The sequence below is a fragment of the Nelumbo lutea genome, chromosome 5 (assembly GCF_056320005.1).
Source record: "Nelumbo lutea isolate HS-2025 chromosome 5, American lotus-T2T, whole genome shotgun sequence".
Taxonomy (NCBI): Eukaryota; Viridiplantae; Streptophyta; class Magnoliopsida; order Proteales; family Nelumbonaceae; genus Nelumbo; species Nelumbo lutea.
In genome coordinates, this window is record NC_142688.1 from 9,227,734 (window position 1) to 9,364,802 (window position 137,069).

The window sequence follows — 137,069 nt, forward strand, 5'->3', positions numbered from 1 at the left end:
TAAATACCATGAAAGTTTAGTGGATTAAGAACGACGACCAAACCGGATGCAGCAATATGTCCCAAATGGTGCAATACCTCTAACAGCAACCCTGGCTGCTATAATTCTATAAAGAGAGATGAAACAGGTCGCACCGTATGCAAAGATCTAAGCCAACTCCTCTGTTCGGCAAAAATTAAGCCCACTTACATGCCCTCACTCGTTAAGATGGTATGCACACAGAAGGATGGGCTTCCAACCTTATTGCATAAGAAAGTTTATTAATTTCAGACCCCAATACGAAACATTTGAATTTGATCTCAAGGCCAACTAATTTCCCTGAGAAATCTTAACTTACGAGGACACACGGTTTTCCAACGTTTTTGTACAAGAGACAATAATCAATAATCTGGGATAAAAAGGTGTTTCAAGAAGCCAACTAATTTCCCTGAGAAATCAGATCTTATGAGGACACGGGTTTCCAACGTTTTTGTACAAGAGACGATAAAGGAGGTGGTGTTTCAAGAAGCCACTCTGCCCTAAAATTAAACCGTAGAACACGCCTAAGAGTAATTCTCCCCATATTTGTTTATATGGCCAAAGCGGAACATAAAAATATGAGCAGGTAAGTTTGAATGATTCTGCTCAATTTAGATCCAGAAAGAACTACAGTGTGCACGCATGTTCTCCAAAACACCTTCGGGATAGGAAACGTAAGTTAAAGAAATATGATACCAGAACAATTCAGTTAAAAATAAGATCATTCCAAAATCATAGGACTACACCTTAACCTTGAGAAGGAAACCTAAATATATAAAGTGACTCCCTGATAAATAATCATGCTCAAAATTGCACAATTACCACGTTTCTTCTCAAAAAGAGAACAAGGAGAATCTCTTATTTCTCCTAATCAAAATAAAGAAGCTTTAACATCATCTACCAGTCTATTGCCACTTGCACTCATCGGCTGCATTCATAGTGCTTGTCCAACAGCTCACTCAAGTACCTGCAACAAACCACAGGTGGAAAAAGGAGTTAATCAAGCAATGCAACATGAAATTCCAATGACCAAATTTCAGTAGCAAAGTGCATGAAAGCTTTATCAAGATTTGCAAAAAAGTAACTAGCCCACCCTAGGGAAAAATCAACTGATACCAAAGGCAACATACAAAAATTCAACTCATCCATCATTATTAATGGGAACTCCAAAGGCTGCTTCATGATTCCCCTTCCCCTACTTTTCTTAAATTAGGATCAAATCCATTAACAGGTAGTCATACTTCTACTCTAAATTATCATCCATCAATTTGCTGAAAACACTCTTCTAGTGCCTTTTTTTTCTCTTTGGAGGGGGTGAAGGGGGGGTCTGGGACCATGGGCAGCAAGCAGCTGACCTGGGGGCAGGGATTCATGCATGGCCCCACCAACCATCCCCCAACAGTGTTTATGGAGTTGGTGGATCCCTCGTTCCCCTTCTATCACTCCCTAACAGTGTTTATAGAGTATTTGGCTTCCCTAGCTTTGACTTGTGGAGTAAATTAGGTCCATCCTTTGCCCTTGCTATGTACCAGGGATGCCACTATTTTCAAACTACAATGTAGGCAATACTTTTCTCCTAACTTGTCATTCAAAGCCATTGCAAAAGCCCCATCCAGATTCCAGCGTTGCATGGAAATGGACACGAGAATCAGAACCCATGTCACGAGTTTGACTTGGCAAGTAGAAAACGCAAGGGCTCATGCACGTCTATAGAAAATATGAACTATTAGGCTATGTTTGGTTTGAAGGAAAAGGTAGGGAAAAGAAGGAAAAAACAGGGAAACCAATACAAGGTTTGTCCCTACCTTTCCCTTCCTTTCCCTACATTTTCCTTCAAACCAAACAAAGCCTTAAAGGTCTAGAGCTTTAATAGTCCATATTTTTTCTGAATTCTAACATTCTATACCACTGAAAAAGGTCTAGAGCTTTATCTATATTACTTATTAATGGTTAATAGAAAAAAAAAATGGCATTCTTAGTTTATAAAGCTGTTCATTTGTGTAAAAAAAGTGGATAAAGGAAAAATGCTACAATGAAGTGTCTATCAAGAATCCATGGAATGCCAGTATCTGATGTGTCATCCACTTTGGAGAGTCCATGTATTTTTTCTGAATTCTAACATTATATACCACTGAAAAAGGTCTAGAGCTTTATCTTTATTACTTATTGATGGTTAATAGAAAAAAAAATGGCATTCATAGTTGTTTATAAAGCTGTTCATTTGTGTCAAAAAAAAAGTGGATGAAGGAAAATGTTACAATGAAGTGTCTATCAAGAATCCATGGAGTGCCAGTATCTGATGTGTCATCCACTTTGGAGAGTCCATGCAACACAGACCCATCCAAACCATTTCCCTCTCTATACAAAACCATATGAAGTTTAACTATCCTACAACTAAAATGCCTGTGTAGACAATGGAATTTTGTAGGATAATCACTGATTCTGCTATCAAACAATACTTAACTTGGCAATATTCACTCATGTTCAATGTGTATTATATGCATGTTAGTTAATTTAAGAACATATTTGTATTCACTATAGGGCAGTAAAAGGCTACTTTGTACTTCAAATAAAAAAGTTAGGACTTTACCCAGTATATAGCTGGGACCAACATTGGTAATGGCCTTTAACTTTGTGGGGTTTTTCATGTATATCCTTTCACATCCTTGATTTGTAGCTGCCGATGTAAATTATTGCTTCAAGTAATTGCAGATAATAGAGAAGGTTTATCCATGTCTTGGATCTATTTAATATTCTACTTAGAACAACTACCAATGAATCCCTTTGTTGATGCTACTATAAATCCCAACTGAAAGGTTGGCATGTATGCATGAGGCATCATGATTGTTTGTTACAACTCCTAAATTTAAATTGGTTGTTTCTTGTTAAGTACAACTTCTCTGCCGGTTTTAAGAATGAGTGATTGCCCTACTCCGACCCTTACTGCCCAACCTGAGAGCGGACAGCTAATGGGTTCCACTTATTGAACAGGGTTCTATGGTCGGTCCGTGACCCCTGGATGCCAAAGGCGTCCTTGGGGTGATCTCATAGTTCCTATGGGGTGGAGACGATGGGGTCAGTCCATGGATTTTTCTTCCTTTTGCCACATTTCACTCAAAGGGTTGAAGGGAGATAGTGCATCAAGCTGTTCAAAAGTCCGCTCACATTCCACTCCTGATCCAGCTAGAGGGCACTACTGAAGATAGGAGGAATTCTCTGCTGCTCTAACTCTCCCGCAGACAAAAGTGACGTACCTTTCTTTACTTAACCTCAACATCTACAATTTTCTTTTTTTTTTTTTTAATTAGATAGACACATCATACATCCCAACCCTGGTGCAGGTCGGATTTAATCCAAAGTCCCTGCTACAACCAGTGGGAGACCTTACCAACTAGCCAGTTGGCACCTCAAGACCTATGAATTTTCTTGGTCATATCAAGAAAGGCAGATAATAAGACCGTTTTTATAAGCAATATGTAGGCAGAGAAACCAAAACAGCATCATTCATAGATGGTGGCATAGCTATGGTAAGCAACAATAACTAGTATCTATAAGCACCTATATCAAAAGATGTAAAAGATACTCTTAATGAATAAAAGAGTGCAAAAATATCTTTAAGCACCAGACCTCTCCCATCTTAAAATTTAGATAGTTTCCAGTTTAGTAGACCTTAAATAAGGTGTAAGATATTGCTCTAGTGCAGTGAAAACATTAACTAGCCAAGTAACCACACATTTGGATTGCTAGTTGCAGTGATTTAGAAGGCACTCCTCAGGCGTGCCTAGGTGCATAGACAAAATGCATTTCAGGGTATGTGCCTCACCTAGGTCCTTGGCGCAACCCTTTCAAAAGGCGCATGCTTGGGCTCTAGTGCAGTGAAAACATTAACTAGCCAAGTAACCACACATTTGGATTGGTAGTTGCAGTGATTTAAAAGGCGTGCCTCAAGTATGCCTAGGTGCACAGGCAAAGTGCATTTCAGGGTATGTGCCTCACCTAGGTCCTAGGCGAAACCCTTTCAAAAGGCGCACGCCTGATGCGCCTTGCGCCTCAGCCCAGGTGTGCACCTTTTGAAAATTTGACGCTTTTTTGGATTTTTTGAACATAGCGGCTGGGCCAGAGGCTCCGAGAACCCCCAATTTGGTAATGTTGTTCATTCATTCATCATAATAAAATTTCTTAAAAAGCAATTAAAACTATAAAATCATTATTTTTTGTGTGAAAACTAAGAATTTAAGACCTAACGTGGACTTGTTTGGGCTTGCCTCGAGAGGCGTGGCACAAAGGCGGCTCGTAGAATCAAGAATGTAATATGTTTTACATTACATTAGCTACTTGAAGTAATGCAACTGAGTGAAAAAGGAAATTAGAGGTTTTACATGCTTGAAAATGTTTTATATGTTTGATTTTATTTTTAAATTCTCATTTGAGTATGCTTTACATCTTATGTTTATGTATTTTAATTTTAGATAATAGGTTTTTTAAAACATTATTTTAAAATTTAAGTTTATATTTTTTATTAATATTATGTTTAATATTTTTTTTTATTTTTTTGGCTTTTTTTTTTTAATTTTCTGACTTTTTTTTATTTTTTAGCAATTTTTTGTATTTTTGCGCCTTGCTTCAAAAAGGTGCCCGCCTCGCCTTGTGCCTTGCGCTTTTAAAACACTGGCTAGTTTACTATAATGGCAATTATAAACCATGGGGGTGTCAAAAAGCTCCTTATGTTCTTCTCTCCCCCTCACACATCTGGTCTATAAAAATCTATGAATGACCTTTAATAATGAGACACTTGTACACCATGGAGACAAATCCCTATAGGAAAGATACAAATGGTTCTCTTAAAGACTTCCTAGGTTCACAAGATCTGAGCAAACAAGAATGATCACTCCATCCATGTCTCTGGAGTGTGGACATTCCCAACACTTGATGGACCTAACTTGCTCAAAGTCGTTAGGAAGGGCCAGCTCCTATTATCTCAAGTTTGTAGGGGTAAATCTAGAAATGGAGTGTGGCATTCCTTTCATCCCTCACTCACTATAATACTGCATGAAGCAGGGCTCTCCATACAGCTTTTCCTCATGATAACTGCTTACAGAACAACCAACAATGATCCATAACTATAGCAGTTAAAGGAGATGTATACCCTAAGTTGTGGGATTGTGCATTATAATTCATAAAAGTGATTGATTGCATACTTGTGTATGAGACAAAATTACAGAGAACAACTGAGTAGTTCCTTGTGTAGAGAACAAAAATATGGATGGAGATAAGCAGTGGTTTGGACACTTTTTATAGAAGTAGATCGTAAGTATTGATCTTCTTCTAAGCCACCTCCCAAAAGAATGCCCTTATCTTGGGAGAGGCAATATCCTTCCAAAGAACTGTAGGAGGAAATTAGTTGAAGTTTGAGCTAATCAAAACACAAACACCAAAGAAGGAAGAGGAAAGCTTTCTACTTGGTTTCCATATCCATTCATCCAGCTACGATAACTTAATTTATATAGCCACTACTAGGGCTGGGGTCACCCTTCATGGCTTCCACTTTAGAAGTAAAACTTACAAGAAACAACTCCTAATTGCACTAGGACTAACTGACCAAGGAACCCAAATGAAACACATGAGAACATCCAGACACAGACCTAAACTCCCAAAGTAATTCTAATAGCGGGATTCTAATAACTGCCAACTGAGGGGTAGCCCAGTTGGTACACTGGATGAATTGTCCCAGCGGTGGTGCGGTTTCAAATTCCGCTATTATCATCTCTGTAAGAAAAGAGCTGTTGATGTGATTGCCATTATCTTATGGGGGTGTCAAGCAGTGATTAATACTAAAAAAAACATAATTCTAATAACCAGCTACTAATACTACAGCAACTTTTTTTTTGAGAGAAGGCAACTGGCAAAGTATAATTATATTATTTGTAAGAAAAAATGTACAGTGTAAGGCACCCCCCTTTACAGTGAGAGGCTGTACAGTACAATGCAATCACAAAAGTATACAAGTGTGCTAGTTACAAAAAAGAGCGTAAAATAAAGGTCCAAACCACATCAAATAATGACACATTGACACGGTATCAAAAAATATAAAATTGCCACTAGCACAGGAACCTGGAGTTATCTCTTCTTTAATGGCTTCTTTGCCTTGCTTCTACATATATCAAAAGCCTTTCTGAATTTAAATTCAAAAACCCTAGAGATCTCTAAACTTATAAAGGATGAGACGGGAAATGTAGTGTATTTTAACAGACCAAATAATGCTTTTATTTGTGGTAGTAGTGTTCTATATTCTATATTCCATGTCATGTTGCATATTTGTGATTGCTATTATCCTTAAAATTCTATTTGCATAGCCACCAATTTGACTAGAAAGGCTAAATTCACAACCTCATTGCCTTGACTACACTGGTAGGTTGGTTGCTTTGCAAATAAAAGGCAAATCAATACAAAAAACATTGCAAGATAGGAATCAAACCCAAGCCACTGAAAACCGATAAGAAAAACACCAAGCCTTTGAAAATTTAAAACTGACCCTACCAAGCTACCACATATGTGATCAATAGATTTACTTACAAAGAACATTTCCTGAATTAATGCACAAGTTTTAGTTGACCAAACCTAGTTGTATGACCAGCAGACCATCTTTAAAAGTTAGAAAGCCTATAACTCAGCCTTTAATCTCAATCATGTCCAAAGGAGTTAATAAGAATAAGTAACTATCTTTGATCCAAGTTCATTGCAAGCCATTTTATAGCCTATGCAAAACCAAGGCAATTCTTCACCACCACAACCAAAAACCTTGGTGCATTTTGATGGCATCTGGCCTCCCACCAAGTCAGTACTTCTCTCCCGAGAATTGAATAGCTTACTCTGACCGTTCTTATTCTCATACCTTGACCATCATATTTTAACCATGCCCTCCAACAGTGTTCTTTTTATACCATATATTCAATCTCATATTTCTAACATATTTTAGTATGTCTTTACTCTTTAAAATGTCTTTCACAACACTAATGACAAATATGGGAATGGAAATTAGTTTACTAGAGTTCTCAAGTGATATGGTCCTGCCACAAAACAAAAGCAAACGCAGAATGCAAACCAGAACAACCAAGTGATCAAAGACAATTTTATTTCTAAAAACATAGAAGGTTAAAAAAAGAAAGACATTAAAAAGAAAGAAAATCGATTGTTTGATATTGTTCATAGAAAGTTAGAAACAACCTACGTGCTTCCCTATCAAATAAAATATCCAAACTTTACAAGTCAAGCATTTATATCCAAGAGGTTTTATAAGATAGTAGAAACAATAATATTAAGTAGAAAAGAACAGAAACCTAGTATTTCAGACCAGATATCGCTTTCCTTCTTTAAAGATCGTGACTTTCTGTTTATTTACCTATAAAAAATCAGTAATCTTATCCACATTTACGTTAGGGGGAAAAGGAACAAAAAGAACCTACAGTGTAACATCACTCTCCTGCCTTTGGATCATTGACGGCCTCGCGTATCACCCATCTTTTCCATTTTTCCCTATCAATCTCAATCCCAATTTCTTCTTATCAAACAAAATTAGAAACTTAAAAAACCTAGCTAGCATACACGTCATAAATCAAACAAACGCGACATTAACCAATAACCAAGAAACAGAAATAGCCAAATAATAGAATGAACTCTAAAGTATAAGTTCTCTAACACATAAGCAGTAGGCAGACGGAAAAGATAATAATAAACAAGAATTCCACTCTTTTTTTTGGTCCCTCTCGTTGTTGTTCTTTTTCTGGTCCTAGAAACAGTAAGACTCACAAAGAGACTACTAGCGATCCTGACAAGTACGACAGAAGGTACCCTGAGACAGCTCACAACATGCACGCGCGTCGACAGCGAGGTGTGACGTCAGGCGAGCGGCAGCCACTACGCTATGCAGGGGAAGGAGCGATTGTGTGCACCCTAGCTCCCCCATCATCCTGTCAAATTCATAGAAATAAGCAAACAAAGAAGGAGAAGAATAGTTTGATTCAGAAAAACCTATGTCTTGATAATTTGACCTACCTTGGATTAGCGAAAGCTAAACGGCGGGGTTGCAGGCGAGGAGCAGCAAGTGGTGGCGCGCTAAAGCGGGGAACCGGCCGTGGAGGCCGAAACGAAGGAGCTCTTGCGGCGGAGATCAAAGACCTCGAAAATGATCCGCTGCGCCAAGCCATCTCCGTCTCTCGCTCTACTACTCTGGTGAGACAACTGGGATAAGAGCTACTACAACAGAGACCCGAGGGTTTTGCCCTTTTGGGAATAGAAGCCAGGGTTTAAAAGGGAAAACTACTGATCAATGCTTAGTTCAAACAATATTTTCTCTTGGCTGCCTCATTGTTTAAAAACTTGCCCAGACTTACGCAGGAATAATCTATAAGAATACAATTATAGATTATTTAAGTTTTTATTAAAATGCTCACATTTCTTATTTAACCCCTTCATTAACACTTGTATTTAAGTTTTTAATTTTCATTCTCTCTTATTAAATCTCATATTTAAGTTAATTTTTATTAATAAATATTATTAATTAGATCTATGTCCAATACTTTTAAAAACATAAACTCATATATTTTAAAAATTATTTTTTATCCAAACAATAACTTGGCAATTCAAATATCCAAATCAAATTGACCAAAAACACTATTGTACTTTGTTTTGCCAAAAAAAACCCCTTGACCATTAAAAATACGTTAAATTACCAAAATACCCCACTAAACTTTTTTTTTACCCTTTTCTCTTAAAACCTGTTTAATCTATTGTTTTCCCTTTCTTCTCTTCCTTTCCCCTCCCTCACCGTCCTCTCTCATTCTTTCTCTCTCCCAACTAACCAAAATGAAAGGACGGAGGAAACCCATCTCTCTCACAGCTCTTCTCTTTAAAATTATGATATCATCTTTTTCCATTGACATCTCAAAGTCAAAGTAAAAGAAGTGGTCAATTTGTCTAATTTATCTGAAAGGTGGAAGAAGTTTTTGGAAAAGTCAAATTTCAGAGGAAGTTAAAAGAGGGAAAATCTGTGGAGCTACCGATCGAGGAAGTAACCGGCTATTCTGGGTTTCCTCTTATGGCTGTAATTTAGCGGACAGCAAGGAAACCTCATATTCTTTCTCTTTCATTCGTCCACGCTTCGCGGGATTTTTTTTTTTTTTTCTCTCCAACCAATGGTTCCATTATCTTTTTCGATTTTCTTTCTCATTTAGCTTATCTATCCTTCCTTTTGATTTCTTTTTTATTTTTCTTTTGATAACCCCATTTGTTTAATGGATCTCATTCGTGGTTAAAACTCCTACCTTTTTGTCTTTTAATCCTTTTCGAAGTGTTGATATTAGTCACAGTAGATAGGCTGATGATCATCGCCCACTATCCAACGGTATCACAACTTGATTCTTTAAACTATCATAGACAATATTATTGCCATTATTAGAAATCGATGTCTCACCAAGCAAATACTCTGTTTCTTCAAGATTTTGTTCTACCCATGGGTGTTTGTTCGACCTCCTTAACCCCACTGACTCCATAGTTACTTCTTTCATCGTTGGTCTTTCCTCTCCCTTCACACTTAGGCATCTCTTAGCAAGCTGAGCGACTTCTTGGAGTTGATCCTTGCTGCATTCATTTAGAACTCTGCCCTCCAAAATTACTGAAACATTGTCTTTTTTCATTGAAGTTACAAAATGGGTAGCCAAGTTTCTCTCCTTTTCAGGTCTTTCAAATTCAAGTGCTTTGTCGAGAAACGTTGACCGCTCAATTGGTTACTGGGTCGGTCTTCATAAGAAAAAGAGTTTTTTTTCCTATCGTTTTCATTTTGGAATTGGATCTTACGCCATTGAGCTTTGAATAGCAGCTCTACTCTCTCCGAACTAGTGGGATGATGTGTTGTATATAAATTCATGTGGATGTGAGATTTGCAATTTTAAATATCACTGAACAAATGCATCTCTAGGACTCATTAGGATCAAAATCGTGAACATATCGTGGTTGTAGATGCATGACAGAACTAACTAGCTCAGAATTTGTCTGAGTGCGCTGAACATGAGACTCTGGTATGCTCCACACTTGGAGCTGCCCAACGGGATGGTGCTGAAGGGGGCGACGTTGGTAGCCATTCGACCAAGTGAGCAGATTGCCGCCAAGAAAGAGATCTCCGATAGTTCTTGGGTTTCAACAGCATTTGAGGAAGAGGAGCCGTATGGAACGGTAGCGAAGCTGCTGGTGAAAAGATGGACCTATTGTCTTGAGATGAATTCCTTCTGAGTGCAGCTAAAATTGAGGTAATTTTACCAAACTCTCTTCTACCCCTGGTCATCGGGTGCAGGATAAAGTGGTAGCGGTGAACTGTGTAGTGAAACCCAGACCCTTGACAACTGCTCCTCTTGTGGTCGAGCAGCAATGAGTATCCTCGACAAGATTCAACACTATCAAGGAGGATACACTTCCTCGGGAAGAAGAAAGGGGAAGGGGAAGAAGAGAGATCGGGGGAGAGGGAGAGAGAGAGAGAGGGAGGATTTCGGAAGTCTGCCCTGCTGCAACTGTTACGTGAGGTGAGGGAAGATGAACAGTGTTTTTCTAATAGTTATTATAAGGGTAGTATGGGGATTAAAAAATATTAACGGTGGATTTCAACGGAAGGTTAATGAAAGGGGGGTCTTTGTCCCAAAACAAAATATAGGGGGGTCTTTGTCACAGACCCCATAGTGCAAGGGGGTCTTTGTAATTTACCCTAAAATTTTTAAATAGAAATAAATATAAAAAATTACATAAATGTAGAAAAAATAGACACATTTATGATATTTTTATTGATGATGAAAATGAAATACATAATCTAAAACTAACAAAAATGAAATTATTTTCCTATTTGGTAGATATCAATAGTTCAACTTTGGGTCAAATCTATCAACCTTGAATGTCATAATTAAATAATAAAAATTAATAAAAAATAAAAAACACATAAATTTTACAAAAAAAAAACACTTGGGCACATGTATAATATCATCTATTTATATAATAAAAAAATAAGCGTACATAACAGTATTATTTTTGCACACATGGAAATAAAAAAAAATTATAGAAAAATTAAACATATCTATAACTCCATATTTACACTACTATTAAAAATATGAATAAAACTGTGGGTCTTTCTTTTGACTAAAATACCCTTTTTTAATTTAATTCCTATTTAATTGTGAGGTTTAAAATGTAGTTTGAACTATAATTTTCACCTCATTCAATTTTCCGTCTTTAAATCTTACATTTTTTTAATAACTAAACAAAAAAAGTATACATTAAGAAGATAAAAAACATTACAAAAAGAAGAATCCAACCAAATAGATAGGCTTGCCAATGATACCCAAAATTTTGTAGCCCAATATGAGGTGCTTAAGTAATCAAATCTAGACTCAATAATCTGCATCTGATTAATAGTGAAAAAACAAAAAATAAAAAAATAAAAAAAAAAATACATGAATTTTATAGAACATTTTGGATACATTATTCCTATCATTATCATCATATAGAATTATCAAGTGCAAAGCACATGCATGCTTACTAGTGCACCAACAAGCAACTAGATTTTTGCTTCTAACAATTATTGAACTTTGTAAAAAAAAAAAACCACTTTAGATCTTAAATAAAAGTCTTTTTTGTTATTTGAGTTATGATGGAAGGACCGCTTTAAGGAAAAAATATGATCATGTGGCATTGTTCAAGTTCAAAAAACACCACTTTAGACCCTAAAGTTTGAAAAGGTCACCTTAGATGTTAAAAATATCTATCAGTTAAAAAAATAGAGTTTGTTAACCTTAAAGTAAATTACTTCAAGTATTTTATAAAATTATAGTCATTAAAATAACAATAATTAATTTACAATAAATAATTAACAACAATTAATAGTAAATTATTACCAGAACACTAACTTAATTAACTTAACTAATAGTAAGTTAACAAGAACTTAATTTATTTAATTAACTTAGTTAACTTAGTAATTCAATTTGTTTAGCTAAACTAATTTACTTAATTTCTTTAATTATTTTAGTTACTTAGTAACTTAATTTACTTATTTTTCTCAATTAGCTTTGATTATTTAATATTTCTATTTACTTAAGTTAAGTGGGCTTGGTGGTCAAACCAAAAAGCTCACATTGGGGAAGATGGATTTCAAATTCTTGAATTTTCTGTATGTTTGTTATGGTTCATCTGGAAGGCCAGAAATAATCTGGTCTTTAATGATATCAGGATTACACCCTCATTGTCTATTGTTCTTGCAAACAAAATGATGGAGGCAGTGAAGATAGTTTCCCAACAAGCATCAACAGACTGTTCTTAGACTGATACAATGTAAGCCCCTTGTTTTTTGAACCAGTAGCCTGCTTCATGCTGTAAAGCTATTTTAGATGGGGAGCTTTTCTGTTTTCCAGTATCAGTGGTTATGGTTTTGTGTTAGGGAATGTTGTTTGGCTGCTAAAAGACTGGGGTTTGTGAATATCTGAGTGGAATCAGATTCAAAAAGTGTTATTAAGATCCTCTCTTCAAGATCGTTTGTTTGATCCCCTTTGATTTTGTCCATTGTGTAGGATATTTACCCTTTAGCAGGCCCAGGTTCAAAATTTCTTCATGTGAATCGAGAAAAAGGTCCAAGCAATTCATGAGTTAGCTTCAAGAGGTAAAGCAAACTTTCGAGCAGTTTGGAGATCACCTCCCAGGTGGTTAGAATGATTGTTAGAGGTTGGAGAGGTTGTTTGTTTGTTAGTTTTTTTTTTTCTCTCTCCTGTTTTCTTTTCTCTATGTTTCTTTTGTTGTTCTTACATTTTCCCACCGAAAAAGAATCACTCAATTGATTAATTTACTCATTTAGTCTAATTAGGTTGATTGTTTTAATTGGTCAATTTACTTAATCAATTAGTTAATTCACTTAATTGCATGGTTTTAAAATTGTTGTTGATGCTGACGGTTGAACCAGTTAACTGTTTGATTCCGTTTTATACTTGGCTTGAAAATTTCCTGGAATGGTCAACCAACCACTGCTTTGGATGGTTGAAGCACTAATTATTTGATCTAATGAATGATTTCTGGGTCATTTTTTATATTCAAAATGTCACTAGCTGATCCATTTCGACCAAACAATCAAACCATTGACTTGAACACTAGTGGTCAAAGCGTTTTTATTTTTGGGTCACTTTTTAAAATCTTGTTTAGTTGGCTTAATTTACTTATTTAGATTAATTAATTTTACTTATTTTACTCAATTAATTTAGTTTATTGGATTAATTTAATTTTTTTATCAAATTGCTTAATTTATATAATATGTTTATTTTACTTAATTATATTAATTGGTGTAATTTATTTAATTTAATTAATTAAATTTATACCATCATATACCCTAAAATAATTTACTTAATCAATTTTATTAAAATGGCCTCAAACTTTAGGATCTAAAGTGGCATTTTCAAATATGAGCAGTGTCACGTAAACATACTTTTATTATTTTATTCATTAATGCCATATATTTTTACTTTAAAGTGGTCTTTTCAATCATAGTTTGAGATGAAAATGGTCCTTTTAATTCGTTTGGAGTTTAAAACAGTTTTTTTTTTTTTTTTTTTGCAAAATTCATGGGTTGTCAGAATAAAAAATCAATAGCAAATTAATAAGACCCTTTTGAAATACAAAGCCAAGGTGGAAAAGTGTTGGGCCCGTTTGATCCTTTTGTTTTTGTTTTTCACCAAACATTGATTATAAGATGTTGAGCCAAAAGTTGAGTTGTGATGTGGGCCATGCTGGCGTTTTGCACTATAGTAGTCGTGCTAAGCCAAACCCAAGCTCATAGTAGGTTGGCACAATAAATAAAAAAAAATGAAAAATAAAAAAAAAAAGATAGATAACAAATTGAAAAAATTCTTAGTTCTACTTCATATTAATTTTAATATATACAATTGTTCATATTAGTGTAAAAGCACATGATATGTGTGTATTGCAGTTCTAGCCAAAAGCCACCGTAGGAAAGTCCTCCCAAACTCAGCTTATAGCGTTGCAAGAGCAGAAAAAACACCTAAAAAGTCATGAAGCCTTATTTGGTAAAAATCCATAAAGTTGAAAAAAACCCCTTTCATAAACCAAAAAATTGACTTTCCAATGTGTAGGTACATGGTGGTCGTTAAGATGATTAAAGTACAGAGGGTGTCAAATCAACGCTATATTGATGCTTGAGATGAATCCATAATCCATCGCACGTTTGTGATGAATTCAGCGTAGATCTACGATTGCGATGAATTCATACTCAAAATGGGTTGCGATGAACATCGGCTATCGCGAATCCACGATAAACCTTAGACATACATAACCTTGCGATAAAGCTTAGACACACGCAAATTTGTGATGATCTATAAAGACGCGTGTAGATTTGCGATGAACTTCAGATGCATGTAAAGTTGCGATGGACCCAAGACCATTACAGAACCATAGAATCACAGTAAATCGAGAATAAATACCGGTTACATGTGCGTCTTTAAATTACGCATGCAGGTTTAATGAAAGTATGCCCACAGAACGATGACGTCACCTGCACGGTGACGTCACTTGCGCTACATCATTATGATAGGGTCACATATGGAGAGAATCCGGAAGGAATAGAATCCTTTAATAATACTTCCTTAATAGTCAAACAAAATAAAAGATCTCATTTCCTAACAGGAAAGATCCTCTTTCCTAATAGGAAAGAACTCCTTTCTTGATAACTTTACTTTATCTCTATAAAAGGAGAAAAGCAATTCTTCCCAAGGGACAACAATAATACAACTTTGACCTAAAGTTTCTGAGGGAGAGGCAACTCCTTTCTCTCATCTCTTCCCTACATCCTCTCTTTCCTGCCACCATCTTTGGACCTTCGAAAACTGACCAACCTCCACCTTACCATGTTACCTACACAATGAACACATCATAAATAACTTCTCATAAACAACTCAACCAACACAACTCAATCATTGCAAAAGCTATTCCAAACGGGCACTTACATTTAAGAGGGCTTTCATGCACCGGCTTTTGGCTTTGGAAGGTGGGGCCATCGAAATGGCCTGAATGTTTGGTAGAAATTTGGTAATAAAAATGAAGAGCCAAATTTAATCATGGTGTAGCCATTTAGGAATTAGTAGGAACTAAACTAAAGCATCCATCTACGAAGCTAAGTCATCCCAAATAAAAAAAAAAAATCAATGAACTAACCCTTGTTTCCATTTTTGGTACGGTCATTTATGAGAGCCAAAAAACAACAAAATTTGTGGATTTAGAAATCCTAGTAGGATACGTAGATATTATGGGTTTTTACTGTAAACTAAAGATCTTTCTGTTTTTTTATTTTTTTGGTATTTTCTGTAATCAAAAGTTCTAAACATATCCTACTAGGATACGTATGTATTGTGGGCTAAGTCTAAAATATTTAGACCCAGCCATGACTAACAAATTTGTCGAATTGATGCAAGCCCGGGTGTGGGATGGAATCTTTAATAGATTCATCCCAATAGAGTCCGATCTCCTGTCGCAGTCGCACATGGAGAATATCACATCCCCTGTATACAAGATATTTCCAATTCATGAGGGTAGTGTATTCTGGATAGGTGTGAGCAGTTTTCGTAAGCAGGAAATCCGGAGTCATCCCAACGTGTTAATAGGAAAAACGAAATATTGAACATCATCACTGTTTTCCGTCGGATGCGTTCACGTCTGCCATTTCTTTAGTCTACACCGCTACTGTGCTTGAGGCTCAAATGGGTATACACACCACTACCGGTGGGTTTTCTTCCTCCATCGCCAGCGGTGGCAAGGGCTTCTCCCCTTTCTCTCCCTACCCTGCCTCCGCTCTCCCCTGTTCCACCGTCCACCGGTGACGGTTTGAATAACGGTTTCTCCCCTTTCTTTCTCTCGCGCTCTCCATGCCTTCGACGGTTTGGTTGGACTGTACTGTGTGTGGAGGAGATTCCGAAATTTATACCTAACGGTGGAAGATAGATGTTTAGTGGCTCTCAAGCATTACCAAAGGACATGAATCTTTTGTTTCCTTCGAGCTTCAAACATCGGAAAGAATTGCAGTCAAAGAGGAGAGAGGCAAATGTGATTTCACCGAAATGAAAAAGGGTGATTACAATTCACTTTGACCAAGTTTCTGCCACCCAACAAAATTTCGTCAAATCTTCACCAAGCTCAACTCAAATTATAAGTTACCTGTTTTATATTTCTGGTTCTCCCCTCTGCAGTCTGTGTATAGGGTGACCTACCAAAGGTAACAGGACTTCCTAAGACTCTTGTCTATTTTTCATTTACCTTGACAAACCCTCACATCTTGAATTCACCAACGGAGTTGAATTCATCAACTCCGTCACCGAGGTCTGTCAACGCCAGTTTTCAATTTGGATAAATTTCTTAAATTACCTTATGATTTAGTTAAGTATTTTTATGTTTGAAAATTGACTAATGATATACTTATTGTTCATGACAAAAAATACTATTTTACCCTTTGTTTTTCTTGAAATTTTTACTTCTTTTGCGTTTTTCGTGATGATCGTCGTCTTCGTCATGGCTCTACTTATCTCATCTTCTATCACCGTTGATACCAGCGGAGAGTACCAATTGGGTTGGCTGCCGACGAGATCGACCTGCCAAGGCTCCATGGAGGGGTGCATGGCTGGCGACTACGAGTTCGAAATAGATTCTGCTCCCGACGCGGTGTATCTTACTACAATTGCAAACCCGGAGCTCAAACCAATCCTTACAACCGAGGTGTTGCAACATCATCACTCGGTGCCAGAGCTAGTTCTGTATTTTCCTTTCACTTATTTCTTTGATCCTTATTCTGGGATTTAATGGGGGTGTTTGTTAATTGTTATACAAGAGGAAGAGGGGAGGAGGAAGCTGGTTGGGAGGGGGGTGTTTGATTTGAATTATATTGGAGATGTTATTTTAACTATAATTGGCTGCTTGTGTAAAACATTCTTTTTTTTTTTTTTCATCATTGTTATTCACTTACATATTTCTTCTTTTTTGTTTTCTATTGTTATAATTTGATGTAGATCATCTTTTCTTTTTCTCTGCACATTGAAAGGATTAATGGGTTTTTGGAGTTTAGGCAGTCTAGAATCCATATAGAACAGTTCAAAAAACAGTTTTTCCTTTCATTGTTTATTCTGCGATGTGTTCATTGATGTCCATCTCCCTCTATCTAGCGGGTCTGTGTCTACCATAGAATTAATGCCATTTCTTTTAGTTATGGGTTTGTGCTGGAACTTGTTTTTCTGTTTGAAATTTGAATTCTGCTCTCTTCCTTCTTCCACTGTAGTCGAGGGGAAAAGATTTGGCGAAGGAAAGAAATAGGAGGATTGGAGGAAGAAAAGGTAGAAAAAAATGGATTTCTTTTTTTTTATTATTATTTTTTCATCTTAAGAAATTTATATAGAAATCAAGAGCAGAACAGTGGGCAGTGGACACCATTAATTCGTTTTCCTCAAGTAAAAAGGAGATAAAAAAAATGGAGAGATAAGAGAGATGGCTTGGAATGCTTAGATGTCATTTGGATTTGGGTATCCACCATCCACCATTTACCAATCTCCAAACAAACCCTTATATCCAAAAGAAAGGAAGCTGGGAAGGATCTACGCCTCTGAAAACAATCAGAGTCTGTGAGCCGACCCATTGCATATTATAGCAAAACAGGAGAAAGAAAAGGCCTTATTAGCTTAAACTCACTGACAAGACGCTCCCAACAGGAAAAAGAAGGGGAGAGAAGAGGATAAAATTGGGTTTAAAAAAAAAAATATATATATATATATATATATATATATATATATATATATATATATATATATATATATTAAGTACGAATGAGTTCTGACAGAATATTAATAGAATTTAATAATAAAGATAAAGTTAATCAATTATTAAAAACAGTAGATATAAAGTTAGTTAATTTTCAAACAGTAAAAATACAGTTAGCCAATTAACTAAACCACAAGGATAATTTAAGAAATTACCCTTTCAATTTTAACCTTGCCACCGATTTGGTAAAGATGGTTTGAATGTCCAATGGGACTCGATCCCAAGTCTCCACTCCAATCAGAGAGACTTTAGCAGCAGGACTTAGGAGAGATGAGAGGAGACTTGTTTTGTGTTGGTGAGGAAGAAGTAGCCGAACTTGGTAATGCCCATGAATATCTAGGTCATTTTTGTCATTTAATCAGTTGGTCTAAAACACAGTCACAAAACCCGTTACCAACGTTATCAGGTGAAATCTAAAGTTTGTTTAAAACATAGGTAGGTGGCTTTGTTATTCACCACATGATTTTAAAACCGCCGTTGACCAGGCCAGTCAAGGTATCGGTTCCATTTTAGTGTGAACCGTTATTATACTAAAAAACGTAGAATTGCGTCAATGAACCATTGATCCGAACAATCTGACCGCTGAACCATTTGACCCGAATAATAGTTTACAGTCTAATATACTTTATTTAAAATTTCAAAAAAAAAACAGAGAAAAATATAGTGGGAAACAAGCAGATCTGAGAGAGAGAGAGAGAGAGAGAGAGATCAGGTTCAAAGACGAGCTTCGACCCCATTTAGCACGTCTTTTCACACGGTCTTTCAACTGCTTACAAGCCGAGAAGACCGAAAATAGGTCTATTCCCGTTTGGCACGTGGAAGATCTCATCACCAAAAGATAGGGCACCGAAAAGACGTAGGAAGCCTATTTTGGGAAACTCCAAATGAAGCTTCCCGCGTCTTCCACATTTTAATCTTGTGCGAAAAGACCCAAAATGACGCATGTTTGCCAAACGGTCTTTGGACTACCCAAATCTTACATTGAAAGTTCAATGTGTCTATGCGCTAAGGGAAGATATTCTCAAAAAGACTTGCCAAACAGGTTCGAGATCTATGAGAGAGATCTCAAATTACAGATCTACGAGAGAGAGATCCTACCACTGCAAGTCACCATTGTCATTGCCATCACCACTATAGGTCACCTACACCTCTGCCTTTTCCTCCTTTCTTATTCCATTCTCTTTCTTTCTCACAACCTTCTTTTTTTCCCCCTTCTTTAAGCCAACAGAGCCCTTTTCGCACTCTCATTCTTATCCCCACCCCTTCTCATTAACATTTATATCCATCTTACCTTAATATTCCAATCCACAGGATAAGATGAGAAATACTATTGAATCATTTAAATTGTTTGACCCACTATTTTCAAAATCGGACTGGACCGGAAAAATTGGGAACCGGTCTCCGTTTTCCTCCAAAACCGTTTTTTCCTCTAAAATAGTTGATTTTGGTCAACAAACCGAACCGGCCAGTTAACCGTTCAAACGGTTTTAACCGTTTTCCAATTTTTTTAATTTTTTTTATTTTTTTGTAGAACAGGCCGACCATTCAAATCAAATGGTCAGACCATTCGAACCGATAACTGGACCCCTGACTGGTTCAGTCTGATTCGTTTTTAAAAACCATAGTTTGACATGAATGGTCGAACATCTGACCCAAAAACCAGTGGCCAAAACAATTCCATTTCCGGGTTGGTTTTTAAAACCTTGATCCACCCACCATAAAAGGAGGCCGCCCCTTTCATAGTTCCATTCCTTCAAGCAAAAGCGTTTCCGCAATGACACGAGGGTTTATGTATTTTCATGTTAAGTAACATCGATTAGGTTTCATTTGAAGATCAAATAGAAGGCAACCAAAAGGCCGCGCCTAGTGGGCTGCCCTTTTTACAAACTTCAATAGATGGGGATGCAGCATTTTTGGCCTTTAGAACAAGCATTTCTTACTATAACCCACCCAAATTGAAATACGCAAACTATATACGAGAACACTGAAATGCTACAATGCACTAATTGCAATGTTATCTTTTTTGGGTATTAATGCAATGTGATCAATGCAATAGAATTTTCAAATGGAAAACCAGTCACCAAGAAGAAGAATCTGACTAAATCATCTATGGAATAACTTATCAGAAAAGAAAAAGTATAAAGAGAAACTGTTTCAGCGGACTTGTTGGCCCAAAATAAAAGGGATAACCTCTTCATGAGATTAAATTGATCTCACCAAACCGAAGAAAGATCTGCTTTAGACAGAATGTTTGTCCTCACACATTTTAGCATTCTGTTGAACGTGTAGACTTTGCCGGATGATATGTTTGCAATGACAACAGTTCCGTTGTAATGTAATCTCTTATAACAGTTCTGGTTCTTTGACCAGATACCAACTTCATGAAGCTCTCCTTCCTTCCAGCAAATATTAACTGTCACACCACCTCGAGCCTTTAAACCTCTCACACATCCACTTGCCCATTTATCCCTTGGAAGTGCAGGAAGTAAATACAGGTCCTTTTGAGTGCTCTGAACAAGCATTTCTGCAACTGCTGCCGTAAAACTGATACCAAAAAATGCAAGGTAATCAGCTCCAAGAACATGGGTATCCGGGTTTGGGAGATACTTTCTTCATACATTTCTACTGTTATTGAGAAATAGACTGTTGCTTACCCAAAATTTGCATCTATCTGGAAAGGAGGGTGTGCAGTGAACAAGTTGCTATAAAGCCCTCCTTCAAAGCTACTTTCATGGTCAGGATCAACCAAATCAAACAAATGCTTCACCATTTGATACGCATGTTCACTATTCCGAAGACGAGCCCAAAGAGCAATCTTCCATGCAGTTGACCATCCTGGGCCTTTCTCTCCTGTCTCCAAAAGTATTTTTGGGAACACTCATTAATGATTATAAAAGGAATATTCCGTAAAACAAATTTCAGTTCAACAGAAAATGGTAAAAAACTGATACTGTAGTTAAAATCTTATTTGTTTTTATTTTGGATTTTTCACTTACAGGTTTACAAATGGGACCAATGCAAGGATTCCTCCACTCAAAAAGGAAAAAAAAAAATGAAAAAAAACTCTCCCACCATCTATGTCTGCAGAATATAGTACCACTATGCTAGTTATAACATTAACTCATACCAAACTCTTTGATTTCAAAAAAGTGATCCTCATATTTAAAAAAGGGGAAAATTATATATATCTGTGTGTGTGTATGTATGTATGTATGTATATCCCTTGGATTTTCTAACAATCCTATAAACCTCTCCTGTGTTTTGACCATAACAAAAACCTCCCTCATATTTCTGAAAAAAAGGTGCAAATGCCTTCCTTCTGTTAGCTTTCCTGATGAAAAATACTGATGTAATGCATTAAAATTTTTAAAAATACCAGATTTACTCTTGACCAACTTCATTTAGATGTAAATTTACTAAAATACCCCAAAGAGAACAGATTTGCTTCTCTTTATTTCACTTTGGCCTTTTTACCTTACTCTGTCTGAGAAGGTAAAAAGAATTAATATTCTTATAGTTATTAGTTAAAGAGTAAAGTGGAACTTTAAATTGTACACTGTGCTAACTTCCAAGAATTGAAAGTAAAGTGAAATGAAAAGTAAAGGAAGCAAAGAAGAAAAGTAGAAGAGAGGGAGAGAAGAAAGGGAAGACTAGCAAGGAGAAGTTGAACCAGACTCCCCTTATTGTCAACCTAGTATGTATTACCATTCATTAACATTTGAAATTACAACAATGCCCCCAGACAAGTAAAACTGATAAAAGAGAGAAAATAGCAACTAGAAAAAGACAAGTATGCCCCTGTCAACTAATTCTAACATACACGATAATGTCTTAACGGTAATAAAGGCAGTTTGGTAACTTCAACGTTTCTGTTACTGAAAAGCTAACAGAAGGGAGGTATCTGCACCATTTTCAAAACTATAGGGGAGGTTTTTATACTTTTCCCTTTAAAAAAGTATGCTGAGAATGTAGATAGTTCATGTACAATGAGGTGCTATACATAGGAACATTTCTTAAACTCAAGCTCAAGAGGATTTAGAAATGGATATACAATAACTACTAAATATTAACTACCACTTCAAAATTTTTTGACATGATTAGTGTTACATCCAAAATGAACCATGTTAGCTTTAGCATCCATGAAAACTAGTAGAAAGACATCAAGGTTAACTAAATCAACAATACACAAACAGAGAAATCTTTCTAATAAGCTTCCTGAACAAACCTCTTTTGTAAAGAGTATAGTCAGCAGCCTTACATAGGTCTGGAGTTTTCTCAACAGTTATTGTGTGGCCTGGGAACAAGCCAAACAGGTGTGACAGATGACGATGATTCACTTCTGGGTCTATGAAATCTTCTGCCTGTCATATTGTCAAAGTTGTAGCATTAATGGACTAACAAAGTCAGTTGCTCTTATTATGATTCTCTATATCTGAATGGTGTAACCTGCCACATAGTAAAGAAGGCCACTGATTTGAACACCATCTACTTTTATAAACAGAACACCCCTTCTTAATTAAGGGTATTGAAAAATACAGTAGCCCTGGTGCTATTTATTACATCTGAATAACTGACAATGTTATTTGCTTTTTGATTCACAGTCCTTGATTGAGACAGGGTGCTTGCTTTATCAAAAACAGGCGGTGCTCAAATCACAGGCCTAAAAGAAGTTGTAGTCGGAAACCTAACCCATCTCTGGCTTACCCATTCCATAATTGATCCATCTCTAGCAATTTTTGTTGGGTAGAGCTTAGGTTGTGCACTCCTAACCTTTGAAACTAGATCATCCTGACTCTTGTCCAAAACCTGATGACAAGAAACTAGAATTTGTTATAGAAACTAATACAAAAGAAACATATAAGAGCAAGATAAAAGAAAGTAAGGCTTCAACAAGTTAGTAGCCTAGTCTCAAGAGAATTACCTCGGCAGCAGAGATAACAGCAGAGAAAATCTCCCTTATGATTGCCATGTCCATAGTTGATGAATAGCTGACACTTGCAGGCTTACCATCTGGGGCAATGAATCTATGTTCTGGAGATGTTGACGGGTTGGTCTCTAAATATCCTTCACGGCCTTCAATCAACCAGTCCAGTAGAAAAGATGCACACCCTTCCAATAAAGGATATGCTTTATGTTCCAAGAAACCCTAAATATGCAGAAAGATAAAACAAGGCAAACTGAAGCTTCTATAGCATGAAGAAAAAAAAAAAAAGAAAACTCTACTGCAGGTTTTGAAATAAGTGTGTGAAACCAATGATTGTTCAATCTTCATACACAAGTGATCCTCATCACCTTAAAACAGTCGGCCTAACCTTTAGCTCTTTTCTCTTCAATTTGTGGTGTGCTATATGTTACTTTATCCAGATTTTCAACCATTCCTAAAATGTGGACATTGGACATATGGTGCTGTAACAATGTAGCAATATATCAAACCGCTTTGTCTCTAATACAATTTTTTTTTTGACTTAGGGGCATTCCCTCTTTACCAACAACAGGATATCTGAGAACCACACTCTTTTAGTATACCTACTTTTAAAGATCTACCTGTGACCTAGTACACCTACTCTTTTAGTTTTACCATCACATATCTCAAAAAATAAGGAAAACAAGCCTATGTATCATGTGATGATCATGATGGAACTAGGATTTTTTTGAAGGTTTCTAATAGGAAATGATGGTTTTAAAATCAAGGGGCCCAGTATTTTTTTTTAAGAAAAGGACTTACAAAAAACAAACAAGTATACAAGTAGAGAGACTTTTGGTCATTAAAGAAATCAACTGAATAGAGAGCATTAACCAGCCCAAAAAATCACATACCCCTGCACCCAACCCTCCACACAAAGTCGCCAAACAAAAGGTAGCCCCTTGAAGCTATATAAGTGCCACTAAACCAACACTGGAAAGTAACAACTTTACAGAAACACGCAACTCAAAACCAACATGTACCCAAGAAGTCATGACTACAACCATTCCCATCAACAGCACAACCTTTTCTGCTTCATTTCTTCCCCATTTTACCTCAGCCTCTGCCCTAGCACTCTTAGAATTTGCTCAGTCCACCTTGAAAACTACTCCCCTACAACTCCACCCTTCTGTTTTTGTCACTGTGCACCACTACTGCTAAACCATCCATTTCAGCCTTTTCTGACCCATACCCCTAGAGATCCATGGCTCCCCACAATCTCTTTCTACAATATTAGAAATCTCAGAAGCCACCTTCTCCACTTTTCTCCTTCAATGCTCTTTGGTAGAGCCTCTGGTAAACTGGCCTTTTCTTAAAATTTTCTTAGATTACAAAATTAAGTATGTCACAACTCCTGCACAATCACATCAATAGACAAAGCTCTCCCAATATGATGAGCTTCATGCAACTGTACATAACCTCCTGTCACCCCTTGTTGGCATCCAATTCAATGGGATTCCCCAATGCAACTTCATGTTCAGCTACATTTAAAAAAGTGAGGAATTATAAGCTGGGCAGAATAGAAAAGGAAAACAGAACACTAGCTGTTATTTTAATTGGATTAAGTAACCATCCATCCATACTTCTGCAGAAAAATAAAATAAAACAAAACTGCTGGACCATCTTCTGTCTGAAGTCAGCTCTCTAGGGATAAATCTAATCTGTATGGTCTTGATGGTGTACATTTCTCAATTCCTTCCTCACGGTAAACCATGAATTGGGTATGGAACTTTCCATATATACTTGTAGGGGTTTCAAATTCAGTTGATAAACCAAAAACCGAACCAAACCAAACCAAACCGAATAAGTAATTCGGGTATCGGTTCGGTTTTTATTTTCTAAAAGAATTGGTTTTTGGTTCCGGTTCGGTTTGATTGAAATTTTCAACCGAACCGAAAACCAAATTAATGCTGTTATTTAGTTAAGTATATTAAACATTATTTTTTTATTTAATACTTTATGCTAATTAATTATTATATTTCCCAATGAACAATTTGTCAATTCCCCATTGGGCTTTAGGCCCATTCTAACTTTTAATTAATAGTAGTTAATTAATTAAAACCATCGGGTCTTGGGGCCATTTTAAGTTTTAATTAGTAACACTTAATAAATGCTTATCATTTATGTGGAACCAGGGTCCAACCGAACCAAACCGAACCGAATTTGGTTAGGGTCGGTTTGGTTCTAAAATATAATTTGGTTCGGTTCGGTTATTGGAAATGGTAAAACCGAATAGTTGGTTAGGTCCTTAGTTTGAACCGAATTGACCGATTGTACACCCCTACTTTTATGGGAAGGAGCCGCTCCAAGCTAATATAAGTTGCTTTGCAAATATCCACCCACATATGAACTTGTATAGATTGAAGCTGTAATGTTTCACAATGGTGTAACATGAACCAGCTTATGCATATAATGAATTTGGTTTCGAACACTTCTCAATTTCTTTTATTTTCCTTTTGCTTTTTGAAAGTAACCTTTATTTTCCTAAAAGTAGGCATCCCTATAGGATTGTCTATTTTTCAACTGGGATAAAGACTGATTTGGTGCAACTTGAAATTTCTGAAAGTAAAAGGGAATGGACATACAACATGGGTTCAAGTAATGAGGAAAGATTTTTTAGATATCTCATTAACAGAAGGCATCCTTAAGAGCAGATTGGAGGAATTGGATTCCTGCTGCTTATCCATTTAGATTAGGATAAGGCAGATGATGATGACGGTAGTAACATACATATATTTTTTTTTAAGTAATAGAATTCAATGAAATCTTCAAATCTGAGAATCGATAAAACAAATAGAAATGCAGAGAGTTAGAACACCAGGTAAAGCAATAACTTGGAATGTGAACAGTTCAGTATCCCACCTTGTCCATTGTAAAAGTGTAATGCTCCCATAGATGTGTGCAAAGCCATGCTCCACCCATTGGCCAAAAGGCCCAAACAGGATCACCTCGATCTGGGGATGTTTTTGCCCATATGTCTGAAACTTGGTGTACCACCCAACCACTTGTTTCATAGTTGATCTGTTAAGCAATCAAGATTAAACATAATTAGACCATAAGGAATGTATCAAGACTTCCTAAAAAATATTTACAGTGCATGCTTACAATTCATCTTCTTCCTTGGCCTTTTTTCTCAAGGCATCAATCATGCAATGAAAATGTTGCATTGTTTGTAGTGGAAGGATGACTAGAAAAGATCTAAAACTACATGACCCTTTCAACACGAGGACTAATAATTTTGGCCCTGGAACTTCCCATACCTATACATCTCTTACCTTGCTAATCTGGAAGAGAACATAATTAGACCATAAGGAATGTATCAAGACTTCCTAAAAAATATTTACAGTGCATGCTTACAATTCATCTTCTTCCTTAGCCTTTTTTCTCAAGGCATCAATCATGCAATGAAAATGTTGCATTGTTTGTAGTGGAAGGATGACTAGAAAAGATCTAAAACTACATGACCCTTTCAACACGAGGACTAATAATTTTGGCCCTGGAACTTCCCATACCTATACATCTCTTACCTTGCTAATCTGGAAGAGAACCTGATGATTTACTGTTTAAACCCTTAAAAACTTGAGTTGCTGGTAGACATGCTTTCCAAGTCCAATGTGGACTTTTGCTGGTGCTAAAACTACTTATGCAGAAAATGAAAAGGATAAAGCAGAGAGAGTGCAACCGAATATAAGGTGCATAATGAAAAAGAAAACTTACGCGTGCTGTTTTACTTCCATTGACTGACAAAGAGGAAATGTAATCAAACAAGGGCTCTTGGCACTCACTAAGGTTGCAAGAAAGGGAAGGCCAGTAATTCATTTGAAGATTGATATTCAAGTGAGGAGCACAACTGAAAAACAAAAATGTAATGTATCCATAAACTCTTCATAGTATATGCCTCCACAAGGTGCAAAAATAATAAATAAAGAAAAATGTTAGAACCCAAGAAGAAAGGTGCAATAAAATGAATAATGCAAAATAGAAAAAGTATTAAGTGCAAAGATATAAATAGTCAGCCACCCAGCCACTTTTTTGTTCATGTTTGAAAGTTTATATACAATGACCTGATGCAGACATAAGAACAGAAAAAGAAACCTGGAGAAAGAAATCAGCTTTCTATTGATTCATCATGTCAACAAAACACTCTTGGCCAAAAAGAAGAGAACAAGAATAAACTTAGAGGTGTCCAGAATAGTTGACCCCCACCTTCTTATATATTTAAAGATATGTACAATTACAAGAATGCTGATATAGGGCTGAAAGAGAGAAAAGAAAATAAAGAATACAAATAATATAATATACAATAGGGACTATACTGATAAGATACATCAACTCACAGAATCTCCACACTCTCCCCCTCAAACTGAGGCATAGACATAACATCAGTTTGCCTATAAGAAAGAGGTGTCGAACTATAGTCATAACCTTGGTGAAGATATCAGCAATCTACATGTCCGAGGCTACATGAGGAAGCAATATAGATCCAATAGTGAAAAGATCTCGAGTAAAGTGGAAGTCCAACTTGATGTGCTTGGTCCTCTCATGGAAGACATGGTTAGGTGCAATCTTGATAGCACTCGTACTGTCTGCATAGAGAGGAATTAGAGTAGGAATCTAAATACCAAGATCCATAAAGAGAGATTGTAACCAAACAACCTCATTGCAAACAGAAGACATTGCCCTATACTTTGCTTTAGTGAAAGACTTGGAGACTGTTTGTTGTTTCTTACACTTCCAAGAGATGAGTGAATCACCCATAAAGACACATCACCTAGAAGTAGACCTACGGGTGTCAAGACAACCAGCCCAATCTGCATTGGCATATGCTCTAAATTGAATAGAGGAGGAGGAGGATGAGTTGGAGGAGAAAAACAGTCCCTAAGGAGTTGTGCCTCTAACATACCGAATGATGCGATGAACAATAGTCATATGAGGCTGACGAGGAGTAGAAATGGATTGGCTAACAACCTAAAGAGCATGAGAAATATTAGGCCGAGTCATAGTGAGATAAATAAGAGACCCCACAAGCTAGCGATACAAGGTAGCATTGGGAAGCAATGGACCTTTAGATTTAGATAACTTAATATTCAGCTCCATAGGTGTATCAACATGCTTCTCATCAGTAATACCAACAAGTTTAACAAGGTCAATGGCATATTTTTGCTGATAAACAAAATACCCTCAATCATTACGATGAACTTCCAGTCCCAGGAAATAGGGGAGAGGGCCCAAGTCCTTCATGTGAAAGGAATTATGAAGTAATGACTTCAATTCACGAATACCTTCATCATCATTCCCAATCAACAACATGTCATCAACATACAACAGGAGAATGGTAATACCCCAAAGTTGTAGCCTAACAAAGAGAGAGTGATCAAAGGAACTCTAGCTATATCAGCAACTACAACATCTCGAAAGCGTTCAAACCATGCCCGGGGAGCTTTAGACCATATAGAGATTTTTTAAAGCGACATACTTTAGAAGAATTGTTGCAGTATCCAGGAGGAGGCTTCATGTAACTGTCTCCTTCAACTGACCATGAAGAAAGGCATTCTTCACATCTAACTGGCATATGGTCCAAGATTTGGCAGCAGACATGCTAAGAGAACATAGACAATGGTGATTTTTGCAACAGGAGCAAATGTTTCTTCATAGTCGATGCCATACTCCTAACTATATCCTTGGGTAACTAAACAAACCTTGTATCGATCATGATATCCATCAGATTTCAGCTTGATGTTGTAACCCAACGGCTCCCAACAATGGAGGCATCTGGAGGAACAAGCACAAGGTCCCAAGTGTCATTCTCATGTAAGGCATGAATCTCTGCATCCATGGCTTCCTTCCAATATCTGTGGAAGATAAGACAATAGACAAAGAACTATTGTTTAAAGGAAAACCATAGCGGTCTAGATATATGAGTAGAACAGAGAAGAAGAACATTGGTAAGAGGAATATTTGAAATAGTGGTATCACTTTAGATATGATCTTATACAAACTCCCAATCAAGTTAATCGATCTAAAGTCCTTAGGTTGAATTGTCGGAACCCTCTTTGGGACCAAGGCTATAAAAGTAGCATTTGCACCCGCATTTATTTTCTCTCTTTCAAATCAAGCTAGCCAGTCTAAAGTCCTTAGGTTGAATTATCGGAACCCTCTTCGGGACCAAGGCTATAAAAGTAGCATTTGCACCCACATTTATTTTCCCTCTTTCAAAAAACTCCAAGAAGACATCCACTCAAAGTCGACTAGAGTCTCTCTCACTATTGGGACTGTCATAAATGGATTTAAAATGCTCCACAAAATCTTTTGCATTATCTTCCTCTCTTGTCAACACCACACCATTCCATTCCAAGCTTACAACTTCTTCCTCTTCCTTCCATTTACAAAATTATGAAAAAAAAAACTTGTATTACCATCACCTTCCTTCAACCACTTGCACCTTGATTTTTGTCTCCAGTTTATCTCTTATTTTCTAAGAATTTCTTCAAAGTCCTGTTTCAACTTCCATCTCTCTTCCCTTTCTTCAAGCCTCAAACTTCTCTTTGTTTCAACAACATTAAGCTCTTGAATCCTTTTTAATAATAACTGTAGAGAAGATGGGCCGAATGGCCCATAGACTGTTACTGTATATTATCTTTATGTTCTTCTCTGTAATGGGCCTTATTCTGGGCCCATACTCTTTTATGTTCCTCTTTTGTAATTTCTTGTCCAACTAAGGACCTCTCTTGTAATTACTAAAAGATTAACTTAATAAAAGTGTATTAGAGAGTTAAAGGGAGGTTATGTTCGAACTCCTCATCCTCTAACTCTCCTTGCCACAGCTCTCTCTTCTTCTCTAATCTTCTCTTGCTAGTTTTCTTTGTTTCAAACACAGTCCCTACTTCTAGGACTGTTTTTCAACTATAACCTCCTTATTGTCTTCGATAATCTTTCCAAGCTTTGGTCTTGGCTTTCAACTTCCGAAGCTTCTTGTAGAACCTATAACCTTTCCACCTAAACACCACTTGGTCCTCTTCCCACTATTCTTTCACTTTCTTTTGAAAGTTTGAGTGTAGCAACCACATGTTTTCAAACCTAAAAGGGCAAGGCCCTCCTAATCTTTCTTGTGACAATCTAACTAGGCAATGATCCGAAATAGGTCTAGGTAAGGCCCTCATCACCAAGCCACTCCACACTTCCTCCTAGTCTAAGGAGAATAAGAATTTGTCTAACATACAACAAAGGGGTTCTTCCTAAAAATTCGACCAGGTATAATCAACTTGCAACATCGACAACTCCTCCAACTCAAAAGAATCCACAAAGAGTTGAATTTCCTCATACTTGAGGTGACCTTGTGGTTGGGGTTATTTGTTTCATTGACAAATCTAATGACATTGAAGTCCCCTCCCAAGCACCACGGACCCTCACACAAACCCTTATAGCTGCTAACTCCTCCCTTTCTCTATATGAGTTTGGCCCATAAATATTTGTTAAGGCCCATTCTAGTCCATCATCTCTTCTTCTTAATTTAATTGTGACCGTAAAGTTACCAATTAACTGTTTCGTATAGTCTCATTCCTCAATTTTCCTTATTGTAATAATTCCCCCTGAGGCCCCCCAAGATTGTGCAAAAGCCCAACTCAGCCCTCTAGACAACCAAATACTTCTCACCCATCTCCTGTCCACCTTTGTTAATTTTGATTCTTGAATTAAAACAACATCGCTTCTCTTTTCTAAACACTTCCCTTGTCACTCTTCTTTTCCTAGAGCTTCCCAAACCCCTTACATTCCAACTAATAATCTTCATTGAGAAACCTCTTAATCTCAACCCTAAATCCCCTTTTGCTAGACTGACTACCTCCCCTTTCTCCCAGAACACCCCTTGTCATAGTCCACTCCACTTCACTTAGTGTCTTCTTCCTCCTTTTGGGTGTCCCTCCTTCAAGCTTATTCTTAGATTGCTCTTGGTCTACAACCCTTTTCCTTTTCTGACTCTTCCACCTCTTCTTCCACTTTGCTGATTTTTCTCCTGTAGCTATCCCTTTGCCCTCCCTTCCCCTTGCCCAGGTACTAGGAATTAGAGTGTCGCCCTCCTCTTCCTTTTCAAGGTTCACCCCTAATTCCTCCTCTACCAGAAGTCTAAAAGTCGGCAAGATTAAACCCCAAATCCTTTCTCCCTCCACAGAATCATTCACAGCCTCCACACTATGTTACTTCTAGGGAATCACTGGGACAGACAGCTTTTGGATGAGAACCGGCTTCACCTGCAGGCTGAGACGAAACAACAGCTGGGGGAGGGACAGGTTAGCATCAAAACATTGAGGAAAATCAGAAGACTGACAAACCATACCAGAAATACCAATAACCGAATTGTCACCAGTTGTGTCTAAGTTCTGAGGAATTTTGCTGGGTGAAGCCTCCTCAGGATCAACCTGCATCACACTAAATGAACCATTCTAAAAAAATGGGTGTATATGGACCTGGTTATTCAACAATGAAATCAATCCACTCTAAAAAATGAGCATACCTTGTATGGGTAACAGCAAAAAATATGTCCATCCATATTCTCTTCCAATTTGCAATGGTGAGAGCTGAGCCAATATCTTATTATGCTTTAATGAAGGGCTTAGGTTACCATCTTTATGGCCTTCAAGTTATAAATCAACTCAAGTAAGACTCATAGTTATGATTCTCATAGGTCTAGGATCCCTTGAGAAGCATGGTCTCTGGCATCTAGATTGACCCTCATTTAACTGGATTTAGAGCTCGGTTAATTCAACTGCTGATAAGCTTGGTAAGGATGGAATATCAAGGAGTAGGCTGTTTCCAGCTTCATCTTTACAAGGATTATCTTTACATTAAATTGATTGTGATGCATATGTTAGGTTCAGGAGCACAGCAAATTTGAACTTTGAAGAGTTCATTATGGTAGTCCAACAAGTATGTACAACACTGCACTAATAAATGCAAAGTATTCAAAATCCATCCTTTGACCATGATGTAGCATCTCACATATAAACAAAGCAACATTATTATTATTTTTTTTTATAATTGAAACAAAGCAACATTATAAGCATATGGATATACAGATGGAGAGTAAGATAGGTAAGAAGCATAACATACTCCCATGCTGGCTCAATATCCTTGTTCCATATTCCCTGTAGGTTTGATGCCTGAGTTCCAGGCCTTGAAGAAGAAATAAGCAAGTACCGACCATACTGGAACTGAAGCTCCACCAAAGAAGGATCCTCATCTGTTTGGAAGGACTTCACTCTTTCTGCAGTTGAAATTCGATCATCATTCTTCATCCCACAAAATGCATTGCCCTTGGCATTTTTGGAGCTTTTTGAAAGCTGAAGTGTGACACGGTGAAATAGATTCTGGTAATCATCCAAATGATGTGAATAAAGATCAGAATATGATATATTCCTAATTGACGTCAGTGTGTTAAGAGCCTCCAAATTAGAATCCTTTTTTGAATCAGAAGGTTTGGTGAATGGCCCATCATATGAAGATGCAGCCACCAGAAGCAAAATAGCCCAGTTGGTACCCTCAATCTTCAACTTCCTATCATCCAAAACATGTATTGTTCCCATGCCATCACTAATCTGCAAATCAAGAATTGCAGAGAATTGAATTCCCTTCGGATCATCATTTGCATTATCTTCAGGTGAAATCCTTCCCTCTGGATTACCATTTATATTAGCTCTAGGTGGAACCCTTTTACCAGGACAACTTCCTTCCAGGATAATTTGATTCTTCCCACTTATGTATGAATGATGATGTAACTTGCTGTCTAGGAATACTGTAAAGGAAAGAGACCCTGCTTTGCTTGCAGAAATCTTTGTCACTATTACTTGATTGGGATATGAGCTAAAATGTTCTCTTGTGAATTCTACATTGTTCACAACATACTTCACTTTTACTGTTGCAGTATCCAAATCGAGCTCTCTCTGATAAGTTTCTACATCATATGTAGCATGGGAGTCATCAAACTCTAGCTTGACATCACCTAGAGGCTGGTAAACCTTCACCACCACAAGAAAATGTTAGCATCTAAGACGTTGAAGCACTCTTTCAGGAATAGTCCAATAAGATCAATAAGACATGAAACATGATTCTAATGAATTATAAATTTTTTGGAAGTCAAGCTTATAAACTTTTCAATAATAATGAAAACTAGAAAAGTAGCAAAAATTCACAATCTCAATGTCACAAGTAGACAGGCTAGATATAAAATAATAGAGTCGATTTCCAACATTTCACAAAATAAAATGGAGATCAATCTCAAATATACAAATAAAGTTTCTGCAAATCATTGCAATAAGTCCAATGAGCTGAATACTTTGCATAACCCTTCAGAAATAAGTCCAATGTGCTGAATACTTTGCATAATAATCCTTAAAAGTTTTCCTTGTAAACTCCTCTCCCCAAAGATAAAACAAACCCAAAGTTTTACTTACCTCCACCTCTATGTTCACCAATTTCTCCACATCCAGTGATCTTCTGATTTCATGAGTTTTATTGATAACAACAATTTTTTATGAGTAAAATAATCATTAACAATACGCCACATGGCTTCCCAACCTCACACTGATTGATTTTTCTTTCCATTAAACCCTAAATTCACCCCTGAGACTACAAAAAGGGTCATTACGTGATGCAGTGTTTTAAAAGCACAAGGCACAAAAAAAACACACACACACAAGGGATTTGTTTTTTTTTTTGCTCCCAAGGTGCAAAACAACAAGGTGAGGCACAAAATTTTCAAAAAAGTATAAAACAGAATACCCCTTGTACAACTAGGAGCTATACAGTGGGAATATATAAGTATTCATTGTATCATCAGTTTTTTAATGTTTCCAAAACCAGAGAGAATTATAATTCCTTCCTCTAAAAAGTTTATGATTAACCATCCATGAATGGAGCATTCCTACTTGTACATTCCATTGCATTCAAGGTGACAAGCAACATATTTTTGATAGATAAATTGACTGTTACAATTCAAATCAATAATGGAGTATATAAGGATTGATAATTTAGCAGTGGATATGGCTTTAAATGGAACTGATTGGTGACTAGTGAAATAGGACTAATGTTCTAGATATTCTAATAGGAAGTCTAAAACCGATGGACTTACAAGATCTTAACTATGTTATAGCGTCATATCTACTGAGAAAAAGGAAATACAGAGTCATGTCAACTGCAATTATCCACAGGAACAACTAAAATGAAGAGAAAGAAGAATCATACATCAGAGGGACTGTCTGATAACTTGAAAGCTTCTTGAGTAGCTTCAGCGTATTGGCCTTTATCGACAAGTTCTCTGACCTGTGATAGTGCCTGCGGAGCATTTGGGTTTGTGTAGTTCCCAGGCACCCCAGTCCAAAGAGTGTCATCTAAACAGTAAGTGAACAATAACCCATCAGCGCCACTTACAAATACGATAGAGAGCAGCAGCGATTGCGAAAAGTAAGCATCATTAGTCGGAATTTACAGTAAGTAGAATTCAAGAGTTGAAAACTCTAAGGATCATAAGCATTTTTAGCAGGGCATTATCGAGTCGCATTGATGTGGCACCAATGAATAATATAAAAATGGCATTCCAAATTTCTGAATATTATAAAACAAATGAAAATGATGATACCAATGTAATAATAGAAATAACAATGACAAACTAAAATCTTATATTTATTTTTATCCTATGATACAATTGGAGAAGGATGTAGGTACCATTGAGCTGCAATGTCTCGGAGGCGACGCCGCCCCAGACCATGGCACCAAGACGGCCATTGCCGATGGGCAAGGCATCAGTCCAGTGCTTAGCAGGCTCAAAGAACCGAAGCTCGAGAGGTTGAGAATTATCCACTTCCTCCAAATTTGGACTCCAGAAATGTGCGTCGGTGGGACGCCGCACCAGAACCCAGCCCCCTTGGTCTTCCATGAAAACCAAACGAAATGGGGCACTGTTAAAACGAGGAAGCGGACGATTAAAGTGGTATTGAGATGGGAAACCCCATTTACTGTTTGTATATTGGTCTCGTCCGTGAAGAGATATAAAAGAAGGAAACAAAACAAACAGGTGACCAAATGACAGAAATAGAATGGGCCATCCTGCTCCACATTCACACTACACGTACCACCACTGTGTCACTGACAGAGGCTTTCATCTTCCCTAATCACTTTAGTTACGCTTCAAAGCCTATACAAATCTCGCTTTTTACTGCAGCGTACGTGCTTCTTTTTAGTAGCCTGTTTGCAGATTTGCAGGTTCGACTCGAGACTTAAGTAGACCCCATCTCCGACTGTAGCGAAGGGAAGGTCTTCCGTCTTCGGACCATCGCATCCACTGATCCACGGCTGGACTGGTAGTGGACTCATGCACTGGTCCATCAACACCATCATACGTAAGCATGATTACATGTGGCGAAATCGAATGGTTTGGATAGGCAATGAGATGACGAGAATTCAATTCAAATGGACAAGAGACAAGACACGAGAAGAGAGGAGGAAACTGTTTCATCATGCATTCTCAACCGAAAGATCAAAGGATGGAATTAGGCCACGTGGCAAGGCTAGGAGATTCTCTCATCCTGTTTTGTTGACATTTATCTATAAGGTAGTAGGGTACGCATCCGGGAAGGATGGTGGAAGCAAACTTATGTCTGCCTGGGTGCTGGCCTGCTGGGACCCACAGAATTAAATATTTTTCGTTTAAAACAAATTAATTAACATGAAAAGTTAAGACTTAACCTACCTATCTATAATCTAAATCAAGGGATGTAAAGTGTAATAATTGTTTATTATTGTTATAACATAAAAATAATAATATCAGACCTCGGAACCGAGGAAATCCTGTCACGCAATGTCGTAATAAATTAATTAAATAAAGAATAATAATAATAATAATATAAATTAGTGACTACTGTAATATTTGTCGCAGAAGTCCGGTGATACACTTGGCTGTTGGCTCGTGACAGCATCATAGCATGAGCATCTTCCTTGAGATCACTCCATACTTCCACAGACCATTGGACCTCGGGCAGGATCAATGTTGTCCGACTCAGGTTGGATCAGGCGGTCTGACCAATTTTAACCGTGAGCCGGTGCAATGAAGTCTATGAGTCTATCTCTGGTTTGAGAGAAGTCAGAAGGTTGAGCTAAAGTTATTAATAAATTTTGTGAAATTTTTTAGGCTCTATTCGTTGCCAGTGCAAATATGAATTGGAAAAAAAAAATCACCTGATTTGGTTGTACTTTCCTTCTAAAAAAACTATGACTTGCACTCATGTTTGAAACAAAAATTTGTGTGTTTTACTCAAAAAAAAAATCTCATACAAAGTTGAGTAACACATCAGCATTTTTCCTACATCATTTTAAGTTTATATTTGTACCCCACATGCACATCGTATTAGCATTTAGAAAAATAAAGAAAATATTCTTAATGCACAGTTGGAATGTGTTACGGGACGCGTTATGTGAGACGCCAATGTGATCTCCATCACTCCCAAATAAATAACCCCCTTCCCACCTAGGGGTGCAGCTTGGGTGGGAACAAGCCGAGCCTGGATTAATTCACCCACAATTTTACATTTTTCAGTCCTCAGGTTATGTTTGGCTTTTTTATTTTTTTTGGGATAGACCCACTTCAACTACATACATGCATATATGCATATATAGATGTATAAAATGGATTGGGCCACCTGTAAGGCAACATGGCCTGGATTGGCCAATCAGCTACAATGATACACGACCCCTCAGGTCGGGCTGGGCCAAGGGTTTTTGGCCCTTGGGTCATGTCAGGCCCAAGATGGCCCATGTCACCGCCCAATACATCATTATAGCATTTTTTTTTTCAATTTCATGTCATTTTATATTTTTATTTTATGAATTGATTATTCATATAGATAAAATTTTAAGATGATTTTTTCAGATTATTGTTACAACCATTGAATTCGTCATTTTTTCCTTCAACTTTTCATTATCTTATATATATATATATATATATATATATATATATATATATATATATATATATATATATATATATATATATATATATATATTGTTTTTTTAAGTGAAAACCAAAAAAGAAAAATGAAAAATGAAATAATACAGGTCAGCCTGGCCCAAGGCCCGTGAGCTACGGGCTGGGCTTGTGTTGGGCGCCACCCAATCTACGTAGGCCATGCATATATGTATACATTTTTTTTGGTAAACCATATATGCATACATGCATACATAATACATATGCATTTATATCAATTTTTAGTATGGATTGATTGACCAACCCAAGCCCGATTTGGGCCTAGGCCCACAATTTCAGTGTGGGCGCTCAATCTCATGCTCAGACCTTAGGCCTAATTATTAGGGTTGTTGGTTGAGTTTAAACCCATCCCTACATACCCACCCAACTTGCCCACTATTCCTATCTCCATTCTCTTTCATATAAGTGGGGATTATTTCATTTCACTTCTCACAAACAAATAAAATGTATATGGTTAGCTTATTTACAATCCCATACATCTACACCAATGCGAATGACATGGTTTTAAAAACCAATCCAAAAATGAAATCACTTTGACCATCGGTTCCCAGGTCAAATAGTTTAACCATCTAATCCAAACCCCAATCAAACTATTTTTTGATCCAAGCCCAAACCTAGAGCTAGGGGTGAGCATAATTTGGTTAAACCGAAAAATCAAACCAAAATTTTGGTTTCAGTCTAATTGGTTCAGTTTTTCAGATGGGTTCGGTTTTGAAATTTGGTTATTAGATATTTTAGTTTTTCGGTTTTAGTTCTCATAGTTGATAAATCGGTTAACCGAAAAAACAATTTATTTTTATATTTTTATAATTCATAAATATATATATTGTGAACATTGTGGTCCTTGTTGCATATTGATGAAGGCGGATTTGGCCCTCCAGTCACATCATGACACGTGGCATCTTCGAATAGTTGAATGACATGGACACCACCTAAGCGATGATTTGGAGTCCCAGATCGCGGTTTATCTTCACTCCAACCTAGCGACTTCAACCACAACTTAGGCTAGCTAGAAGCACCTCGTCTAGGGTTGACCTTTAGCACCTCGTCACTGCCCGATGTGACCTCGATGCAAGGAGAGACCTCCCTCGAGGGCTTGCCGACCTGATTGAGGTCTAGGAGGCGACTTGCAAGTTGTGTTCGCCGACAAATTCGGTATGCATATCCCGACACTCCCAAGTCTCTCGAAAGTTAGCCCACGTACCGAGTGTTCTAGAGGGTGGTCAACGTGCATGACAATTACCTCCGCGGATCTCAGACCAGTTAGGCAACCTCCCAGAAATCTCGGATGTGGTGCGTGAAACCCACGCCAAACAAAGCCTATATAAGGGCATCAATCCCAATGACACGAAGAGGTACGCGCGATTACTCACATTCAAGCTCTCTAGCATTCATACTTAGCTCGCAAGCACACAGTATATTGACTTAAGCATCGCAATGACCTCACCAGGTCTTCCACCTCGGGCCCTTTGAACATTGTTTTGTAGATTGATTCAGCTCACTACACGGGTACGTCCAGGTAGTTTCCCAGCTAAGAGCTTCCAGATCACACACCATTACATATCAATATATCATGTTTGCCAAGTTTCCAAAACAAGATTCAAAAGGCAAGCAAAATAAAAGAGCCATCCCATTTACTTTATTAGTGTTAGTGTGAGTGGAGCCAGTGGACTACGGAGTGTGGAATACAAATAGTCGAACGAATAGGCTGGTGCATTCGGTTGTTGACTGTTGTCCTCTACAAGCTATAACTCTACTATATGCATTCCTTTTTCATAAAAGACTAGAACTCTACTGTCGTCTTAGACTCTTGGGCTCTTAGCTTCTTCCTCTCCTAATCTCCTATTTTGAGTCAAGAAGACTCAAAACTGCTTTCAGTTTTAGTCTTTCAGAAAGACAGTCATACAAAGACCCAGGCCAAGGCCAAGACCCAAGTCAAGACTGAAGACTTATCATTCTCTTCAAGGCTCAGGTTAAGGCGCTCACATTCGGTCAGGTAAACAAATCATCGTCGTCATCATCATCATCATCTTCTTCTTCTTCTTCTTCTTCTCTGTTTTTGATAGAACCCATAAGCACTTATTTTTAATATAAGCACTCCCAAACATGACCTTAGTCAAATAATGCTCAAATCAACATGGAACCAAACAATGTCATTATGCTATACAAATGTTCATCCAAAGTGAGATCACATTGACGCCTCACATGCACATTTCAACGTGCATTGTGAACATCTCCCATATTTATTATGGAGAAATATACTAAATACAAGGGTGGGAAGTGCTGTGGAGAGCCAACCTGATATCATCCAAAGTATGGACCATTCAATCCATTAATCAATCCCATTTATAGTTGTCAGTTGGGCAATCTTCTTAAAAAGGAGGCACACATGTTCAAACCCATGGATAGGTAGGCACTTGGGCTCTGTATGAACCATGCCACTAATATGTTCATACACCTTATACTTCCTTAATCCTGAAGAGGCAAGATTTTTTCATTGATGGAAATAAATAATAAGCTATATCATATGTTTGGTTTGAAGGAAAATGAAGGAAAAGGCAAGGAAACCTGTACAAATTTTGTATAGGTTTTCCTCTTTCCCTTCCTTTTCCTATATTTTTCTTTAAAGGAAAAAACAAACACAGCCTAAGATAAAACAGAGAGAGAGAAAGAGTGTGTGTTTAAATCCTACACTTTTGTTCAATTTGAGACAAGTGCCCCCTTACACATGTCTAAGTGAAAAGTGTAATAAGAGATCCGGAACTCCACTAACTAGTGGACAACACCTCACCCCACTGGGGCCAAAGCCACCAAAAGAAATCCCCCTATTTAGATTTGTTAATGAGTTCCGGAAACACTAAATGGGACAAATGCCCCAAAAAATGTTCTATCAGATCTAGAATCTATCAAGGCTCCACCCTTCCCCAGAATGGCAAAAAGGTTATGATATTGTGATCGAACATTGGTGAAGATGTTGGAATTGAAGAAAAAATAAGTCACTGAGAGATGGAGACAGATGCCTGAACTTTGACAAGAGCTCCATTAGAATTCTCATTTAGCTCCTAGAAAGCGACTTATTAAAGATTTTAAGACAGCTTGAAAGATAGGGTACTGAAAAAAGAGAAAGCATTTGCCTATCAAAATAAAGGAGAAAAAAACAGAACAGGTGAAGAGAGAACGTACAGTACAGCTAGAGCTAGCTGTCAATGGATCAAGTTCCAAACCAATAGAACTCAGTCCCAACCCAAACCCTATAAGATATGCAAATAACAGACAAGGATAGATACATCACTGAGTCATGTTAGTGGAGAAGTTTTATTCAAGATAGTAAATTTTTTCCTCTTGTCTAGACTTGGTCTCCTCCTGATGATTTCTTATTTTCTTATTACCTGTACAAGTACAGTTGGAAAGATGCAATGAGATGATTCAGCCGATGGCTTTTAAAAAAAAGTACTTGTGAGAAAGGATTTCTATAAAAAACTTATTTCATTTATTATTCCATACCTATTATATCCAAAATTTCTAGACTTAAAAAAATAATTAAGATGCTGAGGTTATTTGTAGAGCAATAAGGGAAATTGGTTATGGGCTTTTCTAGCAATTAATACCAAGTAGGGCTGTCAATTGGACTGGATTTTATCCAATTCGGTCCAATCCAATATTGGTTCATTTACAAATGGACTGGACTAAATCAAGTCCAAATCCATACAAATCAAGTCCAATGCAGTCAAAATAAAATGCAAATAGACTGTCCAAATTGAATCAAACACCAAAATAGCATTAGAAATCTAAAAAATATATGAAAAAACTACAACACTTGCTAATTTCAATTCCATCCAATTAAAATGCAAATGGATGAGATTGGGTCCAATCCAATCCAAAGTGAATGAATAAAAGTACTTCAACAAAAGTTCTTTCATAAAAGTATATTTGTAAAAATGCTTTCATAAATGTATTTTGATAAAAATACTTTTGTAAAAATGCTTTTGCAAAAATACTTTTATAAAAGTACTTTTATAAATGTGTTTAATGGTTCAAATCAAAATCATTTTGGATGGATTGGATGAACCAATACACCATATTGAATTGGACTAGTCCAAAGATAATGGTCCAAAGTATTTATTGGATTGCATTGGACCTGGTCGGTCAGTAATGGATTTATAATGGACTGAATCGGATTGGACCAATATCCAATCCATTGATAGAAGAAAAGAATATAGGTGTCAATGGACCAAGTTAGGGTTGGAACTGATCTAAACAATTTGAATAGATTGGACAGTTCAAACATTGAATTGGACCAATCCAAAATGACTCATATTGGACCGGATTGGATTGGACCAAATCGGATCCAATTAACATTACTAACAAATAATAGAAAATACAAAAAAAAAATACGAGAGATCTAAAAAAAGGAAAGTGGATCCAATCCAATCCAATCCAAATCCATACAGACCAAGTTCAAAGTGGTCCAATTGGAATGCAAATGGACCAAATCGGGTCCAATCCAGTCCAAATTGAATGAAATTTAAAAGAAATTATAAAAACCTACAAAAATATATGACTGATTCACAAAATATAAAAATGCAGAAATATGGCTGCAAAAGATACAAATAGTTTATCCAAACAAAATACAAATATTAAAAAATTATTGAAAAATACAAGTATTAATAAAAACACCAAAAGTGCAAAAAAAAAATAAAGAAAGCGTTGTTTTAAAAAGTAGAAATTGAAAGAAATACCTAAATTGAAAAAAATAAAATGATTACGTTTCAACACAAAACTTGTGGAAGAATAAAAAATGACAAAATTCAAGAAAAGTAATTTTCAAATAAGAAAATAAAAATGTACAAAAACACAGAAAAACGTAAATTATAAAAAATGGAAAACAGAAATTAAAATTTGCAAAAAAAATTATAGAAGTTGCAAAAAATTACAAAAAAGAAAAAAAAATAATAGAAATTATAAGAAATTTCATAAAAATAATGGAAATTATAAAAAACAACAAAAAATATAGAAAAAACAAAAATTACAAATAAAAATACAGGAAATTGTATAAATTGCAAAAAAAAAATGCAAATGGTTCTCTACAATGGTGGAAACACCAGAGAACGGATTGAGAAATGGTGCCTAGTGAGAAGGCTTGGGAGAACATAGATTCGGGTTCGCACCGGATCTTGAATCTCCATTGCCGGCTGTCGCTGCAACTACGAAAAAACAAACAAAATATCATTTGTGTTCTGTAATGGCCGAAAGACCAGAGAGGCAACATGAACCCAATATTAGTCGTTGGTTGTCATTGCAGTGGTAAAAAAAAAAATCTCTGGCCTTGTTTTGCAATGTCGGAAAGACAGATCTACTATATTTCCATTAGAGGTGAAGAAAAAAAACCATGCAAGCAACACTTGGAGCTATTGGAACCAATGTTTGTCAATCGCCGGCCGCCGCTGCGTCTCATCTCTTTCCATTGGTGATGAAGAAAAGCTTTGCCCCAGCTGAAACAAATAGTGAAGAACAACTATTGGATGTGGGAAAAAGTGATTCCGCAGCAGACCTTGTAGAGAGAGTGGTTGGACGCTCCAAGGAGATAGAAATTCAAAGCGTCGCCGGTCGCCAAAGAAATACCCCTTAATGTGCTATTCGCTAGAGAGAGAGACGAGAGAAAACAACTGGAGAAATACCACCGCCGGAAGTACTGTTGGAGTTCGAGGAATATCACCGCTGGAGAGAAACCTTCTTCTTCGTTCAATTGCCGAAGGGAGCGGTGGAGGCGTAGAGCGCCGCTAGCCAGGTCTTCAAAGAAAATTTTGTTGAAAACTTCGTGAACGGACCATTCATTCAGCGGTTTTGTCCAAATTCGGTCCGCATTATATATGGACCACTTAAATTTGGGCTGAGTCCATACAATTGTTTAGACCGTCCGGTCCGTCCATAATACCTTCAGATTGGACGGTGTCCAACCCGAAACCGGTCTATTGACACCCCTAGATATACTTGTGCAAAAATGTAAACACAAGTGCAGGCTCATCCATATACTTGTGCAAAAATGTAATTAATTTTAATGATGGAGGTGAGGATTAAACACTAGACCACCTGGTCAAACAAGTTATTACACCATCTCAAGGAATCATTTGACCTAAAAGTTTAAACTATTACATAAGGTCCCTGAATAGGTTTTTATCCTTTAATGGTAACATCTTCATCATCCTATTGTATTGAGACTTGTGATTTTTTTGTCAATACAGAAATCCAAAGGCAATGTTCAAATCTTAAATTTCAAGTTATTTCTCATATGCTCATTGCAAATCCTACCTTAATTTTATTGAAATTTCAAGATTTAGGTGCCGTTTGCAAGTCTTTTTAGGAAGATTTTTTAATAGCCTAGATGGGCATACATATATTTATGTATATATGTAAATATGTATGCAAAATTTACATATATATACATATGTATGCATAAATGTGTATAATCGGGTTGGGTTTGGATTATCTAAGGACTAAGCTTGGGCCTATCCCGAAAAATAAAAAATCCTGACTTCTTAGACTCGAGCCCAACCCAGGGACAGAAAATCCAAGCCTAGTCCATGTAAAATTTTGAATTGGATGGGTTCAGGCTCAAGTTGGGGTTGCCTAATTTGCACGCATAAGCTTTTGGGGTTTTATTTTTAAAGATCTAAACTGTTTGGTAACTATCCTAATCTATCATGATCTACAAACCGTTAAATGAAAGATTTTTAGCATAAGAAGTTAGGAAGCTTCTTTGAAGTTTCCAGATTTTGGACCATTAAAATTGAGGGATGGCTTGGTTGGTATGTTATTTGGATTGTTCTAACAAAGATGCGGATTGGAATCTTGCTACCACCGACTTTAGAGAAAAGTTGTTAGTTTGTGTTGCTGTGCAATTTCGAAGGAAAAAGGAAACGAATTACAGACCCCTATGGGGATGCAGATGTACGACTAAATACAAAAAAAAAATTTGGGTCATTTTGGGTTTTAATGAGTTTTTAATTACGGAGAAGTACGGACAGACCCAACGCATATTTTTGATTTCCACTACAGAGATATAAACATTCAAAATGGCAATAATCCACACTCTATGCATCAATGCCTGCCCGTGAATTGGCATCAATTCCGAGTTGGCACCTATTCCAACAGTACTCTGTGCCTATAAATTTTGACCATGGGTTGAACCGTCTTTCTCCCTTTTAATTAAGGCATAGGTCTTTCACGCTTCCTATCTTTCATTACCAAATGGAAATAAATCAAATTTTGGTCTTCCAAACTTTAAAAACCCCAAAAAAACATATGAAAAGACTTACCAAACACCCTCTTAGTCTTTATTAATATCTTGGATCTAGTATTAAAATTAATAAAAATGATAAATAATTGAATACAATTATTTTTAGTCCGTTCTTAACATCTCAGTCTTCTCGAAGCAACTTAAATGTGTTGAAATGTTAAACATATGAAACATGCAACAGACACAGTAGCAGATGTTCTTCATAAAGCGTGATGGGTTTGAATTTAGTAGGCCCCATTTCGATGTGATTGAAATCACATGCTTTGAACCACACCACACTATAATGTGTTTTGCACTTCTGAAGTGGATGGGCATGGATATAGCATATTGGACATTTATATTGCAATGCATTATAATAATGATGTGGCATAGATCAATAAGGATGATAATTTTCTCCATCCCTGCCATGTATCCAGCCTCTCCAATCCTACCCTGATTATATATACTGTTTATTAAAAAATTTTGGGTTTCTATGAGAAACCCCTCTTCATTGGGGGTCATGATCGGGGACAGGAAATATGATATCCATCCCATTACTATTCATATTCATATTCATAGATGGTTTTAAAATGTGCCACACCTTAAAAAAAATATCTGATGAATGCGGTACGTTTCAGAAGAAAAAAAAATCCATGGAATATCTATGGTACCAAACACCCCATAATGTGTTTTAAAGACAATAGTAAGGTTAAAGATAATGGATAAGTTGTAGAGACAATGGTAACTTTTGCTTGACTAGGTGTGTTGCAATGTTATTTTGATCTACTATACTATCTGCTTTAAAATTGCCATCAATTCAGCATGGGCTACTTAACTATCTGCTTTAAACTTTGAAAAACCGACCAAAGTTCTTGAAAAACCGAGACAAAAACTGATCAAAAACTTTTAATAATTTCGGTTTTGCTTCTTGAAATTAAATGAACCGACCAAAAACTTTGAAAAACCAACCAAATTGGATTGGGTTGAGACAGTTTGATCAGTTTGGCTCTCCTTGTGAACACCTCTAATGAATCTTGTTTTGCTATCCCCTCTTTTTGTGCCCATCACTAAATTATGGGCACTTGAATCCTTTCTTAATATTTCCGCCCAAATTATTTTTTGTATTTTCTCATATGTTTTTAGAATGACTGATCAGTCCAGCTCAAATTTTGCAACCCCACCACCATACAGGGGGATGAATCCTGACCATGAATTGAAGTCAAATCTATGGGCATGATATGGTTTATAGGAAGGGCTATAATTCAGAATTCTGCTTTGGCCTGCAATGTACTTAACCTTTTTTTTTTTTTTGTACTTGGTGACATGCCCGAATCCCCATGAAAGCCCTTGATTAACACAAGTGTCTCTGCCTTTCCTTTCCTTTTCCTACTTTTTCCTTCAAACCAAACATAGCCTAAGGGTCATATTTTCATGTGTAAGTATTTCACACATGCCCTTCCTCTTTGAGGCTACCTTCCCTGATTTTCTAAAAATATTTATCCTTGTTGTTCCCTATGTGCTGCTGCTACAGAAAACTATATATAATTATTTGTTTTCTCATTGTATGTTCATGAAAGTTTATATGGTTTGGGTCCACGATAGCTTTTAACATTGATTTCCTGGTGGAATCACTTTGATGAGTCTGCACATGATGACATTAGTATCTTTTAGGCTATGTTTCATTTTTCTTTGGACTAGCTATGTGGAAGGCTAGATGTGAGAAGGTTATGGAAATTAAATGCTGATGACTGATGTTTCCCCTGTTGAAGTTCTACCTGTATCACACTCTCAAGTAAATGAGTTGGTGGTCTGAAATGACTTCGAAATTCAACTCTCAACATCCTTCACCATTAAAATCAATGTTGAGGCTTCAAGTATGGGCATAGTGCTTTGGTATTCTCTTGTTTGTTAGATACTTAGATCTATTCATTCTCAATTGGTTGGCTCGGAGCTAGAAGAGGCTTTGGTTTTAGAGTAGGTTTGTTAATGGCTCGAAATCTTCAACTCAATTGTGTTCACTTAGAAGGAGATGCACAAAAGTTAGTTTTGATCCTTCTTGTATGTTAATTTGGGCATCCCTTGACGTTTACTCACTGTTGTAACTGATTGCATGTAGGCAATACGATGGCCCACACATTGGCAAATATGGGTGTAATACATTTAGAACTACTACTTAGTCACATGTCCTAGAGTTCTTAGAACCTGTATTGGTGGCTGATTTTTCAATTGAATGAGTTGGTCCAAAAAATATATGCTAATTTTACCCTTCACTATGAGAATCAGATAACCAAGGTTTTAAAAACCAGAGCAAACATGAAATCATTTTGGCCACTAATTAAAAATAAAAACAAGTCAAAAACCACTGTCAGGGTTGATAGGTCAGTGGTTTGACCGCTGAAACCGATTGCCTGACCAATTCCCAAGTCAACCGGTTTTGACCAATTCCCAAGTCAACCGGTTTTGACCAATTCCCAAGTCAACCGGTTTGACTGTCCAGTCAGATCTGGTTTTCAAAACCATACAAATAATTATAACCATTTTTTATTTGTCCATGTAAGGTGTTTTAATTACCAAAAATACCTTTCACATGAAAAAACATAAATACTGTTTGTAAAAGTAATGAGATAAATATCTGAGTTGACATTCCTCTTTCAAGGAGCTTTATAATTAAGCAAAATGTGTAGGCTACGTTTGTTTGCAGTGTAAAGACCATTCCGGTTTTCTATGCATTTGGATGAGGTGTTGATAACCCTCGCTAAAATAAGTAAACTCCACACTAGTTGGGTTTGAATTGAGAGAAAGTTATCACTGATACAGGTAGAACTTCAATGCCACTATTTAAAATCACGAATTTATGAACTAACAATCTAAATTATGTTTTTTCGGATTATCAATTTAAATGTTTCCAAATATTTAATAATATGTAATAGCTTTAAATAAATAAAATTTAAATAAAAAAATTAATTTTTTATAGATTATTTAAATATTTAAATAACTAAATATTTATCATAATTATATTTTAAATAGTTAAAATAACAAAATTATGTAATAAATTTAAAAAAAAAATCTTCAAAGTAGAAAAATAATTATAACATAATATTGAAATTAATAATAACTTAATATATTACAAAATTAATAATGAAATTATGTAATAATAGTGTAAATTATGATTTTAGGGATAATTAAATTCAATAAATAATTAATAATTTAAATTTTAAATATTTAACATGTTATTTAATTATTTAAATAACTAAATATTTTAAAAACAAAATATTTAACATAACTATATTTTAAATAGTTAAAATAAAGAAATTATGTAATAAATTTTAAAAAAAATCTAAAAAGTAGAAAAATAATTATAACATAATATTGAAATTAATAATAATTTAATATTTTTACATAATATTGTAAATAATTAATTTCACTTATATCAAGTAATAATTCGAGAAAATAACTTTCAAAAAAATTAATATTTATTAATAATAATTTTAAACTCTTAATGTGTATTTATTATATAATTATATATACTAAAATTAATATTTATTGTTTTTTGTTTTAAATGTATTTTCAATGATTATGTATAAAAAACTTTTAATAATTATTGGAGATCAAATTACTATTATTGAAATTTTTAATTTTAATTTATTGTTCTTATTGTATTTATTGTATTTATGTTATAAGTTATTGATTAATATTATTAGAGATTAAACTATTATTTGAGATTTGATGGAGGTAGATTTGGCCCGACCCCTTGGTTGTGCGACACGTGGAAAAAAACAGGATGACCTAGCAGGAACGCCAGCTCGGCACAATGACATAGCACAACCATATCCCAAGAAGAGGCCCGAGCTTCCTGAGCTCTCCAATAAGAGGCCTGAGCTCCTCAAAAGGAACCCATACTTCTTGGGAGGTGAAACCCGAGCTCTCCCTAAGAATCCCGAGGCTAATAGAGAAGCCCGCGAGGGGCAAAGCCCGGACTAGCCCACCTCGGGTCAGTCTGGACCATATGCCGGCACCTCGGAACAGTAGGACATACTCTCATCCGAACTCAAACTTCACCTCGCACACCACTTTGGCACATCGGCTCCAGGTCGCACAACTGTGAAACTGTACCTGACAAGTCCGTACTGTGAGGCAGCACGTCTAACTGGTCTGAATCTGACAGTGGCAGTTATGTCTGCCCCCCACAGAGGTGGTTATACCTGACTTGGCAGAAACTTGGAAGTAAGTGCACCAGGTGATTATAAAAGAACTTCTTCCCCTGAGAAAGAGGTATGTGATATTTGTGTTTTCTAGTCTCGAAATCTCTTGATTTCCCTTGCCTTCTCAAGAGTATTAACTTGAGCTTCGGAGTATTCCCATAGGGTTCCTCCCTGGAAATCTCCAATTTCTTCCTTGTTTTAGGCATCTTTAGCTCCGCCAGAGGCAAGGTTACCGGCAGCTAAGACCAACCGGATCGTGCATCACCAAGATTATACTATTTATTGACTAAGTTAATATATTTTTAGTACTTATTGTATTTTTGTAATTTTTGTATTTTTTATTATTATATTTTCAATAATTGCGTATTTTTGCTATAAATTTTCAATAATTATTGGAGATTAAACTATTGTTATTTATTAGAGATAAGACTATTAATTTAGTTGAAATTATGAATGTTCATGAGTTGGTTTAGTTCGGTAAGGAGGCTATTTGGCCAACAAAATTGACCTGGTCAGGTTAGGGAGTTGGTCAGCTAAAACCAACTAACCTTTTGTGAAAACCGACCCACTCAAGTTGTATCGGTTTGGGTCAATCTTTTTGGTTTGGTCAGTCGGTTCAAAAGATTTAAACTTAAAATTTTAATTTAATTTTAAAAATTATAGTACAATTATTAAAAATTAGATTTATGATATAAAACATTTTAGACTAAGAAATATTGTCCCACTTTTTCATGTTAAAAATTATATTTAAAATATAAAATATTAATATAAATCCATAGTTAGGTCATTCAATTTTGGTCAATTTACAAATGACCGAAGTGAAACTGATCCAACTTGGTTGAATTGGAAAATTTTTGAACCAAAGCCAACCTAAAATACTAGAAAACCAACCAACTCGGGTCGAGTTAATCGGGTTGGTTGGTTTCATTAATTTGATGAATAATGAAAATCGACCAACTCTTATGTGTTTCTATTAGGGTCATTTACTAGAATGCACCTTTAGGGATGGCAATTTTCCCCATCCCCAATGAGGTCCTGACTTCCCCGACTCGGTGAGGCCGGGGATGGGGATTGTTTTGGCGGGGCAGGGGCGAGGACAAGGATTAATAGAAAACCCCGATCGGGGTCGAGGTTGGGGATGGGGATTGAGGTCCCCACCCCGCCCTGACCCCGATTATATCTATCTATCTATCTAAATAAATAATGTTTGATATATATATAGATATCAAAACATTATTTATAATTTAAATTTTTTATTTATTTTAAATAAATTTATATAAAAAAATACTATTATCTGAAAATATTCTAGGGATTTAGGTCCCCACAAGGAACCCATCCTCGTTGGGGGTTGGGGATGGGGGTTAATTTCAGAATCAGAGTTGGGAATAGGGAATATGATCCATGCCATGTTGTCATTCCTACACACCTTATAGTTTTACATATTTACTTAAACCTACCTTACAATTTTCATTTTATTAAATCATTCCATATATTTTACAACTTATTTACTTAATCAACCTTTCATTAAGGAGTGCTTGTTTTGCCATTAGGCCCATGATTTTTTATTCTAAAAATACGCTTAAATCTGTTTTGTATAAAAAAACAAAATTGACCAAATATAACCAAGAGAGTGGTTGCCCATATCTTATTAAGGGCAAAAATGATATTTTTTATTTTTAATTTCTTTTGATTAAATTTATTTAAATGAACATTAGGGTTAACGCTGCCATTTTCCACTACCATTTAATGGAAGATTGATCAAATTCTTTGCAAATTATAATTGGTGTTTTAGTAAGATGCTAACTATATGATAGATTTTAGTAAATCCATGAAACTATAAGGGATATTTTAGTAAATGACCATTTCTATTATTTAACTTTCCCTTAATAAATCCCGTGCATCGCACCAGTCCCCCTAGTAAGTAATTAAAATTTAATACTTGAAACCAATGTAAATAAATTGAGAATGCATTTAGGAATATAAAGTTGCAAAACAAGAATATAAAGTTGCAAAAGAAGAAGGACAAGATCCTTTTGGGTCCCACTTAATAGGAGCTCCGATCTCCTACCCACACATACTCAATGGCATTACAAGTGTACAATGGGAACATCATTGGCGTTTACACATTACCATTCAGAATTCACATCAAGTTCCCAACACAGTTGGTATATGCAGTAGGGTATTTGTGGGGCTCAGATGTGATGTTTACCATTCATGGGAGATGTTCCCACTTAACGGTTGTTACGTGACATGCATAAGTGTGGGTAGGAGATCAGGATTGCTTAAGAGTTAAAAGACCATCTCCAAACATTTTCAAGACTCCGTATACGGGAGAAGAGCTCCGCTTCCACGTCGGCATTTTGGGCTCGAAACCGTGAAAGGGGGTCATCCGTCTCATTGGGATTGGGCACATTGATGCCAAAAGAGTCTTCGGAACCGGTGAAGAGGCCATTCGTATGACAAATAACATGACTGATATCACAAAGGGTATGTAAATCAAACCAGTTAAATAGCTTTTGGATAATAATTAGATAGATAGATAATAAAAAAAACCGGAGAATGGGTTTCATTTCAAAAGAAGAAATAAAAAAAAAATTGTTCATATTGAATACTTTTTCAATTCTATAGCTCCCGCCCTTTTTTGTTTTTTCTGTAGATATTATTAGTACTGAATCCATATACTTGGGAGCTTAATCGGGATAATGACGTTTAAATGTTTATAGCTCAAATCAGAAATCTTCATTGGGCCTACACGTACTTGCTTGCCTCTTACGATTCTTAGATGTTAGCCAATAAATAAATTTAACCCTAAAACCAAAACTCTTGCGACTCAAGGAAGATCTGATAAAATGTAAGCGGATAAGCGCCCTCCATTTGATTTTCCACAGGCATCTCTCTCTCTCTCTAGCGTGAAGTGGAAGAAGAGGTTCTGATGATGGAAGAAGAAGGAGAAGAGCAAGTTCCCAGTGGTGTTCCTACTCTAAACAGCGATGTCTACTCGGAAATCCTCTACAGGCTGAATGTGAAATCTATTTCAAGATTCAAATCTGTATCCAAAGAATGGAACGCTATTATCTCCTCTCCTTCCTTCGCTCTCAACTATTCCAAAAGAAAGCCCTCCATCACCGGCTTCTTTTATTCCAGCAGTCCCGGTTACGAGGAAAAGCTCCGATATGTGTCAATCGACCACAGAGAAGACGACGTATCCGACCCCTCATCGTGTCTTGGTTTCTTGGACAATCCAGCCATCCTCCGAAACTCCTGCAATGGCCTTCTCCATTGGTCCTGCTCTCGCGATCTCCACTACATCTCCAACCCATTAACCCGGAAGTCCGTACCGATACCGTGGACGGCGATCGACGTATCAGTCTTCACTTCAAGCGGAATCGCTTTCGATCCTTCTGTGTCTCTGCATTTCGAGTTGGTTGTTCTAATGCTTCAATTCCAGTCCGGGGAGGGTCATCATCTTCATGTGAAGACGTTCCGATCGGAAACGGGACAGTGGGGAGAGACCAAGAAGATTCTTACCATCGACCCCCAAGTTCGGGTTCGCCTTTTTCCAATCTCCCCTTATCAAGGAGTTTACCTGAACGGTTGTCTACACTGGGAGATGAACGATAATGCTCTACTTGTGTATAATGTGAACCAAGAGAGCGCTTATTTGATGGAGTTGCCTCCACTGCAATCATCTTCATCGTCTTATCCACAGCCCAGGCGTCGACGACCATTCGGGTTTATGGGCTTACTTGGGGAACAGCGGTCTAATTCTCTGACGGGATGCCTAGGGGAGTCAGGTGGGTGTCTTCATTGGTGTCGTCTCGATCAACACTTGCTCCAGGTTTGGAGTTTGCAGAACAACAAACACTCGAGTTCTGTGGATTGGATCCCAAAATACAGTGTCTATCTCGACGCGTTGCTGCTGGAAAACTCACAGACATCTGGGGCAATCATCAAGGGGGAAATTCTGGTTCTTGGATTTCTTCATGATTGTCGAGGGGTTTTATTGAGTCATGGTGGTAAGGTGCTGGCCTACCATTTCGGCAGTAATTTGGCTAATGGGGTAACTAAGATAGAGTCAAATGTTTGGTCCGTAATTCAACCGTACATGTTCTTCCCCATTGTGCATAGCCTAGCGCTGTCGCAAATTGTCTAGGTTTATTCTTATGCCAGTCCATTTGAAATTTGACTTTTAATTTCCTTGGCTCGCACTTGTCAAATTTGATAATTATTTGTCCTTCTATATAAATATATCTTCAAATTGGAGCAGTGAAACCCAATTATATTCCTCCTGGTTGTAAATAGCAATCTTTAATTGTGTGTGTAGTTCCAGGAACCAACATATTGAATCTGAACCAAGTGTTCAGCTGTGGGATAATTTGATGAATTGGACTGCATTTATTATATCAGTTGTATTTTTCTTGTGGATCTTTACTTGTGTTACAATTTTTTTGTTGATGCTGGCTCTGATTACATAGAAAGGATTTTACTAGTTCTAAAAGCATGCTTCAAAATTTTCACTGCAAGTTCTAAGCCATGACTACCTGCTATCAAACTATCTGAAAGGACACCCTACCTCCAACTTATATTGACCAAAAATTTATGTTTTGGTCAAAATCTATGATGTGTCCTTATTATACCTTGCGAAACGTGAACAAAACAAGTAAACAGACTTTAATCTGATTGATTGAGATCTATTGTTTGAGATTTAAATTTAACTTTATCATTGGCTGAGATCTACATTTAACTTGCAGCCAATATTAATGAATGCACTGTAGCTAAAATCTTTCGGTTATCACAAAATTTCAATCAGTTGTGGGAATGTATACTTAATGGCCATATTGACATGTAATTCAGCATGGGAATTTTTCTTGGATTATAGCATCCTTATTAATCACGGTATCTATCTATACAAGACTTTGATGTGAGTCCGAACCTCCTGCACACAATAACTCTGTCCATGTCTACGCACATACCATTACAGTCACACATAAGGATAACTCTGTCCATGTATACGCACATACCATTACAGTCACACATAAGGATCCAGATCTCCGATCCACATAACTCTGCCCACGGGGAAATGTTCCCAATGCATGGGGTAGTGTGTTGTAAGTGGTGTAAGAAGAGTTAGTGAGCAGGAGATCCGGAATCTTTTCATGTCTATGTATCATTAGAGCCTTCGATCCAGGATGTTTTTTTTTTTGGAAAGATAGAAAATTTTCAGTACTTAAGCGTGTAATTACAAATGGGATCATCCTCACTGGTTGAGCACAAAAAATAAGACCTCACCTGATTTGGTGGCTTATCGAAAAAAGCATATGTTCCTGATTTATACACCACAACATGTGCAATGTTTTCAGTACGGGATATGTAAGCAAATTTACGGTACAGTAAACTAGCCGCCACTTAATTATACGGTCAAAAAATACTGTCTGCTGGTGGGGGCTTGGGGTCGTTGAATTTGCTAACAGTAACTGCATAACTGTAGGTCATGCATATTTTTATACTTGTTTTATCATCACATTCAATCCATCGTGTCTTTGGTTGTGTAGAGCATCGTATGCATCATAGATTTCCCTCAAATTAAAGAAAGGCGTGGAATTTAATCCAAGGTCTGACCTTATGATCTTTGTTAACCTGCTCCAAGGAATTAAAATGGCTTTAGCTAGCATCTTGTACTCCATTTGCACTCAAACCAAGCTCCTTTTTTGTCATTGGGTTACATAAATATTTAAAGTAGTAGAAACACAAGGTCTATCAGAAAGAGAATGTTAAGAGAAGCCTCGGAATACGTTTTGAATATACATAGATATGGAAAAATCAAGATATGCATAAATTTGTTTGAAAATTCAAACAAATTATTAACAATATTTACAAGTTTTGTATAATCAAGTCATCTAAATGTAAAAACCCATAATTTAAGATATGTTTAAATGCATATAAAATGTGACATATTGAGATCAAGGTTCAAAAAATCGTTATGTATCGGAAGCACCCTGATATGCCCCTATAGAAGGTGTATTAGGGTTTTGACTGGTTCAGAGGGTGGAGGAACCTTAAACCGGCCTCCTGAACCGGATTTGAAAAAAAAGTAAAAAAAATAAAAAATAGTACCGATACACCCTTACTAGCATATCAGGTGTATCGATATTTAGAACCATGATTGAGATATAATTAGTAACCATTGAAAAATGATGGAATAAATAAAAGGCGAAAAAAAAAAAAACTAAAATGTGAATGTCTACACATCAATTTTCAAATAACCAATGTAATTATCTTAATATTTATTAGTATGTAAGTTTTAATAATTAATTTTAGCATTTATTAATAAGGACTACTAAGAAAAGAAAATATTGACTTAAAATTAAAATGCATATAATTACAACAAACAAATCAGAGTGGTTTAGTGGTGAAATTATGGGCATTAAAATCTAGTGACCAGGGTTGAAGTCTTGCTATTGTTAATATTTGTAGTTGCATTAACAAAACGAAATGAATGAGAGAATTGTAATTATGAAGAAGTTAGACTTAAATATAGGAGTAACTAACTAATTAATGAAGAAGTTAGACTTAAATATAGGAATAATAAACAACATTAATGAGAGAGATGTGGTATTAAATATAAATTAACAAAATTAATGAAACAAGAGAAACCGAAACGGTTCAGTTTGTACCAACCTGTTTTGGGCTTGTATCGTTCTATACATACGAAAAGAAACATATCAGATTCTTATCAAAATATAATATATCAACTAATACAGCCCAATACATTGTTATAGTTTAAACATTGAGTTACACAACGAATCCATATTTGAATGCAGTCTGGATGAGCTAGAGGCAAAATCATACACACCGGGCTGAACTATCTATCATGGTTGAACACGCCAGTGCTCACTGTGGACCCCAATCAGGACCCAACTGTAATGAGCACTAGCATGTTCAACTGTGATAGGTAGTTCAACTGGGTGTATATGTTTTTTGTTTCTAGCTAATCCACTCCCATTTGAATGGTCCTTATACCTACGGTGCTAATAGGTTGGTGGGTAAAGTCTCCTGCTGGTGGTGGCAGAGACTTGGGATTGAAACCCTCCTGCACCTCCGCACCTGGGTTGGGGGAGGGGGGTTTGGCGGATGGGCACCTCCGCACCTGGGTTGTCAGAAAGTTCAAGAGAGAGGAGACAAATTAAATTACCAAACTTCAGAGGAGGTTTAAGCAATTTACCCTTTACTGAACAATGTTTTGATCGGTCAAAGCTTCCGGCAGATTTACCATGAAAAATATATGTTTAAGTTTAATAGAATACTATCGGATGGATAAATCCATACTTGATCCAATTATAAGTGGATCAGCTTGGTAAATAGTACAGTTTCAAATGTAGAATGCAAATACGAAGTCTAAAAACTCTTCCCAATAAAGCTTAGTTTGGGAAAAGTACAAATACAAAATGTATAGTATAAATACAAGGTTTAAGAATATCGTATAGAATATTTTGCACTGAATATAAAGTGCAAAAACTTGTATTTTGCACTCTACATATTTATATTTGTACCCCTTTCACATATTTGTATTTGTACTCTATCCAAAAAGGAAGGAATACAAATACAAATATATAGAGCATAAAACCTTATATTCTGTATGCATTTGTACTCTAAAAATTTGTATTTGTACTCCTTCCAAACTGAGCCTAAAGAACCAAGTGAGTGAGTGCAAACATAGAAATGCCTTTTGACTATGTCGAGGATAAAAAAGACAACGCAAACTACCCGAACTTCCTTACTGTGTAACATCAGAGAAATGACAATGTTAGCACAATACACAATAGCGCCACCGTCTGAATAAATATCAAGGAAAACTCAAAACCAACTACATTCTGAAATCCATGACACATACAGTGTTGTTGGCGAAGCAGGCAGCAATCTTGTCACCTTCCTTGTTCCAACAGACTTCGAATATGCCACCACCACCGGTGTAAGTTTTCACCATCTTCCCATCTCGTATCGACCAAATGTGCATGCATTTATCTAAAGAACCACTGGCCAAATATTCCCCATTTGGGCTGAATGCAACAGAATATACAGGATCGCTGGTTGAAGGCCAAATTGTAAGACATGAGTATCATGATAGTCATGAAACACTAACATATGTGGCAGAAGACGCAACAATTAAGAAGTTCGTGTATTAAATAAATATTATTTATGCATTTAATAAGTGTTGTTCTAAATATACAAAAAGGAAATTGTGGCATATTTTATATCTAAGATCTTATTTATGCATTTGCATGAACCTAATTAAGAAAAAAATATTAGAAAATAAATATTTCATATTATCAAAATCCTTGTGGAAGTACCAGTTAGCACTTAACATAGCTGGTAAAGTTACTTTTTGAGACCCTCATTGACCTGTGATTGAATCTCTCCCCCTCCCCCCAACCGCAGGAAAAAAAAGGGTTCAGAATCCTTATAACTCAAGCACTATATATTTTCCATGAAAAACTTGAATAATTTTCATGTATATTGGAAAGTACATTACTTCATACAGCCATGTTCAAAATTATAAAATTACATTTTTAATATACATATAAAAACTATTTAATTTGGTACCACTAGCTGCGTGTAGGTTAAAAAAAAGAGAAAATTCATGATTAGTACCCCAAACTTTTTTTTTTATGAAAACAGTACCCTAAACTTTAAGGGTTGTGTCAAGTCAGTCCCCAAACTTTAAAACATGTCTATGTGGTACCCTGAACTTTCAGAATGTGTCTAATAGGTCCCTCCCACTAACAGTCCGTCAGTTATCTGTATCATGTGATGACATGTGCCACTTAAAACTTTTAAAATATCAAAACTACCCTTGAAAGAAGACCCTGTTCACTTTGTTCTACTTTGAGACTGAAGAGCTGCGTCATTTCTATGACGTGCCGGGAACTGACAAACTTCCGGCAACAGCTGAAACTGCCACTGCTACGGTTTCCTATATATTCTTTATTTTTTTTTAATGTAGCTGATAAAAATTTCCTGTATATTCTAAAATCCATCTTGGATAGTTGCTGCAACCTTCCTATCGCAACTAGGATGCAAAGGGAAATGATGTCAATCTTAACATTTACAAGGGAAAGGTTCTGTTGACTGTTATTGTTGCACCACAATGGTATAGCTTAGTTTCCTCTTTACTTATTTCCGAATTTACTTGTGTTTGGATTTAACTTCACCAACTATAAACAAACCTTGTGAGTTTTTTCTCATTCCACAAGCCAGAAAACAAGATTGCTTGGAATCAAGGTGGAATGACAACATAGTTTACTGGAATTAAAATGTAAACAGAAGGATTTTTGTTTAAATTGGTTTATGTGGAAGTGGCAGATAAGGAAAATTTGATGGCACCTGATGAGTAGTTTTGACATTTCCAAAATTAACTGACGGACTGTTAACAGCAGGGACCCATTAGACACATTCTGAAAGTTCGTGGTACTGCAAAGACACATTCTGAAGTTCGGGGACTGACTTGATACAACCCTTAAAGTTCAGGGTACTGATCAGGAAATTTCCCTTAAAAAAAAAGTAGCATTGTGAAGTTGCATGTGAACAGCAAGTTTCACTTGGAAGGGTTTGAGAAACCATGAGACCTGTCTCACCTTATAGATCCAAATGGTCAAAAACATATCTAGAGTTCCAGACGGATGACCTATCCTATCAAATTTCCATATTTTTAGACCATGAAAAGACTATCTAAATAAATGCGCTTATGCAGGCAAGATTATCTGATCACATGGGCCTGAAGATGTAGAATTAGCTATAATTTAGCAAATGCTTTGCACATAACTAGACCAACACATGTGACAAGACTCGTGTTCATGATTTGTACCTGTGTCCATTCAAGCTATGCAGAAGAATGCCTTGTTCCACATCCCATAGCTTGATTGTAGAGTCAAAGGATGCACTGCCAAGATACAATTATACAAGGATTAAATCTCAAAAAAATAGGCACAACCAGTAACAGCATTTGATCTCAAAGATATATTTAAGAATACTACTACTTTTTATTTTCATGTCCTACCCATGACAGCCTCACTGATAATATAAGATGACAGACAGAAACACCATATTCCAGAACTCTAGATGTTATTCATGGCCAAATTCCAAATGTGAAATATCCAACAAAGCAAGAAAAGACAAATCAAAATGATAAAGAATATCTCTGAGAGGCCATGGGGGTGGCAATCTTTACACGTGACCTATCAAAAACAACCTTCTGCTAATGGGTCTAGATACTTTTTTTTCTTCTGTTTTTTCTTTTGGGTGGGACAACTGGTCAGCTGTCGTCAAACAATCAGTGCCTTGGTAGTAAATGGGCTGGGTCAGGTTAGTTAATAGGTCCCGATTGAATAAGTTGGGTAAATGGGTCATAAATGGGTGGTGGTATAAATAGATGACAAACACCCCAACAAGCTACATGCGTTGCATACCAAAAAAATATGAAAAGCCAATACAAACATAGAAATATCTGTCAAAAAATTATGGGCTATTTTGCCAGAAACATACAATATCTGAGAGTTAGCCGACAACTAGAGGATAACAACTTCAGATGACTGCCTGATTCATCCATCGGAGCATAAGTTAGAACCTAAGAAGAAGAAGAAAACTTTACTAGAAAAGCCATTAGGGGTGAAGAAATATACAAGAAAGGATAAGGACTACGGTAAAGGAAGAAAGAGGTCGAAAAGTTGATTACTGAGATAGATTATCACAAGGCAGGCAGTAAGGAGGAGGGTAGAACAGTGGACAACGCCCAGATAAAGGTAGCAGCAGATTAGGGCCCAAAGTGTCAGTGTTGGATATAGGCTAAGGTAAAGGAAGAAAGAGGTGGAAAAGTTGATTACTGAGATAGATTATGACAAGGCAGGCAGTAAGGAGGAGGGGTAGAACAGTAGACAACGTCCAGATAAAGGTAGCAGCAGATTAGGGCCCAAAGTGTCAGTGTTGGAATGAAGATTTTAAGTTGGAATGTAAGAAGTCGAGGGAGTGCAAAACTTCAGGAGGTGGACAGGAGATGGATCAGAAGCATATGGGGCACAAGGGGTCTGAGCTGGGCTTGCACACCGTCTTGGGGAGCCTCAGGAGGGATTCTCACTACGTGGAAGAATGAAGAGCTAGAGGGTCTGGAGGAGTTAATAGGGCAGTTTTCAGTGTCAGTCAAAGTGAGAAGTCTGATAGATGGAAAGGATTGGGTGCTGACAAATGTATATGGCCCAAATTCTTATAAAGAAAGGCCTCTTTTCTGGGAGGAGCTGAGTGCAGTAAGGGGTTTGTGGGAGGGTCCTTGGTGCTTGGGTGGTGACTTTAATGTAATACGGTTTTCAGCAGAGACAAACAATCCAAATCAAAGAATTACCATAAGTATGAGGATTTTCAATGAGTTTATGGATGCTTTTGAATGGAAGGAAATTCCTTCACTACAAGCGGACTATAATTGGTCGAATTTCCAAGTTGTCCCAGTCTGCTCCAAGCTGGATAGGTTTCTATTCTCGGTAGATTGGGAAGTAATGTGGGAAAACCTGACCTCTCAATCCATGCCTAGAGTAACTTCAGATCACTGCCCTATTAGCTTAGCACAAGAAACTTTTTTAGGTTGGCCCTCTCCATTCAGGTTCGAAAACATGTGGCTAGAAGATCCCACCTTTGTGGAGAAAATCAAGTCTTGGTGGCCAGAGTTGGGTGCTAGAGGCTTAAAGAAAGAGGTTGGATGTCAAGACTGCCGGAACAGACCAACAGAAGGCAGTTATAATCAGTTTTACAAGAGGAACAGAAGGCAGTTAATCAGTTTTACAAGAGGAGGCCACATCAGCACAACTAACCATCCACTTGTAACAACTGTAACAATCAAGATTGTAAAACTATTAGTAGAGCAGAAAAGGAATAAGGGAAGGGCTCTTTCAGCATTAAACTCTCTCTCTCTCTCTCTCTCTCTCTCTCTCTCTCTCTCTCTCTCTCTCTCTCTCTCTCCCTCTCTCTCTCTCTCTCCTTCCAAGAATTCAGGAGGTTGGCCCCTCGAAGAGCCCTGAGTTAGGCAGGTTCCTAACAATTTGGTATCAGAGCCAGCATGACCAACACAAGAAACATGTTAGTAGACACCCGAATGGATCAGATGGAGGTAGAGACCCATCAAATGTCTTCAGATCTCAAAGAAATGAAGGCAGGCTTCATTGCTCTCCTCCTTCGACTGGAACTGGGAGCAACGAACACTGATAGAGGAAGCCAAGAAGAGCACAGCAATGAAAAAAGGCGCAGAACAGGAGCGGCAACAAGAATAGCCAAAATCGACTTCCCCTTCTCAGGCGGCGACCCAACTCCCTGGATTCTCAGAGCCGAAAGGTATTTCGATTACCAGGAAACACCGGGGCAAGATAGAGTAGCTTTGGCTTCTACGATCTTGAAGGGGAAGCTATCCTCTGGTTTCAATGGTACAGAAGGGGGCACCCTCGTCAAACCTGGGCAGACTTCACAGACGCCATGACTGTCCATTTTGGATCATCTGGGTTCGAAGATCTTGATGAAAATTTGGCAAAGCTGCAACAGGTGGGATCAGTAAAGAAATACCAGATGGAGTTCGAAAGGCTAGCCATGAGAGTCCAAGGGTGGACGGAGAAGGTGTTGGTGGGAAGCTTCGTCGGCGACCTAAAAGAAGAACTGACCTGGAAGTGAAAGCGATGCAGCCCACTAGGCCCAGGCCCACTGGTTACTTTCAAACGGCTAACCTGGGTAGAGATGCAAGCTCGTAGAGACAAAGGTCTCTGTTACAACTGCAAAGAGAAATTTGAGTCGGGCCATCGCTACAAGAAACAGCAAGCGTTTCTCCTCCAAACAGATGCCAAAGAGGAAGACGACATCACCGGTTGCAGAGAATCTAACCCAGGGTGGGAAATACAATCCAATGCCACGCCTAAAATATCCTTACAAGCCCTTACAGGACTTGCGTCCCCTCAAACAATGAGAGTTACAGGGCTGATTCTAGGACGCCAAGTGTCAATCCCCATAGACAGTGGCAGCTCCCTTAAATTCATAACTCAAGTCTTGGTGGATAAAATGGGACTTTTGATTCAACCAACAACGGCCTTTACAGTTCATGTGGCCAACGGTAATAGCCTATCTTGCAATAGCATTTGCATGGGCCTACCACTAAAGATTCAGGGTCATCAGTTTGTGATGGACCGATATCCTCTCCATCTTAGTGGAGCATACATGGTGCTAGGCATTCAATGGTTAAGACAGCTAGGACCCGTGGTCTGTGACTGGGCCCGTCTCACCATGGACTTCACATCAGGAAACTCTACAGTCCATCAACAAGGGTAAACATGTAAGGGCCCAAGGTCCATCAGTCTTGCAACACTGACAAAGCAAAGAGGAGATCCAGATTAGCCCATATTCATGCACATGGACTCAAATTTTCCTACTTAGATCTGCAATCAAATTTTCCTACCTTAGACCTTGATGGGCAAGGTCGCTCTAAAGGAAGGAAGGGGGGATTGTCAAGACTGCTGGAACAGACCAACAGAAGGCAGTCAATCAATTTTACAAGAGAAGGCCACATCAGCACAACTAACCATCCACTTGTAACAACAACTGCCATCCACTTGTAACAATCAAGATTGTAAAACTATAAGTAGTAGAGCAAAAAAGGAATAAGGGAAGGACTCTTTCAACATTAAACTCTCTCTCTCTCTCTCTCTCTCTCTCTCTCTCTCTCTCTCTCTCTCTCTCTCTCTCCTTCCAAGAATTCAGGAGGTTGCCCCTCGAAGAGCCCTGAGTTAGGTAGGTTCCTAACATTGGAAGAGGAGTTGGACAAGAGAAAAGGTCAGAGAAGCCTTAGTGAAGGAGATAGAGAGGAGAGGTGGAGGTTAAAGTGTGAGTCGGGAGAGGTTTTAAGAAAGGAGATATCCTAGAGACAAAAATCAATGTGCAAATTGCTTTTGGAAGGGGACGGGAATACAACTTTCTTTCACTCTTTAGCCAATGGAAGGAGGGAAAACCTGATTTCTAGACTAGAGGTGGATGGTCACGAGGTAACTAGGGGGCAGGAAATTGCGAAGATCTTTGTGGATCATTTCAAAGGCATTTTTTCGAGTCTAGGAGAGAGGAGCTCTGTCTTCCCAGACCTTCAATGGGATAGAATGTCGGAACCTTTGTCTGCAGCCTTGGAGAATATCTTCACCCTAGAAGAAATTAGAGAGGCTGTTTTATTCGATGGATAGAGCGAAAGCCCCAGGTCTAGATAGATTTTCTATGGCTTTCTATCAGGATTATTGGCACCTTATTAAAGAAGATCTATTGGAAGTTTTCAATTAGTTCTTCCATGAGGGGGAAATTTCTCTAGGAATTAATTCAACTTTCAATGCTTTAATCCCCAAGAAAAAAGAGGCAAAAGCTACAAAGGATTTTAGACCAATAAGCCTAGTAGGGAGCCTCTATAAGATCATTGCAAAAGTTCTAGCTGGGTGATTGAAGAAAGTGTTGCCACATGTGATCTCATGGTCTCAAGGAGCCTTTGTTGAAGGGCGACAAATAATTGATCAGATACTAGTGGCAAACAAATGTGTAGCAGAAAAGAGGAAAAGAAAAGGTAAGGGGCTGCTGTGTAAATTGGACTTAGAGAGGGCACATGATTTAGTTGATTGGTCATTTCTCCTTGAGCTGTTGGAGAAAATAGGCTTGGTTGCACGGTGGAGGATGTGGATAAAAGGTTGCTTGAGCTCAGTGCATTACTCGATTCTGATTAATGAAGTGGCTAGAGACTTCTTTCCTGCTAAAAGAGGCTTGAGACAAGGGAACCCTTTATCTCGATTCCTGTTCACTGTAGTTGCTGAATTCCTGAGTCGGATGATTGTAGAGGCTGATCAGGTTAACCTATTTAGAGGTTGGAGGGTAGGAAGGCTTGAGGTGACAATCACTCACTTGCAATTTACAGATGACATCATCATAATCTGCAAGGGAGTCAAGAGGATATAAAAAACTTGAGAGAGCTCATCCTTTCCTTTGAATCTATTTCTAGGTTGAAGGTGAATTGGGGAAAAAACTGCATAGCAGGGATTTATTTGGAAGAAGATTTAAGTGTGTTGGCTGAAATCCTGGGGTGTGAGATTAAACAGTGGCCTTTGGAGTACTTAGGTCTACCATTGAGAGGGAACCCAAGATCAGAAATGTTTTGGAAGCCGGTGGTGGAGGGGTTTACAAAGAGATTGGCTCAATGGAAAAGAAACTACCTTTCCTTGGGAGGAAAAATCACCCTAATCTGGGAAACCTTAGCTAACCTACCAATTTACTTCCTTTCCACCTTTAGGATCCTTACTAGACATCTGGAGAAATTTATGAGGGACTTTTTGTGGAAACCTGGAGATGAGAAAAGGGATCATCTAGTTAAGTGGAAACAAGTTTCCAAAACTAAGGAGAATGGTGGACTTGGAATAGGGAATTTAATCCACAGGAATACATCTTTGCTAGGGAAGCGGTTCTAGATGTTTCCTTGGGAGAGAGATAAGTAGAGTTATAGAAAGCATTCATGGACTGATGAATAATGGCTCGGATAAAAAAGTGGCCAGCTCCTCAACTTCAAGCTCACTGTGGAAAGCAATACAAAAGGCATATCCAACCTTTATTAATCTAACCAGATTTGATGTGGGTTGTGGTTCTAAGGTACCTTTTTGTGAAGACCTTTGCTTGGCAGAAACCCCTCAGTTTTTTTTTATCCTGACCGCTATTCAATGTCTGACTATAAATTTCATTCCACCTCACACGTCGTAACCTTTTCTTCATTAGGTTTATGCTAGGATTTTCGGTTCAAGAGGGGTTGGAGGGATAATGAGTGTGAGCCCTTATTCAGCTGGTAAACAAACTTCAGTTAGCCTTCTTGACTCAATCTGTAAATGACACTAGGGAGTATTGTGTTGGGAGGTTTTCCTTGGAAAGGTGAATTCTTTGCTTGGCAAATGGTGAATCCCTACCTCATTTAATGCTTCATTGTCCTGTTGTGCTCTTTGTTTGGGACTCTTTTTGCTCTCTCTTTGGTTGTAGGTAGACTACTACTCAGGATATAGTGAGTCTTTTCAACTCAAACTTCCCAAGGCAACCGACAAAAAGAGGAAGGGTAATGTGGAAAGCAATTAGGGCAGCAGTGGTGTGGACTGTTTGGGAGGAAAGAAATTCAAGGATCTTCAATGAAAAAAAAAGTCAAAAGAAGAAATTGTGGATTCTATAAAGATAAAGGTTGCAAGCTGGCTAGAAAAGTGATGGACTGGAAGCCCCCTTATGGTAATAAAATAAAGCTGAACTTCGATGGGAGCTCTTCAGGAAACCCGGGACTGACAGGCATAGGGGGTGTATTTAGAGATTGTTCACGGAAAGTATTGGCAATGTACTTGGGTCCTCTTGGGGTAAGAGATTCAAAAAAGGCTGAGCTGCTAGCACTGTTACAAGATCTAAAACTCGCTAGGCAAGCAAACTTTCAAAATTTGGAAGTAGAAGGGGATTCAAAACTGCTTATCTCTTGGACAACTAAAAGGTGTAATGGTCCCTGGATAAATAGACACGCAATGAAAGAGATAGAAAGTCTGGCAAGGCAACTCAATGCTTCATTCACATGGATCAGAAGTACTGCAAATGGAATGGCGGATTCATTAGCTAAGCAAGGGGTCCATAGGCAGCAGCTATTTTGGGCTCAATTGTAGTTTTTTTGGCTTTGTTGGAATGTTGGCTGTATTGTAATTTGACTCCAGATTTTCACTGATTAATAAAATTAATTCTTCTTTGCCAATAAAAAAAAAAAAAAAACTTCAGATGGATGTTAAAATGCCGACAACAGCAGTCATAGTGATACTAATAAATGTCACAACCAAGGTTTAAAATTTCGATACAACACGCCCGATACGGGGTGTATCGTATCATATCAGTAGAAATCCCTAATTGCAGATTTAGTCGAGTTTCTTGTGAAAGGAAAGAGGGGGAAGATGAAGATTTCAGCAGTAGAGAAGAAAGGAGAAGAAAAAAGTATGAAGTCAACCAGGATTGTAAAAAATTAACCCTAGCCGCCTACCTCTCATTATATTTATACTTAACTTAAAGGATGAGATATTACAAGGATGCCCTTAGTAGGGCGGCTACTAATATAGCTGAACAGTCACAACTTAAAAAAAAACATAAACTAATGGGCCTAAAGCCCAACAACTTCCTAACTAAATAAAAAACAACTCGGACCAACTCAACACTCCCCCTAAAATTTTAAAGGTTTTAAAATTTTGAAAAATAGCAAAAATAGGTGAATTTTTTCAATTTTTTATAATATCTTGTGATTTCTTTTTTTCTTGAATGTTTAAATTTATGTTGATATACATTTCTTTTTGTGTTATCAGTACATTTATGGAAATTTAATGAAGATATTTGGGGAAAATATAAATTAACAAAAAATTTGAAAATGTAATTTTTTTCTCTACCTATAAAGACTAAATATGTTTTAGATCTATGGATTTATCTATCATATCCATAGAGCAATTGAAATTTCTTCTTTAAATTTTTTTTATATTTTTAGAATTAAAAAATAATAATAATAATTAATTATCTATCAGTGGCTGTTGAGTTTTTTTGTCTTGATGATTTCTTATCACCTAAGATTGCATCCTATCCTTTTCCTCTAACAGATTTTTATTTATTATTGAAAAAATCATATACTGTGAAAGGCAAATCTATTTGGAAGACAAGTCCTGCTGCAGTGATTGGAACTATTTGGGTTGAAAGAAACAGGAGGCTGTTCAGTAATAAAAGCAGATACGGCTCAGCCGATAAGCCTTGATATTGGTAAGCTGGGGTCTTAGGTATCTGTTGTAAATGAGTTCAAGAACTGGAAAACATTCCTGGTGCTGAAGTCTAAGAGCCTGCAGGAGGTTTAATGTACTTGGGTTCCCGGTTGGGGGGCGGGGGCGGTCCCCCCCCCCTCTCTGGGTGTATGTTGTATCGTTTTATGCAATAAATCCTACTTTACCTTTTTTTCAAAAAAAAAAGAAAGAAAAAAAAAACAGAAAAGATGTTTTCAGAAACAATTAACATGTTTTCATTTCCACCAAATACTCCCATTATCCCTCTCACAAATGCTGGTTTAGAGTTTCAATGGATCATACCAAACCACATTAAGATGGCTTTGAGTCCAGGATAAAAATAAAAATAAAAAGAAGAAAAATAAGCTAATATGCATACAGTAAAAAATCTCCCTGACTATTGTACACGTCATGAAACAAAATAGCAACCCACCAAAGGAAAGCATGTTTTAAAACCACAAATTCAAGAATTAATAGTTGGAGTTTTGGAAACAAGAAAGACACCACATAATGTGACGAACTGATGAATACTAGTAAATGAAAAACAAAAATGCAGGCTGCTGCTCAAAAACTGGATTAATGCTTACCTTGCTAGCACTAATGGCTGATTAGGATTATTTGTACCCGGCCCAGTTGGACTCCATCTAATAGTATATATCTCCTGAAAGCAGTTAACCAATATTCATTAAAGTTGTGCATAATTCTTAAACAATCTTAAATCAGAACAACCAGGGAAGAAGAGCTGAAAATAACCTTGGCATGCTCCTTCAAATCGTGCACATACTTGTCCTGCTTCATACTCCATATCTGCAACATGATTCAATGCAAATTATTAAACCAAAAACAAAAGAAAATTTTCATAAAAGCACAGCAGTGTGAAGATCTACATAGTGGTATGTTCCTCTTCTAAACTCTTGACTACAAAACTACAACATGAATATCAGTTCTTGAAAAAAGGGAAAAATATGCCTACAATCAAAACCAAAGTCCACGCAATGTGCTTTAAATGCATCACAAAGGACAAAGCTACCAACTGTTTAATTTGTGTGGCAGGAACCTCGTGCACTGGGCTACCCTTTAGTCACCTTTTATGTCATGGCACTGTAAGTAAATAAACCAGTCAAATACTTGAGTAATGAACAACAATTACCTTTGCAGTGGAATCATCAGAGCAGGAAGCTAGCAATGAACCAGTTGGATCCCATTTGATAGCATTTACTTCACCCTAAATAAGAAAAGAAAAGGAACCAAAAGGATTAATATCTAACTACCATCACTGTTCACATGCTCTTCATAGTTGTGTTTGCTAACTGCAATGATGGCCATTTGCAATTGGAAGACAATGTGACCCAATTATAGTTGTATGATCCAGAATGCAAAGGTAAATTGATGACAGACATTGGTATTGCCTAGTGGATTATAGTTAAATACAAACACTTCAGCCAACAGGATCTGGGTCCAGACCAAGTTACTAATGTATGTTCACAATTTCACATATATGATAGAAGGTAGAAGTTGAATGCTAAGTACTTCGAATGACTTCCTTTACAGACTTTCACCACCTGATGATAACAATTCAGTTTATCAAGTACTAAACCAGACAAGCACAAGAGACACCAATTGACTTTAACTAAGAAAAGAATAGTTTTTAATTCATACTCTGAACCCAGTATGGCAGTAATCACTGTCAGAAACACAACATGACTTGCTGGCTACAAACATTTGATCTTGTACCCACCCACAACCAATTCTACTAGATAACCACAACTCATTAAGCAGGTCACTTTAGATTTAGACACAGTTAAGAACTCAGCTGAGTGGACAGCACGATATAATTAATCAACTCTGATTAAATAGAACATGCTTTAAGAAGAATGTATAGAAAAGCAATGATTACATAATTGACACTCTTTTACATCCAAGTGATGATCAAATGGGAGTATGACGAGAACAGGGGCAACAGCAAGAAAGAACCTGATGCCCAGAAAAGGTTTTAATAGGGCGGTTCTCTCCAATCTTGCAAACATAAATCATGTTATCCGTTGAGCAAGTTGCAAAGGAGTTGTTGTTTCGCCAATCAACATCAAGTGTTGGAGCTGCAAAATTCATATTAAATACATTGGTTTCATTCAGAAATTAAGACAAATGAAAGAAATGATATATAATTGAAGAGGGAAAAACTGAGAAACCTGAATGAAATTCAAACTGCTGTTTCCATTCCCCTGTCTTCACATCCCACACAATGGCAGTTTTGTCCACGCTTCCACTAAGAAGACAATCACCTTTCTTGTTCCACTTAAGAGAGAAGATGGGTCCTTTATGCTTGTTTAGTGTACTCTTTAATTCCCCTGTGAAAAACAAATCCAGGAAATAAGAAGTAAAACTTTTGAATATCATATAGAACAACTGTTGAATGTCATCTGCCTATATATTAGCAACTTCTACAAAATTCAATATCAACTAGAGAATAATACAGATTACAGGCGGAACAAGGAATTGAGTGTTTCAAGATTTCACAACCACAGATCATAAAAAAAGGAGAAAAGATAAATAGAAAAAAGAGGAAACATCAAATACCATCTCTACTCCATATTCTTGCTTGTCCATCATAAGAACCAGTTGCAAGGAGTGTCCCCTCCCCCTGCATAATGGAAAGAAAATAGTGGCACATGTTAAACAAGAACAAAACCCAAGATACAAGTAGGTTAAGAATTAATGCATGTGCGAATATGAAAAACATCAAATTGAACAGAACTAATTTGTACACTTACATTCCAATCAAGTGTGGTGACGTCCTTGCTTTTCTCATTGGTTCTACCCTTAAAATGTTTCAAGACCAGCACATTAGGGGGACCATTTTGCATACTAGAGCTACAAGGTCCATCTGGAATTGTCCAAATACGTGCTGTTGAATCTCCCGACCTAGAAATTGAAGCAAAATTATAAAGCAAATTCAAGGGACAACAATGCTAACAAAATTGGGGGAGGGGCGAGGCTAAGAGTAACCAATACATGACCACCACAATCAATGAATTAGATGGATTGCAAAAGCAACAGAGACTGCTATAGATCTACAAATGATTGAGTGTGTAGAATGAAATGCATGTCCTTTAGTACCAACTAAAACATCGTCCACCATAGTCTGCATTGTTCATGGAATCAGGCAACCTATAAAAATGCTCCCTGTACACCCCTTTGCCCAGACAAAGCATCAGAAATAGTAGTTGCACATCATTTTACCCACTGAAAAATTACATTAAGCTTCTTTTCCAGCCATGTTCCTTTATGATATGTCCATGCTACCATATTGCCTGGTTATTGTTCCTTAGCCAGCTAACCACTGCCTTAGAGTCCCCTTCGACCATGATGTCAGCATTCATTCTCTTTGCCAACATCAAACCTTGAATAGTTACATTAAGCTTTTTTGCACTACTGTTGAATCCCCACTTCCAATAAGACCTGCAAATAAAGCTAGAATAGAATCTGCCCATTTGCATATATCAAAATACTCCTCCCATACCCAAGGGGGCTGATTTCTTTGGTATACCACTCCTTTTGAAGATGTTCACGCCACCACCCCAACCCTTTTAAATAAATCCTTTGCTGAAAAAAGAGCAAAGAAATTCAAACTTTCAAAGTTTTCTAGGTGGTTCCCAGCCTTTCCAGCTTTTGAAGTGCAGTTGTTATGATCAGGGGGCTGTTCTGCCTTGATGATTCTAGTTCTATGGTTTTACAAAATTTGTTATTCTTACAAAACAATTGCTTCTGGTTGCCATGCCCCATCAAACATATCCAATTTGCTAGAACAAAATTAGAAATGAGCTCAAAAGAAAGATCCCCTATTCACCCTAAAAAAAATTGAGCCCAAAATTATAAATGAGGGGAGGTAAACTTTTTTATCAGTAACGGCAGAAAGATGACTCTTCTTTCTGCTAAACGGTTTCCTAAGATTTTGAGGACTAAACTAGGGAAGCACTTATTTCTACTCTTAGTTGTTACAGGAAACTAAGGGAAAAAAACAAATAGTTTTCAAAAGAGTTGTTGATCCTTGGATATTATAAAGGGAATGACCTAAAGACAAGTAACTTTTTTGCATCTATTTTGAAAGAGTTACAAGTGGGATTTTCTTTTTCTTTAGATGTGTATTAACCACACTGCACATGCATTGCACATACAGAAAAAAAAAAAAAAAGAGAGAGAGAGAGAAAGACAAGAATTGGGTTAGATTGGACACATACAACTGCTACCATACATGCGCACATGCGCACGCACACAAACACACAGAGAAAGAGAGAAAACGATGATAGAAGTGGGAATGAGAGATTGTAAGTGGAAAGGAGAAATTTGTGAGTTGACCAAAAAGGAGTCAAAACTCTCTTTATATAAGGTAATAGATAAACACCTATATCTAATACATGATTTGTTCTCATTAACTAAGTAAAACATGGGTTAGGTTGAAAAGACATCTCAATAGGCATTTCAGACCAAGGACTTGGGTCCACTATGATATTTATTTGGTATTAAAATAGGAAGGTAAGAACAGTTTTCACTAAAGTATGACAAAAACAATTACAGAGATTAAAGCCCATGTACACTAAGGCAACGTACAATGGGAATATACAATAATATGAGCTCTATTAGGAATTAACTTATTATCGTAAAATAATTTATCGAAAAGAAAACAAGTTCCTGTAAATAAAAATAGCATTGTAAGAAATTCCTCCGGGCTCCATTTGTTTGCAGTGCAATTTCATTTGCACTAGACAAATGCATGGGAATGCAAATGAAAAGAGTGCAATTTGTGGCTTAATTTTGCTTTGGGTTTTACTTTACTTTGCTTCAGGTCTTAGTTCGCTTCATCTACATTACAAACAAACAAATAAGTGATAGTCGAAACAAAAATGTTAGAATTTGCACTTCCATATTTTTGCACCAGTGGATATGTGATGCAACTTGTTATTATGCCCCAAGAAACACAAAATCATTTTCAAAGGAGAAGACAAATGAAACAACATTTAAACTCACCAGTGGGCTTCCAACAACTATTTTGGTAATTGAATGTCCTAACAGCTAGCTTTGCCTTAAATGCTCCATCTACATTTTTCTCTATATAAAGCAATGTAATCTGAAGCAAGAGGCATCCCAATTTTTACCCTTCTTTTGTGGACCTAAGAGCCTTGTTTTGAGAGTGAGTAAATTAACCAACCTCTAGGGTGAGTACACCCCAAGTTATCCGGTCCCACTTAGCCACCACAAACAAAAAGATCCCCCACCCTCCACACCACTTCACTCCATAGGTGTAGAGGAAGCCCAAAAATCTGGACCCAATCAATTTCTGAGCACTGTGCCTGTAAACAACATCCTCACCAAGATCTCCATGGTTCTAAACAAAACAAATCAGAATCTAGATTCCACACACCTTCTGGATGCAGTCAGCCTCTCCTTCAATGGGAAAATCACAAACTTGACTTCTTAGAACTTTCACACTCTTGCAATGAAGGGTACATTCTATTTTCTAGTTGCCCACCTTTGAACCTCCATCACCAAGAAGTCTTTCTTGTAGAACATACCCAAGAGTCACCCATTTTAAGGCCTGCTTTTTTTGGCTTCATCACCGACCTCAAGGCATAAGTCTTTTTTTGTTAGCCTTAAGTAAGCATCCACCACCAGCTGACGCTGCTTCCAAACACTTCTTTTTATCAACTTTTTTATCATCTCTACCCATCAATAAAATCTTGCTTTTGATGATTACTAATAAGCTTTTTTTGTTACCATTTTACCTTCCCTGTTGTCCTCTTCCAACCTTGCCCTTTCTGAGTCTCCATTCTTCCTTCCTAGTTCCCCTACTCCAATCAACAATCCTCGCTGATAGTTTTGTACCAAACCCCCACACCTATTGACTCATTTTCTGTTCCAAACATAGAAAACATAGATGAGTCTCAAGGTCAGCCAACTGCTTAGCAGATGCATTAGAAGGATATGGATCTCTATGGTTCCTCAAAGAATTTCCTTCTTCATTTGAGACGCAGCTTCTTTTAACACTTATGATATCTTAAAGAAGAAAAGACTTGGATGGTGGTGTCTCTCCCACCGTGTTTGCATTATGTGCTTTGAGAGTGGGGAATCTACTGGGCACCTTTTAATAAAATGCAAAGTAGCTCACAGCTTGTGGCAATTTCTGCTTGACTAGGGCCCGTTTGGTGCGTCTTTTTGGGAAGATCTTCTGGTAGCTCTGGCAGTCAAAAGATGCATTGAGCTTTTGCATGAAGATCTGAGCAGCCCGAAGCACGTTTGGCAGACATGTCTTTCCGTGTCTTTCCGCGCGAGAATAAAATGCAGAAGACGCGAAAAGCTTCATTTGGAGCTTCCCTAAATCAGCCCAAAATGGGCTTTTCGCATCTTTTCAACACTCTGGCTTTTGGCGGCTAGATCTTCCGCGAGCCAAACAGAAATAGACCGAAAATCGGTCTGTCCAGCTTGTAAACAGCCAAAAGACTGCAGAAAGACGTGCCAAACGGGCCCTTAATATTTTAAGGCAGCTTTTATTGGGTTCCCCTTAATTCTGTTTGTGAGTTCATTTCCCAACGGAAAGGTAGGAAGATGGGTGATCGAGGCAAGGTTTTTTACTTTTTTTAACACAGGAGTTCATGCAATCATGTGGTGTCTATGGAAAGACAGAAATAAAAGAACTTTCAAAAGAAATCATCCTCTGAAGACTCTTTAAGAAACAGAATTCTAACTCAACATATTTCTTGGACGTTGACTAACAAGGCATTCTCAGTTTATAGATTTGGGGACTTACATAGACATTTGCTAGAAATCCTTCTTTCCTTTCCAGTTGACCCTCACCCTTCCATCACCCCTAGCAGAAAGCGCTTTTGTTTTAAGATTCGATAGAAGCCTAAGAAAGGCCCAACAAGACCTTCCTTCAGCAGCTGGAATTGGAGGAGTCATCTACAATCCAATTGGGAACAATTTTTTAGTTGCCCTGTTTCTGCTCAAGATGCCTCAGAGGCAGAAGTTCAGGTGGATCACCAGGAGTTTAAATGTTCTTGCAAGAAATATATGACAGCTCAGAGTTTCTTCATTGCAGCTTCAGGTGGATCCCCAAGAGTTTAAATGTTCTAGTAGATGCTTTAGTTAAAAATGGGGTGGGAAGGGAGTCTTTGCATAGTACAAATTCTTATGCTATAGCTTGAGTAGGCTTCTGGTTTTTTTTCTTTTTTTTTTTTTGGGAAGCCCCGTACTGCAGAAGAATCCCCTACCCTAAATTTGGGACATATAGGAAGTATAAAAGGAGAATTTGTCATTTTTATGGGAAGGCTAGAAAGGTCTAGGAGTGGTACCGGGGTGATTGGCACAAATTGTTATACATAAAATTCCTTTATTTACAAATCATAAAAGTTTCCATGAAGTCAGATCTACATATAGAAAGTGTAAGAATAGAATGGAAACCTCCAGAGCTAAATACGCTGAAGCTAAACCTTGATGGCAGCTCATTTCGTAATCCGGGGAGAGCAAAGGCATAGGGGATGTCTTTACTCTTTAGAAACCATCAAGGAGTAGTAGTGGCTTTGTTCTCAGGACCAATTGGTTTTGGAGACTTGATTCAGGTTACAAGGATTGAAACTAGCAGTAAAATGAGGAGTTAGAGAGCTGGAAGTTGAAGGATACTCACTTTTGGTCATTTCTTGAGCTAAGCAAATCAACTCAGCGCCCTGAAAATATAGATTTGCTTTCAAAGAAATTGATCTCAGTAGAAATAATTAATTGCAGATTTAGTCGAGTTTCATGTGAAAGGAAAGAGGGGAAAGATGAAGATTTCAGCAGAAGAGAAGAAAGGAGAAGAAGAAAAGAGTAGAAACTCAACCAGGATTCAGAATTAACCCTAGCCACCTACCTCTCATTATATTTATACTTAACTTAAAGGATGAGATATTACAAGGACGCCCTTAGTAGGGCGGCTACTAATATAGTTGAACAGTCACAACTTAAAAAAACATAAACTAATGGGCCTAAAACCAACAACTTCCTAACTAAATAAAAAACAACTCGGACCAACTCAACACTCCCCCTCAAGTTGGGAGTAAATGTCGCACATTCCCAACTTGCGTAGATCATGCTCCAGCTTGTTCTTTGCAACACCTTTTGTGAGAACATCAGCGAGCTACAGATCAAAAGCAATGTATGGAAGACAAACTTCTCCAGAAGTTACCCTTTATCTGATAAAGTGTCTATCCACTTCAATATGCTTAGTTCGGTCATGCTGGACTGGGTTATGGGCAATGTCAATTGCTGCATGGCTATCACAGTATAGCACCATAGGTTCTTCTGCCTGTACACCAATTTCTTCTAATAGGGAATGGATCCAAAGAAGTTCTAAAACTCCATGTGCCATGGCCCTATATTCGGCTTCAGCACTTGATCTTGCCACCACTGTTTGTTTCTTACTCTTCCATGATACAAGGTTACCCCCCAGCAAGGCATCATTCCCAATCTGCATCTGCATAAGCCTCTAGTTTCAACTGTCCATGATCAATAAACAATATGCCTCTGCCCGGGTGTCCCTTCAGATAAGCAAGAATCCTGTCAACTGCCTCCCAATGCTAGACTCATGGAGCATGCATGTAATGACTTACTACACTTACTGCATAGGAAATGTCTGGTCTTGTCATACACAAGTATAGCAACCGACCCACAAGTCTCCGATATCTCCCAACATCCTTTATTGATTCACCTTCTAATGAATTGATTTTATGGTTTAGATCAATAAGGGTGTTAATTGCCTTTGTTCCAAGCTTCCCCGTCTCTTGAAGAAGATCCAAGACGTACTTCCTTCGAGAGATAAAAATTCCATGTTTTGATCTTGCAACTTCAATGCCTAAGAAGTATCTCAGTTCTCCAAGATCCCTAGTTTCAAATTCTTTATGTAGGTTCCTTTTCAGACAATCAATCTCACTCAGATCATTCCCGATGACAACAATATCATCCACATAAACAATTAGGATTGACACCAAAGATCCCCTTCGCTTCACAAATAAGGTGTGATCGGATTGAGTCTGAGTGTAGCCAAAAGCAATCAAGGCCTTTCTGAATCTATCAAACCATGCTCTGGGAGATTGTTTCAAGCCATAAAGTGACTTCTTAAGCCTGCATACATTTCCCTTTTCAATATCATTGTAAAAGCCAGCAGGAAGATCCATATACACTTCTTCTTGCAAATCCCCATTTAGGAAAGCATTATTCACATCAAGTTGAAACAAGGGCCAAGAGTATGAAGCAACAAGAGAAAGAAGTATCCGAACAGAGGTCATCTTTGCAACTGGTGCAAAGGTCTCTAAGTAATCAATGCCATAGGTCTGTGTGTACCCTTTTGTAACAAGTCTTGCCTTGTACCTTTCTATACTTTCATCTGCCTTATATTTTACTATGTAAACCCATATGCATCCAACTGTCTCATTGCCTTCTGATAGATCCACAATGTCCCATGTTTGATTCTTAATCAAAGTTGCCATCTCTTCCTGCACAGTTGTCTTCCACTCAGGTTTAGAGAGAGCCTCACTAACACCCTTGGGAATAGACACTGAATCAAGAAAGGAAAGAAAAGCACGGTAGGAAGGAGAAAGTCCACTGTAGGATAAGTACTATGAAATACAATGAGCAATATACTTGCTCTTCCATTTTCTGAGAGCAATAGGGTGATCAAGGTTATCTGTAACAGTGTTAGTAGAATCAACAGGAAGTGATGTGAGTTCTGCTATAGTGGAACCAACCTCCTTGTGAAGTCTCTGTCGTAAGTAATGTTGAGAAACAGAATGCAAAGGAGGTGGCAAGGTAGGTGACACAGGGTGGTGGTCAAGCACAAGAGTAAACACAGGGACTAGAACTAGGAGAGGAATAGACTGTTGACTCACTTCCCTAAAACACTCCCCCTGAGAATGATTCTTTGAGAAGTACGTGGATTCAAAAAAGGTGACATCCATGGTAACATATCGGCTCCCAGGGACTGGATCATAGCAGCAGTACCCTTTCTGATTCTCTGCATATCCAAAGAAAACACACTTCTTTGCCTTGGGATCAAGCTTCAAGCGGTGAGGACCAAGGATATGTGCAAAACAGACACACCCAAACACCCTGAAAGGAATATGAAACATCTCCCCCTGAGGAAAAATGAGACTGAATGGGGTGTTGAATCCAAGTATACGAGAGGACACACTGTTAATCAAATATACTATTGTGAGAAGTGCATCACCCCAAAACCGAACTGGAATTGTAGATGTGATCATCGTGCTTCTTGCAATATCAACAATGTGTATGTTCTTCCTTTCTGCAACACCATTCTGTTGTGGACTGTAGGGACAACTGCTCTGATGGACAACACCATATTCTAACAGATATGAGGCAAGGTGTCTTTCAAAATAGTCCCTGGCATTGTCGGATTTGAGCACTTGTATTCTTGTTCCAAATTGTGTTAGTACCATCTGATGAAATTGCCTCACCAAGGATGGTACTTCATCGCGGGATCTCATCAGGTAAATCCACGAGTATCGTGAGAATTCATCCACAAATAAGAGAAAATATCGATAGCCTCCCATAGAAGGAACATGGTAAGGGCCCCCCACACATCCGAATGAATAACATCAAAAGAATAACATCTTTTATTACTAGGTTTAAATGAATGTCTACAATGCTTTCCAAGTTGACAACCTTCACACTCCATACTTGAAAAACTAATAGACTGAAAAAGTTTTGGAAGCAAAAAACTCAAAGAAGAAAAAGGTAAATGGCCCAAACGATTATGCCAAAGCATAATTTGACCCACAGACCCTGACTCACTATCCCTACTGACATGATGGATCTAATGAGGAAGTACATCCAGGAGGTAGATTCCATTCACCTCACAATCACTCCCAGTCGTCCTCTTTGAATCTAGATCCTGCAAAATACAATGACCAGAAGAAAAAATTACTGAGCAGTTCAAGTTCTTAGTCAAACTACTAACAGATAACAAATTAGTGCCTAATCTGGGAACATGAAGTATGGAGGGTAGAGAAATAGAATCACTAATCTTGACAGATCCCTTTCCAGCAATAGGAACATGGGATCCATCAGTTGTAGAGACCCTATCTATGCCAGAACAGAATTGGTAAGTTGAAAAAATAGTAGAACTCTGGGTCATGTGTTCTGAGGCTCCAAAATCTATAACCCAAGGAGGTCCCTCCTTACCTGAAGTAGAAACATAATTTGCAGTGACGTGTGAACTACTTGTGTAAGCAAAGGAAGTAGAGTGGACTCCACTAGTGCCACCTATAACTTGTCCGCTTGCGCTTAAACTGGAACTGGTTGTATCCCGTTGGTTCAGAAGTAGCCCATTCCTCTCAAGTTCGGCCCTTACTGCAGCAGTTGCAACAGACTCCAAAGCAGTTGTAGTAGGAGGGGCCGAAATGTCACCAGTAACTGCCATGTGTGCATTTCCCTTCTTATTTTTCAATCTACTCAGCACAAGATGTGGGTGAAGCTTCCAGCAAGTATCTCTTGTGTGTTTAGGCTTCTTATAGTAGTCACAGATCAAATCTCTTTTATCTTCCTTCTTGATTTCACCGCCACCCCGATCTCCACTTTGTTTAGGTTTCACAGCACTTACCATGGCAGACTGATCAGGAATAAGGTTTTTCATCATCACATCTCTCCTGCACTCCTCCCCTGACACAAAGGCATATGCCTGGGAGAGAGTAACACTGTCCCTGGAAAGAAGTTGTTGCCGTGCAATATCATACTCAGGATTAAGGCGAGCAATAAATTCAAACACCCTTACTTCTCTAGATGTTTCTGATAGGTAGTTGCATCCTTAGTGGTTTCCCAAGCAAATGTCTCTAAATGGTCAATCTCCTGCCACAGGGTTTTAAGGGCTGAAAAATAAGCTGCAACAGGTCTATCTCCCTGCCTTGTAGAAATAATCTGATTTCTCAACTGATAAGCCCTATCAACATTCTCCCTCTATCAGGTTTCTGCAACCCCATCCCGTATTTCCTTAGCTGTATTTGCCCACAAAAAAAATTACTTATATAGGGCAACATGGAATTACACAACCAAATCATCACCATATATATCTCATGTACCCACCGGGAGTTGCTAGTTTCAGGTTTCACCTCTTCACCAGTGATATACCCTAATTTCCCACGAGCACCAATGGCCATCTTTGCAGATTGTGACCATTCTAAGTTTGCACCATCCAACCTAACAGTAGTAATGGTCCCAGCCCCAAAAGGGTCTTCAGCACCTCCTCTCACTGGTCTCATTTCACTCTCGGGCTTATTTTCAACTCCGTGACCCTCCATGCTTCTCAAAAAATGTAGAGAAAAAAATTGAAATTTGCAACAAGATCAAACAAAACACTTTTTGGAACCAACAACACCTTTCTGGTGTCCTAGACTTTCTTCCCACAAAAGATTCATTTTCTGTGGAACGGGAGAAGAGAGAGAAGTGGCAGTCGCTCTCTCTAGAAGCCTCCAAATCAGGCAGGACTTGAATCGCCCCTTACAAAAAACTCCAAGGAACCCTAAAAAATTAGGGTACCACTTCCTAGGTCAAAATTGAAGAGTCCAACAGAAACAGGACTATTCCCCTTTCTCTAGTTTTTCCTAATTTTGATGAGAAACCCTAAACCAGCTACAGGGCACACAAATCCACCAAAAAAATCCAAAAATTGGGCTTACCTGAGAGTTTCGATCAGACTCTTAAATCACCATGCAGTCGGTCGATCTAGGGTTGTATGAGAGAACAACTTCAAGGAACCTTTGGCCCGCTCTGATACCAAGTAGAAATAACTAATTGCAGATTTAGTCGAGTTTCTTGTGAAAGGAAAGAGGGGGAAGATAAAGATTTCAGCAGTAGAGAAGAAAGGAGAAGAAGAAAAGAGTAGTAAGTCAACCAGGATTCAGAATTAAACCTAGCCGCCTACCTCTCATTATATTTATACTTAACTTAAAGGATGAAATATTACAAGGATGCCCTTAGTAGGACGGCTACTAATATAGCTGAACAGTCACAACTTAAAAAAACATAAATTATTGAGCCTAAAGCCCAACAACTTCCTAACTAAATAAAAAACAACTCGGAACAACTCAACAATCTCCTTGCAAAGAGGTTTAGTTCTAAATATGGCTGGATAAAAAATACAACAAATGGATGGGCAAATGTTCTAGCAAAACAGGGAGCTGATAGACCTACTTTATTTTGGGCAAAGTTGTATTTTGATGTAATCTAGGCTACTGAATAGACCTGTTCAAGGGCTGAGCTTCAGGCCCAACTTTACACCATTTTGGCAAAAGCCAAGCCCAAGACGGGCCCAGGTCTACTACTGAATTGCTAAAACACTTCTACTTTGTTTCAGTTACTTAATAAGTGAAATTAATTTGCTGATAAAAATTTTTTCATCATATTATTGAACAAAGAAAGAGAGAGTAAGATTTAAATTGCAAGGGCATGAAAGATGAAAGCAACAGATATGTACCCACCCTGATGCTAAAAGTGAACCAGCTGGACTCCATGCACAAGCAAAAACCTGTAAGCACAAGCAAGGGGAGAATCTTTATGAAAAGCAATAGAAAGCATACTGGTATAGAATTAATAAAAAAAAACATAAAATGTGAACTGGAGGAAGAAAGAAAATACATGAGGCAACACCGAACCTCAGAAGTATGTCCTTCCAAAATAGCTACATCAGAGCTAGGAATTTCGCAAGGCAAAGATGGGGAGTTTACACATATATCCATTGGTTCTGGCCCTAGCAAACAGATCAAAAAAATATTTGATAATTTCCCATACAAGAGTATTAATATGTGAGTAGTCAGAATGAAAGTATGCATGCATATATAAATTTTTGGAGAAATAGGTAAAGTACAATTGTATTAAGTCAAAAGTGCATATATTTTATATCTAGATGCTTGTTAAATCCATGAAGGTTTTGTGATTCTCCAAGAGAAGATGCGTTATCAGAAGAAATTGGAGTTACCTATGCAAACATGCGAAACAAATACCTATTTAATTACCAGATACAAATCCTGCCTTGATTGGAAGGGTTAATTAAGCTAGCTTTTTTTATTTTCAAAATTAAGAAACACTAAACAGAATAGAGAAGAAAATTTGATGAATAGTTATTAGGGAATAGCTTCCAAAGGCTAGAACAAAAACAAATTATGGGGACAAATGAGATAATGATGTGAGGGAAAGGATAGAGATAGAACCAAAAAATGAGGACTCACATAATATATTTAGGCATACAGCTCTTTTCCTTCATATCCCCCCCTAATTTAAAAAGTAAAGGGTTTTATTTCTATTTTTTGAAAAATAAATTGCTTATTCTAAAAATATCTTCCCATCTAATTCAACAACTTAAAACATAATGCCAATGTATCCCTACTCGATGAAATCATGAAAATGTTAAAATGTGCGTAGTTGGCGGAAGCCCCACCCCATATAACCTCAATTAAGGACAAAAGTACATTGAGTAAAAATTATATTTAAAGCATGTATAAAGTAGTTTAGACAACCAAATGAAACCAAATGCACAAATAATTATTTCAGAGTTCTTAGGATGTCTACTACAAACAAACAAACAAACAAAATTTCTCAGGATGTGAATTTAGATACCCATGGAATTAAGAAGAAAAATTGAATGGCATTCTGCCAAAGTTACGACTCCACCCCAAAGGTGACATGGTCAGTCTTTATAAATTATAATTATAGACCTAATTAGTGAGGGGAAGCTACCATAAAGCTGCTTTCAAAAGAAACATGGTCAGCCTTTATAATTAGAAACCTAATCAGAAAAAAGCCTTCCCCAATACATGGATCTTGCGTAAGCAAGTTTACACAAGACCCATGCATGAATGATATTGTTTCTAATTACTGCATAGCTGAACAAATAAGGATTCTATTTTCTAATTAGAAACCTAACCTAAAAAGCTCAAATTGTCAATATTTCTTACGTTTCAGCTGGCTAAAAAACCACCATACCAAGCTAGGATTTGGTAGGTCCAAATATTGGGGAATAACTCAAGAGTCTCTGGACAGATCGGATCATATAGTTTACCTCCACAAACTCCATTGTCTTCCAGTTTGATGGTACTCTTATCTTCACGATCTCTAATTTGTTCTCTATCAATGTGATCCTCATGCTGCTTTTCCTTCTCTTTTTCCCTTTCTCGCTCCTTGTCCTTTTCTATCCTCTCCCTATCCTTTTCCCGTTCTTTTTCCTTTTCTTGTCTTTCCTTCTCTCTTTCTCGCCCTCGTTCTCGTTCATGTTCCCGATCAAGCTCCTTATCCTTTTCTTTTTCCTTATCCTTTGCCCTCTCCTTTTGAAGATTCTCTTTTTTCTCTTTTATAATTTGACGCAGTTCATAGACATCTTTTGTAATAAGATCCAAAGGTTGAAGGAAGGAGAAATCATCATCCACATCTGCATCACTCTGGAAAGCTTAAAACAAGCAAGAATCAGCATAAAAACCTTCAAAATTTATCAAAGTAAGATGCATAAGCCAACCCCGAAATAGCTAGGATTAAGACAGTTGAGTATCAGGTTAAGATGCTTATCTTTGATTTTTTTTTATAATATAAGTTGCATCTTTCTTTGATAGAGAACTGAATTTTTAGAAGCAATTAATTACAAGAAAGAAAAAGAAACAAATGATGATAAACGTACATTACTCAAGTTTGCTTCCAGCTCAAGATATTGAAGTCCTTTCTGAACAAATGTAACAAGAGCACCTGGTGGAACTAAGTTACCATCAATGGGACTCTTGTTGATTCCAGCCTCATATCCTAAAGCAAAAGCTGAATGCGTGAAACCTGAAGGAAAGTATGTAAGCACAAGCACCCAAATGGCATGCATTAGAAGGAAGAATGCAAGTAATTTTGAAACAAAATCCAAATTTCTAAGTTCCCCTACAAATATAAAACAGTGACCACTCCTACTTAGCTAATACACCAAATAATCCAAACAAGGACCTGATGTTTCTAAATGAGCAATGGACAAAAAAATAACAAATCCATGCCTTCTAGTTAACTCGAAATGTAAGTTATGATACATATTTCTTCAAATCTAAAGCAGATATTTTATGAATGGAAAGTGAGAGATTATGACATCCAAATCTTTCAAATGCTGAAATGCATCAGATTCTACATTTAAGACCAAGAAAGCTCGATAACCAATTTCAATGTGTGAGGAACGAATATCCAAATTTACATTACGGTCTAAGATGAAAATATTTTTACTATCATTTTTTCTAACCTTGTTGCACAAACTTTTGGGTATAATATAAAGGAAGGTATTCAGTTTCAAAAGTCTGCAGACATGCCAAACTCAGCTTTCAACAACACTCAGAGAATTACCTCACAACTCTAGATAACAAATTAACATCTAGGATCCACCAAAATAATTTAACATGTAAGCATGTATCTAATAAAAATGACTTTGACTTTCTATTGAGACTGGTTTAGAATTTAAACTAAATCCATGAATAAATAGTAGTCCATAGTCAACTAAGATTAGACTAGAGAACTAGCATTTCCATTTCACTGCATAATACAAATGCCTAAAAAACAAAATTCCAAAATTTCAAATATTACAAAGCTTTTTATATATCCACCAAAATTTTAATTTCTTCTGTATAAAAGTTCCAGGCATCACTAAAGTATCTGGCAAATCCCGTATATTTAATAAAGTCAAAAGGAAATGGCCATAACATGTAGAAAGTACCTGGATCCTTCCCTTAAAAAAAAAATCTACCAACTCTAAGCCTATAATCAGCAGCTTCCGTTTTTTTTTAATTTTCAATTTTTTATCAGCAACTCAAAGAATTTTATAAGCTTTCATTTTTTAATGATAATTATATAACAAAATCAAGATTAAGTACTAGTATACATTGGCAAACTCAACTTAGAGAAGCCTTAATTATATGGCACCAGCTAAATTATAAGTATCGTTGAACAAGGCTGTTGGTTCTAAATTTCAAAAAGTATTTGAATTCAAAAAGAATGCCAAGACTGATGGTAACTTATCCTACGTGGAGGCTCTACGGAAAGCAAAGAATAAGAGTGGAGAAGAAAAGGGCCCAAGGGCGAACCATCCAGTGTTCTAAAAGCGCAAGGCGCAAAAGAAGTGCAAGGGGCAATTTGTGCCTGAGACGCAAGGCAGAAGGTGAGGCGCTTACTTTTTTGAAGCAAGGCACAAAAATAAAAAAAAATGTAAAAAATAAAAAGATATTGAACATAATATTAACAAAAAATGTGAACTTAAATTTTAAAATAAATGTTTTGAAAAACCTATTACCTAAAATTAAAATACATAAACATAACATCTAAAGCGTATTCAAATGAAAATTTAAAAATAAAATCAAAGATATAAAAACATTTTCAAGCATGTAAAACCCACAATCAATTTTTTCCTTCAAATATTGATTAAAATAAAATTTCCCTCAATTGCATTACTTCAAGTAGCTCATGTGGTGTAAAACATATTGCATTCCTGATTCTATGAACCGCCTTTGTACAAAGCCCCTCAAGGCAAGCCCAAACAAGTCCATGTTAGGGTTCCCCTATTTGTTAATGTTGTTCATTCATTTATCCTAATAAAATATCTTCTAAAAGGCAAATAAAATTATAACATGAACTTGCTTGGGCTTGCCTTAAGGGGCATGGTCGGGGGTCCGAGGGCAAAGCCCCTGGCCCAGCCGCAAGGTTCAAAAAAGAGCAAAAAAGCGTAAAAATTTAACAAAGGCACATGCCTAGGCTGAGGCACAAGGCGCATCAAGTGCACGCCTAGGCACACCAGGCATGCACCTTTTGAAAGTGTTGCACCTAGGACCTAGGTAAGGACCATACCCTAAAATGCGCCTCACCTGTGCACCTAGGCATCCCTTTTAAATCACTAGAACCTCCTAATCGATTTAAATGTAAAACCCAACCTCCAGGATGACATAAAAGTCATGTGGGATTATGGAGGCAGGTCAATGGGTGACGGTAACTTGGGTCCAGTTTTGTCCCCTTCAACCTCTGTGAACCAACAGGGAGTGAAGTCTAATCAGTTACAATGGATGAAACACCCCTCCTCCTTCCAAGACAAACCCAATCCATGGTATTGTAGAAGCAAAGTGGATTGGAGAGGCGATATTGCAAATGAATGGAGTAGCTTTGGCGATTCTGAAGATGTTAATTGTTCAAAAGAGTGATCAAGTTTTGGCAGATTGGAAGAAACAATCCAAGTATGCTTGGACGAAGAAGACAACAGGTGCCTAGGGGTGCCCACGAGCCGAGCTCTTCACGAGCTACTTGAGCTCGGCTCGTGAAAAGCTCGACTTGGCTTGATTAATAAACGAGCCGAGCTCGAGCTTCTTGTACTACTTTAGCGAGCCGAGCTCAAGCCTCGTACTATTCGGCTCGGCTCGGCTCAAATCCACCCCTATGTGCCTAGACACACTATTCGAATGGAAAATATTAGTGGTACTCATACTGGTGATTTTCCTAGCCAAAAAATAAAAGAATAACAAGGAGTACAAGGGAGTCAACTTCTCTTACAATGCCTCCGTTTGCACAAAAAATATTATAAAGGTGCAACTTCATTATAGGAATGGTTTAAACAGCTCCCGCCAGTTGTAGTTGGGACCTTTTAGTGATCAAGAAGGAAAGTAAACAGACTTACTAAAGCAACAAGCTCATGATGACTAGACAAAGGATTTTCAAGGAAACCATTTAACCTTATTAGAAAATCCGATTGAAGTAACAAATGCAATGTTGACTCAGACTGGAGTAAGTATGTTGCACTCTCACTCAGATAAGGCTGAATTAAATAAAAAGGGGCACCTTATGCTGGAACAGAGAAACAAAACCTCTTTGCCTATTGTGCAAGCTCCTTCACACTCTTTGGGTAATCTTTGTAACTCTAATAGTTTGATTTTGAGTATTGATTTCCCTTTCATTGCCTTTGCAGACTTACCAACTTCCATCATTGTTCCTAGCATGCCCATGGTTGTGCCTAAAGGGGGGAGTGGATGGTGTAAGGGGAAATTTTGTGGGGTGTGTACCAAGAATTAGAGCTTTCTAAGACAAAACAAGGGACTGGTACGGAAAATAAAGGACATTTTGGGGCAGGTAAAGGGAAGGGGGTTAAGAAAAGGAGGAAGTTGAATGAAGTTGAAAAACTTATTAATGATGTACGAGGGGATAAGGAATTCAGTAGGAGAAGAAAGGGAGGTCGTAGGTAGCTAAGGGTTGGGGGATAAACATCAATTGAGACCACGAAGATCACTGGTTGGAATTTGAAGGGTTTAAGAAGTGCGACAAAGAGAAGAATAATCAAGGAAACGTTGAGGAAAGAAAAACCAGGTTTAGTGCTTATTCAGGAATCCAAAATCCAGGAGGTTGATAGCAAATGGATCAAAGGCTTTTGGGGAGAGAGTAATATTAGGTGGAACTTTGCCCCATCATGGGGAGGTTTGGGGGGTATCATAACAATCTAGAGGGATGAAGTCGTGCAATGCATCAAAGAGATGGTGGGTAAATATTTAGTGTATGTAAAACTAAGGAATGTACATGATGGGTTTGGATGGGTTCTCACACAAATGTGTATGGGGCCTATGGGCCAAACTCTTACAAAGAAAGAAACCTGTTTTAGGATGAGTTGGCAAACATCAGAGGACTATGGGAAGGATTGTGGTGTCAAGGGGGAGATTTTAACATAATCAGGATTGTGGAAGAATCAAATGGAAGTAGAAGGGTCACTACAAGCATATTAAAATTTAATGAGTTCATAGAGGCCTTTGGATTAAAATATCTCTCTGGGGCAATTGAGATTTGCATGGCCTAATCTTCAAGCTAATTCGATATGTTCTAAACTTGACAAACTGTAAGTGTCACTAGACTGGGAAGAGCATTGGACAGACTTGCTAGGAAGAAATTTGCCTAGAATTACTTCAAACCATTTCTCGATATGCTTGTTTCAAAGGAGATTCGATGGGGGCCCAATCCCTTTCTGATTCAAAAACATGTGGCTTACCCACCCGGAGTTTAAAGATAGGGTAAAGGAGTGGTGGGCTTCTCAAATCTAGATTCCAAGATGGGAAGGCCAAAAGTTCCTAAGGAAGTTGCAGGTGCTCAAAGAGAAAATAAAAGAGTGGACTAAAATGAAACTTGGGAGATTGGAAGAAAAGAAAGCCTGTTTGATCTTTCAGATTTAGGAAATTGATAGGAAGGAGGTGGATGGTCCTATATCTGATAGTGACAAAGGTTTGAGGTGGTCTTTGAAGAATGATTTAGAGGCCCCCTCTACAGAGATGAAATTTGTTGGAAACAAAAATCTAGAGAGAGATGGATCAAGGAGATGGAATACAAGATATTTTCGTAGCATTGCAAATGGCAAGAGGAGGAAGAGTCTAATTACTTCATTATGTGTGGGGGACACTAAGATCAGAAATCAAAATGAGAAGCCAAGACATTGGTGGACCATTTTAGAGCATTCTTTCAAAGATAGTTTAATGAGAGATGGTCAATTGAAGGTCTAGAATGAGAGGTGTTGAGAGAAGATCAAGTGGAGCTCCTGGAAAAAAGATTTGAGGGGGAAATTAAGGAAGCAATTTTCTCAATGGACAAATCTAAAGCTTCAGGTCCTGATGGTTTTACAATGGCTTTCTATCAAGATTGCTGGGAGATATCAAAGCGAATTTGGTTGGAGTGTTCAATGAATTCCATAGCAAGGGTAAAATTAGCTTGGAGATTAACACCACTTTCATAGCTTTGGTCCCTAACCCTAGAAACCAGGTGCTATCCATCTAAGGGATTTCAGACCTATCAGTCTAGTAACCAGCATATACAGATCATTGCTAAAGTCCTATCCCTTGGGTGAAAAAGGTACTCCCGTCTCTGATTTCTCAGTTTCAAAGGGCCTTCATTCAAGATAGGCAAATTGTGGATCATAATTTAATTGCTAGTAAGCGAATTGAGGCTCAAAAGAGATCAAGAAAGAAGGAAAATGTTGCTATTTGTGATGGTTATGGAGTGCTTCAATTGTTGTTGGAGAAGAGTAGTCAGTTGGGTCTGATTAGCAGGTTCAAGGTGGGTAGAGATGGGCCATGCATTTCCCATTTGCAGTATGCAGATGATACATTAATTTTTCTGGATGCTTTAGTTTATCAAGTTATGAATTTGAGATCAACCTTAGCAAACTTTGAGCTTCTAATAGGTTTAAAGGTGAACCTGTCCAAGAGTGTGATGATTGGAGTCAGGAAAGTGGAAAGAGATGTGCTGGTGGAGCGTGCAAGGCTTTTGAGTGCAGAATTGGGGAACTACCCTTCTCTTATTTGGGGATGCCGACTGGGAGAAATTCAAACTCAAGAACTTTATGGGGACCAATGATAGAACGGATTGAAAAGAGGTTGGATGGGTAGAAAGCAAGATATCTATACTTGGGCAGAAGGATTACCCTAATTAAGAGTGTTCTTTTGAGCCTACCAACTTATTACATGTCACTCTTAAAGATTCCTCCAAAAGTTGCTGGAAAAGTGGAGAAGATTCAAAGGGATTTCTTATGGGAATGGGTGGGAAAAGGAGGAGGGGGTAAGAAGATTCACTTGGTAAATTGAGAAAAGGTTTGCAGACCAAAGTAGAGGGTGAGGGTCTTTAACAAGGCCTTGATTGGCAAGTGGCTATGGAGGTTCAGTTTAGGAAGAGAGGAAAATTCTCTTTGGAGAAGAGTGGTGGCTGCAAAGCATAGTTGTCAAAGGCGACGCCTAGACGGGCACCTAGGCGACTAGGCGCTTTTCAAAGAACACCTCGCCCAAACACCAACTATGTTAGGCGCATGCTTAGGGGGCTGAAGCAAATATATACTATATAAATATTTATTAAATTAAAAAATATATAATATATAATATTTTATTGGTTGTTTTAGTTTTTATTATAGAACCTATTGCATGTTATCATGCTTTTGTTTAGAGGAAAGTAAAAACAAAATTAATCTTCGAGGGTTTCACTTTGACAATAGAATCGAACTGAGGAAGAGGAGAGAACAACAGCCCTCCATCGTTCCCACACAGTCCTCTAAAGTCAAGGTGAGTTAATCAGTTTCTGTTTTGTTCTCTGTTTCCTGGTTTAAAACAGTAGTTATGCCCCATTTTTCTCCTCTTCCTTTTTTATCTTTTCTCCAAGTTTTTGAATCATTTTATTGGACTAAAACAGGGGCTCCGCCCCCTTCTTTTGTTCTTAAGTGCATGTTTTCAGCTTTTTTTCTCATTATTGGTGTCTGAAACAGGGGCGGAACAGGAGCTCCACCCCTTCTTTTATTCGTCACATTCTTCTTTTATTTTAGTTTTTTTTCACCAGATTTTCTGGGTCTAGAACAGGGGCTCCACCCCCTTCTTTTGTTCTTAATTTCTTGCATTTTTTCAGCTTTTTTTTTTGTTCTCATCATTGGTTTCTGAAACAGGGGCGGACTAATTTTCTTCTTCATATTTCTTCTTTTATTTTAATATTTTTTCACCAACTTTTCTGGTCTAGAACAGGGGCTCCGCCCCCTACTTTTCTTTTTCATTTTCTTCCTTTATTTTAGTATTTGTTCCCTATGTATTTTTTATCTAAAATAGAGGCTTCGCCCCCTTCAGTTCTTTCAAGTTCTAACTTCTAACTTGGAAGTTGCAACTCTAATATATTGTTTTGCCTACTTGAAGCAACACAGCAAGAAATACAAGCACAAAAGTAAGTGCAGAATACATAAAACCAAAAAAAAAACTAGTTCAAAAGGTGTAGAAATCCATTGGCAAGCCTTATTTTTAAATTCCATTGCCTAGGCGAGGGCTAGGCGCCCGGGCGCCCCATGGTCACCTAGCCTCACCTTGGCGCCTTGAAAACTATGCTGGGAAGTACGGAGTGGTTAGGTTCAGGTGGGAGACAAGGGAGGTGAGATCATCTTATGGGGTGAGTGTTTGGAAAGGGATCATGAAGTTCAATCGGGAATTCAGAAGTTTGACATGTTTTTCAGTAGGGGAAGGAACAAGACTCAGGTTCTGGGAGGATGACTGGTGTGATGTAGACAAAGTGAGTTATATCCAAGACTGTATAGGCTGACTGAGGATGAAATAACTACCAGTAATTGTTATGAGAGAAGAGGGGATCAGTTAGTATGGTGCCCAAAGTTCAGAAGACCTTTGCTGGATAGGGAGGTGGAGGAATGTATTGTGCTGCTGGCGAAACTAGAGAAGATGAAAATTGCAGATCGATCAAGGGATCAGTTATGGTGGAAGGAGTGTTCAAATGGAAAATTCTCTGTGAAATCCTATTATCTTGATTCATATAGGGGTATTTCAAGCTCAGATCAAGTTGGAGGTGTTTGGGGAAATCCAGTGCCCCCAAGGGTGGAAGTACTTGCAATGGTTAGTGGCAATGGACAGCATTCTAACTGCCAACCATCTGAAAGTGAGAGGCTTTAATTTGGCAAACATGTGTTCTTTGTAGAGAGCAGGAGGAAAATGTTTGTCACCTGTGCAGGACTGCTGGTTTTATTTGGAAGCTGTTCGCAGCAATATTTGGGATTGAGAATTTTGATCCAAGAGCACCTGCAGAAATCTTTTCGTCATGGCCAAGGATTAGAGGATGTAAGAAAGCACAAATAATTTGGAGCCATATCCCTTTCACAGTTTGCTAGAATATTGGGAAGGAAAGGAACAGAAGAATTTTTAAAGATAAGTCGTGGTCAATGGAAAGGCTAGTATCAGCAATAAGCAGAACTGTTGCAGATTGGGTGTTGATATTACCAGATTCCAGTCAAGTTTCAAGGAGGATTTGGGGGATAATCTTGGAGAAGTGCTGGAGTTTCAATTGTGTAATACTGTAATATGGATCGTCTTTGGTAAGCTAGCAATCATCAGGTTTTTTTGGTTGTTCTCTTGCTTCTTGGTGATTTCTTATCACTTAAAAGGATGTACTTCTTTTTCATTTTAACGAAATTTATTTATTTTACCACCAAAAAAAAGTTGGACTTGGAAAAACCCTACGATCTTGTGGATTGGGAGTTTTTAATTAACATTTTGAGAAAATGTGGCTTTGGGGAGTTGTGGTGTAAATGGGTCAGAGGATGCTTGCAATCAAGTCATTACTCAATACTTGTTAATGGGTCGGTAGTCAATTTTTTGAAGGTACTCGAGGTCCTAGGCAAGGTGACCCACTATCACCTTTCCTTTTCACCTTGGTATCTGAGGTTTTAAGCAAATTGATCTCTAGAGCCAATAGATTGCAGCTGATTAAAGGTTGGTCAGTTGGGAGGGATAGAATTCTGGTCACTCACTTGCAATTTGCTTATGATATCATAGTCTCCTGTGATGGGGAATATAGAGATGGGGTGCAAATTTTGAAGTTGGTAGTGAATCTTTTTGAGAAGGTATCCAACTTGAAGATTTACTGGAATAAAAGCTTATTGGTTGGCATTAATGTTTAGGAAGATGTGTTGGGAGATATCAGATATGGCTGATTCCTCGGGGTGTGAGAAAGGGGAGTGGCCACTCAAATACTAAGGATTACCTTTAGGTGACAACCCTAAATCACTCGGCTTTTGGAACCCAATGGTGGAAATGTTTGAGAAGTGACTAGCTGGATGGAAATGCAATTATAGTTCTCTAGGAGGGAGAATAACTTTAAATCCATCTTAGCCAACCTTCCTGTTTATTATATGTCGGTTTTTTTACCAACATATTATATGTCAGTTTTCAGGATGCCCCAAGTTGTGGTGAAAAAATTGAAAAGATTATGAAACTTCTTGTGGGAACCTAGGACAGGGAAGAAAGATCATTTGCTTTGTTGGGAGAAGGTGATAAAGTCAAAAGTAAAAGGGGGTTAGGGATTGGAAATTTGAGATTAAAAAACTTGGCCCTGTTGAGTAAATAGCTATGGAGATTTCCGAAAGAAAGTCAAAGACTTTGGCATAAAGTGGTGCCAAGTGTTCATGGTATTGATCAAAAAAAGTGTTCATGGGCTGTCAAACAATGGATGGCGTGTTGGTTGTCTTCATAGAGCTTCCATGGCTACTCCTTGGAAATCCATCCATGACTCTCTTCCGTCTTCCTTAGCCACATTAGCTATTGATTTGGTCTCGGGTCAAAAAATTAGGTTTTGGGAAGATATTTGGCCCAGGGAGTCCCCTTTGAAGGAGATCTTTCCCTCCCTTTACACTCTTTCCAATCTCAAAGGTAGACCAATGTTAGAATTTATTAGTCCCTCTCTTTCCCCTCTTGAGTTGAACTGAAACTTGGGCTACACTAGAAACCTTAGAAAATTTGAAATCCCCAGTGTGTCTGATTTGCTTACATTGCTGAACTCAGTGGTTCTTGGGGATGGGGGTATGGATAGTAGGGTGTGGACTCTAAATCATGTTGGGCTCTTCACTTGTAAATCTTTGTTTAATTCCCATGTAGCCTCCTCATCTTCCCACTCTCCTTTCATTGTTAGGGAAATCTAGCGTTCCCCCATTCCTCCTAGAGTCAGTGCTTTTTATTGGGAAGAGTATTACGGCTGCATTAAGACATGTGATAAGCTCCAAAGGAAGAGACCAAACTGGTGTTTGTCCCCCAATTGGTGCTGTTTATGTAAGTTAAATGGTGAGAATGAACTTCATCTCTTAACCTCTTGTCTCTCTGTTGGCTTTATTTGGGATTAGTTTGCTTCACTTTTTGGTTGCAAATGGCTCCCTCCTGTCAGCTTGGAAGGATTGTTTAGCCCTTCAAATTGCAACTGTACAAATAAAAGAGGTAGGCTAATGTGGTCAGGGCAGCAATGGTTTAGACAGTTTGGGAGGAAAGAAATTCAAAAATATTTGGGGACAAGGACAGGAATAAGGAAGCCTTGATCGAGATCATAACCTCATTGGGTTAAAACATTGCATCTGTTTTCAGACTTTTAGATCATAATTTCTTCAGATCTTGGGGGGCTAATAGTTGCTTCCTCTTCTAGAAGACAGATAGCAACAGTGGCCTAGTAACCTCCATCAAGTGGCTGGTCGAAGATGAATTTCAATGGGTGTTGTGTGGGCAATCCTGGCCCCTCTGGAATTGGAGGAGTAAACAGAGATGTGGAAGGAAATATACGTTCTTTCTTCTCAGGTCCAATTGAGCAAGGTGATGTGGCATCTGCAGAATTCTTGGCAGCTCCTTTTAGAGTTGAGAAAGCCAAAGAATTGGGTATTGAAAGATTAATTATTGAAGGTGACTCTGAAATAGTTCTGGAATGGCTAAAGAAGGGAGGAGTATCTTGGCATCTAAGTAATGTTCTTAGGTGTTTCAAATGGCTCTCTAGGGGTATGTTTATTCAGGTTAATTGGGTTATAAGATCTGCCAATAGCCTAGCAGATGGTCTAGCTAAGCAAGGGGTTCGGAGACAGACAATGTTTTGGACTCAGTTGTAATATTTTGGGGGGTTTAGACGCTTCGTGTATTCTACATTTTCTGCTATGTCTTGTTTCTCTACTTTCTTTTAAAATTAATAAAGTCCTTTTATGAGTTACTGATCAAAAAAAAATACACTATAAGAATGAAATTTGTTTTGCTTAACAATACCAATGGTGCTATTTACCAGGCCAAGAGTTTAACTTAAATAAAATAATTACTAAAAATAATAATTAGAAAATATAAATAAATTATATAAGAAAGTGGGAAAACAGAATGGGAAGTTTGGAGGTAAAGTTGATTAGGAGCTAATATTGGATTTCATTAACATAAACAATGTGGGACATGAAAGAGCCATGTTCAATATTATCCTTTTAGTTATTTAGGCTTCACCTCAGATCTCATTACCATGGTGCCTTTTTTGGAAAGCAAACATGGCTCCTTGATTAATGTCACACGCTTCCACCTACAGAAGCCATCCCCCAAAATAGTTGTTTCTGATCATTCCTGTCGGCCATACTGTTGGCTGGCCTCTAAGTCCATCCAAAGGTAGCCTTATACTCCCCACGCAACTGTTTTACCTCCCTTATGGCATGTCTGTGTTTTCAAGTTCCAATGTCGTTAAAATTCAGCCACCGTACAACCACAATTGAATCTTCCCCCACGTCCAAATCATAGTAACTAGGGTTTTTCCCAATCTCAGTCCTTTAAGTAAAGCTATTAGTTCTGCTCTGTAAAATTCCAAAGCCAATTGGACCAGAAAACAAGGCCAAAATAACACCATTGCTATTACTAAACACCCTTCCTATTAGAGGTTGATGCCCACAGTCATGGTCCAAGAAACATAGAATCATATGGCTACTTGTTAGTGGACTTCTGAAAGCTAGTTCATTAAAAGATCCAACAACTAGTTTGTTGGTGAATTTCTAATGGCTAGTTTACATTAAATGCTCCAACTACTAGTTTGTGTTCTCTATATAAAGCCTTGTAATCTCAAGCTAGAGGCATCAAGTTATTCCCTTTGTTTTGAGAAGCTTAGAGATTTCTTTGAGAGTTGAGACTGAGTGAGTCCCCTCTTCTTTGGGTGAGTGAGTCCCCAACCTTGTTGCTTCATATTGCAAGTCGCTCATATTAGTAAAGTGCCATCCAATTTCCTTTTTCTCTTTCTCAATTCTTTGAGCAAATTTCTTTCACATTCTCTCCTCATATTTGAGTTGCATCAAAGGTGCAAGTCAGGTTGTTGCTCTATTTGAAGAAGTTCAACAGGCTCAGGTTTGACTATGGACCCATTCAAACTAAAAACAAAAAACTTTGTTGTTATCTTGTTTCTTTCTTGGTTTGAGGATGACCTCTTGTCACCATATTTAAGCTGCAATCTTTTATTTTAGTAATAATTTTTTTCTTTATCTATCTTAAAAAATTTTAAAAAAAATCCTAAGCAACCTGACCCAAGTTACATCCCCTCCTCTTGTGCTTGAATTTCCTGGATTAACCCAAACAACCATTCCCCAGCCCTGGTGAATACGGGATTCAATCGAAGGTCTGCACTACAAATAGCTAGATACTTTACCAGAAAGTGAGCTGGCACCTTCCCATGTTAATAACACAAAGTTCTAACCAATTAAGCTAATAGGCTTTTGGATTTTCTTACAATTTTGATTTGCCTTTTTTATAAGTTTTTTTTATATTTTGATTTGCATATTCTTATGTAACAAGTTTTAAATTTTTTATCAAAAGTAGTGCCTACCTGCAGTTTAGTTGCACTTCCCACTTTTAAAACAAAGGTTAATCCCTATTATGCATTTCCAAACTACATTGGAAGTTCTGCAGTTTTTCCTTTTATCAGAATAATAAGTCCTCCAGTTCATTGAAGATTTCCGGTTACTCTTCTTTTTGCATCATTTTTTCAAGCAATCTAAATATTTTTTTTTTTTCAGAAGTCCTCTAGCTTGGATGCTTCGTATGAGAATACTTTAATGCTTTCAATTCTGATTTTCTCCAGACTTTGTTAAGACAGGTAATACCCTATTATCTCCACAGATTTGTGTTTTTTTGCATGCATAACAAGTTATGTTTTCTGTGTAAGCAACATTTTGGACCCAACACAATTGTTTCTAAACTTTTTTGGGTAAACTGTTGTTTCTAAACTACGATACATTCACAAAATGGTGGCACTGCAAGTTCATGAATTAGATTACCAAAAAAAAATCAGAAAACCATGGGAAATGAAGAGCTAATCAACGTCCACAGATCTGAGAATTTTGACTACTACCCCCATCAATAGGGCAAAAAAAAAAACTATATTTTGCATGTTTTTCTAACTATTTAAATTTTTTTCTTGGTGGTATCTTGTTAGTGGAATAGTTGGGACTTAGTTGGTTTGGGTTAGTCGCGTTAGTTCCCTATGAGTCTACATATATTGTACGAATCTTTAAGATGAGAAGGAAATTATTTGAATTAAGACCACTATGTCGAGAGCTTTGAGGATGTCCTCGATCCTCGAAGTTAACTCTCTCACATTCTCATTTTCTAATCTTATCTTGAGCAAGAAATCACGTAAGCCAACACCGAGGGAAGCCTAAAAACCCTAGTTTGGTTGGATTACAGTGACGAAGTATAAGTAATTGGCAGAACAAAAACCCTAGGAAGAAAAAAAAGAAACTTTTAATGTTTCTATTCCGAAGAGAAGATGAAACCGACCTGATTCGTGGAGGTAACGAAAGACGAGATAATTCAACTCAACGGAAGTGATGGAGACCATCGTTGCAAAGTAACCAGCGGCAAGTACCGAAGTTCAGATGTGATGAACGGCTTTTTATAGTTGAGAAAAAAATCATGGAAGCGAGCTCTCGAAATGGATAGGTTGCCAGAGAGATGCCTCGTCTTTAATATTAAAACACCGGGAAAAATGGGGTTTTCTGTTTTAGGCTTCGTCTCTCTCCCTCTGCGTGCTTTTATTACTTCGGAACATGATATGGGGCAGCCCCCTCGCGACACTGTCGTACTCGTTAGAAAAAAGAAGAGAAAAGACCGAGAAATGTACAGGTGATGCAAATCACATCAAGATTTTCTGTATCACCGTTAGATCCGAATCATCCATTTGGCGTGGTTGGTTGGATCAGTTGACTATTTGCGGAATCGACCGGTAACCCTCTTTGCTCCAGAATGCTGCGACTCCATGCGATCTTCCAATGAAACATGGACACACCATGGATGGAAATTAAAAAAAAAAGGGAAAATTCCCGTTTAGAACCCTCACTTTATTTTGTGTACAGCGTCACTTTGGCTTCTAATTTTAAAATGCAATAATTTAGAGAGACCAGATTCGCTCAAAGCAAAGCCCATTGGAACAGCCATCACTGCCTTGCATTGGGAATATCTCCCCATGAGGCACAAAAGTACGGAGATATTCTCGAAAAAATGTTGTAAAGGTTGTTTGAAGAGTGTTCGAACTTTATTGAATAGAGGAGGCAAGGATTTGGGAGTATTATTTTTTATTTGTTTGTAATATTTGGATGGTTGATAAAGAAAATTATGTAACACTCGAAGGGCATTTGTATCTTTTTAAAATGTTACTTAACGGCTGACTAACAACTAGTTAACGGCAGGTACTAGATTGTCACATCTTGAAAGTTCGGGTACTGAATTGTCGCATTTTAAAGTTTAGGGACCAAAGTGACACTAGACCCAAAGTACAGAGTACTAATCGGGAATTTTCCCATTAAAAAAACAGTTATCGCCGCCTGGTGTTATAAATTTATGGAAATTTTGCATACTAATACCCTATATTTTGGGTTTAGTCTCAATTTGATCCCCCTACTTTAAAATGTGTGAATTATCTAAACTTCCAAAACATGCCAGATTAGTCCATGTCGTTAGTAATTTGTCAAATATTTCTATCATGTGCAACTTAAAACTTTTGAAATGTCAAAAGTACCCTTTGAAATTGTTCATTGAACAAAAACAACTTATTGTTTTTTTACAAATTACTTTTCTCTATCGACTTCTTAAGAGATGGGCATTTGGATGGTTGATAAAAAAAATTAGAGGGCACCGAAAAGGCATTTGTGTCATTTCACATGCAATTTAATGACGATTAATGGTTTTATACTAAATTAACATATTTTGAAAGTTTAAATACTACATTAACATGCTTTAAAATTCAAAAAATAAAAAGAGTAAAACTAAACTTGAAATACATGGTACTAACCTGAAATACAAACTTTTTTTTGCATTCCATTTGACTTCGTGACAAATATCCATGGCTGACTTGTTTTTGATCCATTTGGCTTTGTGACAAAAACCCCTCACTGTCTTGCACATAGGAGGAGTGGAAGGCAACTATCATAAAATGAACGGAGGTGGAAGACAAATGAATTGGATATCGGGACCATATAGTAGATGCTTATTAAACGAATTATCTATTTGGTTTTGACCGTCCAACAATGGAATAATTGCAAATATGTTAGTAGGCTCAGTTTGGAAGGAGTAAAATTGCAAATATGTAGAGTGCCAAAAACCTTGTATTATCTATTATTTTGTATGTATTTGTATTCCTCCAAATTAAGCTTAAGACATAGTCCCGAAAGAATACAAATATAAAAATGTACAGTGTAAATACATTCAACATAATACAAAATACAAGATACAAGATTTTGCACTCTACATATTTATATTCTTTCCAAACTAAGCCTAATGAAAAATAAAGAGATGTTAACATGCTTAGCGGAGGTATAAATTTAATACATCATAGTTGAACTTTTGCAATAAACGCAATACAAACTATCAAATTCTCAATGGAAAATCCATGATGCCTAAGAGTGCTGATCAAGGAAGATTTGGCCCAACCTCGTAACCACTCAACACGTGGAAATGCAGCAGCTCGGCACAACAGTACGCCTAAGGCGCGAGCTACGAAAAGAGGAACCCACGGTCTGAACTCCCCACAAGCGGTCTGAGCTTTCCCTTGGACCCCGAGCCTTACAAACACAAAAGGCAACAACCCGAACTGGCCCGCCTCATGGCAGTTCGAGCACACCTCTATCCGAACTGAACAACCGCACCGTACCTGACACCGAAGGAGTCCGTATCTAGAGGCGGTGCACCTGACTGACTTGGGACCTGACGCTTGATAGTCGCACTTCAACGGCCACCTGCCACCGCCGTCTCCAGTTACAGAGATGGCTCCGACAAAGAGAGCAGTGGCGGTTCTGCCCCAGTAGAGGTGAAGACACCCGAACTGGCTGAAGCGCAGAAGTAATCATACCCGACCTGACAGAAGCTTAGGAGTGAGTGCGTGAAGTGGCTATAAAAGGCTCTCTACCCCCCAAGAACGAGGTATGTGAACTTTGCGCCATCTGGTTTATCATCTTGCCTTTGAGGATACTAACTTGAGCTTCAGAGCACTCTCATCGGGTCCCTCCCCAGAGATACTCGCTTTCTTCCCCGTTTCAGGCACCTTCTGCTCCAGCTAGAGGCAAGATCGTTGACAGCTAGGACCGGCCGAATTGCGCACCATCAATTGGCACCGTCTTTGGGAAATGCTTCTAAAAGCCTCCCTCTAAAACTCTTATAACCTCATTTTTCCAAAAAACCCCAACACTCATGGCTTCTTCCAGCAATGTCGGACGTAGCACGGAGATGAACGCCCCCGGGGAACAACTTCAAGTCCCCATGGTGTGCATCGGACGGTTCACCATCCCCCTTCTGGTGGATGGGATCCCCAGCCTGAATGTGCCATGAACAGTGGTGCCAGTGAACCTACCCCCCGTGAACATCCCCCTTCCTCTCCCTATCGGGACAACCTCTACCGAACCAATTGTTGTCCCCCAAGCGACTAGCTAGAGCCAGTTTGACGATCTGATGCAGTGCATGTGGGCAATGCAAGCCCAAATGCAGCAGTTCCAGCAACATCAACACCAAGTACTGCACCACATCTCTCAGTATCACTATCAGTAGCAGTTCCCCCAACTGCCTCCTCTGAACAACCCCAGCATCCACCTCGGCACCATGCTCCAAAGCCGATTAAGCCCTCCCCTCAGGGCGGACGCCTTCATCGAGGAGAAGCCTCCCAACTTTAGAACCCCTCCAAGAGCCAGGCCTCATCCCCGGGCCGAAGGGAAAGAAGGATCTCCCTCACCTCGCAGCTTGCCGGCGGATCGGGAACCTCGCCCGCCAAGTCAGCACCTCGGCACTCCAAGCCTGAGCTCCCGCCCATAGAGAACCAATCCGGCATCCTAGCGGCGAACTCCAACATTCTGGGCCCATCGAGCTCGGCAACACAGAGGCCAACAGTGCTAGTACCAGGCCCACTCAGCAACGAAGATGCCGGCGAAGTCGTCGAACTGTCGCCCGTGTCCTGCCCGAGCTTAGAGGTAAAGAAGAGACAAGCTTGGATGAGGTAAAAGCTGCCCCTATTCTCTCAGTTCCTTCCCCCCTCTCATTAGAACTCCTTGTAGTCCTCGTGCCAAGAGACTTCAAACTCCCCCCTTTAGACAAGTATGATGGGTCCTTCGACCCCAACGACCACGTCAATGCCTTCCAGTCCTAGATGCACCTAACAAGGGCCAGTGAATCGTGCATGTACGTGGCCTTCACCACATCCTTCAGGGGGGTGGCCCGCACTTGGTACAGGAACCTGGCCCCCGGGTCGATAAGAAGTTGTACCCAGTTCGTGTAGGTCTTCACCGCACACTTCGTTACCATCAAACGGCCCCACAGAACCGAGAAAAGCATATTCGGAGTAGTCCAGAGGGAAGGAGAATCCATCCGGGGCTACATCAAACGGTTCAATGATGTGTGCTTGTAGATACCACGACTGGACCCCGCGGTGCAGCTTGCGGTGGCCAAGAGATGAGTAACACACAAGGAGTTCAAATGGCACATGGTAGCTAGCCAGCCCGTGACCGTAGCCGAATTCCTCAAGCTCGCGGATAAGTTCATGAGAATAGAGGAAGATATCAACCAAAGGACCGAAAGTGGGATCAAGAAAAGGAAGAGGGAAGCCAAGCCCTCCAACCCAGTTGACAGAAGAAAAAACCCGGCCCGATAGACGAAGCCGAGCCAGCCGTTTCGAGCTCCCTTAGCATTTCGGACAGACTACACACCCTTAAACACGAGAAAGACCGAGATCTTGATGACGATCAAAGATGCCCCATACGTGAATTGGGCACCTCGCTTAAAAGGGAACCCAAACGAGAGAAATAAAAATGTGTACTGCAGTTTCCATAGAAATCACGGTCATAGTACCGAATAGTGTAATAATCTCCGGGACGAGATAGAGGGACCCATCTGTCGCGGGTACTTGAGAAATTTTGTACAACATAGAAATAATAATAAGACAGATCGGCAAGGGGAGCACAGTAAGGATGCTCCCGAGTCTAGCGGCAGGCCAACCGAACCGTCACAAAAATAGCCTTCGTAGGAGAGGCCAGCTCGGGGAACCATCCACGTAATAGTGGGAGGTTCGATAGTCGCAGGTTGCACTTTAGCAGCAACCCGGACATCAGTTCGCGAAGCTGCTCGAGAAGAGCGGAATCCTCCAAAGAGACCAAAGACAGAGGAACCGATTTTCTTCACGGAAGACGATGCACGAGGGGTCCACTACCCTCACGATGATGCGCTTGTCATCAAACTAAGGATCAACAACTTCGAAGTCAAGCGCGTGCTTGTTGATTTAGGCAGCTTGACAGACATTATCTTCAGATCGGTGTTTGACCAGCTTCAGTTGTAGAGAAGCGAGCTGAAGCCCGCAAACACTCCTCTGGTGAGCTTCAGCGGAGAGGAAGTCAGGCCCCTCCGGAAAATAACAGTACCAGTGGAAGTCGGCACATGACCCTGTGCAGTCAGACTCAACCACGATTTCCTGGTGGTTGCGACCCCCTCCCCATACAATGCCATAATAGGGCGGCCAATCACTCATGCCCTATGGGCAGTGGTCTCCACCTATTACTTGGCAATGAAGTTTCTTACAGACTTCGGTGTGGGGGTAGCGCGGGGCGACCAACTCGAGTACCGCAAGTGTTATGTTGCCGCCCTGAAGGGAAAAACCAAGGTGGTCGACGACCTCGAACTGGAGCGACCTACGGAGCAAGGCGAGGAACGAGCTGCGCCCACAGAAGAAACGGTCGCAATCCCAACTTCAGCTGCGGACCCAGATCGGTGCTTCCATCTAGGAACCTCCACGAACCGAACTTGTGAGTTTCTTATTTCAAATTTTATATATTTTTGCATGGTCTACTTCCGATATGCTCGGCATTGACCCCAGCCTTATAACTCACAAACTTAATACTGACCCTGTAGTCAGACCCATTAGACAGAAGAAACGCAACTTAGCCCCAGAAACGCTGGAGGACGGTCGACGAGGAGGTCGAAAAGCACATCGCAGCAAACTTCATAAGGGAAGTTCACTACCCAAGCTGGGTAGCCAAACCAGTGCTGGTAAAAAAGGCAAACGACAAGTGGCGCATGTGCGTCGACTACACAGACCTGAACCAAGCCTGCCCGAAAGATTGCTTCCCCCTTCCCAGAATTGACCACCTAGTGGACGCGACTTCGGGACATGAGTTGCTAAGCTTCTTGGATGCCTACTCGAGCTTTAACCAAATCAGGATGGACCAGTCCGATGAGGAAAAAACCACCTTCATAACCAAGTTCGGCCTATACTGCTACAAGGTCATGCCCTTTGGACTGAAAAATGTTGGGGCAACCTTCCAATGACTTGTGAATAAGCTGTTTCGGCCCTTAATTGGCACGAAAATAGAATGTTATGTAGATGACATGGTCGTCAAGACACAATTTTTACAGGATTTACTACAAGACTAGATTCTGTCTTCCAAATTCTGCGTCAATTTAGCATGAAACTGAACCCAAACAAGTGTGTCTTTGGTGTCACATTGGGTAAGTTCCTAGGGTACATTTTTCAACCGGCGCGGTATTGAGGCCAACCCAGACAAGATAAAGGCTATCCTAGATATGAGACCACCCCGAAAAGTAAAAGAGGTTCATAGGCTAAATGGCCGCATAGTCGCTCTGAGCTGCTTCATGTCCAAATCGGCAGACTGCTGTCAGCCTTTCTTTAAAGCAATCAAAGGCAAAGGGCTTGAATGGACCTGAGACTGCCAGCTTGCGTTCGATGAGCTAAAAAACTACCTCGCTAGCATGTCGATCTTAACCAGGCCCGAGGAGGGCGAGGTCTTAGAACTATACCTCTCGGCAAGCGATGAGGTGGTCAGTTTGGTACTAATAAAAAAAGTAGATCAGGTTCAACGACTCATCTATTATGTTAGTAAAATTTTGTAGGGAGTAGAGATGAGATACCCGCAGATAGAAAAACTAGCATGCGCATTGGTAATTGCAGCTCGGAAACTCCACCCATATTTCCAGGCTCACACTGTCATCGTCTTGACTGACAAACCTCTGAGGCAAGTCTTACTCAAGCCTGAGGTTTCAGGTCGGTTGACGAAGTGGGTCATCGAGCTCAGTGAGTACGACCTCCAGTATAAGCCACGAACTGTTATTAAGGCCCAAGCCTTGGCAGATTTTATCGCCGAGTGCACATTCAGCCTCGAAGTCCCTAGGCCAGTTGAGCCCGAGATCCCCAGTTCGGGTGAGCCCAGAGCTCCCAAGCCAATAGAGTCTGAACCCCGTGAAGTAGTAGCCAGGGTGGCATCTCTCCTGGTTAGGCCAAATGCGAACTGGGATGAGGAGCCCTGGATCCTTCACGTAGATGGCTCATCGAACCATCAGGGCAGCGGGGCTGGAATAGTGTTGCATGGCCCAAGTGGCATGAAATTGGAATACGCACTACGCTTTGAGTTTGCGGCATTCAACAACGAGGCAGAGTATGAGGCATTGATAGCTGGGTTGAACCTAGCGCAAAAGGTAAGAGCAAAACACATAGTTATTTGCAGCGATTCCCAACTTGTGGTCAACCAGGTTATGAGCGAATACGAAGCGCGCGAGCTAACTATGATCGCCTACCTAGCAAAAGCAAAGGAGGCTCTGCTCAACTTCCAGTCACACTTCATCAGGCAAATCCCGAGGTCAGAGAACACTGAGGTCGATGCCCTGTCCCGGTTAGCCAGCATGAGTCACAACGCCATGAGAACAGTGTACATAGAGGACTTACCTCGACCTAGCATTTTCTGTGGGGCAAAAGAGGTCGCTCCCGTCCTTGAAGCAAAGCCGAGATGGATCGACCCACTTGCGAGCTTCTTGATAGATGGAACCCTCCCTGCGGACCGCAATGCAGCCAGGAGGGTGCAGCACCAAGCAACCAAATGCGTCATAATAGACGAACGGCTATATTGACGGTCCTACGCGCTCCCCTACCTGCGTTGCTTGCGACCTGTCGAGGCCGAGCTCGTACTCCGCGACACTCATGAAGGTCTGTGCGGCGGACACTTGGGAGGTAGGGCCCTCACCCAAAAGGCAATTCGACAAGGGTACTACTGACCAACGATGAAGGCAGAGGCCATCGAGCTCGTCAGAAGATGCGACAAATGTCAGAAGCATGCCAATATCCACCATCAGCCTGCCGTCGACCTCAAGTACCTCACCAGTCCATGGCCCTTTGCGCAATGGGGCATTGACCTCCTGGGCCCATTCCCGCCAGCAACAGGTGGGAGGAAATTCATAGTGGTGGCAGTAGATTACTTCATAAAGTGGGTAGAAGTTGAACCTCTCACAATAGTTACAACTCGGAACATACAGAACTTCTTTTGGAAGAACATAGTATGTCACTTCGGGTTACCTCGGGTATTGATCTCCGACAATGGCAAGCAGTTCGAAGATATCAAGTTTCATGAATGGTGCCAAGATATGGGGATTCGGCAGAACTTCACATCAGTCGTGCACCCGCAGGCAAACGGTCAAACAAAAGTAATGAACAGAGCTATCCTCCGCGGACTGAAAGCGCGAGTAGACCGAGCTAAAGGGTTGTGGGCGGACGAGCTACCAAGTGTTCTATGGGCTCACCGAACTACGATTAAAACCGCCACGGGAATTACCCCCTTTAACCTCACCTACGGCACCAAAGCGGTAATCCCGGTGGAGATCGAAATAGCTACACTGCGACTAGAAGCATACGACGATCAGACAAATGGAGATGAGTTACGTACCAACATCGACCTACTAGATGAGGTAAGAGATCTCGCGTCCATCTGGTCCGCAACTTACCAGCAAACTGTAAAGAGAGCTCGGCATGGGCATACTTGGACCAAATTGGGAAGGGCCATACCGAGTAAAGAGAGCGCTCGGGGGGCATACGAGCTCGAAACCTTAGATGGCAAACAAGTACCCCGAGTTTGGAACGTTGTTAATTTGAGACGATAATACCTATAGATCACCAAGTGAAATGGAATAAGTCACTACCAGAGCCTAAGGGCTAGGATGCCGAGCTAACAAGGACCTCGGCATAGGCAAGCAAAGGCAAAAAATGCCAACTAAAAGCTCAGGCAAAGTGCCAACAACGAACTAATAGGGGCATCGGCATATGGTCAGTTCGGTAATACGACTAGTTCGAAGGAAAGAGTGACCAATACTTAACCAAAAGAAAATCATTCCATTGCAAAATACGTTGTGTACATTTCCAAAAAAAAAAAAACAACAAAAGCGAGCTCACAGGCCCGGAGGTACTTCTTAACCATCAGAAGGCACTTCAATGATACCTAAAGGTCCTACCTCGTCCTCAGAATCCGGCTCACTGTCAGCGGCGTTGGCAATCTCCTAAGTAATGCGCGAAGTGGTTATGGCGTTAATATCGAGCTCGGGGTACATATTCCGGATCATCCACCAGCTCAGTTTACAGCCCCTTCTGTATGAGCCCACCATCAGGTCGTCAAAGCGCGGTGAGGCGATATATTCATCGACGACCTTCTTCTTGGTATCCTCGATGCCCTTAGAAAAGATTTCTGTCATCTCCCTAATATCCTCTTGAAGGTATTCAACCTGATGCTGCAAGTCCAGCCTTAGGTCCGCCATATGCTTCACCACAACTCCCATGGCCTCGGTATCTCTCTGAGACCTCGCCAGTCTGGCCTGTGCAGCGCTAGAAGTCACCTCGGCAGCGCGGGAAGCCTCTTCGGCAGATCGCGCCTGCCTCAAGCTCCTTTCCACTTGGGGCACCAAGGCATGGATAGAAGAATTCACCTACCAATAGGAAAAATAACAAATGATCAAAATAACGATAGCAAGAAAAATTAAAGAAAAGAGCCCGACAAGAAATCGCTGACTTACCACCATGGCATGACTGGTAGCACGACAAGTTACCTGGTTCAAAGGAAGCTCGGTCCATGCCACGACCTCCTCAGTGTAAATGGCCTCCCTACTCTTCTAAAGAGCGTGGTTCGGCAACAACACGCTCCTGAACTCGCCTTGGGCTCCCGAGCCTGAAGGCCCACCTCACGTATAAGCAGACTCAGAGTAAGCGGGAGCTCCCATGTAAGTAGCATCGGCGTAAGGGGCCCCTGCCACTTCTTGTACTGGAGGGGCCATCTCGGGCTCCCTGGGTGGATCCACTGATGGGTAGTCTGGTACCTCAGGCTCCACTTCTCGGGCAGCTCGGCACGAGTTCGTTTGGCGACTCGCTTCCTCCTCTTCATGGCGTGAAACAGGTTCCCCCCACGAGTCTTCTCTGAGTCCATCACACCTGCAAAAAGTGCTCGGCATTAGAAAAACAAAAGAACAGAGCAAAACAAAAGGCAAGCCTCTGAGTAAGGAACGTACCTGAACTCATACCAGCCTCAATGAGCTTGACCTCCATCAGATAATGGTGGCATTTTATCCCAAGCCGTGCCCATTGCCGGAGGCCCTTCGCCGTCTCCCTATCAAGCGTAACACCGACATCAGGGCAGCCATCCCCCACCCGGTTTGGAATGGCCACCTCAATGCACTTCGCACCCTGAATTAGTCTCGTTTCCACGTCGGGACCTTGTTGGGAAGATCGTGTAAAAGTTTAAACCCCGGGCGAGGAGACAGGTAATACGCCTGCCTATGCCCGGGAAGGGGCCCGCTTGCTTCTTAAGCATTAGAATGGAAGAAAAGATCTTCAGGTCTAATGGCAAGATCTGTTTGCAAAATAGGGAGATTGTCCCCACCAACTTACGAATAGAATTCGGGTGAAGCTAGCCGATAGTAATGCCGAAGTGGTTCATAACTTCGACAACGAGGGCATGGAAAGGTAGGCACAACCCAGTAGCAAGCTGCTCCCAGAATATCACGATCTCATCAGGACCATGTTCACAAGGGAAACAGCCTGAGGGTATAAAATAGGTGTACTCCCTAGGCAAGTTGAACTGGGTAATAAGGGACTGAAGCCCCTCAGGAATCATGGTCGAGGGCCCAAACTTGTCTAACGTCCGACCTCGATGTGAGGAGGACGCCAAACTACCAGAGGCGACTTGGCCTACGGGTTCAAGCTCCTCCTCGAGCTCTACCTCAAGTTCATTAAGGCTGTCGGAGGATGCAACTTGATTCGTAGAACCTGCATCTGAACCTCTCGAAGAATTGTCTGAGCTGTCCGAGCTGGACATCAGGAGGAAAAGGAAATTAGGAAGAAAGTAAACTCACCCGGAAAAGGCAAACGAACTACGAAAACTTAGACGCGAGCTCAAGAAGCAAAACGCGGGAGAATGGCAATGAAAGGCGACTGGGGTCCCCCACTATTTATACCCACAGTAACCGAAAATCAACGGCTCTAATCAAGGCAAATCCAACGGCCCGTAGTCGCGCTGACCGCACGTCTCCTGAGACCGAGACGTGACTGGCCGCACGCCATTTGAAACTGAAAGGGCGTCGACACACATCTCCTTGCGTTAAAGGCAGCAGCGACGCATTTTTTAAATTTTGAAATAACACCCGCTGTCATGTCTCCCAGCGGCGCATTGCTTAAATTTTGAAATAAACGCGTGTTGTCACGTCTGTCAGCATTTATGGACGGATTGGCGCGTTTCTTGACTTTTTGGCGCTTGAGAAACCCGGGAAAGCCCTGATGATTGTGCACTTCGCGCTATCAGTCAAACCGGTCTGAAGTATGGGTCAAATCCACCCGCCACCTCGTGAACTCCCTGCGCTAGGGCAAGTCCCTTTGCGCGAGGAGTGGGGGGCAATTGATGAAGGAAGATTTGGCCTGACCTCGTAACCACTCAACACATGGAAAGGCAGCATGAGGTATGTGAACCTTGCGCCATCTGATTTATCATCTTGCCTTTGAGGATACTAACTTGAGCTTCGGAGCACTCTCACCGGGTCCCTCCCCGGAGATACTCACTTTCTTCCCCGTTTCAGGCACCTTCTACTCCAGACAGAGGCAAAATCGTTGACAGCTAGGACCAGCCGAATTGCGCACCATTAAGCTTGACGGATATCAAATTCAATTCCGGTCCGAATCCAATTGTTAACCTATTGAGATTTTTTCAACATATGTGAATGAAAAAAAAATCACTGAATACCTAGCCCTATTTTAGACTATAACGTATCGTTACTCATTACCTAAGAAATAATGAAAAGATTCTATGCAAAAATGTATATTTTCAGGCCTAAGCATCAATAACGGCTGGTGGTGGATACAGTAGGAGTACAACTGAGTTGCTTGCATCCCTGCGGATCTGATTTGCAATTAGATAATATTTGAAGAGCTTTGATCAAGTTTTTTCCAATACTACAGTTTAACCGAAAATGTTGATGTTTTTAAATAGAATATATTGATGATAAATAGAAGGTAGGTAACATCCCGGAAAAGTTCTTATATATATATATATATATATATATCCATCCATGAATTTTGATAAATAACACCTGATTGGATTCAATGTTTATAATTTCAGTTGACTGATCAAAAGATTTTCAGATAACATATCTTTCTCTCGTCATAGTCCAATTTATCTTTTTTTTTAATCTCTTAAAATATATATTTTTTATTAATCTCTTAAAACATTTTTTCTTGTTCATATAATATTTTTGAAGTTCCCTTCCTGCCATTAATAGATGTCGAAGAAGTGTTTTATCTTCCTGTTCAACTAGTAAATATTAACTAAGAAATCATCTCTTGTGGATAGACCCGTACCATAAATACTATAAGTTTTTATAAGTTTTCCTACTTTTTTCCTTCAAACCAAACATGGCCTAAATGAATTTCAAAACTTGAAAATTCTCACATCTTAGCCTCCACATTTGATATTCAAGCTACTATGCGAGGTTGATCCTAAACAACTTCCAAATTCGATACCATCTCCAAAATCGTCTTTTCCACATTACAGCTTAAAAGAAGAAATTGTAGATAAAATATAAATTGGGAAACCTTTCAAAAAGGCAATAGGTAATAAAAGTTTGCAACTTGGGTTGACCAAGCTATCATGCGAGGTTGATCCAAAACAACTTTCAAATTCGATACCATCTCCAAAATTGTCTTTTCCACATTAAAGCTTAAAAGAAGAAATTGTAGATAAAATAGAAATTGGGAAACCTTTCAAAAAGGCAATAGGTAATAAAAGGTGTGCAACTTGGGTTGACCAAAGTTCGAATTTTAAGCTGTTTTGGGTTTGGAAATTTGGGTCAGGCCCATTCACATTTTGACAAAATACCAACCCAAGCCAGTCCAAGTTGCACCCCTGAAAAAAATAAAATAAAAAGGAAAGGATAATAGTAAGAGCTTATTACACCTGAAATTTGAAGAGTTATAAGGTTTCATTAAATTTTGTTTTATTGCTTTTTTTTTTTAAATGGATTATAGCTGATAAGGACAACTTTTGGGTCCTAGTATCCATAAAAATAACTTTTAATATAATTTTTAAAATATGTTAATTTTTTAAAAAATATATCAAATAAGGGCAAAAACATTGTTCATCTTCTTCCTCCCCAACCTACGAACCTCAATAATCACCATCCACCAACGTTGCCGCTGCCACCTCCGCCGCCCGCCTCTGGCAACACCAATCTAATGACATGCCTCTACTACACCATGTCAAAAAGAGATCCATTGTGGGAGTTAGATTGTATATCCATATGATTCCAAATTGCCAGCCATTCTTGCAAAGTACAAGAAGGAAACTCCAATGTTTTAAGAGACATTGTACTTCTGAACCAAACTGCATGAACAGGTGGGCATAAGAAGAAGGCATGCTCAAGGGATTTTAGGGCTTCAATACAAAGAGGACAAAGAGAGTTTATTTTACGAGATCGAGAGGCAAGGTCCAAATGTATTGGTAAAACTCCCATTAAGCACTTCCATAAGAAAAACATGATTTGTGGTTGTAGGTTTCTCCTCCTCCAAAAGGTTTTACAACTAAGGTTTGGGATAGCCACATTATTATTTGAAGAAGAGGTTTGTTCTGGACTAAAACATTATACTTGGAGTTGATTGTGTATCTCCCCTGTGGGATCCATCTCCAAATTAACTTGTCTGGTATAGTAAGGTTCTACATGGGAAGTGACAACTTCAAGATAGCCTCTGCAATATTTTCATCTAAAAGATCTCTTACGATCACACAAAAGAACAAAAAAAAGGGGCTACACACAGCAGGGGGTAGCCCAACCCCAAATGTCAGCACAAGAGAAACACTTTAAAGCGAAAGGCAAGGAAGAAACAGATGCTATGTTAGAGTGAGAACAACTAGCAAGCCAATCAGCAACTCATTCCCTTCTCGAAAGGTGTGACCGTACTCCACCGCGCCGTCCAATCTCTCGACTAGAGCCATGCAACCTTCAATGATGCTTTTCAACCTCCATGGAGGGTCAACTAGTTCTTTAGACACTCAATAATTAACTTTGAATCGCCTTCAATGAGGATGGGTCTTCTGATGAAGTTAAGAGTGAGATTGTGGGCTTCCCAACCAGCCCACGCTTTAGCAAGATTGATAGTCGTGATACCTATACCATATGCTTTGTAGTCCAAAATCTAGCCAAGGTGATTTCTAGCCACACAAGCAATGGTGCAACTGTTGTTAATGCAAGAAGCGTCAAAGTTTATTTTGATGCCATCTACTTTTGGTTTAGTCCACTTGACTGGAATGACCATTTATTTTTGTTTCCATCATTGGACCAATATCATAAATTGCCAAAGCTTCCAAAAAGGAATATTTTGCTCTATTAATGATAATTGGGGGGGGGGGCATAAAACTTTGATTTTGGGAGAAATTTTCAGACTCCATATTTTATTGATTTCCTTTGTAACTTTATTAGGGATACCATGCATTCAACAGGCCTCATTATATGCCGATTTGACGGAGAAATCTCCTTTTGGGTTAGACTTCCAAATTAGACTATCCTCAAGATCACCCGATGGTATGAAAAATATTCCTAATTTTATTCCACGAGGTTCTTAATTAGGTCCTCCTTCCAGATTTTTTATTCATGATTGATGACCTCACTAACCCATAGGTAACAATTAATAATTTCCGATTTGTTGACCAAGTTGATAAGGGGGACTTTGTCACACCACTTGTCTAACCAAAATTTAGTCTCTTTACCATTGCCAATAATCATTCCCAATCCTCTCTTGAGTAAACGATGGGACCCCAAGATGCCTTTCCAAGCCCAAAGTCCTCTCTCCTCAGGTATTTATTACTTACAATTTGAACACACAAGTTGTCTTTTTCCTTTAACACTTTCTAACCTAATTTTGCAAGGAAAGCTTCATTCATCCAACTAAGATTTTTCAGACCTAGTCCACCCCAATGTTTAGAAGTGCAGACTCGGTCCCAATTGATGAGGTGGAGGGGCTTCCTATATTTACTGTTAGCCCACAAAAAATCTCTTTGCTTCTTGTCAAGGTCCTGAATAACTCCTTTTGGGACCTTAAAAGCTCTCATTATATACTAATGAATCATGTTACTAGATGCCTTGGTGCGATTCTACCAGCAAGGGAGAGGAAGTTTCTTTTCCATCCTACCAGTTTACTTTCCATCTTTTCTCCCAAAAATTTGAAAGTGTTCTTGTTAAATTTGTTGTTAAAGACATGAGCACTCAAGTAATTATAATTTTTTGCCTGTAAGGAATTTTGAGAGTTTCTGCCATGATTTTCCTAAGTTTTGGGTGGATATTCTTTGAAAAGAAAATGGTAGATTTGGCAAAGTTTGGGGCTTGACCTGATGCTTTGGCAAAATTCGACAAGATGTTTTTAATTGTACAACAAGCTTGGAAATCAGCCTTGGCAAAAATAATACAGTCATTTGCAAATTGAAGAATAGGAATGAATGGTCTTGATCTGCATACTCGACAATCAATAGGACTTCTGGAGCCTAAAGCCTCCTTCAATAGGTTAAATGAGAATGCCTCCACACAGAGGACAAAAACACAAGGAGAAAGAAGAGGGCCACCCTGCCTGATCCCTCTGGAATGGGTGATGTCCCTAGTCGGAACACCATTTATCAAAATCTTGTAAATCACTGTCCTCATACACTCCATGACCCAATTTACCCAAGTATTATGGAAACCAAATCTCCTAAGTACCTTTTCAATAAAATCCCAATCAAATTATCATAAACTTTCTCCATATCTATCTTGTAAGCCATAATCCCCATTTGACACTTCTTCATTTTCATGGAATGAAAGATTTCATGAGCTAGGAGGACATTATCTTTGATTTGCCCAGTAGGAATGAAAGCACTTTCAAAAGGGGAGACAATATCATCGAGAAAAGGCTTGATTCTATTCACTAGAATTTTAGCAATAATTTTATAGATGACATTGCATAAGTTTATAGGCCTAAAGTTGTTAGCCATTTATGGATTAGTAATTTTCGGAGTAAGAGTCATAAAATTTTTGTTGATAATTTTGTTCATTTTTCGAGAGTGGAAAAAAGCTTTCACTACACTACAAATGGAGTTTCCAATTATATTCCAATATTTTTTTTTTTAAATAAAGCGTTTAGCCCATCAGGACTTGGAGCCTTGAGGTTCTTCATAGTAAAAATCATGTCTTTTATTTCTTCATTGGTCACTTCTCTAATAATGGACAAATTTTGCTCATCGGATATAGACAAATTAATTACCTCAATGAATTCATCGGCATCGACTGGGCTCTGAATTTTGAACGATTCAAAATTTTTGTTTTGGTTATATATCCAATCACCCTCGTTATTTATGATCTTTGTAATTCTATTCATGTTCTTTCTTATTGTGGCTACGGTATGGAAGAAACTGTTATTCCTATCTCCAAGTTCGATCCAATTAATTATGGCTTTTTGGGTCCATTATGTTTCCTCTTTGATAAGGATAGAGTTGAGGTGTCGTTGGAGAGCCGCCTCCAAAGAATTGGAGTAGCATTGTAGCACCGATAATGAATATTCACGTGAAAAAACCCATGGGTCGAACATGATGTTAACACCCCAACCATTACCAATTAACCAATTAGCATCCTTTGTAAGATGTATTCTAACATCCATGACGCTTGACCAAAGATGAGAGCAACATGATTTTATTTTCACAACCCAAAAAGGAACCATCTTGTCAATACTTTGCCAATACTTTCACAGCCCAGAAGGAACAATGTTTGGTGTCAACAGACGCCAAACCAACTTCATCAGTAGAGCAATATTGATTAGATGCAAATCTCTAAATCCAATACCGCCCTCCTCCATATGTAGTAAGAACTTCTCCCAAGCACACAAATAAATATGGGTTCCCTCCTTATTGTAGCCATACCATAAATCTCTTAAGGTTATGTTTAGATCTTCACACATATTTTTAGACATACTAGAAAGCCCATATTTGCTACTAGATGATGAAAGGTGGCACAGAATTATTAGAAAAGTGTCAGCACTCGATTTTTACTCGGTCATTTCTTTGACCCATATCCTGAATTCTGGACACTCGATTGGACCACACCAATCACTGCCAAAACCCTAAGAAACCAAAATTTAGCCAAAATGCCCATAAATTCATCGCTAAATCTATATGATTCCCTTTCGATGATCATGATTGTGCCACATCACCATACTCGATCCCCAATCAAAGTTCATCATGTGAAACAAAATCATTAAACAACCAATCATACAAAATTTCAGCCCTAAATTCATTGATTTATCCAATCATCCATATGAGATTCCATTTCGACGCCTTTGATACTACGACACTTCTCAAGCCTAAAACATGTGATCTATACATACCAGACACGATCACCCCCCCCCCAACAACCTCATAATCCCAATCCATACATATCCACCAAATTTCATCCAAAAAATTTATCATTTGACTCATCATCAAGCCTTGATTCTGTTATGAAAAATCGTATTGATCATGACCTTACTTATCACGAATCTCTATCATCCAAGCCTTATTTGGACAATTAGCCCTCGTCACCATGTTCGAAGACCCAAAAACCCTAGCACTTAAACTAGGAAAACACTATTTTGACACACTAGATTGAATCGCCACACCAACTGTCCAACCTAGGATTTCAAGCGGGTGGGGATTGATGTTAGCTCCTTACTTGACTCCATTAAAACACCTAGACTAATGAATTTGAACCTAATAAGGTTAAAAGCTTAAAATGCCAAACAAACCCCCACTTAAAACTAAGAAATGTCAAAACCACATTCAAAAGTTCATCAAATTTACATATTTTGCCACTATCAACCCCAAATACGGGGCTGCAATGTCTGGCACTCCCCGAGCTCTAATTGGATGCACAAAATCCATAAAAATCCTTCCAAACTCAAGAAAATTTGTTGCACAAAGAAGGAAGGGTCAACTCCATGCATTATTCTCTAAAAATCTTTGCTTATTTCAGTAAAAGAACTATACTGAATCACATGCACTATAGTTGGATGAATTGCAAACCCATTTTCCTCTCTCTTCCTCTATAAATAGAGGCTCAGCTCGAGCTTGAAGGGGGAGGGTAGGAGTAGTTTCCAAACTTTTGTAATACACCAATTTTACTTGAAATCCCTGAAGCCAAGCTCAAGCCTCAAATTTGTTTCTCCTATTTTCCAAACTTAACAAAAAAAAAAAAAAAAAAAAAGCTTAGCCCAGTTCTGTACCTCACTCAAGCTTCGTTTGAAGTTTTTTTTTAGCTGCAAGAAATTTTGTTTCAAGGTCGCACACGAGAGACAAGTCTTTCATTCCACCGTCTCTATGCTTTTAGTTTAGTTTCAAATTGTTTAAAGTCTTAAAACCATGGGAAACTTGCATTCCTAATTTCCTATAAATTGAGAAAAAGAGGTAGAGAGGTGATGGTCTTAGGGAAACTAATACCTAAGACCCGATAATATCACTTTAAATCAATTATGGGCGAAGTTATGAACATTTTTGCCACATTTTAAGAGCTTTGAGCAATCTTGTTAATTCGTGTTTTGCTAGAATTTGAGCCTAATTTACTCTCGTAATGGGCTACTATAGTAGCTTGGAGAGAGGGGTGCTTAACACCTTTCCTCTCCCAATCTTTGGGACTCAAAACCTTTTGACTCAATGCCTTTCCCAAGGAGAATGAAATCATTATCAAATAGCTCAAGTTTAACTTTTAAGTCTGAAAATGAGGGCCCACTGCTTATAAAAAATAGGTGGTGACTCCATCTCTTTGAACCGACCATGAGCTTTACGAGAAATTGCACTTATGCATATTTATGATTTTTTTTTTATCTTTTCTTGTTTGTTTTAAAAAATAGCTCTAAGGCTTATTTCATTCGGTCATCATTAGAAACGTACAAACCCACTTCAAGGAATTTGGATTTTCTCTTCACACCAACCTTACAACATTTATTGTACTTTGCATCATAGGTTTGAAAACTGATTCGAACAAGATAGTTTGATCGGTTGACCTAGGAACCATTAAGATAACCAGTTCCATTTCACCCTAAAACCACTCATGAGCCAAAAAACCATTGACTTGATCGGCGGCCCGCTGACCTGAGTAGTTGAACCATCAACATGCGGACCAAGACAATGGTTCTTGGCCATTTTTATTTTAATTTTTGTTTAAATTAGAACATCCTTCCAACTGAGTATCAAACCATTTGACCCAAAAATCGGTGGCCAAAACAATTCTCTGTTCCATCAAGTTTTTAAAATGATGCTTTGTATTGTTATTCATGGGAGATGTTTTCCAATACATAGCGGGATGGGGTTGTGAGGTTGGTGTGATTTGCATTGTGGGAAGCAAATCCTGGTTCCTCTTTAAAGACAATGTACAAACCCTCATCATAAATTTACAGCTGCTATGACAGATTTCATCCCAAAAAAAATCGGAATATATTCTTCAACACTTTTCACACTAACCTCACGGCATACTATAGCTGTGCATTGGGAGTATCTCCCCAAGTCCCCATAAATGATAACATACAAGCATGGGAGGTATTCCTAAATTGCGGTTGCAACATATATACTTCAAGATTAATGTAAGGAACAGATCCGATCTCTTCCCACCATCAAGAAGAAACTGCTCCATGAGCTAACTAATCCACTATACGACTACAAGATCCTAGGACAAAAGAGACGGATAAAATTCATTTACAGCTCTAACAAATCAGAAGTTCTCCATAAAAGGTTAATTGCCACAGGTTGAAAATCAGAACCGTTATGGCACCAGTTTTCAGGTTGTCAAACCACCAGGTTCGAACAAATAACCTATTCCAACTTAAAAATTAAAATAAAAACAGCCAAAAGCTATTAAACCGATTGAAGATTCAACCCTTGGATTTGTGAATCATTTACTAAATCAATAGTTTTTGGTCAAAGACTGTATTAAGAATGAAATAGAACCAATTGCCTAAACGATTCCCAACCTAAACGGTCCAACCATCCATATCAAGTTATCAACGGTGGTTCGAAAACACTGTCCACAATTATTGAATTGCTCTACCAACTCCTCCCTAAAAGCAGCGCGTCTTTCAAAGCCATTGCTTCAGCCTCTGTCACAACGTTACACACATCACAAATTTGTACCACTTGTCTGTCATCAACATGATGAAAAATTCATGGAGAAGGCCCAAGCCCAAATAAAACGGACTTGGACTGGTCTGGTAGGGCATTTACCTTCATTTTGGCCCAAATTTCGGCCGGAAGTCTAATCTTAGGGTTGGGTATTAGTTGGCCTTGGCCACCCCGCCCTAAATCTCGCCCGTAACCATGGAAATTTAAGTGAAAGGGCTGATTGACTTAGGCCTTTTTGTTTGTTGTGTAATTTCGTTTGCTTTGCTGTGGATGTATGAGAGTGAGTTGAAGCTAGCCATGCAGGGTATTTTACCTTCAATTTGGCCCAAAATTCGACCAGAAGTCTAGTCTTAGGGTTGGGTATTAGTTGACCACTCCGCCCTAAATCCCGCCCGTAACAATAGAAAGTAAAGTTCAAGGACCGATCGACTTAGTCATGTTTGTTATGTAATTTCATTTGCCTTTTCGTGTGGAAGTATGGAAGTGTACATGAATTAGAGTTCAATTTTTGGTTTAGTTTTTTCATAGCTTTCATTCTGTTTTGTTTATTTGCGATGCATGTAATGCTGTGGTTGGTTGTCATGCAAATATATTTGCACTGATGTAAAACCATAACAGTGTAAATGATTTGAATGTAAATTCTGACCTATTTTTGTTTTAAAATTTAACTTATTTTATTTGATTGCGGTGTAAATAAAGTAAATTAAGACATGAAATAGAATAAAGTATAGTTCAAAATAAAATTAGGCAAAATTTTGCATTTTTTATATTTGCACTCCTATGTATTTGTACAAGTAAAAATAAAATTGCACCACAACCAAACACATCCTAAGTAAAATGAAAGCTAAAGCAAAATACACTAAAACAAAAAAGAAAAGCAAAATACACTAAAAATCTCAAAACGAAAACGAAGCAGATTTTGCACGCACTTTGCATTATAAACAACGTTGTGGTTGAACTCTGAAGTTTGGACCGGTACATGCATATACACAAGAATATCATTTGCCAACATTACTAGGTTTTTAATGCAACTAAATTATATCCAGTGGTAAGTAGCCTTTTAAATCAAATCGAGTCGACTCGGCTTGGTAAGTAATTTGTTCGTGTAAACATGTTATTGTCGGTAGATTTTTTATTTTTATTTTTTTTTGTATTAAAAAAATATGTAAAACTCAAAGGCACACCATTGGCTATTGTTTTAAACGAATTTGATACCACCGGTTTTTGAAAAATCAGGAACCGAAATCAAACCAAAACCAATCAGCTAATTGGTTTATCGGTTTGGTTCTTTGGTTCTCAGTTTTTTTTTTTTTAATTTTCAATGCACATTACAGAAAAGATATAATATAAATATTAGGGCTGTAATTGGATCATATTCAGATAGGATTCAATGAATTTCAAATCCGATGTGGTTATTGAAAAGTTGTGTTCGAATCTAACCGAATTTGAAAATGTTGGATTTGAATTCAATCCTGATTGACTCGTATCGGATTCGCATTTAATCTGACTTCACTTTTAATTTTTTTAAACACAAAAAAAACTTAAAAAGTTAATTACTATTCAAATTTTATATAAAATGAATTAGTGTAAATATATATAGATAGAGATTTATATATATAATATAATATATAAACATATATTTTTATAATTTTAAATGTAATTATGTAAAATTTATATATTAAAATCAATAAACATTATAATATAATCGGACTAGGATTTTAATCGGATCGGAGTGAGTCAAATCCAAGTTCGATCCGATTACATAAATACACCATCCAGATCCGAGATAATCAAATTGAATGTTGGATCGGGCCTCAAATTATTTTTTATCATTAACAGGCCTAATAAATACTACAACATACATAATATATTATATTATAAAGGACAAATTTATTAAACTATCCTTATGGTTTAGCTAATTGACTAACTCTATCTTTACTATTTACATAGTGTCTTAAAGTACCCATACTATTTCTGAAAATTGACATTAAACTGTCAAAGTTGCCCTCCACTATTCCTCACATTTCAAAATAAAACTAACCTCCCCTCTTTCCTTCCATCTTCTTTTCTCGTAGGGCCTGTGTTCATCAACAAACTTGCACCATTCTTTAAGATGTATCAATCACAGATTCCAGTAAACCAGACGATTTCTGATCTGTTGCGCCTATCAGTCACACACCACACATATAAATTTAAACTTTTTTTTTTAAATCCCAACAACATTGCATCTCAATTACTATAAAAAAAAGCATCAAACTTAATGTGTTAAAACAAAGCAATTTGTTCTCTTAGAAAGAGACTAGTCGATACTCTATGATGCAATACCCCCACCAGATGTAAACAACACTCAACAAATGCTCACTTGATCTTCTTCTTTGGCCTTAGCTACTTGCTGTGACTACATTCATTCTTTTTGCAATTGACAGCCCTGGGATGCAGACGTGTGTAGCATTTCCTGCAAATTTTGTCATGATTGTATTTCTAAACCAAAGCCATCAAAGAAGGCTTGATAGTTCCTCCACGAAGCCTCTGAAGAACCAGATGCAATGTAGACTATTATTGGATGTTGTAGTCAGCAATGGTCTGGCCATCTTCAAACTGCTTTTCGGGGAAGATCGTCGTCTTCACTACTCAAACTAGCATCGACAGCTAACCTTCCGTCCACTCTCTCTCTCTCTCTCCCCCTATTTTATCTTTCCTTTCCATCTTTCTTTTCTTCCTTTTCTTTTTGTCACGGTTCATCATCTTCCAACGAGAACAACGAATCCTCAGCGATGATATTCTCTTAGTCTTCCCCGTCATCACCACCAACAATAATTTCTTTGTTTCTTTTTCTTATGCCTTTCTCCCCACGATCCACTCTTCTCCTTCCCCCTTGATTATGTTCTTCTCTCTCCTTTGTCCTCTCACATTCCCTTCCCCCTGTAAAAGATCTGAAATGATTGGAAAGAAAACTTACAAGGGCTTGTGCCTTTCATTGTGCTTATATAATACAAGAGTTTTGGTTACATTCTAATTGTACACCTGGCAGAGGTTAGGTTACAATGATAAAGATAACGGTGGTGATGATCATAATGATAAAGACCGAGTTAGAGTGGGAAACTTAAGAAGATAAGGAGATAAGGTTCGATGGCTGGGTTATGTGTCAAGTGGGCTTGGGCCCAGTCTCCTCAACAACCCGCCCTCAAACTGTCAACCAATTGGTCTTTGGTAGATATGTAGCAAATATCCAGAGTTTTGGAGGCAACCTTTTTACGAACAAAATGATAGTCAATCCCAATATACTTTGTTTGTGCATGAAAAATTGGATTGGCGACTAAGTATGTGGCACCAATGTTGTCACACCACAAAATGGGTGATGGGGAGGATGATATATCAAATTCAGAGAGAAGTAATCATAACCAAAGTAATTCAGATGCAGCAACAACAATGCTTTTGTACTCTAATTCTGTGATGGATTTGGAGATAGTGACTTGCTTCTTTGAGGTCCATGAGATCAGGTTATCACCAAGAAGGACGTAGAAGCCACCTTAGAAGCTTCAATCATCTGGGCAACCGGCCCAATCAGCATCAGAGAAAGCATGCAGCTGAGTGGATGTAGAAAGGGATGATACAAAGGCCATAATTGATTGTAGACTTAAGGTACCTTAGGATCCTTTTGACTGTTGTCCAATGGACTGTAGTGGGCTTGTGCAAAAACTGACAGGCCTTATTGACTACAAATGATATATCAGGCCTTGTAAAAGTGAGATATTGAAGTGCACCTACAATAGCCCGGTAAGTAGAGATATCAGGTAAAGGATCTCCATCGAATGCTGAAAGTCTTGTACTAGAGGCCATAGGAGTTGAAGATGGTTTGCAACCTTTCATGTGGGCCCGAGTGAGCACGTCAGAAATATACTTGTGTTGTGAAAGAAAAAGCCCAGCTTTAGTTCTAATTGCTTCAACACCTAGGAAGTAACTGAGTGGGCCTAGGTCCTTAATAGCAAATTCAGTGGCCAAAGAAGATATGAGAGAGTTGATGGTGGAGGGATCTGAGACCGTTACGATTATGTCATCAACATATATTAACATGAAAAGCTGAAGCTTGGATGTCTTGAGAATAAATAAGGAGGAGTTAGCCTTTAACATAGTGAAGCCTAACTTCAGTAAGAGTGCAGAGAGACGGGGATACCAGGCCCATGGGGTCTGTTTAAGCCCATATAAGGACTTTCTTAAGTGGCATACATAATCTGGATTCTTAGGGTTTTTGCACCCAATGGGCTGCTCCATAAAAACATCTTCATTGAGATAACCGTGTAAAAAGGAATTTTGGACATCCAATTGACAGAGGTCCCAATGTTTGGAGATAGCCAAGCTAAGAATGATCTGCACAGTAGTGGGCTTTGCTACTGGACTGAATGTCTGGGCTTAGTTGTAAAAGGAAAACCTTTTGCAACTAAGTGGGCTTTGCTACCTTCCATGTGGGCTTTGTTACTGAAAGCCTTTTGCAACTAAGCGGGCTTTGAAACGGTCTATAGATCCATCAGCCCTTCGCTTGATTCGGTAGACCCATTTGGATCCAACAATATTCATTGAAGGTAACCTTGGCGTAAGTGTCCAAGTCCCATTACGAAGGAGGGCATTAAATTCCTCCTCCATTGCACCCTGGCATGAGGCATGTTTGGAAGCTTCTGTGTAACATGTGGGCTCAGTGATAGGGTTCAAGAGGATGAGTAGATGCCAAGTAGACCTTAGGTTTGCGTATGCCACTTTTCAGCCGAGTGGTCATGGGATGAGTATTTGAAGGATTCACGCATATAGCTGAGTTGCTTCCATCATTTTTATCAACGGGGGCAGACTGTACCATGATATTGGCGGGCCTGTCAACTGGTTTAGTGAGGGAACCATCATGTTGAATTTGGTCAGTAATAGTGGGCCCAATGGGTGCTGAACCAGAGATCTCAGGAGATATAATAGAAGGCCCATGAGAAATTCTATTTGTAATAATAGCCGGCCCATCAAGTAAAATATAATTAGAGCTTACGTGAGCAGTTGGGCTTGGGCCATGAGAGAATGGACTCCTTAAAAATAACATGCCTGGATATGTACAAGTGACCAGAAGCAATGTGAAGGCAACGATAGCCATGATGCTGTGGGCTATAACCCAAAAATATGCAGGGAACGGACCAGAGGAAAGCAGAGGCATCCAAATACCTTAACAATTCATGCAAGGAAAGCAAAGGCATCCAAATACCTTTAGAAATGAGTAGTTAGGGGACTTATGAAATAAGGATTCCAAAAGACTTTTGTGATGTAGCACAGGGGTTGTCAATCTATTCATCAAGTATACTGCTGTTTGAAAGGCTTCAAACCACAAGCGCTTTGGCATGGAAGCAGTAGCAAGAAGAGATAGCCCAATATCTTCAATCTAGCGAAGTCTTCTTTCAGCCCTACCATTTTGCTCTTGAGTGTGAGGGCAAGCAAAGCGGTGAGAAATTCCCATTGATAGAAGAAAGTTACGAAACTGAGATTTAGTATATTCACCACCCATATCAGTTTGTATGGATTTGATTGTTCTTTCCAATTGATTTTCAACAAGTTTCTTGAAATGCATAAAAATAGTGGGAGCTTTTGATTTATGAACCATGGGATAAATCAAAGAATACCTACTAAAACCATCAACAAATAAAATAAATACCTGTAACCATGAGAAGAGGTGACAGGTGAAGGTCCCCAAACATCTGAGAATATGATGTCTAAAGGAGAGGTTATTTTAGAAGAATCAAACACAAAAGGTAATTTATGACTCCTACCTAACTGACATGCTTGACAAAAGTTAAGTTTATTGTTTCTAGAATTTAGAGGTAACTGAAATTGAGCAATAACTGAGTAGACCACCTTGGGAGCTGGATGACCTAGCCTCCTATGCCACGTGTCCACATTTGTACACTCCCCTATAGCAGCAAAAGGTGAAGCTAATTGCATACCATCCCGCCTTGTGATCAGCTTGTAGAGACCACCTTCATTCACTCCTTGGAGAAGCACCCTCTTGGTGAGAGCATCTTTCACATAGGAAACATGAGGGTGGAATTCAAAATAAACATTGTTGTCAATTGTGAACTGCCCAACAGATTGTAGATTCTTGGTAATTTGAGGAACATGCAATATATTATTTAAATGTAATGTGTGTTCCTTACATGTTATGATAGAGGAACCAATGTGTTTAACCGTTGCCAATTCTTATTTGATCTGGGCCCGTATATTCTGAGTGTACACTGAGATTGGCCAAGTCTGATGTAAGATGGTTCGTTGCTCCTGAATCGGGGTATCATGCCTCATCATGATTGGAATTTGTAGAGGTGTGATATGCCTGCTTTTGCTGCCTGAAGTTTTCTCTTTCAAAGTTGCGATCAAACTTGTGCTTACACTTAAATGCAGAGTGATTTTTACCTCCACAAGTCTGACACTTGAATTGGGGTTTTGAAGATTGTGAGTATTGATGGTTAGATGTTGATTTATTGGATTTGGAATGAGCAGAAGAATCATCTTTGTTGGTATAATCATTACGACCCTTAACGGCAACGTTAGCAGTAGGAAAATTTGAATCAAAAGAAGATCTCATTTGGCCAAAGCGGATTTCTTGATTAAGTAGCATACCTTTAACATCCTCAACGGTATAAGCATCAACATGAGTGGTCACAGCGGTGATAAAGGACTCGTACTCGGAGCCAAGTTCGTTGAGAATAGTGAGAATGTAATCAATGTCTGATAGAGGTTCCCCTGCTGTTGCTAAATTATCACTGTTATTCTTGACTTTTTGCAGATATTGAGGGACAGAGAGAACTCCTTTCTTCACACTACGCAACTCAAAGTGGAGTTACATGATTCATACTCGCGATTTGGATGCACAAAGCTGCTTCAAAGTGACCCAGACGGATCGTTAAGATGTGCATCCTACCTGAGCCAGCACAGGTTCGGTAAGTGTCATCAATAGCTAACCCATTAAGAATTGGTCCTGTTGCACCCAGTCTTTGTATTATTGACTGACGGTGATGGTGACTTCTTCAGCACTGGATTCTCCACTGATAGTGGATGAAACTATTTGCTTCGGTGGACACTTTTCTGTGCCATCAACGAAGCCCAAAAGGTGGTTGCCTCTGAGAGAACAGGAAGTATAGATGACTTCCACAACAGAAAGTTTGGACCATCAAGCCGAACTGCAAAAGTATTGGGAAGGTTGCGTATTCTCCCTCCACTGGTGACGGTTGAACTAGTATTGGAGAGGGTTTGAGAATTAGATTGGGTTGACATGGTAGATATGGGTCTTGAAGGCTCTGATACCATAAAAGATATGAAATGATTGGAGAGAAAACTTACAAGGGCTTGCGCCTTTCATTGTGCTTATATAATACAAGAGTTTTGGTTACAATCTAAGGCTCCGTTTGGTTCACAGGAATATGGGTTTGGAATCGGAATCGAAATGGGCTGTTCCGATTCCAACTGTTTGGTTGGGCGGAATTGGAATCCCATTCCCATTCCCACTGGAATGGCATTCCCCCATTTGAGGGAATAAGGGTTTGGGATCCTATTCCTGTTGATTTTAATTCCCATTCTCATTATTGTCTGAACCAAACAACCTATAGGAATGAACCATTTTGATTCCGATTCCAGAGGATTTCAATTCCGATTCTGACTGCAACCAAACAGACTCTTATTGTACACCTGGCAGAAATTAGGTTACAATGATAAGGATAACAATGGTGATAATCATAATGATAAAGACTGAGTTAGAGTGGGAAACTTAAGAAGATAAGGAGGTAAGGTTCGATGGCTGGGTTATGTGTCATGTGGGCTTGGGCCCAGTCTCCTCAATAGATTCGTCATCGTCATTGCAACTTATAGCGATGGATTTAAAAGCCTCTCTCACTTTCTTCCCCTCTCTCATTTCTCTCTCTCCTTATCCCTTCCTCATTTCTACCCATCCCTCCTAATGTCCCCTTTTCTTTCTCTCTTTCCCCCAAAACACGTTAATGTGCTAATTCTAAGAACTGTTCATTGTCTTCCTAGACAAGAACGAAAGATCCAGCAATTGTGATGCTCACCCCGTTTATGATCGGAATTTTGGTCATTATTCATTGTTTTCTAAAATCCCCCTCATTTCCTGGTATTCCTTCAACATTCATTGGTTGAGCATAGCCAATTGCAGCAATGCCATCGGAAGTTTTATATCCTTTATTCAGGTAGAACGTGTACCCACCATCGCGTTCTCACATGTCTAGCTCTTGCTCTCCATCCTCGATTAGCATTGTCGACCGAAGACAAATCTTTGAAATTGAAATTGACTGGATGGCTGAAGTCTCCTAAGTTCAAGAGGAATGTGAAACCAACTGCTTATCAGATGATGAACTAGTTTTAGACCCTGCCGCATGTGCCTAATCACAGTTCAGCCCCCGAACACCATTGCTACTGATTTTTAGATAAGGAGAAGAAACACTCGCTAAACGATTGAGTGTAGACTGTAGATTCAATAATTATAGCTGGCTGCTGAAAGGAGGGATGAAGGTAATATTGGCTTTTTAAAAGAAAATTTATACATCACATGGTGTCACGTGTGTATGGATTTTGACAGAACATTAATGAATGCTAACAACAGGGGTAGAGAACTAGTCAGTTGTCAAAAACAGTAGAGGTGGTTTAAGATAATAGTTAAATAGTAAAGGTACGATTTATCAATTAACTAAATAGTAGGGGTAGTTTAAAAAATTTGCCCTATTATTAAATGCTATACATATAATATAATTTATTTAATAAATTATAAATAGACAATTAAAAATAATATATATATATATATATTTGATTAACAGACATTTTTACATTTAGGTAACCAAAAACCGAACCAATACCATTGGTTTTTGCAAAACATCAAAATCAAAACCAAACTAATCAATTAGGTTATCCAAAATTTGATTTGATTTTCTTGGTCTGGTTCAATTTTGTTTTGTTTTGTTTCTTTGTTTTTTGTTTTTTTTGGGTTTTTTTTTGTTTAGCACCCCTACATCTACTAAGACATTTCCATAGTTTAACATGTTTACAAAGACCCAACCTTTAGTTTGCGTGTTATCAAGACACTCCATATACATTACAACCATTTTAGTGAATCGGTCTACAATCAAGAACAGTTTTTGCATTTGTTTGGATATGTTTTTTTGATTTTTCATTTTGAAGTACCCCTAACTGGTTTTTAAAGTATTGATACACCCGAGAGCAAGCATATCAGGTCTTTCAATACTTCATAAAATTTTTATTTTTTTATAAATTGTTCCATGGGGTTGATTTTAAGCCTGCCTATCCTTGTGAAAGTGGCCAATTTCTAAACCATTTCTTATTTGAGATTTTGGGAGGTACTGATACAATATGATACACCCAATACGCGACATATCTTATCAAAAATTTGATTCATAACCGTGACAAGTAACAAAAGCTTTGGCTCTAGCATTGTTTGTAGTGGGCCACTTTTTTAATTGCCACATGTCAAAAGTCTAGTGGCTCTCTTATTAAGAGTGTCAATGGACCAGTTTTTTTTTTGTCCGGATTGAACGGACTAGTAAGACATTAAGTTGAACCAGTCCGATTCAATAATAAGTCAGGTGCTTTAATACAATACACTCGATGATTTTTTTCTCTATCACTCAATTGTGTTATCTTGAAAAAGGCAAAATAACAAGTCAACCACTTTAAATAGTTTTTCAAAAATAGCTCCCAAGTGAAATTGTTTGGGATTATTCATATAACGGCAACTTTTGGACCCTAATATCAATAAAATTAATAATTTTAATAAAATTTCAAAAAATAAGTTATCTTTTAAAAAATAATATCAATTAAGGTAAAAAACAATATTCATCTTCTTCCCCTTACAATTCATTCATCAGCACTGCCGCCTGCTGCCTCCCTCCGGCAACGCCTCGGCCTCCTCCTCTCTCTCCCTCTAGCAGCTACCATGTTTACACCTTTGTGTATCGTGATTGTTGTTATTGCCTCCATTTACCAGTTCTCTTGCTTTTCTGTCGCACAATGCAACCATGGTGGCTTTACTATTGACCTCATCCACCGTGGTTCACCACTCTCTCCATTTTATAATCCTTCCCAATCACCTTCAGAGCGGCTGCAAAATGCTGTTCGTAAGAAAACCATGAAGGGGATAATAACTAAGAAACAATTGAGAAAGCCATAAGACCATAACTCAGAGAAGGAGAAGAACAAAGGAGAAATTCTTTCTCATAAAAGACATATACAAGAGGGGCCGAAGGCCACAATATATATACAAGTTGTGGACACAAAAATAGTAAGTAAAAGAAAAAGAAATTAAAGGAAAAAGGAAAGTCTAGCAAGATAATATGTACCTTCCTATCTAACAAGATATTATACACCTTCCTAATTCAGAGGATATACACTTTCTTAATTGTAATTTCCTATTATACACCTTCCTAATTCGTGGGATATTACTCACTTTCCTATTACTCCCCCTTAAGTTGGAGCATGAGGGTTTGAAATGCCCAACTTGCAAAGGAGAAATTGAAATTGTTGCTTGCCAAGACCTTTAGTGAACAAATCTGCTAACTGTAAATGTGATGGAAGGTAGCGCGATAAAATTTTGTCAGAAAGCAGCTTCTCACGTACAAAATGGCAATCTACTTTGATGTGTTTGGTCCTCTCATGGAAAATGGGATTGCTTGCAATGTGTAAAGCTGCATTGTTATCACAGAAAAGACTAGTGGCTCCTGACTATGGTATTAATAATTCATTCAATAGTCTCCACAACCAGACTACTTCACTAGTAGCCATGGCCATGGCTCTATATTCTGTTTCTGTCGAGGATCTAGACACTGTGGGTTGTTTCTTGCTCCTCCAAAGAACAGGAGAAGAACCAAGTTGGAAATACAATCCTGTTACTGTTTTTCTGGTCAAAGGGCAGCTTGCCCAATCTGGGTCGCTGTATCCACGCAATACCATGTCATTCTCACCATTTAGCAATATACCTTGCCCTGGGCATCCCTCGAGATATCTCAGAATGCGCACCAGGCCATTCCAATGTTCAACTTGGGGTTGTTGGACGAAATGGCTAAGCACATGCACAACATAAGTAATGTCGGGCCTCGTGATTGTCAGATACAATAGTCGTCCCACTAATCTTCTGTATTGATTGTGATCAAAATGAAAAATCACATTGGCGTACCCCCAAATGATGATTTTGCTCAATTGGGGTGTCTACGGGTTTGCATCCAGTCAGTCCAGTTTCTTCCAAAATGTCCAGAAGAAACTTGCGTTGATTCAAAAACAATCCAGTAGTGGACCGAGCTACTTCTATCCCAAGGAAATATTTCAAATTTCCTAGGTCCTTAATCTTGAAACAACTATTGAGATACGCCTTGAACTCTACACACGTTTCTGAACTGTTCCCAGCAAGTATAATGTCATCAACATACACCAAGAGACCAAGAAAGATGTTTCCCTTTCTGTATATGAAGAGAGTGCTTTCCGTAGTGGATTGCCTGAAACCATACTCACGCAAGGATGTTGTCAACTTTGCGAACCAATTTCTAGAAGCCTGTTTTAGGCCGTATAGAGATTTTTGTAGCCTGCATACTGCATTTGGTTTTTCGGAGCTGAAACCTAGTGGGAGCTTCATGTAAATTTCTTCTTTGAGGTCACCATGCATAAACGCATTGTTTACATCCATTTGATGAAGTTCCCATCCCTTTGCTACAACCACTACTAAAAAATTTGAGTGAAGCCCTGCACAACTAATCTTGCCTTGAAACGTTCGATGCTTCCATCCGATTCGTATTTAATTTTGTAGACCCATTTGCATCCGATCACTTTCTTCCCTGGAGGCAAACTCACAATTTCCCATGTTTTGTTTTCTTCCAGGGCCTTAACTTCTTTGTCCATTACCTTAATCCATCGTTCATCTTTGATTGCCTGTGTATAACTGGTTGGCTCATCATGAGAATCGATGGCCGCTAAAAAGGCTTTATGAGTTGAACTAAATTTTACTATAGCAAATGTAGTGTGTTAGAGAATGGGCCTTACCTGCGGCTGCCTTTCATACTGAGCTCACGTTGGATGGTGGTAACATCGCGGCACACACATAGTCTCTTAGATATCCAGGCCATTTTCTTTCTCGTTGAGGTCGCTCCTGTCGCAGAACTGATTAGTCATTTTCGTTTCTTTGTGGTGTGCTCATTGCAGCTTGGTCAGACGCATTCGTTCCTTGGTGTTCCTCCGAACTTGTTTCCTCATTAGTTGTGTGGACCCTTTCCTCATTTGCACCTATATGCTGGTTGCCATTAGCCCCAACAAGACTCTTATCCCTAAATGGCTCATTTTCATCTTCCACAATCACGTGCTCCCCCTCACTTGGTAGTCGTTCTTCTCTGACTGCCTCATTGTTGTTGAAAGGAAATACTTCTTCATAGAAATGTACATCTCGGGATGTAAAGATATATCATTTCTCCAAATTATACATTTTCCATCATTTTTTTTCCATATGGGAAACCAACGAAAATGCACTTCTCGGCATGTTCTCCAAACTTATCATTTTCAATGCCTTGCCTTTTGGCATATGCGAGGCACCCAACAACCTAAATGTGAGAATACTTGGGTATTTTTCCAAACAACACTTCAAATGGTGTGCGACCTCCCAGCACACTGCTTGGATAGTTAATTAGATGAACTGTTGCCATAACACATTCCCCCCAAAACTTCAAAGGTAAATTGGCTTGAAAGCGTAAAGCTCTCGCCACATTGAGGATATGTTGGTGCTTCCTTTCTACTCTCCCATTTTATTGCGGTGTCCCAACGCATGAGGTTTGATGAATGATTCCTTGGCTAAGGAGAAATTCGTTGAGAGTCCCTAAGAATTCTGTTCCATTGGCACTACAAACTATCTTGATATTGACCCCAAATTGCTTCATAACCATAGCACAAAAGGACATAAAGACTCTTTGAGTTTCTGATTTATCATGCAAAAGATATACCCACGTAGTACGTGTAAAATCATCCATGATGGTTAAGAAATAATGGGCTTCTGAGAGAGATGGAGAATAATACTGACCCCATAAGTCACAATGTACTAACTCAAATGCACGCGAAGCTTTATTGTCGCTTAAAGGAAAAGGAATTCGTGTCTGTTTTGCACAATGACATATATCACAATATTCAACATAACTACCGTTACGATCAAAACCACATACTCCAGATAAGTACGATAATTTTTTTTTTCCAGAAAGATGTCCTAAACACTTGTGCCATAATTCCTCTGTATTCTTCTTGGCGGCCATTGTAAGAGCACTATGTGTGTTTCGCAGATAATACAGGCCATCCTTGAGATCACCTATTCCAATCAGCGTCCGTCGGGTGGGGTCCTGTATTACACGAACATTCAAATAGTAAGTAATGGCACAACCCATATCCTCACTTAACTTTCTTGAAGATGTCAAATTACATTTAAAATCTGGAACATAAAGAACATCTTTTAATTTGATATGTCTGTTAATCATGATGTCCCCTATTTTATTCACTTTTAAAGAATCCCCATTTGGGATGACGACTCTTTCATTCCTTCCAGCCTCTCGAACATTCTCGAAGACTTTAAGATTACTAGAAACGTGGTGTGACGCACTACTATCAATAATTAGATTTGATAAGTGAACCAACGGAATTTTCTTACAAAACAGTGCATCGCAGATCATGTTTTCTAAATCACCTGTTCCCAATAGAGACATTAAATGATCAAGTTGGGCTTGCGTGAGGGACGACATCTGTATGGTGTTGTTTGGTGCTCCCACTTCTTCAGTGACAACACCTGCTCGACCTTGAATGGCATTGGCCGTAGCTCCTTTGCCTCCGTGATTTCCATTCCCTCGTCTTCGACCATGGCCTGCTTTACCTCCATTTCGATTCTTCCAGTGTTTTGGGTACCTGATGATTTCAAAGCAGCGGGATTTGTCATGTCCAGGTCTCTTGCAATGAGTACAAACTACAGGTAAATCACCAGAGTCTCGCCCTTCTCTTGCTTGACCCCTTTGATCTAATTTACCTTGGCTTGCAAAGGCAACAACTTGTACCCTTTGGATCTTCGCGCTGCCCTGCCTTCAATTGTAACTCTTCTCTTGATATCATGGTAAAGCATCAAGTGAGTGAGGGTAGTGGGACCATGCTTATAATGTTTGATCTAACAATACAATAACGATCATCAAGGCCCATTAAAAATTTATAGACCTTTTCATTCTCTTTCTTCCAATATATTGATCAACATTTTGCACGTCGATCCACATACACAAGTGTTGGTTTTAGTGTACTAATCTAACTGATCCCATATTCCCTTTAATTTAGCATAGTAATCTGTGACACTCAGTGACCCTTGCCTGAATTCATTTAATTCCCCTTTCAATTGATATATTCGGGGACCATGTCCTTGATGATATCTTTGTTAGAGTTTAATCCATAACTCTCTAGTGTCATCAAAGGAAATTATAGTGTTTTGTATGCTTTTGTCGACACAATTAAAGATCCATGAAACAACCATAGCATTGCATTTATCCCAAGTATTTTTGTCAATGTCATCCGCCTTGTCTTTCTCTAGAGTCCCATCAATGAAACTCAATTTGTTTTTAGATTTTAGAGTTCTTTGAAAAGCCCTTTCCCAAATATGATAGTTCTCTCCATTAAGAATGATTTAGCTTAGAAGCATACCTGGACTATCAGACGAGCTTACATAATATATAGACGTTGGATCACTGATTGATGGAATTTTGAAAGAGGCGGATGAGCTGCTCCCAGTCATTGCTTCAGATATGAGGTTACCCAAAATACGGTTGGATTGAAGGAGTGGTTCGGCACACACCGAACCTCACTGTTACGAGTCACACGACTCATCTTTTTCAATGGGTACACACCCTTTGAACGGATTAGTGGTGAAATCACCATAGCTCTGATACCATAAGAAAACCACAAAGGGGATAATAACTAAGAAACAATTGAGAAAATCATAAGACCATAACTCAGAGAAGGAAAAGAACAAAGGAGAAATTCTTTCTCATAAAAGACATATACAAGAGGGGCCGAAGGCCACAATATATATACAAGTTGTGGACAGAAAAATAGTAAGTAAAAGAAAAAGAAAGTAAAGAAAAAAGGAAAGTCTAACATGATAATATGTACCTTCCTATCTAACAAGATATTATACGCCTTCCTAATTCAGACCATATACACTTTCTTAATTGTAATTTCCTATTATACACCTTCCTAATTCGTGGGATATTACTCACTTTCCTATTAGTTTGTCAGTCAATAACCCATGTCAATCGTTTCAAGTCATCTGCGCTCTCTCCCAACACTGTTCAGTCATCCAAGAGTATCACATGAAAATAACACTCGGTACTCCACCTGTACAAATCCTCGCCCTTGCTGACACTTGTAGCAACCTCATATGGACACTGTGTAATCCTTGTAATGGCTGCTACCAACAAAGAGCGGGATCCCAGAGCTCGTCGACGTATCATCAGAACGTTGTGAAGTGCTAAGTTTCAAGACCTGCAGCTCATTAGATGTTTGCCGGTACTCCTATCAATACGACGACCAATCCTACACCGATGGAAATTTGGCTACTTACACAATCACCGCAGTGTTGGAAAACGGTGGCGTTGGAGGATGGTAGAGGAGGCGCCGCCTTGCCTCTGCCTCCATCCACCTCCGACAACGTTGCTGGAGGCAGAAGTAAAGGTGGGCAGTGTCAGACAGAAGAGGAGGCAGTGGCATTATCGAAGATGGCCAGAGATGGTGGAAATAGGGAGGCATTGCCGGAGGGAGGCAGCAATAGACGGCGGCACTGATAAATAAATTATAGGAGGAATAAGATGAACAGTATTTTTACCCTTAATTGATATTATTTTTAAAATTTTATTAAAATTATTATTTTTATTGATATTAGGGCTAACAAATTGCCCTATCATCCCAGATTACTTCTCCCACCATTACCTTCGGGAGTGTGGTTCAGCTGAATGTTTTTGTTAAAAAAATAAAGGAAGGATAGGGACTTAAATTAATCGATGTCAAGAGGTTTAATCAATCTCTTTTGATATATTTAACATGGCAACTAATAAACAAATGGACCGCTTTGGTTATGTTTGATAGCTTGCTGTTTTTTCGGTTGATGATCAGAAAACATGCTTGTTCGAGGCTAATCATTGATATTTATAGTTTAAACGTCATATTTCTAATGAATTTACAATGATATTTAGTTAGAAAAATCTACTAACCCAAAACTTGTCACAGGGGAGAGCAGCAATGGTACAAGACACAACCAAGGATATCATGATGACAAAAAGACAAATCCATGAAAAAAATAAAAAAGATGGTTCAATTGGATTCAACCAACGTTTTTTTTTTCCTCTACCGTCGACCACTGAAAGCTTTACTAGCCAGGGAGAGCATTTCCAGCAAAAGTAACACATATGTCACCAAAGGGGTCGTCATATAATTTAATATAAATGAACAAAAATAAAATCCATCGCAGGGGACCAGAGGCAGGGTATCATGATGACAAAAGTTATATTCTATATATCTACCCACAATTTAGTCAGAAATAGAGGACAAAAAGAAGATACAGACTTTCTGACCATTCTCAAATCCATTTACGTGACAAGGCATAACAGAAAGAATAGCAGAAGGGGAGAAAGAGAGAGGGAGGGAAGGAGTCAAACCAGATGGGCCCAGCTGTTGGATCAATGGACCTTCTTTTGGATTGATGCTCATAATAATGCAGCGATCCACCCAAAGATCGTTTTTGGTCAGAACTTGCTATTTCAGTTCTGTACTCAACATAATAAGGTGATCCCAAAGCTCAATCAATTCATACTGTTTTTAATTGTTAGGTAGAAGAGCGATGGGTAAAGGCCACGGTGATCACAAAACAATTCTGTATTTTTAGTACTTTTATATTAAAGTTGGTAGCAATAGCATTTTGACCGATATTCTCAGACCTATTACACATAAAAAATGAAGTAAAATACAAATTACAGAGACAAAGAAAAGCACTAGAGCCAAGAGATGTACATGGCAATGACCCCTGTTTTAGGGACTGAAAGCAAGAAGGGTTTAAAGCACATGTAAAAGTGAAAGAGGAGGAGAAAGCAAAAGCTCATGTGAAGTTGAGAGCAGAGAAAATAAAAGGAGAGAACCAGCCCAGCAGCCCTCGAGAGCTGTGTCACCTCGCTTGCAGGGGTGTACTCAATAACACCAGGCAAGCTTTTTCTTGCATCGCCATTTGACAATTACCCAGTAGCTTTCTCACTTTCTATCCCATCCAGTTTCCCCTCTTTCTATCTCCTCAAATGCCCAAACCAAAACCCAACCTCTGTATTTTTTTTTTTACTTCTGTCGATAACAGTTATTTGTTCCAGATTTGAGGAGACTAGTCATTCTCTGGTCTCTCTCGTTCGACTGTTTGAGACGACAACATGCACTTTCAACCATATGTGCAGGTGGGTTTATTTCAGAAGTTAATGGTTTTAGCCTTTCTGTACCTCTTACTAATTGGAGAGAACAACGGCACGGCAAACGTTCTGGCTGAGGAGCAGCCTCTAGGGGCTCAAGAAATGCAGCAACAGCAACAACAGCAGCGGCAGAGACAACTGCGGCTTCACCACCCATTTGATGTGTTCTTCTCAAACAAAAGGAGGGTTCCCAACTCCTCAGATCCTCTCCACAACCGTTGAAGCCTTGTTCCGTCAAGTGCCAATCGATTACAGTGGGAAGATAAAAGATGGGTGTGTTTTGTTTCTTGCTCTTTCCGGTTTGAGAGGGAGGGCCGGAGAAAGGGAAAAGGGAAAGAAAAATGTGAAAAAGGAGATTTTGAGCCCCATACAACCGGCTGCCGTGGTGAATACAGTCATTAGCTCTTTGTGTATTTTAGTGATGTTGTCTGGATGCTTTTTCCTCGTGAGTTGCATCCTTGTTTTGTGGGTTCCTCCCATAGGACTCTATATAACCTACACTGCATGTTTAATATATTAAGTTTGTCTGGATTTCTTCAAATTGCGACTTCATACATACATGTGGGTTCTTTTGTCCTGTACCTTTCCCAATTTTCTTCTTTATTTGCTTCTCTTTCCTTTTTTTTTTCCCTTTCTTGTAGTCTTCTTCTGATGCATCTTTATTGTCCCCCATTTGCTTTGCTCGCATTCAACCTTTAACATGCGACTTTGAAATCTTCTCACAGTTTCAAACTCCCCTTTTTCGTTATAGAAACTTTTTTCTCTCTGTGTGCATTGCAATGGATAAAGATGCTAGGCATGCTCAATCAATGATAGACAAAAGCTACAAGGCTGCGCTCAGTGTTTTGCAAAGGATCAAGGGATAGACAAATGATGGCAAAAGAATATACAACTCTTCTCCTGAACTCTGAATTCTAATGATAATTAATTAAATTGATGCATGCATTAATTCTTCTATGATCCTAACCTGACTCCGTGCTTTATTTTATTGGGTTAGCTCAAAAGAATAGAAAACTGATCAGGTCATTCCGATTGCCAATGCCAAACTTATTACCAAACGACTTAACTTGGTCCATTCGTGGGCAGCTAGCGAAGCTGTAAATGTTATTAGGAACGATTTATTGCGTGATGAATATTGCGCAGGCTTGATGGTACAAAGAAAAAAAAAGTTCCGAATTCAGGAACACAGGAGGCGTTGCCCTTGTCTTCCACCGTAAGTAGGACGGTTTCCTCTTTTGAAAAAGGAGCTATAGTCAACTCACATGGCAGTATGGCTCTGTAGTCGTGGGCTCATGCATATTCCCCTTCGTTAAAGGTGACGGTGGTGGCGGTGAGTTGCAGTGCGACTCGTTTCATTAGGTTCAGCGTTCAGGTCTCTGTGATCATGAATGATGATGATAAATCGATAATGGTCATTTCTCGATCTCGAATGGGATTTGGAAATCTGTGGGATTAACGCGAGACCATGACCTTTCTACCATTGGAACTAGAAAAATTCTAATATATGTGTGGACCGAGACGGTACTGATGATGGATGCAGGACGCCGAGACAGTTGAAATGGCCCAATTGCAGTCTACAGACGACTTTTCATCACGGACTTGGGAGGCATACAGCAACAAAAGCTTCCCTACGGCCTCCATTTCTGAATTCCGATTCCTCAAGAGAAAAACAAAAGCTTGCCGTTCCCAAATCCAATTTACAGCAACAAACTATTTGCGTCAAGCTAGCTAAGGCAAATATGAGCATTATCTTTTTCATATAATTCCGATATGTTTGCCTTTTGCTCCACGTCCAGTCCAAAACAAGATATTAAATTAATAAATCAGGTCAATGCCATCACTTTATCTCAATGCTTGCAGACAGTGGCTGTTCAAATGTCTTTTTAGTGTTTTGATTCGAAAAAAATGTTTTTTTTTTAAAATCTAATCACTATTTTAACCATTTAAAAAATCATCTTTTTATTTACTATTTTTTATCTTTCAATTTTGGTTTTCAATATAGAATTTTGTTTGTGGTGGTGCAGCTCCAAATTGTCCCAGTGATGAAATGAGTGAGTAGGGTGTGGGAATCAGTCCAGTAGAGAAATTTCTTTCTCATTCATTCTTATCTAAGATGAAATTCTAAAACAGAAAATGATGGGTAAAAATAGACAGAATGAGAAAAAAATTATGAAATCAAATACTTTTTTTTTTTTAAATGTATTCTTTTTAGACTAACAAGTGTCTTATGATGTTCATTTTCATTCTTCAAAAAAAAAAAATTGTGTTGATACTCACAAACCGCCAGCCTAGATCTCCAATAGTCAATGTTTACGACTTGGCATAAATGTTTTGTAAAAGTATTTTCATAGAAGTGTTTTTATAAAAGTGCTTTCATAAAAGTGTTTTTATAAAAGTACTTTAATAAAAGTGTTTTTGTAAAAATACTTCCATAAAAGTGTTTTCATGTAAAAGTACTTTCATAAAAGTGCTTTCGTAAAAGTGATTTCATGTAAAAGTAGTTTTATAAAAGTACTTTCATAAAAGTACTTTTATAAAAATACTTTTATAATTTTATAAAAGTACTTTCGTAAAAAGTACTTTTGCAAAAGTAAACATCTATGGCAATAGTTTTATAGCTATAGTTTCCTCAAAGAATGAAATGAGCAAGATGAGGTATGATTATTTTTCATGATGCAGGGTAGTCAATTTTTGTGCTATGGGGTTGATTTTTCATTTAAAAAAGAATGTGGTCCTTGGCAAGAATTTTGTAACCAAACACTAATGTTAATTCATTCTTGCCCATTCTTGCTTAGAATGAGCAACAACTAAGGGAATGAGGCTCAAAACAGTGAAGTAAACATGACCTAAATATCAAATTTTTATTCTTTCATTGTTTTATTTTTTTTTATATATACATATAAAAAATGTATAAATTACATTTATGTACCCTGTACTTTAGGTGTATTGATAGATAGGTATCCTGAATTTTCAGTTGCAACACTTGAGTACCCTTAACTCTCAAAAGTAAACACACTTAGGTCCATCCCTTAGTACTCTGTCAGTTAAGCATTGCATAATGCCAAAAACACTCTTCTCATGTATTTTTGAGATCATTCTTAGGCAATCGAACTTCCCCATAATGACGTTTTCACATGGAAAGCAAATAACATATTCAAAATTTCTAACGATGAGCATTGATTGGTGATGATTTTACATTGTAGAATGATCTCAAAAAATACACAAGAAGGGTATTTTTGACATTATGTAATCTTTAACTGATGGAGTACTAACAGATAGACCCAAGTGTTTATTTTTGAAAGTTTAAGGTACTTAAGGGTTACAATTCAAAGTTCAGAATATCTATCTATCACACCTCAAAGTACAGGGTACCTATCTGATGGAGCGCGATCCGGCTGGTCTTAGCTGTCCGCTGCCTTGCTTCCGAACGGGGTAGTAGGGAACCTGAAACGGAAGAGATGGGAAAGCTCCGGGGGGAACCTGGTGTAGAGGCTCCAAAGCTCAAGTTAGAATCCTTCAAAAGCAAGGTAATACCAGATAGCACAAAGTTTGCATACCTCCGTTGTCGGGGGGCAGGGGGCTCTTATAGTCACTTCGTGTACTCGTCCCGAGGCCCTTGTCAGATCGGGTATGATTACCCTTGTGCTTGTCAACTCGGCCGTCGTCCTTTCTGCTGAGACAGAACCGTCATTGCCTAACCGTCTAACTGGAGATGGCGGCGTCAATGGCGGTGGCAGGTGGCCGTTTAGAGTGCTACTGCCAAACGTCAGATCCCAAGTCAGTCAGGCGTGGCGCCCTCGGGCACGGACTTCCCTAGTGTCAGGCATGGTACGACTTGTTTGGCTTTGGTGCCCAGAAGATGATGCGAAGTGCTGAGCGAGGCGGTCTTGAGCTCGGAGGTATCCCGAACTGTTACAAGGTGGGTCAGTTCGGCGAAGTGTATCCCGAGTTGTTACAAGGGGTCAGTTCGGCGAAGTGTATCCCGAGCTGTTACAAGGGGTCAGTTCGGCGAAGTGTA

The 137,069-nt window shown here is 38.5% G+C and overlaps 4 protein-coding genes and 1 long non-coding RNA gene across 11 annotated transcripts; 2 read left to right on the top strand and 3 right to left on the bottom strand.

The window, feature by feature from the left end:
• Positions 1–663: 663 nt before the first annotated feature.
• On the bottom strand, positions 664–8,901 carry LOC148850219 (caspase-6 protein). Of its 4 annotated transcripts, none has more exons than XR_016099487.1 (4): positions 8,071–8,901; positions 7,825–7,985; positions 7,482–7,551; positions 664–985 (listed from the first exon to the last, which is right to left on the bottom strand). XR_016099487.1 is itself a non-coding variant. In XM_088946074.1 (4 exons), exons 1-3 carry the CDS (start codon positions 8,220–8,222, stop codon positions 7,529–7,531), a joined length of 294 nt encoding a protein of 97 aa, XP_088802200.1. In that variant the 5' UTR covers positions 8,223–8,901; the 3' UTR covers positions 664–985; positions 7,482–7,528. The 4 variants fall into 4 exon arrangements, 3 of the variants coding, with proteins under 3 accessions (XP_088802200.1, XP_088802199.1, XP_088802201.1); XM_088946074.1 differs by having other exon boundaries at positions 7,867–7,985; XM_088946073.1 differs by lacking the exon at positions 7,482–7,551.
• Positions 8,902–15,633: 6,732 nt separating this feature from the next.
• Positions 15,634–17,079, top strand: LOC148850220 (uncharacterized). The gene is made up of 2 exons (XR_016099601.1): positions 15,634–16,315; positions 16,650–17,079. It is a non-coding gene; the product is annotated as an uncharacterized LOC148850220 (long non-coding RNA).
• A 2,815-nt stretch (positions 17,080–19,894) lies between these two features.
• FUC95A (1,2-alpha-L-fucosidase) lies at positions 19,895–34,950 on the bottom strand. The gene is made up of 10 exons (XM_088945030.1): positions 34,583–34,950; positions 34,103–34,248; positions 31,973–32,877; positions 26,585–26,717; positions 25,730–25,888; positions 22,826–23,050; positions 22,609–22,710; positions 22,130–22,265; positions 20,559–20,754; positions 19,895–20,448 (listed from the first exon to the last, which is right to left on the bottom strand). Exons 1-10 carry the CDS (start codon positions 34,791–34,793, stop codon positions 20,118–20,120), a joined length of 2,544 nt encoding a protein of 847 aa, XP_088801156.1. The 5' UTR covers positions 34,794–34,950; the 3' UTR covers positions 19,895–20,117.
• Positions 34,951–50,968: 16,018 nt separating this feature from the next.
• Positions 50,969–52,801, top strand: LOC148850222 (F-box protein At5g07610-like). Its single transcript, XM_088942870.1, has one exon. It carries the CDS (start codon positions 51,307–51,309, stop codon positions 52,525–52,527), a length of 1,221 nt encoding a protein of 406 aa, XP_088798996.1. The 5' UTR covers positions 50,969–51,306; the 3' UTR covers positions 52,528–52,801.
• Positions 52,802–56,076: 3,275 nt separating this feature from the next.
• Positions 56,077–95,672, bottom strand: HOS15 (WD-40 repeat family protein). 4 transcript variants are annotated; one of them, XM_088943941.1, is made up of 14 exons: positions 95,350–95,672; positions 81,933–82,078; positions 81,324–81,699; positions 79,921–80,015; positions 79,747–79,793; positions 69,001–69,151; positions 68,807–68,870; positions 68,419–68,577; positions 68,204–68,325; positions 67,380–67,454; positions 66,983–67,036; positions 66,817–66,890; positions 58,237–58,311; positions 56,077–56,458 (listed from the first exon to the last, which is right to left on the bottom strand). In XM_088943941.1, exons 1-14 carry the CDS (start codon positions 95,408–95,410, stop codon positions 56,239–56,241), a joined length of 1,719 nt encoding a protein of 572 aa, XP_088800067.1. In that variant the 5' UTR covers positions 95,411–95,672; the 3' UTR covers positions 56,077–56,238. The 4 variants fall into 4 exon arrangements, with proteins under 4 accessions (XP_088800067.1, XP_088800065.1, XP_088800068.1 ...); XM_088943939.1 differs by having other exon boundaries at positions 79,747–79,818; positions 79,904–80,015; positions 95,350–95,656; XM_088943942.1 differs by having other exon boundaries at positions 79,921–80,009; positions 95,350–95,648.
• Between the last annotated feature and the right edge of the window lie 41,397 nt (positions 95,673–137,069).

Bases quoted from the DNA above. Each gene is read 5' to 3' on its own strand.
- FUC95A (XM_088945030.1), bottom strand. From the start codon at position 34,793: ATGGAAGACCAAGGGGGCTGGGTTCTGGTGCGGCGTCCCACCGACGCA. The intron at 34,249-34,582 runs GTACCTACATCC...CTTACTGTTTAG, and splicing joins CGAGACATTGCAGCTCAATG to ATGACACTCTTTGGACTGGG. The intron at 25,889-26,584 runs GTAAGTTTTCTT...ATTGCTTAACAG, and splicing joins ATGGAAGTAAAACAGCACGC to ATCAACTATGAAACAAGTGG.
- HOS15 (XM_088943939.1), bottom strand. From the start codon at position 95,410: ATGGTCTCCATCACTTCCGTTGAGTTGAATTATCTCGTCTTTCGTTAC. The intron at 81,700-81,932 runs GTACGTTTATCA...TAAGCTTTCCAG, and splicing joins TGGAAGCAAACTTGAGTAAT to AGTGATGCAGATGTGGATGA. The intron at 67,455-68,203 runs GTTCTTTCTTGC...TTTCTTATTTAG, and splicing joins AAACCTTTTCTGGGCATCAG to GGTGAAGTAAATGCTATCAA.
- LOC148850222 (XM_088942870.1), top strand. From the start codon at position 51,307: ATGATGGAAGAAGAAGGAGAAGAGCAAGTTCCCAGTGGTGTTCCTACT.
- LOC148850219 (XM_088946073.1), bottom strand. From the start codon at position 8,222: ATGGCTTGGCGCAGCGGATCATTTTCGAGGTCTTTGATCTCCGCCGCA. The intron at 7,986-8,070 runs GTAGGTCAAATT...TGAATTTGACAG, and splicing joins TTAGCTTTCGCTAATCCAAG to GATGATGGGGGAGCTAGGGT.